Source organism: Malaya genurostris, chromosome 2 (assembly GCF_030247185.1).
Source record: "Malaya genurostris strain Urasoe2022 chromosome 2, Malgen_1.1, whole genome shotgun sequence".
NCBI lineage: Eukaryota > Metazoa > Arthropoda > Insecta > Diptera > Culicidae > Malaya > Malaya genurostris.
In genome coordinates this window covers 288,614,668-288,736,563 of record NC_080571.1, presented here as the reverse complement: position 1 = coordinate 288,736,563, position 121,896 = coordinate 288,614,668, and the positions used below count along the sequence as shown (strand labels likewise).

At 37.3% G+C, this 121,896-nt stretch overlaps 1 protein-coding gene across 1 annotated transcript; it reads right to left on the bottom strand.

Annotated features, from left to right (window-relative positions):
• Positions 1-3,136: 3,136 nt before the first annotated feature.
• LOC131430480 (uncharacterized) lies at positions 3,137-43,053 on the bottom strand. Its single transcript, XM_058595498.1, has 4 exons — positions 41,432-43,053; positions 18,184-18,369; positions 4,505-4,990; positions 3,137-4,444 (listed from the first exon to the last, which is right to left on the bottom strand). Exons 2-4 carry the CDS (start codon positions 18,320-18,322, stop codon positions 3,411-3,413), a joined length of 1,659 nt encoding a protein of 552 aa, XP_058451481.1. The 5' UTR covers positions 18,323-18,369; positions 41,432-43,053; the 3' UTR covers positions 3,137-3,410.
• Between the last annotated feature and the right edge of the window lie 78,843 nt (positions 43,054-121,896).

The following is a 121,896-nucleotide window of genomic DNA, read 5'->3' as shown; positions in this document are numbered from 1 at the left end:
AGGGTCACAGTCACTTCACTTGGTTTTCACCGTGTAGTGATACCGGTAATAAGGGCCTCCAATTCACTACTTCGTTCAATAAACAAGTCTTTTTACATTTGCTCTGCCTTTTAATAAATTCCGGGTTCTGGAACTGATTTCTTGACTAAATTTGGGAACTGTATATCCTTAATTTACATTCGGAATTCTGATTTCACTTCATAATTCTAGAATTCTGATTTCACTTCATAATTCTGGTACATCCATTTTCAGCATTCATATTCAGAATTCAAAACATGCATGCTAGAATTAAATTCAGAACTTGGATTCTGGAACCAAAACATTGCGTGACACTTTATTTTTACTTCATTTACAGATCAATGCAAACAGTAATCAATTAAAAAAATTATCTTCTCTCACATTAAGCACAAAACAAACCAATGACGGTGATTCTGACAACACTTTTATTCCACGCTGCGATAACATGAATTTCAAAGTCGTGTGTTTACTTATGCCAATTCCAAATAATCGAGATCTGGTCCAAAACTGACTCTAAAAGTGAATACAAAGTTGTCTGGTCCTGTCATAGAGCTTAACCTTAGGCTGCAGACAGAGTGAGCGCGAGAAGCTGAGTCGAGCTTGATGTTGATCAAAGCGAAAAATATATTTACAGAAAATCCAAACATGCCTCTCACTTTTGGTCTCTGCTAACGTCAGTCACCTGCTCGGCTCAGCTTCTCGCGCTCACTCTATCTGCAGCCTAAGGCTAAACGTTATCTACAAACTGATATAGATCTCGATTAATTGATTGCTATTAATCGATTAGCTCGATTAGTGGCACGGCCGTTAATCGATTACAAATACTCGATTACTTTGTCTTTTAATCGATTATTTTGATTAATCGAGTAAAAAAATACATCACTAAACACAACATTCATCCAATAAATCACTTACCACGATAACCGTGGGTGGTTGGGCGCACATCTGGCTGTGCGATTGATCAAGGTAGGTGTGCTCCATTATTCTTGTCGACAATTTGGCCAGTGCCGGTTGCCGTGCTTTGGTCATTGGTTTGCAGTTCGGCGATTTTCTCTAACATTAAATATTAGTTTAATTATTTGGTTTTTTTTCCCCTCCTGGGGTTTTTTTTTACCATATTTGGTGTGCATTTCATTCAGTTTTTTTTTATTGTTGTAATCAAATATATCGTCATCTGTGTTTATTGTGTGCTTGCGTCTAGATTGCTGATCATTGTAATGGATCAGGATGGTATGGCTGATGAAATGTCCTGTGGAATTTGTCATCAGCCTGAGACCGACAAGAATGATCTTTCGACATGTTTGTACTGTTTTACGTCTGTTCATCTTAAATGTCGGGGTATAGTGGGTGTAGCGGCTCGACGAGCCAAACAAAACCCCTATTTTTGTTCAGTCAAGTGTACTGACATCTACAAACGTATCACTGATATGCATAAAAATGAAAAATCGTTTATCTCATCAATGAGCAATAAACTTAATGCTACTGTCTCTGCCGCGGTAGCTGAGCAGATGCAACAAGTTCGGGATGAAGTTAGGGTTATTACTAGTGCTGTGGAGTCTTCGCAGAATTTCTTGTCTGAGAAGTTCGATTAAATAGTTTCGGATTTCAAGGACTTGAAGTCTGAGAATGAGCGTCTACAACTAGAAATCGATACACAAGGAAAATTATACCAACGCATCATCATCCCCAGCTTGGACACAATATTATTGAAAAAGTTGACTATTTCAAGTATCTGGGCATATATTTCGACCCCACATTAACCTGGGCTCACCACATAAAGTTTGTTGCCAAGCACGTGGCGTCGTACTGCGGTGTTTTATGGAGAGTCAAGTCCTTTGTTCCCCAGCGTGTGCTGTTAAATTTTTATTTTGCTTACATCCATTCACAGCTCAACTACTTGGTATCGGTGTGGGGGCGAGCCGCTAGTTCTTATCTGAAGAAACTCCAAACTCTACAAAACAGATGCCTAAAAATCATTTTCAATAAACCCTTACTATTCTCGAGTCTATTGTTATACTCTGACAGAAACCATAATGTTTTACCAATAACATACTTATGTGATGTCCAAACGTTGCTATTCATCCATGATAATTTGTATAAATCCACAGTACACCATAACCTACAGTTCCCAACTATATCCCATTCTAGAACAACACGCCGTAGTAACAATTTGTTTCGTGTTCGAGCAGCTACAAGCCTTGGTCAAAGACGGATCCTTTTTGTTGGTCCAACTAAATATAATGCACTTCCGCCTGACATGCGAGGAATAAGCGATCGTGCCACATTTGCGGCTAAACTAAAGTACCATTTTAAGCACAGACTGAACGAGATATTTAGCTAATTTAGTTTTTTGTTTTATAATGTAATGTATTTATCGTCAACAGTATTTCATATTAATAACTAATCACCTAAAATATTTGTACTTTCTTTCCACACGGATAAAAATCTATTTCCGGTACCATGATTTTTTAATCACGAAATCATTAACCATGCCTTCTCATGAAATTTCATAAGCAAAATGATTGATATCCTGAAAATATTCATGACATATGTTATATTGTTCATGATATCAATCATTTTGCTCATGAAATCATGACTTAGTATTCATGATAGATTTGATTCATGATTTCATGATTTTTAATCATGGTACCAGCAATGGATTTTTACCCGTGCAACATAGCGTAGTAATTAAATTGTGGATCCCTTAAAAGGAAATCTTTTCCACTGGGATTCCACTTTAATAAATTGCACATCAAACCATGAATAAATAGAATCTCAGCGGAGTTTGTATCAACATTAAATTTGTATTTCTAGTATTATTATTGCCAGTGTCTATTTGTTTCTTGTTTTTCCGCTGAGACTAGTTGCGTCCACTACCAGGGGGCTTCAAATTGAAGCTTTTTGGTGTGGGGGAGTGTGGTGGGCAAAAAAAAAAAAAAACGTATTGGATCATAAGTTTAAAATATACTTAAGTTGGTATTTTTGGAGTGATAATGATATTAAAACTTTATCCTGAGTGGTCAAAATTAAATCAAGAATAGAGTACCAATCTGTTTTCTAATTTAAAATGATGATTGGGAACATTCGGATAATTCTAGAGACCTTAAGCCTTCCGTACACAATTTATTGTTTTGCCTTCACTTGCTGCATTTTCACATAAAAAATGACATAGAGAGCTTCTGGATAACACTGTGTATGAACAAAAAAAATGTCCTAATCTAGCGAATCCTACAAATCTAGCGTCTAATTCTAGTTGGTTCTATTTACAGATGGTCACATGGAATTCGAACAGCTTCCCACGAAATAACCGTGGAAATAACGTCAACTGCGTAAAACTAAATATCAGAAATAACCAAACTTAACAAAAAAAGTAGAATGTCTAAACTCCGAACTCAGTATTCAAATGCATTTTCGACGATTGTGGGTCTCTCATCCAGCACAATTCCTTTGCGGTAGCCATCGAATGTTCTCGTTTTTTCACCGACCATAAATGAACCTCCAACGATCACCTCTTGCTTCTGTTGTTGTGCCCTGCTCCGAATGCTTCGGGCGTTTCGACGTGCCTTGGAATCCTTGTCCGCTTCGGCACTGTCGATGGAATTTCCTCCGGAATCGCCTTCCAGCAGATACCCCCCGAAGGAGGAATCCAACAAACCAAGTAGGGAATCGATCGCGGATTTTTCCGCACTGGTTTCCTCGTCGGATGAAAGAGGTCGCGCGGTTGTCGTGCTCGTGGTTGGTTTTATAGTGACGTGAGGTACTTCCATTTCGTCTCCGGCTTCGTCGTGATTGACCACGTGTCGGACAACGGGATTGGCGGAACCCACAACGGGAACCATTTTGGGTGGTATCAGCAAAGTGTTGTTGTTGTTTAGGCCGTACGTTTTAACCTTGGAATGACCTTCGATTATCAGGTACAGTGGGCCCTTCGGTGGACGGGGTGGTGAGTTATAGTGGGAAAATAGGGAATCGGTCGTAACTGAGGGAGGCGGAGTGACGGTAGAACTTGAAGAAGTAGGCACTCGGGCTGTCGTTGTCGTCATCGGTAACATGAAGGCGGTCGGAGTGGCAACCGGGGTTCGAATGTTCACGCTGACATTTGGAATTGCGTTGGAGGTTTCCGATTGAATATATTCTGTTGTTTGCGGCGAATGGATGACGGTGGTGGCCATTGCATTGATGCTTTGCGGGTTGAAGAAACTGGTGGTGTACTCAGTAATTGCGTTGGTCATGGAAGATTTTGTGAAGGGATAGGATTTTTCATTCTGCAGTATTGTGTGTAGAACTGGTTTCATTTGACTTTGCTCATTGGGAGTTACTAGGCGAATGGTGGTCGTGTAAGGATGGTTGTGATGCGGCTGTTGTTGTTGCTGTGATTGTTGATATGAGTTGATCGGATGCATTGGTGCTTCGGCGTATTTCGAGCCTGAAAAAAAAAACAAATTTCAGTGAATTGTTTGGCATTGAGCTGCGAGGAAATCGTTACCTGAGTACTGATTCACGAAGCTGTGGGCTGAGTGAAGTGCTGGTCCTGGTCTGTAGCGAAAGCCTTCTGCTTGTGACTCGTACCGCTGTGGGTTGTGTGTGCTTGCTTGATTCCACAGATAGCCATCGTTACTTTCCTGCTGGAGGTGATTGTTGAGCGGCGGAGGCATCAGGACTGTTGGTAACTGATTGATTTGATGGTGATAGTAGTTCCTTCGCACCGGACCACTGCTTGCCCATGGTTGTTGATGTTGATGTTGTTGCTGATCAACTCTCGAGGTGGATTTTTTCGATGGCACTCCTAGCAGCAGGATGTCACTGCTCTTGTCTTTGTTGGCCATATTTTCCGGCCAGTAGCGCACCCGCTCCAACACCGGTGGACTGTAGTCGTACGTTGGATCATTCTTCAAAGGATCCCCACGACCGACGGGAAGCCACTCGTTGTACTCTAGTCGGGGGGAAAAGATTGACGATCGACTTTTGGTATCTGAAAAATGTCATGAGACGAAGTTAGTGTTTATAAAATGCAAAGAAAAAATATGATTTTATGAAAATATTAAACCCTACGCGCCCCCTACACGGAGAACCCGCAGATCACAAAATTACAATATTGCAATTTTTATTTCACGTCCTGGTTGTTTCAACTAAAATGTTATTGATTTAACTAACATATCTGTTGATTTTGACATAACCATTCAGGTAACCGAAATTGTTGTATTCAAATGCTGTCACTTGGCGGAGAACGAAGACAGCAAAAGGCAGAACAAAAAACCTCTTCATTTCACCAGAAGCGTTTCATATTGAAAATTTTCAATGGTAAATGAACGTCATTTATGTTAGTTACGTAGTGGTCGTTTTATGTAAGTGAAAGTATGCAGAAGAATATAACAGATTGTAAAACAAGTTTTCCATGTGTTAAATAGATATTCCTAGAGTATAAATGTTTTAATTTCATCTGAGAGTAATGTATTCTAGGACAGTTCATGTCAATGTTATTAAAACCGCTTAACGCTTAAAAATTTGCTGCTAAAGTGAAGTGGTACTATTTGTATTTTCTTGAAAGTTTATCTGTAGCATTAGGTTTACCAGCGAGCCATTCTGCAAGTGGAAAAATTTCCTAATTCCCTGTGACCATTTTTCTGGTGAGTTTTTCTTTTGAAAATTGTAATCTTTTGGTTCATTTCCATATCCTTTGTAAGTTTAGTGATAAAGATATAAGCAGTTAATTAGGTAAAATTTCGTTGTTCAAGCAGTGAACGATTAGCTGCCCTCGAAGAGGCCAACAGAAAAAAATATTTATTTCAATTGGCGTTTTAAGTTCAAATAACTGAATAATTGGTTGAAACAACTGAGACATTTTTTTGCTTTCATGCATACAAGTAACTTTGCTAGGATTGTGTCTTTGCTCAATTGCACGAGTGACATCTCATTGAAACGTTTCGCTCAGCTTGTTTGGCATTGCTCAACTGAAACGTTTCATTACTTGTTGGGTGTCGTTGCTAAGCTGCCAGCACGATAAATAAAAAATGACAGATTAGTTAAAACAACAGTCGATTAGTAGTACCAAATTTTAACCAATCAAAATCAGAAAAACAACTAATATTTTAGTTGTTTTGCGATCGCTGGCTTTTCCGTGTAGAAAAATAAATTGTTTCCTTTGATAGCCACCAAACATTGAAGGCGTTTTTCTCGAAAGCAGGTTTCGAAAGTGCGTGTACATTGTCATTCAAAATCTACTTCACCAATTTTTTTTTAAATTTTGCACACACTTTCTGCATGTAAATTACAAAACCTCAACGTTCTCCTTTCAGTTGTACACTGAAGTATTTTTTTATGCGAATTTACGTACCGCATAAAAAAACCGCATAACTCTGAAAATTCACATAAAAAAAACCGCATAACTCTAAAAATTCGCATAAAAAAGTCGCGTAAAAAAAAACCGCATAAAAAATACCTCAGTGTACCTTTCTATAGAGAAAGGCAATAAGAGGAATATGTTTTATTAAACTCAATCGTTGTGACTATATTAGTATTATATTAGGATAGGAATTCTATGTAAAAGTGATGCTACGGCGAAGTAAAACTTATGTAAATTGCTTAAGAAATAAAAGTGTTTATGGAAAAAAGGTGGATGGGTAATGCCAGAGACATAACTGGATGTCGTGAATACGAAAACAACTGACATGTTTCCTTAACACTTCCGAATATCAATTAGTTGATCAATTGTATGAATTATGCAAGTATTCCCCTTTTTCACATTTTTCGCAAAAACAAAGAAGGCTTTACTTGATCTCTATTACTGTGAATTTCACACAGGGAAAAATGCACAAATCTAATCAAACAGTTCTAGATTTGCACTAAACTAAGATTTTTTACCTTCGATTTGCGAAGTGAAATCCTAATAGTTCTTTAGAAAACTTTTAGTGCCATTAGAACGGCTCATTTTGTGTGATGCTCCCCACCGTTGTCCTCTTTTCGTTGTTTTTTCACCAATGCAAACGACTAGCAGTTGTGACGTTATCGCTCTTGTCGGAGGCAAAACTAGCTTTGCAAACGGCACACAATACATCTGCGCAGTGGCGATAGAATCCAAACTGATCCAATTTTTGTTAAGTTAATTTTTCACTAATGGGCGGTCCTAACGGCTATAAAAATAGCCGCATTCAGAATTTTAATGCCGATTATTTCATCTCGAATTTGCATAATTCATTGAAAGAAACTATCAAAATGCTTTCGTTTCTAGCATTCAGAAGGGTCAAATTGTGAAACTCACTACGATATTAAACACTGTTCGGAACATTTTTCTCGGACGATTTGTTGTACAGCAGCACATGTTTTGTTCTCTTCCTCAGAACGCGTTCTGATTGGCTGGTGTTGACATGGGTCAAATGAGAAAGGTTTTTCAATAGTGTACTATTGAAATACTTCAATGCTTTTTCTATACACGTTTAAGTTGAAAATTTCGATTCTATTGGTAGTTAGATTATTTAAATCTTTTCACAGATCACTGAGCTATGAGCTTTCAAAATACGAGAAACTCAAACGCGCCTTATGAATTATCCTCTTTGATACTTGTTTATACCAAACATTTCAGAGAAGTTGATTTTGAATTATTTGAGATTATGTCACACAACTGAAAATTTTATCATAAAATTGTGATCATATTTCCGATGACATGTAGCCAAAATTATGTTGATTCGTTAGATACAACAAGAGATATTCACGATCAAAAACTTATCACTCTCTCAGAGGGTAAATTTTGAAAAGGCGCCTCATAGTAAAGTAAGTCGTATTCACGACAAAATTTATATCAATAAGAAAATAACAAAGGTAACATAACCATTGTAGCATTGATCAAAGTTGCGAGCAGAAAACATTTTTACTTGATCATTAGATTAACCTAACATTGCCTATCCGTTTTTATGGGAACTAGTGGTATTCTTATTTGTATTTGTCAATACTGCATTCTTAAAAAAAGCAAATCGCACATAAAGCAAATCAAAGTATGTAAAAATTTTTTAATGTTGATTTGACACCAAAGCAGTTCACGAGGAAACTAAAGTCGTTTTCGCTTGAGAAAACTGAAACTGACCCAGGGTGGTTTCATCAAACAAACACTTTTCACTAAACTTTGTTGATTTCGCACTTAGCAACGGGGGTTTGAGCAAACCTGATATAAAAACCAGGTTCGAAACTGATTCGATTTTCAGTTCAATAACGTTGAAACTAGGTTCGAAACTGGCTTAAAATAAACGGTTTGGCAGCAGTTAGAGTGGAAACTGGGTTAGGTTTGGCATCAAACGAAAACGACATAATTTTTGTTATATATTCTGGTGTAAAATTCAGTTACAGAATATTTTTTACTTGATTAGGTTTGTGAGTTTAGATCGATTATGACGCTGCTTTTAAGCGCATATATCGAGACGTAATTTTTTTTTGTGTTGTATATTGTAATATTATCACATGTGATGCAATCAAGCTAAACGAAATTACTGCCATGAGTGAATATCACTTGATCGATTGAAATCGACAGTAAAAGTACTTGCGACGGCGTGACGTAAAATTCAATCGTTCACACGTAAATACATGATCGATCAATTGTAAAAATGTCGCTTCCAAACGTCCGCATATATCAAGCTACGGGGGATGTAAGGATTTAATATGCAATAAATTTCCAACATTTTCCCGAGACATCTTCACTCTTTGGGCAACTATCGCCATGATTCAGCAGGTTTTCGCTTCCTAATAAACTTGTCCTCCGATTGATATCGCGTAGGAAAATCTCGGCAACAAGTTTGTTGCATAACAAGTAATTCGTAGTACAACGAGTCGATTGCATCTTTCGCCAATTTTCGCCGTTTGATTCATGCAACTCAAGCTGCAATAAATTGAAAAACCTTCGCGGTTGGACCCGGGTTGGTAGACAAAAAAATGAAGAGAAAAAACAGCGGCAAATATTGCCGATCACATTCGCACGAGACGCGACGACTTGCGGCGTTCGCCCAGGAAAAGCCCATTTATATGCCACGGGTAGGCAAGCTTGTGTCTGAATATAATCAACTAAATACTTTATTGATTTCATTAGTGAAACTTTTCCTCTTCCAAAGAGGATGAACACGAAAACCGACAACGCATCAAACGATTCGCAATTTCCACATCCACTTGCCGGTCGATTGGTGATCACAGGCTGCAGCCATACACACACGCACACACAAATACACACACTCTCGATTATCGACAGTCCAAGCTTCATGCAGGAGGACCAACGGCGATGACGAAAACGCCGACGAGGGTCGGTGGAGGGTCGTTCGGTGGTCAGCTATTTAGCCTTTTACGTATTTCTGCATCGGTTTTAGCGGTTACTTTACTTCACAGACACCGAAGCTTCTGCCGGTTTCATTCACGAGAAAAGCCTTTCTTGCGACATGCAATCGGAGAAACAGATGAAAAATGATCACATAAAGCACATCGAAGAAACTTTGCTAACGGCAAATCAACAACGCAATGTCTCAGCTCAGCACTGCTATTTGTGATTGTAGGTCTACATGCATGAATAAAGACGCAGAACGTTGGTGGCAATTGCCAGTGATGACACCAAATCAGTTACCGTACCGGTTCAGGGATGAAGCCGTGCAAGCGCAATTCAGCACTCGTAATCTTGTTCATGTCAACTCCTCAACTATCTGTCGAAAGTTGTTTGCAGATCATCGTTCCAAACGGGAAGAAAAAGCTATCGAAACTCATTTTGTAGTACCTGATTCGCAAGAAAATGGACCATTACCTTTATTTTGGGAAGATTTAGCGTCATGCCACTATATTGACACATTTCGAGCCAAATCATGTTCGAAGCCAGCAGCGCCTTCGACCAAAAACCTTCTGAACGTGTCAATTTTATCACAAAAAACTGTCATTTAAAAAGGGCAAAACTTTTTCAATGATTTTATTTAAAGTAGTTAAAAGATTCAGTTAACAATGATACCACAACTGACAAATCCTGCAACAATTTGTCGTCTTCGTGCATTAGCATCCAACAAGGGAAGACCCAAAAGTAACGGGAATTGAACAGTGGAGATAAGTCGAGAGTGGAGGATCGAGTTCTCCAGAGGGTTTTCGAATCGGTGACTCTCCTAAATCAGTGTGATCGTCTGTGAGAATTTGTCCACTGCACAGTGGTCCGGATTCACAATTTAGGGGGACAAAAACATTTGTGGCTTAGCCTTATACTTTAGAGCTATAATGTCTTCAGAACAAATGATCAGTGAAAGATAAGCCATATTTTGAAACATATGGTATTAGGGTGGTTCTAATTATTAGGGTGATGCAAAAATTATTTTCCGTATGTGTTGAGATAGAGGACTGCATCCTTCGGCAAAATTGTAGGAAAGCTTATATCAAGCAGCTTTGCCGAAAACACTATTGTAGTATCTCTAACGATTTTAGTGTTACAGCTTTTTTAATAGAGCAACTTAGGGTGTTCCTAAAAAAATCAGATTTTTTGCTCTAGCTTTCTTAATTTTCACTTCTCGATTTTGGTGTCTTTAAATATCTTTTAGAATTTGTTGAAACCAATTTTTTCATGACTAGCCCATTCAGGTAGCGTTTTCTGAACCGAAGTTATAGCAAAACTAGTTCAAAAACAGATCATTTTTAAACTGCTATATCTAACATTGGAGCAAATGAAAAAAAAAATCGATTTCTTTCATTTGATAGAAAATCAATTTTGCATTGAAAAATGCTCTTTCATGTAAGACATTTATTAGCTATGTATATTAAAATAATGTATTGCTGTCTTCTAGCGTGTCAAAACTAATTCAGCTGCATAATCGGGAAGATGGAGTACACTCACGTTGGTTGTTACTCTATTCGATAATGCTATTACAGGATCAGACGTTAAAAGAAATCGTTTGAATACATCCTCTAGATTCACTAAACGATTGAAGTTCTGCGGATGGAACTGACTATACCTGCGAATTGATTTATTTCGACTCTCTTGCGCTTCCTTACTGTACATTATTTGCTATCTGTTAGGTTCCCTTGCGATTGATTGTTGAGCAAGAAGGCTGGATAATCTGGAACAACAATTATCCTTCATCTGTTTCCCTTTGCTGCCCAAAATAATAATCTTTCAAAAGGAAAACACGGAACTAACAGAAGGAAGTGGACAAAGTAAATGCAGAAATTGCAGAGCTTTCTCCCACAGTACTGGGGAAAGTATTTGTATCAACGAAGCTAGTGTTCTGCCTAAACGATACGAAAGTGTTAAACGACATAACAGGCATACACTCCCAAGCTTGGTACATATGCAAGCGCTCAGGAAAAGCTCTGATTTTTCAAGAACTGAAACAAATGAGAATAATCCAAACAAATATCAATTTGGAATTTCACCTCTACACGCAATGATTCGATCTATGAAACTTTTGCTAAAAGTGAGTTATTGTTTGCACATTGAGAAACCGACATGGCGCGTGTCCCGACAAAATCAGCATGTCAAGGAGCAAGAGACAAACATACTAACGGCATTAAAAGAGCAGCTAGCGTTACGTATTAGCAAAGACATCATATTAACAAAATATCCAGCTCTCACATTTCCAGAATAAATCATTGACAACATCCTTTTTTGCGAGCATGGTGCACTCAGATGAGTCCGCATCGAATCTCGTACATAGAAGTAGGGAAGATAAATGTCAAATTCTTGCGCGCAAAAATAGCAGCACTGCGCACCCACACAATTGACATGAAATGTTGGATGTGATGCCGTGCGATGGCGTTCCAATACTGAAGATTGATTTAGCTCCAAGCTGACAGGGTCTGGCATTGGTGAATTATTACCTGGAGACGGCAACTCGAATGATGGTATCTGGGCCCGTAGATTTTTCAAAGAATATAACACAGTAGCGCAAATCATCGAGTTAAATGAAAATACCTACTTGAACGGTTTTTTATAATCTTAACGTTGATAAACAGCAATGTGAAGATTTCGGTACCTGCTTTCCAGGAGTTTGCTGAACAAACAAGAATTCGTTTCGTGGAGCTGTATGGATTGTACGCTCTGTCGCCAACCGTGCATAAACTTCTGGTGCATGGGACTGCAATTATAAAACATGCTTTGCTTCCTATTGGTATGTACAGTAAGGAAGCGCAAGCGAGTCGAAATAAATCTATTCGCAAGTATAGGCAGTTCCATCCGCAGAAATTCAATCGTTTAGTGAATCTAGAGGATGTATTCAAACGATTTCTTTTAACGTCTGATCCTGTAATAGCATTATCGAATAGAGTAACAACCAACGTGAGTGTACACCATCTTCCCGATTATGCAGCTGAATTAGTTTTGACACGCTAGAAGACAGCAATACATTATTTTAATATATATAGCTAATAAATGTCTTACATGAAAGAGCATTTTTCAATGCAAAATTGATTTTCTATCAAATGAAAGAAATCGATTTTTTTTTTCATTTGCTCCAATGTTAGATATAGCAGTTTAAAAATGATCTGTTTTTTAACTAGTTTTGCTCATAACTTCGGTACAGAAAACGCTACCTGAATGCACTAGTCATGAAAAAATTGGTTTCAACAAATTCTAAAAGATATTCAAAGACACCAAAATCGAGAAGTGAAAATTATGAAAGCTAGAGCGAAAAATCTGATTTTTTCAGGTACACCCTAAATTGCTCTATTAAATTAGCTGTTACACTAAAACCGTTCAGTTCGGGTTTACATCTCATCCAAGTCAGTCGACAAACAAAACCGCTTACGTTGGGGACAGAAGAAACCAAGTACAGTATTGTGTAGTGAGCAATAGACCTCGAAAATGAGAGAACCAAACGAACAGAAGCTACCGTCGGTACGAAAGAATACAATTATTGTTGACTTCAGACAGTGCAAAATTCGACCTTCGATACGAGAACTTGAAGGTTTGCTTAAGGAGCAAATGAATCTTGACATTAAACGTGTGCATTTACTCCAATGCAATAAGACCAATAATGTTGTTTATATCCAGTTCTATAAAGAGTTGGATGCAATTCAATTCGCTAAAGACAATAATAAAGTGCACTATGTGGAGCATGAAAATATCAAGTACAACATTCCAGTATATATGGAAGATAGTGCTATAGAAGTGCGTGTGCATGATCTTCCCTCAAGCGTCAACGGTTCTTATATTCGCAAAACTATGTCCCAATACGGAGAGATTCTCTCTATCGAAGATGAAAAGTGGAGGAATTTTTTCCCCGGTATTCTAAATGGCGTACGTTTATTACGCATGCGCTTGAGGAGGCCTATACCTTCTTATGTGACATTCGGTCAGGATACAAGAATACCGTGCAAATCACTTGTTACCTATGACAATCAGATGGCCACATGTCAATATTGCCAAAAAGCTGTTCACTACGGTAAGCCATGTGATAACCCGGACAAGGAGACAACTATACCAAAGGACAACGGTGCTTCCTTCACACCAACCCCAAGCAACCCCAGTACACCTGTGACAGTCACCAACAACAGTGAAGCATCCTCTTCAACGAAACCATCCAACGTATCCCCTATAGAACAAAGTACACCAGCTGCAGTTAACAGCTTACCATCCAACCAACCAGCAACTGCAAACAATGTACAACAAAGCGCATCTACAGCAACCAGCAACGAAATCAACAACAATACCACCGATGCGGCAATGGATGACGAGACGAACCACGAACGAAGTGCCCCTCTATCCTCGCAGGAGGAAAATGGAAGCTCCTCTCCCCCTAGAAAAAGGGTGACAACGAGATCCAATACAAAAAAAATCTTTTATTTAAAAACTCAGCTAAATCGGCCACGTAAAGCTTGTACGCAAATAGGCCTGAATAAAATATCTTTTAAATAAAAAAAAAACACTAAAACCGTTAGAGATACTACAATAGTGTTTTCGGCAAAGTTGCTTGATATAAGTTTCCCTACAATTTTGCCGAAGGATGCAGTCCTCTATCTCAACACATACGGAAATAATTTTTGCATCACCCTAATAATTAGAACCACCCTAATACCATATGTTTCAAAATATGGCTTATCTTTCACTGATCATTTGTTCTCAAGACATCATAGCTCTAAAGTATAAGGCTAAGCCACAAATATTTTTGTCCCCCTAAATTGTGGACTGTAAAGATTGTGAAATTTTGTTTTTTTTTGTAAGAAAAACACCCGGGAAAACCTTCGTGATGCTGAAATCAGCTTATAAGAGTAAGGTCTTGGATAAAACGCTAGTTTTTCTCGTTTCAAGAATGGAACCTTGTTCTGAGCACCCCTCAAGAACGGATTAACCATTGATAAACTATATAATAATAATAATAATAGTAATAATAGTAATAATAATAATAATAATAATAATAATAATAATAATAATAATAATAATAATAATAATAATAATAATAATAATAATAATAATAATAATAATAATAATAATAATAATAATAATAATAATAAAAATAATATTATTAATAAAAATAAGATGTCTGGATTGTCATGGAGTTCAGTTTACAGGATTTTATCTGGATCTTAGGCGATTTTTACCCCACGACAATGCACACCCGTGAAGTGGTTCTTAACCAGATTTTTTTTTCATTAGGTTCTTACGGATGAAAAAACATCATTTTTGTGATTTTTTTTAGAACTATCGTTCATCAAAATAAATTCAAATGTTTTGCATAATATACAGCATCATTCGAACAGCATTTTGTAATTTTTTTCAGAACAGAAGTAACAGTAGATGTTTTTCTAGACCCCAACGTTTTTGTTTATTTTCTTGTTAATTTTAGATGTTGTTTAAAGTTGAAACTTCGATTTTTCACGAACAAATCCGCCTTTTTGTAGCTGTAAAACTTTCCCAAAGTAACATACACTGAGGTCTTTTTTATGCGGTTTTTTTATGCGACGGTTTTTTTATGCGAAGTTTCAGAGTTATGCGGGTTTTACCTTTTTTATAAATATAAAAAATAGGTATAGAATTCGCTCAAACTTTCGAAAAATTTTCCGAGGCCCGGAGGGCCGAATGTCATATACCAATCGATTCAGCTCGACGAACTGAGCAAATGTCTGTGTGTGTGTGTGTGTGTGTGTGTGTGTGTGTGTGTGTGTGTGTGTGTGTGTGTGTGTGTGTGTGTGTGTGTGTGTGTGTGTGTGTGTGTGTGTGTGTGTGTGTGTGTGTGTGTGTGTGTGTGTGTGTGTGTGTGTGTGTGTATGTGTGTGTGTCTGTATGTGTGTTGTCAACTAAGAGGTCGAGATCTCAGAGATGGCTGGACCGATTTTGATCAAACTAGTCGCAAATGAAAGGTCTCCCCGTCACCCAGAACGCTATTGAATGGTTTTGAGATCGGATGTTTACTTTTTGAGTTATACGAAGTTTTATGTCAAAATTTTCAGTTTTTTGGCAGTATCTGTCACATTTGACCTTGAAAACAGAATATGAAATCTAAGAATCATCTATGATTCAAATGAAATCTAAGAATCATCTATGATTCAAATGAGAGGTCCTAAAATCCTATAAAACCTCCTACTTTTTAGTCAGATCCGACTTCTGGTTTAGAAAATGCAGGGTGATTAGTATAAAAATGTCCATTTCACATAAATTAATCAGGTTTATCGGGTTTGCAGATTTGGATAGTCGATTACCAAATAAATTTATTTCAGTTTGAGCGGTATTCGTTTTTGGATTCGGAATGTACCCCCAAATTTTAATTCGCACTACAATTTCTCAAAGATGTCTACACACTGCTCAGGTGAATTTAACTGATTTCGGCTACACCGATTTTAGAATTCCGGTTCCAGTATCGAATCGATTCTCAAAGCTCAATCATTTTCTCAAAAAAGACCAAATCGAACTTCAAAAACAAATATTACAGGACTTAAGGTCCCATACAAAATTGGTGAATTTTATCCGATTCTGGAATTACAGATGATGAGTTTATAAATTTCATGTAAATTGTTTGGCGTAATAATTTATGGCCATTCGAATCATTTTGGGCTATGCTAATTCCTGAATACCGGCTCTGGAAGTACCATAAATAATGACGAAAAACTCTAAAGTGGAACTTACTTCGACATCTCATGGAATGTTCAATCGATTGTCACACGCTAAGATTGAAATTCGATATGTTTTGCAGTTTCGGCATTACAGGGTAATGAGTGATCAAAATCTCAATTTGCCGTTTAAAACGACGATAATTAAAATAATGTCATGAGAACTAAAACACCGAAGAATATCCATGCAAAAACACATGCGTATTGATAAAAAAAGGTATCATCTCACTGCTACGTGGATTAATCACGTTTTTTATGCGAATTTTCAGAGTTATGCGGTTTCCCTTCTGCGGGTTTTTTTTATGCGAATTTTCAGAGTTATGCGATTTTTTTTATGCGGTTTTATTTTATGCGGTACGTAAATTCGCATAAAAAAAGACTTCAGTGTATTAGCATTGCTGGAAAAAACCGACTTTCGAACGGAGCCTCGGAGACCCATAGTGTTATATACCATTCGACTCAGTTCGACGAGATCGGAAAATGTGTGTGTGTGTGCACTTTTCGAAGATATTTGAACGCGCTCAATTTTCTCAGAGATGGCTGAACCGATTTTAACAAACTTGGGCTCGTTTGAAAGCTACTGTCGGGCCATTGATCAAGTTCGAAGATCAAATGGCTGAGACTTTTGGTTCCGGAGATATGATTGTATAAGTGACGTAACCGACAAAAATCGATCGAAATAATCCGGTTTTTTAAATTTCCAACCTTAACCGCCGGGCAGCACCCCTTACCCATGTCCGATTTAGCTCCAATTTTGCATGAGGACTTTTTTCGAGGTGCTCAAACTTTCGAGCACTAGCGCTTTACGAAATTAGAGGTGAAAGACAGTTTATAATGAATTAAGCGTTTAGTTCAGATATTACAATTTCGACCATAATCTACATATTATGGTATTTTGATGTGAAGTTGCCATAAATTGTTGCAATACCTAAGCGAAAAAATAGCGTAGTTAAACGAATGAATGAAAACTCACAGAGAAAGTAATTCTGGAAATTTGTTGCTAATGAACTGATGAGTCGAACGTAAAAAAATGAAAGCGCAGACCCTACCTATCCTTGCATTAGTTCTTTCTTTTATACTGGTGGGGAAGCAGAGCATCACCTCGGTCACTAGTAGGAATAAAAGTTGAACTAACATTCTTGACCATCTTAATGTAACCTGCATGGTCATCCACGTTATTAGTCATTTTATGTTCCAAGTCAGTTTAGATTGCACGATGAGCACTACTGACGAATCTTCTTTTGCGTCACATGATTACGACAAACAGTAAGAAAACTAAGTATATAGGTTAATAAGCTTTCTTAAATAATCCTCTTTAGCCGGAGTTTTCAGAATTATCATACATAAGCATAAGTATCATCACATGTTTCAAGCACCTCGTTTCGGTACTGAAATTCGAATAAGCCGATCAACGGGTATTAGATTGAAGTTTACTCATTCGAAGCTATCAACAGAATAAAAAAAAACGACACTCTCCAATTGAAGCACGAAAGCGTTTACGTTATCGATAAACAAGTTTCATAATAATGCTCCGAATTATGGTTTCTTTCCGAGAGGACCTCTTCATTTTCTTCGCTCGATATCATTGACTGGGTAGGTTTCCTGAACGATGAAAAAAAATAAAACAAACCATACAACACTACTGCAAGAAGTGTGTGCTCATAAACATGCACTACCGTGACGGTGAAGTTTGATGGGGCACTCTAAGCCAAGATGCGTCGGACGCTCATAAAATGCGCGTATCGCGAGTCGTCCCGTAATAATTGATATAACAGCCGTAAAACTGTGTCAATGATTCGGATGAGTATTGGAGCTTTATTTAATGAAATAAAATTTTATGACTACTGTACAATTTTAGTATGTGTCTTAAATAACAATAAACCCCCGTCACCGGTTTGCTAAACGACGAATTGGCGGATATCTGAAAGCCATGATCGATCACCAACCGGTGGACCGGTGGCTAATCGATGGCACCCCAAGGTCATCAATTAACTCATCGTTAAACCCATCCGGTCGGGACTTACCATTTCGTACCATGCACGAAGCGCCGTAAAAGTAAATCAATTCTGACCTGGCGCGGAACCTGGTCGATCTGTTTTTTGTTGTTGTTGTTGTTGTATTCCTTACCTTGGGCCAAATTCGACGGGCCACCACCACCACGGATGCCAGGGCGCGAGTAAACCGGGGCGTGTGGATCGTTGGCGATCGTTCGGTGCTGGATGAAAAATATCAGTATGAATATCAATTTGTAGCGTTGCACACTCATGGTCAGCTTTTTGTTGTAACGATGGTTGTGGCGGCGGTCGTAGACAACTGCAAAGAGATACCACACGGAAAGAAAAAGGAGGAAAAAAATGACGGTTAACGTTGAGTAATTGGAGCGTTTTCGGTTGTCGGCTGGGCGGGAAATGGATGCGGCGTAAATGAGTGCACATTAGAGTCAATTAGTCTATTACGGTAATTGTTTTGATTGATGAATGTGGCGCTGTTCGACCGGGTGGCTTTATTGGACAAGATTATTTGATAGCACTGAACATGACAGAAGATGTAATTCCCTGCTTATCATTACGTCGTAGTGATATAAATTAAACTTTTTGTCCAAAATATAAGTCATCTTTTCATCCAAATCGTTCATATTTTTTTATCAAAAAGTAGTTGAATCACCGACGAAAACATTTCAAGGAGGTTTGGTTTAAAAAAAGCCCTGTCAATTAAAACACTATGAGAGTGACGAAACACAGCTTAGAAGGTAACCCGATCGAACAATACAATACGTATATGATCAAACAGCGCACGGCCAGTGTGCCATTTTAGATCTCATAGCACCATAGAACAGTAAATTTCACGCATTTCATTTTTTTGTTGAAGAATACCAAAAAATGCGATTGTTACCATACCTACGCAGAAATGCCGCTCCCTCCCAATTCTGGTCGGATTTGGCTTATTGCCAATTCATGTTGAGCCGAAACAGGTAAGGCTTCAACTATGAACAAATTTCGAAAATCTTCGACAAAAGTAGCAAATTTGGTTGCAGCGAAGTTTGCACAGACCCCAATGGATGAAGTTAACTCAATTGCTCGGCGTTCCGCTTCAGGCAGCTTAATAAACTAGTTGTAAATTGTAAATTTGTTGTAAATTAGCCATGCTCCTTTCGACAGATTTCGGCAAATTCTATATATTTACGATGTTTTTAACACTGAAAACTGTGTCAGACTTTTTCTACGAACAACGAGAGAAAAAATAAACCAAAATTTCATTGTTGATAATTTTTTATACCTTCTTTTATCATTAAAAACGATGAAACTTCCTCTTTCGACCTTTTTTTTCTGGAGGTATTTAGGCATTTTAAAGTGTCCAATAAAGATAGAGATAATTTACTGTGGATTAACCTACATGTTTTGAAAAGCAAGAATTGCACGTCTACAATAACTTGTTCGAGGTTAAATTTAGAAGGAATCAGTCGGTGTTGAACAGTCGTTCGCACCGCACTCGTATAGCTCTTGGCTCCTGGAAATTATTTCTGGCTGCCTAGAGTTTCATTGATTCAAGGCTTCAGTCTTTTTCAAGGCTACCAGAATCACTAACAGTCTTTTTAAAGACTAACAATTAGTCAGCCTTTCACAAGGCTGTACAAAGAGTGATATTCTAATATAATCAGTCTTTTTCAAGACTAAGAAATTATTCAGCCTTTTTTAAGGCTAGCTATTCCAAGAACTATTCTTCGAACTAATCAGTCTTTATTAAGACTACCACAAAATCAGTCTTTATCAAGACTTATCCAAACTAGGAGTCTAATCGAAGACTAATTTAGCCTAGTTAATTTAATATCAAATTTCATTCATTTCAAAAATGCCTGCGTCCAACCGGAAAGGCAACAAGCATAAGGCTAAAAATAATTCAATACGGAATAAATCACAATCCGTTATTCAACATTTTTCTAATAAAATTCACGATCTTATAGAATATGAATGTAAAAATTAAAAAAAAAACAGACGGACGGACTTCCCTTCCGTTGATTTTATGCCGCCGAACAATATTTACGAGATTCTTCCTGAATCCGATTGTAGCGACATAGAAGAAAATTCCCAAAATGGACGCTTGTCATTCTGGGGAAAAACAACAATCTATGCCACCAGTGATGGTGATGATATCCGACTTAAAAGCATTCCGTCCTAAGCTTTCTACTTTTCTGCCGGAAGTAAAAGTCTCATTTCAAATCGGACGAAGAGGAGAATGTCGAGTCTTGGTTGATGGATTGGAAGATTACGAACGTCTTATTCGATATTTGTCCGAGAAACTTCATAAATTTTTTTGATATGATATAAAATCAGACAGACCCTTCAAGGCTGTCTTGAAAGGCTTATCAAATGATCAAAGTACTGATGAAATTAAAAATTAACTAAAAGAATTGCTTGGTTTTGCCCATTGCCAAGTAATACTTATGAAAAAAAGAGCGAATGGTACTTCTAAACCACGCTCTGGAATTTCCCATGAACTTTACTTAATACACTTCAATCGAAGTGACGTAAACAATTTGAAAATTTTAGAAAAAGTACGTTTCATTTCCCACATTAAAATTCATTGGGAACATTATAAACGGCATAATCGTATTGCAAACTTAACGCAATGTCGTCGTTGCCAATGCTTCGGTCATGGAACCAAAAATTGTCATATGGATATACGGTGTTTGAATTGTGGTAAATCGCATTCGAAAGACGTTTGTCCAATAAACGAAACCACTGATAAATTTTCATGTTCAAATTGCGATGGAAATCATAAATCCAATTATTAGAATTTCCTGTCAGGGAAAAATTTTAAACGCTCGTTCGCTTAGACATCAAGTCAAATCAACGACCTTAAATTTACAGAACATACCTGAAAATCAAAAAACCGTTACAAATGCCACGCCTAATTCTCCTAAGGCACTTATTTCTTCGAATTTAAAACAAAAAACAGGTACGCCTTCCAATTCGTCTTCTAACGAAAACAATTTATTGACAGGTAGATCGACCTCGTCATCATCTTCTTCTAATGTCAGTTATGCTAGTATAACAGGTAGAAATCTACCACTTAATTCTTCTAATGTAAATAATCAAAACACAGGACCGCCTTGCAGTTCATCTTCCAACGAAAACAATTTATTAATAGGTAGATCGGACGAATCGCCTTCTTCTAATGACAGTTACTTTAATCTACCTACCAATATTCCTTCAATGCCATTCGCTTCTTTAAATGAAGTTGATTTAGGCGATATAACTGAAAATAAAATGATCTACCTACAAGATGAACTTTTTCAAATGATCATCCGAATGAATTCGACTTCATCACTTTTTGAAGCATTGCAAATCGGATGGCAATTTGCAAAAAATATTATAATGAATTTAAAATTTAACATTGATGTTAAATAATTATTTTAATATTTTAAATTGGAATGCTCGATCTTTAAAATCGAGTGAAGATGAATTTTATAATTTTTTCAAAGTTCATAAAATTCATATTGCCATTGTGACAGAAACTTTCCCTAAACCAAATGTCAAATTGAAAAGTAATGCACATTATGTGGTTCATCGTTTTGACAGGTTTACTGGAATGGGTGGAGGAGTTGCCATTTTTGTCCAACGGCAAATTAAACATCGAATTTTACCTTTTTTCAATACTAAAGTTATTGAAAGCTTGGGAATCGAAGTTGAAACCATTCATGGAATTTATTTCATCGCTGGAGCATATTTGCCATTCCAATGCACCGGCGAACAATTAAATTTCTTTAAAGGCGATTTGCAAAAACTTACAAGATATCGATCGAAATTTTTCGTAATAGGGGACTTAAATGCTAAGCATGTCCAGTGGAATTGTAGGCAAAATAACAGTAATGGTAAAATACTTCATAATCAACTCTCAGCTGGTTACTTCACAGTTCTTCATCCCAGTAATCCGACTTGTTTCTCTTCCGTGAAAAACCCGTCTACAATTGATCTGGTTCTAACAGATCAAAGTCACATTTGTAGTGAACCGATTACACATGCTGACTTTGACTCAGATCATCTTCCTGTAACATTCAGACTTTCCAACGAAGTTTTAATTAATCCAATCAGTACGATATTCAACTATCATAGAGCTAATTGGTTGGATTACAGATCTCACATAGAAAATCATGTAAATCATGAAACTATTTTAGAACATTCTGCGGACATCGACACAGCAATTGATAATTGGAATCATTACATTATCGAAGCTAGAAATCTTTCAATTCCCAAAGCCCAAACTAAATTAAATTCTCCTATCATCGATGACAATCTTCAACTGCTCATTCGGTTGAAGAATGTTCGTCGACGACAATATCAACGTTCTCGTGATCCTGCTATGAAAAACATAGTTAAGGATTCACAAAAAGAAATTAAATATAGATTTACTCTTTTGCGAAATGAAAATTTCGCTAAAGAAGTTGAACAAATTAAACCATATTCTAAACCTTTCTGGAAACTTTCTAAGGTTCTTAAGAAACCTCAGAAACCAATTCCTGCTCTCAAGGAAGGAAATCAAATACTTCTTACAAATGGCGAAAAAGCTCGAAAACTTGCTCAGCAGTTCGAGAGTGTTCACAATTTTAATTTGAATGTTGTGAGTCCTATTGAAAATGAAGTCTCACTGAAATAGGATTATTTTTCTACTGAAGTGTTATTACAAGGTGACATTATTGAGACGAATTTTGATGAAATAAAATCAATTATTAGGAAACTTAAAAGCATGAAGGCTCCTGGTAATGATGGAATTTTTATTATTCTTATTAAAAATCTTCCCGATGTTGCCTTGAGACTCCTGGTTCAAATTTTCAACAAGTGTTTTTCATTAGCTTACTTCCCAAAAAGATGGAAAAACGCTATAGTAATTCCTATCCTCAAACCTGATAAAAACCCAGCAGAAACATCAAGTTATCGACCAAGCTTACTTTCTTCTATCAGTAAACTTTTTGAAAAAAATATCTTGTTGAGAGTGATGTCTGAGACCATGTAATGTAATGTAGATGTAATGTCATATAATATTATAAGCAAATTCCGACAAAAATCGATGCAATCTTCAATTGAATCGATTCGCTCTCTGTATAAATTAGTAAGTTAGTATATAAGTTCCTTTTCCCCATTACACAATACAAGTAGGTTTAGAATTTTCCCTACACAAAAATCTCAGAATTGTGGAAGCAAACGATTCCCTCATGGTAACAACCAAATCATATATATATATATATAATAGGGCTGAAAAGTCACCACTTGTGGCTGAACACTCAATTTAAATCTTAACAATTTAATTTTAGCTCATATTTCAATAAATAGTTACTAAAAAAAAACATAGGATGTGTTTGTAACTTTATACCGTAGAATTACAATAACGATGTTGCTGTTACGTTAAAGTAAAATGTGTTTCAATCAAGGATGGCTTTTATCGTATCAAAGAACACTTACCAGCAACTCTCCACACGATTGAACCAATGCCATCAAAGAGAGACGGATATCATCGCAACAACAAATACCCGGCATGGCTTATTTAACATAGAATCGACACCAGTGCGAGAGCGAATTTCTCTCGATGACCTGTCTGAGAATCAAAGGTTAGCTTGCTCGGGATTCTCTCTGAAACAACAAACGGTTGCTTATTCTCGTTTCCCGATCCGATTCTATACAGGCAGTTGATAATTGCGATAGAATCATTTTACTATTGCCGCTTATTCTAACTATGTGCATATAACCTTTGTATAAGTTGGGTCTATGAAAATGTATGTAAATGATCTACACAAGGGTTTTGAAATATTGCAACCTAGTATGAGAATCATCAAGTTGAATCATCGATTCGATTTTCTGTGATAATTCTTAACTTGAGATTCTCTCTTGGCAAATTCCACGCAGCACCAATCATTATCAGAATGCATTTTTTAAGGGCCGTAAAATACTCAGAGTATGAAGTGGAGAGTAGAAATGTAGAAAAATTGTCTCGCGGTTCATGCAGTGAGAGACTTGAGTTCTTGTAGCATCTTCTACCGGATTGAAAATGTTGTATACAATATAGAGCTTCTGTCAAATTTTCGGCAATCACCAACACTGGTTTCAATCGATTGGTTGACGAATGACCCAAATTCATGATTCAAAACAGAATTAATCATTATTGATTGATAGTGCAGTAATAGTAACAAGTTGGTTGGCATGACTTGCATCTCAAAGTTTTCTTCAATCCGTAAGAGTGCTCTACCATAATATTCTTCAAATCGGCTTTCTATTAAGTATAAATCAATAATAATTCTACTTACCAGTAGAAAATTTAGAAGTCTTGGAAATTTCATTGGTTATCAAATATTATTGTTTCATCCGATCAAAAATAGTACTTTACTACATTTGACTTCATTTCCTTGGTTTTGAAACATACTCACGATATCGAAGCAGAAAATATCATTCCTCACAGAAAACTTGTCCGCCGCATGGGATAATATTTCTCCAAGCCGGAGGAAGCCCCACACACCGATTCCCGACTGACTTAAGTGCACGAAGATCGAGAGGGTTTTGTTTTCCTTATATTTTTTTTTGCCGCCAAATAAATCGAACTGAGCGCGGTTCCTAAAAGTCTTTAATCGTTAAAACGTGCGTGTACATTTTCGGCAAGCAGTGTAGGCCGCGCCAATTGCCGCCATGAATGAACGAGTGTACGGAAACAGTCCCTGCGGGCATTCGGCCGCGCCGACCGTTTTGGCTCTAGCAGGGACCACCGGTCGGACAATAGTTGCGATTGTGCGAGGAGGGTGCGCGCAGGAACCGACCGGTAGAAAATGAAAGTTTTTTTTCGCGATTAATTACATACTGATTGCTTTCGGAAGAAAACTGCAATGTTCCATCTTTTACCGAGATTGGAAGGTTTTCTTTTTATAAGAACATACACGAAACAGTTATGATGATTATATCAATTGCAGTTTGTTGTTTCAAAACGATTACGAATAAAAAAAAATATATTTACTAAACTATTAGATGGACCTGGGAAACCGAGTTTATTATTGGACTAAACAATTCCGCCCGAAATCTGTGTTATCATAAAAGCAAAGCCTTGGTATTACATTTCTTTGGTGGAATTTGACTTTCTGTTCGAACAGACTTCGCCGCCGATTCTAAGCGTAAAGAACCTCTGCATGGCTAGTGCTACGATCCAAATGACACAGAAATCAGATCAGCATTCAGGATTCAGCAAGAGCAAGAGCAAGAGCAAGAGCAAGAGCAAGAGCAAGAGCAAGAGCAAGAGCAAGAGCAAGAGCAAGAGCAAGAGCAAGAGCAAGAGCAAGAGCAAGAGCAAGAGCAAGAGCAAGAGCAAGAGCAAGAGCAAGAGCAAGAGCAAGAGCAAGAGCAAGAGCAAGAGCAAGAGCAAGAGCAAGAGCAAGAGCAAGAGCAAGAGCAAGAGCAAGAGCAAGAGCAAGAGCAAGAGCAAGAGCAAGAGCAAGAGCAAGAGCAAGAGCAAGAGCAAGAGCAAGAGCAAGAGCAAGAGTAAGAGCAAGAGCAAGAGCAAGAGCAAGAGCAAGAGCAAGAGCAAGAGCAAGAGCAAGAGTAAGAGCAAGAGCAAGAGCAAGAGCAAGAGCAAGAGCAAGAGCAAGAGCAAGAGCAAGAGCAAGAGCAAGAGCAAGAGCAAGAGCAAGAGCAAGAGCAAGAGCAAGAGCAAGAGCAAGAGCAAGAGCAAGAGCAAGAGCAAGAGCAAGAGCAAGAGCAAGAGCAAGACCAAGACCAAGACCAGAGACCAAGACCAGAGAGTAAGACCAGAGACCAAGACCAGAGACCCAAGTAACAATTTTTGTTACGCTAGCTTGTTTGTGACTAGTTTGCAACCAGATATTTGAGTGATTGTTACTAACATCTAACCACTTGCATGACTCAAAAAGCGCAGTTTCTACTAGTTGTTAGGTCGGCTAAAAATAAGTTGTCGTTACGTTGTAATGTCATACTGAAAGAACTTATCTTTTCATAACTTGAAAATAACTTGTTTTCAAGTAAACTAGTTGAAACTTAGTCACCATCGACATAATAAACATTGAATGAATACAGAACACTTTTCTATCATAAAAAAAAGCAGAAGAGTACTTTAAATAACAAACTTGATACAAGGTACAAATTTCACAACGATTTTGAAAATGTCGAGCGGAATTAAATTTTACTTAACTGTTTTTTCACGCGCCTTCAATCAAAATCTGTTTATAAAGATATAAAAAATAAACAACAAAATAACCCTAAGTTCGGAATGTTCAATATTATTCCAAGTAGCGCGATTTCTCATCATTTTAAATTCATATATTATGAGAATTATAATATTATCACAATCGATGTTCAATCCCTATATTATTTTCTTCGCGTTTAGAACAAAAATGACTATTCTGCCTTCCACTATTTTCGGCAAAAAGTAGTTTTGAAACAAGTAATATCCTGGTTTTATTTATGTTTCATACACTTCTTGAGACTCCATATTGTGTTCGCCATATTCAAGCCAACAAAGGTTTTGTTTGCATTTTCGTTATCATAACGTTGGGAAAATCTACCGATAACTGTCTGAATCAATGAAGAAATTATATGTCATAATTTTATAATATCTACGTTACTGCTATATCAATTCATAGTAATGATTTACATATACGCTTACGTATTTATAATGGTTTTGCAACGGAAAATAAACCTTTTTTCAACTAGTAGCTAAAAGCATAGCTGTGATCAAAGATATGTTAGAATCAAGTAACGATAACTTACAAATGATAGTTAGTTCAATGTTTACGTTATAAGGAAACACTGCTGTCACCTTGTTTTAACCAGTATAACATAAAAAAAAAACATGTTCTTGCTCTTGTTGCACCACAGTTGGGTTAAGTGGTATCAAAACTAGTTACGGGTTGCTACTATTGAAGTCAAATAAACTTATTTTCAACTAGTAGCTAGAAGCATTGTTGTGATTAAAGATATGTTTGGATTCAGTAACGATAGCTTATAAATTATATTTAATTCAATATGACACAAAGATGTTATTATTGGAAACCTAAATAACTATGATGAAACATTGCTATCACCATGTTTTAACCAGTATAACATAAAAAACATATTCGTGCTCTTGTTGCAACATAGTTTGGACTTTGTCGTATCAGAACTAGTTGCGGATTGCTACTTGGGGAGTAAGACCAGAGATCAAGACCAGAGACCAAGACCAGAGACCAAGACCAGAGACCAAGTCCAGAGACCAAGACCAGAGACCAAGACCAGAGACCAAGACCAGAGACCAAGACCAGAAACCAAGACCAGAGACCAAGACCAGAAACCAAGACCAGAGACCAAGACCAGAGACCAAGACCAGAGACCAAGACCAGAATACAAGACCAAAGACCAAGACAAGAGACCAAGACAAGAGACCAAGACCAGAGACCAAGACCAGAGACCAAGACCAGAGACCAGGACCAGAGACCAAGACCAGAGACCAAGACCAGAGACCAAGACCAGAGACCAAGACCAGAGACCAAGACCAGAGACCAAGACCAGAGACCTAGACCAGAGACCAAGACCAGAGATCAAGATTCAATTCAAGAGATTCAAACAAACTCACACAAGCTTACTTTTGTCCCCAGTTTCCGAATGCAAGAGAACCGGAAGTGAAATAAGAACGTGTTCAGTGCTATTAAATTGGGCTGTTTTCTGTAATGTTTCCACTCATATTTCAGAGTAGTTCCTTGGTAAAAAGGGTGTTGTCTCATGGTTGTAGTGGATGCTAGCCAAATTTTACGTGAAATTTGCATAAGCTTTGGTTGTATGTATATGTGATAGAATGCGTATTTCTCAGACATTTTCCCTTACGTTTGACGCCAGCAACAAATTGCTTGCCAAATCATAAATTTACTGTAAAACTTATCAATATTTTTGAATGTCGTTTCCAATCAAAAGCTTTTTTAAGACATTTAAGGACACTACATACAGTAGACTGAATCTGAATGAATCTTGACAACACTACTATCAGTGAGAGATAAGTGCTACACAAACAACCTGCTGTCCGACAACCAGAAGCACTGTAAAACAATGAGCAGTGCGTCCAGATATTAAATGAATCGAGCCGCAATATGCTGTCCATCGTTCAGATTTAAACCTGACGCAATGCTTACGGAACCCGCTCGACAGCCCAGATCTGTTCCACCTGATGCTGTCTCAAAATATCGCATATCGTTTCTTCCGCATCTCGTGGGCCGCATGGTTGATGCAATCGCAATTTTACTACAACCAGCAAGACGGTAATCATCGCGCCAAAACCAGTCAGTCAGAGTGCCGCGAAGCATGCCGAAAGATTGCCAATCATTCGCTGTCACTCTCATTCTCTACTTCGTGCCAGACTAGCAAACAATCGGGGAAAAAATTGCCCAAAATCATTTCACAGCTGACAAATGCTCATAAGGCCCTCATCATGGTGAAGAGTTTGCACATTTCGGCTCGTTTTGGAAAATTGCTTTTACTTTTCAGCATTGGTTTTACCAGCACACTTACCGCGCAGTGCACGCAGTTGAATAATTGAATTGATGTAGCTTCCACCCGCATTTTATGATCCCAGCTTTACGCAACCGCATTGAAAAGCTATAGATTTAGAGGATCGCGAAAAGCTTAGACGCACTCATTGGAATTAATATTAAACTGCTTTAAGGCCACGCATGCGGCCCAAGATTCGAGATAAGTGATGGAGTCTTTCATATAATTCCTCAGGAAAGTCGATCGCAACAGTGAACTACTGATATGGTTTACTCAATGCTTTTCACAGACGGATATTGTTGCATATCGGTTGAATTAAAACTGGTGATTAACCTCGTGATTAACACGATTTTATGTAATGAAATAAACGAAAACGATATAAGTTTTTCGCTTGACAAATGTGGCATACTTAACAGCAGGCCATGATGTTTGAAATGTACTTAGGCAATGGCACATTAAAATAATTTCTACGAAGTGCCGGTTTGATTCTGAATGGTTCCTTCGAGATGTCAAGAAAGACATTGCACGTAAGCGCTTATTTTCTAAATATGTCAGACTTATGTTGAAGATGAAACATAAATCGGAAAAGGAACCAGTCACCAGATCCAAAGAAGGCATGATGATGATCACACTTGTAACGCATTCTTAATAGGATCTGTTCCCCATAGGAGATCAAATTGCGAACAATAAAATCGGAAATAATCGTAACGAAACTGCCCAAACCGAACCGTGAAATCCCCATTGTAAGCTCATTCCCAATAATCGGGATCTCGGCGAGCGTCTACAGTCCCCTTCCCAAACCCCTTTCGAATTAGTTTCGCTCTGGTTCAATCACGTTGGGTGGAGGTTGGCGGCAATTCAACCGTCAATTCAACCATAAACATTTATAGCATCGTAGCTCTCGATGGGTCACCGGAACGAGCGCGTCAACTCACGAGCCGTCGTCCCTAGTGTGAAAAGGTGACTCACGCCGCGATCGCTTTTGTTGAGAGTTAGGCGTTGATGTTTGCACGATCATAAATCATCGCTGCGTTGAAGGGGGGGGGGGGGGGGGGGGGACTCCGGTCGTCTCTCTGGCACCGGCCGACCCGCCGGCACCGATGTTGGAAGTAAAGATCAATTCTCCGGTCCGAGGTTTGGTAGATAGCGCGTCGGTTGCTCCTAGACTTTGTGGCGGAAATTCGGACACCGCGTCTCTGTCGATTCTTGTTATTTTTCATTTTTTTTTGCTTGTGTTTTGCCGTATCGTAAACAGCTGTTGTTGTTGTACGTTGATGGCATGGGCAATCATTTGCCTGTACACCTTTGGCATTGCTTTACTATCCAGTCAATTTGGTATGGTCAGTTATAAAATTCAACAACTTTCGCTTCGGAACCGATTCGTACGATCTGTGTGTGGGATGTGGGAATTCGCGAAGCGTGTGATTTTCTGTCTAGGTGGTCTGGTTTAGAGCTTGGTTGTCCCTTCTAGTACGAAAAATCGATATGTTTGCTCATACCAATGGTAATTAATATAGGATCTAATTCAAGTTGAAACACCTGCAGTGTATCGCAGTTGACTGAGCAGGAAGTACAGCAAGTGCATCATTCCGGTTGGTTCAGGTCCAGAGCTCAGTTCCAGTTCCAGTATTAGGAATTTAGTTCAATTTTGAATCAATTACGGGACGTTAGTTTTCTTAAAAAAGATCGATCGTGTCATTCTGCTAATGTTCGTTTGTATTGGAACACAATACAACGAATAGTGGACAACGATGGGGAACATTGTACGAAATCAGCCCTTCTAATGGTTCCAAATGCTATCTAACGAACTATAAAGATTGCTTCTTTGCAAATCGGAGATAAAAATAATCAGTTTAGTTTTATAATTTGATTAGGTTTTTGCACTTTTCGCGCAGTGTAAAATTCGCACCAAACGAGTGCGAATAAAGCCAGCATTTGACTCTTTTGCATTCGTGAAAAATGCTCCGAACAGTATGTAATATCGAAGAGAATTCCACAATTTTACTCTTCTGAAAGTCAGAAATGAATCCCGTACAGCATTTTGATAGTTTCAAAATTCTATATGTTGCTATTTTTGTGGCCGTAGGGAACGCCCAATTGTGAAAAAGCTACAAATGAAATCACGTTAAAAGAAAGCTCTTAACCAAAATTGGTTCAGTATGGAATCAATCGGCACTGTGAATATGCATAGCCGAAATGAAATAATCGACATCGAAATTATGTACTCTCATTTTCTCCGCGTTATTTTGTGTGGTAGAAAGTATTTGTCGCCAACAAGTCTATCTTCAATGGTGTATTTACCGTTACAATTCTGTAAGCAAAGTAAAAGTAAAAGTTGCGGAATTCACACAATCAACTCATACGAACAATAATCATTTTTACTCGTATTCACGTTATCCAGTTATATCTCTGACATTACCCACCCGTCTTTTTTGTCTTTCTCATATAGAAAGGTTATGCAATCACTGTGAAAACCGACTTTTGAATCGAGGCCAGGAGGGCCGAATGTCATATACCATTCGACTCAGCTCGACGAACGGAGAAAATGTCTGTGTGTGTATGTAGGTACGTATGTCACAACTAATGTCACTCGATTTTCTCAGAGATGGCACGACCGATTTTCACAAACTGATATTCAAATGAGAGCTCTTACGGTCCCATAGATCGCCATTGAATTTTATCCCGATCCGACTTCCGGTTCCGGAATTACAGGGAGATATGCACCAAAAAATGTAATGTAAAAAAATGCAGTGTAAATGAGAAGCCGTATGGTCTCATAGATCGCTATTTAATTTTATCTGTATCCGACTTCCGGTTCTGGAACTACAAGGCAATATGTGCAAATCTATGAGAAAATGCAAACTCAATTTTCTCGGAAGTTTCTCAACCGATTTTTTCAAACTTAGATGCAAATAAAAGGTCTTGAAATTCTTTAAAAAGTTCTCAAAAAGTTGATCCAGATCCGACTTCCGGTTCCGGTATTACAGAGCGATTAGTAAAAATTTTCAATTTCATGAGTATTTTTCCACAAGTAATAGCGAAACGAGGTGCACATTTTTATAAAACTTGCCGCTAAATTCATCTAGTAGGCAGATTTGTTAGTTAGCGGATATATATATCTACTTTGGGACTAATAATTTCGGAATAATTCCGGAAGCACCGATAATAGCGAAGAAAATCTCCAAAACCGAAACTCACTTCGATTTCTCAGCAACGGTTAAACCGATTTTCAAAACTCTAAAATTCAAATTTAAGCTCTCATTTTCTTAAAAGATACTTCGCAATTTCATCCAGATCCGACTTCCGGTTCAGAAATTATAGGGCAATAAGTATCAAAACTTTAAAACTATCATACGTGCATGATGCAATATCGGTACGTGCTGGTATGGAAGAAAAAAACGCCACCGCCTAGCACACGGCTTGCTTTGTTCCATTTTGTGTAACGTGCAGAGTTGCCACATTTAAATTTATATTAACTTGACATAACTGTTCCCAAATTGAAAAGGTGATGGTAATCTATACCAGAGAAAGTTTTTGATTTTATTGAAGTTTGAAAAAAAAAATTTACAGACTCTTCTAGTGATGTTTTCGAAAATATAGGGAAAGGGACACCACTAGGTGGATTAAAAGAGGTTTTAATTCTTCATAATACGAATGTTTTAAAGTTTCGATAAAATCCGATAAATTGTAATGACATTGCACTGTACTGATCGAGTCATTTTCATTTTATTTACTCAAGCTTTCTTGTTACAAAAGCCTTCTTAGCGATGTAAATCTCCAGATGTAAATTAGTTTTGAATGAACGAACTCTAGATAAAGTTTTAAATTGTAGTACTTTTCAGTGGAACTTGAATTTATTCATTCCAACTAACGCTTTTGTCTGCTAAAATCATATATTTTTGTTTGTTTTTAAGAATAAAATGACTTCATTCAAACTTTAGTGCAAGGTAATTTTGGATACTACTTTTATTTCGATTTACATTCAATTCATTTTCAAATTCCTTATAATCTTATTATTCACATAACACAATCAAGCCCTGGAATTTTGATTAGTGTCCAATGATTCAGTGCTTCATCAGTCCGGTCAAGATCTCTGCATCAATTTTTTTTGTGGAGAAAATGTGGTATGTAACGCTATTTTCACAAATATTTATTATCAATTCATAAGCTTGAATTGTGGAAAACTCCCAAGGAAATGAAAGGAGCATATAAAATTTTACTTTTAAAACGCGTACAAACTTTATTCGTGGGAGAAAGGAATTCTCTGTTTTTTCGCGCGGGAAAAAGTTCTCTGGTATATAAGAAATAAAACTAATACTGTTCATTTAAACAGTAAGCTTAGTTAAATCATTACACAAATGAAACCATAGGTAAATTGAACCATTTTTTTCTAATACCAAAATTGAATCAACATAGACTTTGCTGACAACATTAACTCGACTTTGGTTGATATGTAATAAACAGTTCGTCTATTTCAGCAATAATATCAGCCGGAACTAATATTATTTTCATTTGACTAGACCAAAATTTTGATTCAAATCGAATAAACGCATCCTAAGTTACTACCTTTAAGCAATGGCTTTTATCGTATCAAAAAACGCTCTCTAGCAACTATTCACGCAATTCAATCAGTGTCATCTAAGAGAGGCGGATATCATCTTAGCAACAAAAGACCGGCCTGGTTCATTTAACATAGAATGGACACCAGTGCTAGAGCGAATTTCTATTGATGCCCCGTCTGAGCATCACGGGTTAGTACGCTGCTGTGGGGATTCGCTCTGAAGCAGAAGTTGGTCACTCATTCTCGTTTTGCGTCCGACTCTATACGGGCAGTGGATAATTAGGATAAAATCTCTTTACTATTGCCGTTTATTCTAACTATGTGCATATAACCTTTGTATAACTTGTGCCAATGAAAATGTCTGTGAATGTGACAGAGAGAGTTGGTATCACTGGGAGCACGGTGTCTAAGTGCTACTCTAAAAAAAGTCTAAGTTCAATGTGTTGTTTGATACGTATAGTTAAAAATTTGGTCGAAACAGTTATTTTGATTGAAAGTGCAGGTGTGGCAAGTGTGTGTTTAGTAGTGCGAGTGCTATTTGTTGAATAATGTTGAATCTCAAAACTAAAAATGCTCAAGCGGCGGAAACTGAGAATTTACTGCCCAAAAATTCAACGATATTAACCGATCGAAGCGCCGTCTGCATATCATTGTCGGTGTTATCAGATTCTTGTGGAATGTGCGAAAATCTACAAAATTTATTTTATTTTTTTCAGTAGTTGTGTTTCATCTCATGGTGTTAACAGAAATACGAATAGGAGAAAAAGGATATTTGTGAGATCGTTCCTTAGAGATATTTTATATTATTCTTACTTATTATATTTCTCCTGAGTATCGAAAATCAGCTTTTGTTAAGATCATATTGTTTACCAAAACATATCCGGATCTCTTTCCCCTCTTCCCCCCCGCGGTCTCTAGAAACAACGAGTATCGATCTAACATTCCTTCCTTTTCCTCAGTAACTCACTCTTTGGTCGTAGCCGGCGTCTTTATTGATTACTAGCTGACCCGTCGAACTTAGTCTCGCCTGAAATTATTTTTTTAAATTTATGTTTTCGGACAGCAGAGTTGTCAAACGTTAATGTTTCTTTCCATTATTCTACTGATTACTTGGCTTACAATAAACGAATTACGACAAATTCATATCCAACACATTAACTTCGTCCCGAAGAAGAAATATCATCAGGAATTATTGTGGATATGTTCAATGCTTTTGTTACGCCATCTCATCCTTCGAGTCAGTGTATTGAACAGAGATTGTAGATCTATCTCAAACTAAAGGTTTGACATATGGGATGATGGATTGTATTGAATCATATCTGACTGGTCGTAGTACGACCGTGAAAATTGGCGACTGCGTTACTCCATCATTCATCGTGAGCTCTGGCGTTCCTCAAGGAAGCCATCTAGGACCATTCATATTTCTACTATATCTAAATGATCTGAATTTCGCATTGCAATGTATGAAGCTATCATTCGTGGACGATTTCAAGCTGTTTCATCTCATCAATGATCTGAAAGACTCAAATTTCTTGCAGTCACAGTTGGATGTATTTTCTAACTGGTGCAACGTCAACAAAATGGTTATGAATGCCTCTAAATGCTCTGTTATCTCCTTCTCTCGTAAACGAACCACGACCAAGTATGATTACACTATTTCGCAAGCTGTACTAAAACGGGAGACATCAATTAAGGATCTAGGAGTGTTATTGGATTCAAAACTTAGTTTCAAAGATCACATAGAATATACCCTCTCTAAGGCATTAAAGATGCTAGGTTTAATCTTTCGCATCTCAAAAAATTTCAATAACATATACTGCCTGAAATCGTTATATTGCGCTCTAGTTCGTTCTACACTGGAGTATGCTGTTGTTGTTTGGGCACCATATTACCAAACTGATAAGCTGCGCTTTGAAACTATCCAGCGCAAGTTCATTCGTTTTGCTTTGCGTCGCCTGCCCTGGAGAGATCCATTGAATCTTTCAAGCTACGAGAATCGATGTAGGCTTGTACACCTCGATTTGCTAACTGTCCGCCGTGATACACTGAAAGCTGGACCTCATCCAATCTCGAATTGATTGTTCAGATCTCACACAACAGCTAAGTTTTGACATTCATCAGCGTAATTTGCGGTTTAATCCCTTTCTCAGAATTCCTCGTGCTAGAACTAACTATGGCTTTAATGAACCGTTTTCGAGTATGTTTCGCGTATTCAATACTTGCTCTGATGAATTTGATTTCAATTCATCTCGAAACTCCATTAAAATCCGTTTTCTTCGAATCTTTTCCCGCTAGTTTTATTAAGATAATCAGACGATATCAATAGTTGTTAGTTAGCTTTGTAGTTTAAATAAGGGTAATCTAAGATTTCGTTATGTATCATTTGGACAAATGTTATCTGTTGATACAAAAGATGAGATGGTTTTATGCCTGCTAGAGAAGGAGAAAAAAAATCTCAGCTCCAGCGGGCTTTTCCCTTGCTACTAAATAAACAAATAAACAAATAAACAGATGGATGGAAAAGAGATGACCAAGATAAATACTTTAAATTGATCCCACAAATTTCCAAAAGCAGCCCTCGGGGATTGTTGTTTGTCATTGCATGTTAAGACTTACTTGTACCGAAGACGTTTAAAAATTTAATAGCAAATCCTTAGGGATTATCGAAAGTAATAAATTGGTTTTGAACGGTTGTCCATAACCTGCTTCACCGCTAGTGATATTACTTAGTCGTGTTTGATGAATGTTCGAAGCAGGATAATGACAGGATCAATTTTCGATTAACGAATTAGCGATAAAATGAAAAATTCTTGGACATTCGAAAGTTCAAATTACCCTTTTATTAAATATTGTGTCCATTAACTTTGACATGAACGCTGGATTCGTTCAAGAATTGTATCAAAAGGCCTTTCATTCGTCGAGCCACCACATCGTTTTGCTTAGTATTCAGTCCTGAGAATCAATATTTTGTTCTAGCGGAGTGAACATGAGGAGTGATTATACCAATATTCTTCTTATCGTTAAAGCCAGTGTACAAAACAGCAGATCTCACAACTAATGGTTCTTATCTGCCACGATTTCTCCTTCAGATATGATATTCATGATTCGCATAAGGTAATTCGTCAAGTAATTAAAAGTTCGGAAAATGAAATGATTTGGCTTAAGCAGCTTACAAATCTGTATGAAATGTTCAAAACGACGAATGCAACAATGAGAGATTCTCTTTGTTTACTTTCTCTTTGGATTATTACGGTACTCTTAGCAATCCTTCACACTACCGATAATAATAACTAAAGCTATCATCTTTGAATCTGCACTGAATAAATTACCGACAAAAAGCAGGAATGTTTCGCAATAATCAAAAGAGAAAATAAACAAAGAGAATCTCTCATTGTTACATTCGTCGTTTTGAACATTTCATACAGAAATGTCATGAATATGTGCATCCTAAGCAGACCGTTTTGAAGTAAACCACTCTTGAAAACTTACCCGAATCGGCTGAACAAACTTCAGCATGCTAAATGCCAGGAAAATATTTTCATCTGAACTCATTATTTCAACAGCAGAATCCTATCATTGATACGAAAAAAAATCGTTACATTATTTGATTTGTTCAACTCACGCCCACGATGGCCAACATTATTCATCTAACTACATCTACTTGTAAAAGACATTAGAACTTTTGCTTCTGTTTACGGTATAGCTAAAACAGTCATGTGCATTCTACCATAAGGTCATTTGGCAAGTAATGATTTTGATACCCTATTAGGCACGTGTTTCCAAATGACGAATCAATCATGCATGTGAAATCTCCACACAAAACTATTCATTGCGCGCCAAAAAATTTATTCGACGATCTAGTATTCTTTCCTTCGACGGTCAAGCGCTTATGCAACTCGTTGCGCGCCATCAATCGTAAATCTAGCAATCATTGGCGATTTTTCCAGTGGAAAATTCCATTGTCCATACAAAATAACTTTATTGGTTTTTCCCACTTTTCCGGTAAGTTTTCCTAATTTTTTTGATGTACGAACCCGGTGGGGGTAAAAACTGATCAAACAAAAAAAGAATCATCTCAATCCGTCCATCCGTTCTTACGTGATGCGATTACAAAGAATGATCTCTGCATTTTTATATATATAGAATAGATATTTAATGAAAAGTTAGGAGTAAGTGGGTATGTACAGTGAAAATGATTTGCTTCTCCCAAGCTTCATTTTTTTGATTCATTGGACATTTCCACTCATTCGGTCAATCACGAAGCTCAACTACGTTAGATCTATTTCAGTTTAGCTCAGCTCAGCTCAATGAAAATGTATGTGAATGCTCTACACAAGGGTTTTGAAATATTGCCACCTAGTATGAGATTCACCAAGTGCAATCATCGATTCGATTTTCTGCGATAATTTGTCAACTTGAGATTCTCTCTTGGTGTATTCCACACAGCGCCGATCATTGCAAAACTGTAACTATTTGGCAAGGGCCGTGAAATACGAAGACTATAAGGTGGAACGAAGAAATGTAGAAATATTATCTCACGGTTCATGCATTGCTAGGCTAGGCAGCGAGATCTTGTAGCACCATTTTCCAGATTGAAAATGTTGTATACAATGTAGGGAAATGTCGAGCCGCTTTCTGCCAAATTATCGGCAATCACCAACACTGCCTATAAGTAAGTTCCGAAAAGTAGAACTATGAAAATGTTTCTAAAAACTAACCGTTCTGTAATCGGCAGAACTAGTACATCGAAATGTGTGTTCGTCTTCAATTTAAGCCGTGTGGCATCCGGCGGAATTATTTTTTACCAAGAATTGATCCACTGGTTACCTGTTCCACGTCGCAAAAGGCCCAAAAAATAGGAACTCCTAAGTCAAGGTGTATTTCCGTGCCGATGACTGAATGGCTGCAGGAGGTTAAACAATGCAGTCGTGAACGGAATATCTTGGGGTTTTCCCTTATTGTGTTTAGCGAAGCTCTGGCACAATGGACGATTTCATTTTTCGCAACTCGTGGGATTTAAATGATTCAAACATTTAAAAAAATCCTTACATGGTTCGCTATAGGCGATTATAAGCCAATATATTTGGTTTCTTCTAGTTGTTGTACGATAAGTGCTGGAGATGGAGTGTTCATTACTCTAATTGATAATGGTTAAAGTGGCACAAATCAATCTCCAGCATAAACGTACAGCAACTATAAATCTATTCAGACTTCTGCAAGAAGGTAAAGCTTCTATAGCTTTGGCTCAAGAACCATATTTCCAAAAGGGAAACTTCTACGTTGGAAAATTGTTAAACCCAGTCTTTGTTGCCTTCAACAAGAACGGCATGACTAATCCACGTGAAATGCCTCGAGCATGCATACGTGCAAATAGTGCTCTCGATGTTTCTCTCATATCGGAGCTCACAACTCGGGATATTTGTGCTGTCACAGTTGGTATGACTATTGATGCCATAGACAGAAAATATGTCTATTGTTCGACATATTTGCCGCATAACCAACCTTCGCTAAGCGATGACTTCAAAAAGGTTGTATCATACTGCAGCAAAAGTGATTTACCGCTTGTAATCGGCAGTGACATAAATGCTCATCATTTGGGGCAGCACAGATATAAATTTGAGAGGTTCTGATATGATGGAATTTGTGAGCAGTACAAACCTGCACATAGTCAATGCAGGAAACCGTCCAACTTTTGCGAGATCTGGAAAAAGGAGGTTTTGGACGCTCTGCTCTGATGGAATTGCGATTGAGTTGGTAAATTGGCTCGTCTCCGATGAGCTCGAACCTTCGTTGTCTGATCATAAGTACATCTTCTTTGATCATTCAAACGTTAAATTTGATATTATCACATATCGTAATCCCAAATCTACAATCTGGGACCTCTATGAAGAGGGCTTGGCCACTAGATTTTACGGATACCAACCAACAATTGAAACCCCAATTGATTTGGAAAATGTTGTCGACGAGACAAACTCACTCATAGTTGCAGCATATGAAGAGGCTTGTCCATTTCGGATTGTGCGAGCTACTAGAGGAACTCCTTGGTGGAATGCTGAACTAAGGAAACTATGCAGAAGAGCTTGGAACCACCGACGCAGAGATGGGTCGGAGGCATTCGTGTCGGCTCGAAGGGCTTACAAAAATGCTCTTCGATCGTCTGAGCGAAGTGGTTGGAAAAGCCTCTGCACAAATGTCTCTAGTCTCAACGAGGCTAGCAGATTAAATAAGTTACTTTCGAAGTCTAAGGACTTCAATGTCAGTTTTATAAGAACTTCAGATGGTGAACACTTGTCTGATGAAGGTGATGTACTTCACTATCTTTTTAACACTCACTTTCCAGGATGTATGGATCCATCACCGACAGCTCTTCCCGAGACTTTTTCAGGTAGTTACGATTCTTGGGCCCTTGCTCGAAGCTTTGTGACGATTAAATCGGTCAATTGGGCAGTTGAGAAATTGAATACCTCAGCATTTCAAATGCTGATGAATGGGCTGATGAGTTGGCTAGAGCTGGTGCAACGAATGATTTCGTTGGTCCTGAACCAGCTTTACCACTTTAAACTAGTTGGATAAAGCACAAGATTCGTTCTTGGGCTGCATCCAAACATGCCAGCTACTGGCGCAGCTTGCAAACTTGCGCTCAGACAAAAGCATTTCTACCAGATTTAAATCTGAAAATGTCAAAGTGTCTACTGCATTTCTCCAAGCATCATTGCAGTATTCTGGTCAGAGCTCTGACTGGACATTGCAAACTCAATTATCACATGGCTACTATTCAACGTGCTGAGTATTATTCGTGTGATTTGTGTGAATGGGATTATGGTACTTTATATCATCTGATATGTAACTGTCCCGCATTGACGCAACTACGTATCCGGGTTTTTGGTTCTCTATACAAGGTTGAGCCTGTGTATGCGGAGCTAAACTTAAAGGATATTCTCTCGTTTCTCACCCAATGTGGTAAGGAGCTATAGTCAGAAGGGTTCATCGTTCTTCCTGGAGTGAATGAATCCTTTCTGTATTCACCTCAATAGGGTTTAGCAGATTGTTTCGCATCCTTTAGGGGGTATCGAATTTACTTCTGCTCGTACATACTGCGAATCGTTCTGCTTTTGTAAGATCTCTAAATCCTCTCGGGGGTCAGCAGACTGTTCGGTACTTCGTAGAGGTTCAGAATATACTTCTGCTTCCACTAAATGTGATCCCCAGCAGATTGTTCAGTATCCCTTAGGGGTGCAGAGTTTACTTCTGCTTTTATGTGTTTTTGCGTCGTCAATTTTTCCCATCCTCCTAGGCCAACCCTTGCCATTTCCTTTCAATCCTTCCCTCTTATATATCGGGAAAATTATGCTAAAAACAAATTGATGGCAAGGCACAAATCTCCAAATATCAAGGGGAACGTGCCATTTGAGCCAATTTGTTCTGATTCCTGAACCGTTCTGTAATCGGCAGAACTAGCACTGCGTCTCAACTCGCATTGTTTACAGTAATATGAATAGGAAAAGCAGAATACTGGTGAGATCGTTCCTTAGCGACATTTCACATTTTCCTTATTATAGTTTTCATTACTAAAAATTAGGCTAGACTAAACTCCGTTAATTATTCGGGGAACGTTTGATCAATGGATCAATGGATCTGTTTTTATTCGGGTTAAACGCTAAGCTAATTGATAGTGAAACTCTCGACAGTCGGTGTCCGGAATTTTACGAGTTTCGGAAGAAATTTCGTATTGTAGTTGGAAGCACATATTAATACAAAACGCGATAAAATTACAACGTATTCTCGGTAGCCGGCTACAGAGCGCAATAAACACATGATAATTTCAGTATTACCCAACGGGTGAACTGATGATTGATAAAATAAAAACAGCAAAAAATAAACAATTTCTTACATACTGTTCTCTTTTTACAACCTTATCAAATGCGGGTAAATCGTTCTGCCAATTGAATTTCTCTGGTTGTGATGAAACACATCTCAGACACATCTGTCTGTCTCACTATCAAACCATTCCCTCAAAAATCAAAGCACTCTTTCAATGATATGTACGATTTCGTTGTGTTGCTTTTGCCGTTTATTTTTTCAACCTTATGTTTGCTCGATAGGATCTTTATTAAACATTTTATTCATACTTTGTAGAGTCAAGAAGAAATCGGTTTTTTCGTCCTTTTCTTCCTATTTCACATTTGAAACTCGATATAATTTTAAAGGAATTGACGCAAAAAAAAATTTATTCTTTTAATTTGATGAATTTTATCTTTATTCTGAAAAATCAAATAAAAACTGCCTACGAATCTTTTCAATTCCAACTTACCGTTCAAAACTCAGACCACAATAGAGCGAGTTCTGTTCTTCTCCTTTTCGATTCCTCCCGCCGACGATGTAACTGCTTCCCGAATCCGAGCTCTGTAAGCTCCGTAGTCGAAATACTACCCTCACTAGCACCGGAACCGTTCTGAGATACGATACGCGTAGGGGCCCCCGGCAGTCCCAGACTTACTCAACACTCTGGCTATCTAGGAGTACCACTTCAAAGACTAATCCTCTTTGGCGCACATTAATCAAACGGACGCGTTCCTTTCGGCTGCCTCTTTTCCCAGCACTGAATCCGTTTTCCACGCCATACACGCCTAAAAGCTCTCAGCAAACTTCACTTCCTTCCCAAAACAGCAACCGCGATCGGTTCGTCGTGCGTTCCCCCTCCCACCAACAGGCATGCGGCAACGAAGGGTCCGGCATGAGTCGATTTGGTAGATAATTTAATAAACTTGTTCCAAGCTGGCAGGGCTCGTGTATTTGTGTAAACGTTGCAAAAAATTACTTTGAACTTGACCGAAATCAATATTTTTCTTTTTTGGTCGAGGGTTCGAAATAAAACAAAACTCGTTTTTTTTCCCTTCCCGAACACTTGGCCCGAACTGTGGTTCGTTGGTTCGCTGGACTACGACGACGACGACGACGACGACGACGACGACGCTATTAACGCTGTGATACTCTTTTTGTACTCCACAGAGCAAAAGCTGTACCCGACCCCCGTTCGGTGTCTCTGGATGATGTTGGTGATGACGATGTTTTTCGAATGATGTCGAAACGATCCCGGCAAAGTGTATCTGTTTTCGACCGACACTCTCCGCTCCCGTTGGCAGTTCTGGCAGCAGGAGCAACTAAACTCCTGAATACCCGCACTTCGTCCCTGGTCGATGACACGAGGGGAAGGTGGCGGCAAGTAACAACACTACACTCGCGGGAGGACCCCTCAGAGATCGCACGACGTCGTTCGGTTTTTTTTTTCGGACACTACGCAGAAGTTGTACCCCCTTCGGTAGTTTCTGCAGTTCCGAAACAACCTCACACCGCTCGAAACACGGGACCAGGCGCGAAATGTACTCTTCCGACACCACGGGCTTTTGCTTTCTTTCACGTTTTTATGTTTTCATTCAACACACAACATATCAATCAAAAAGAAATTAATATATTAATAAGCCTATTTTTCTTCTGTCTCTTCTTTTTCTTCTTCTTTTCCTTTTTCGATCCGATTGGATCCCACAAGCCTAGAGCCGAACGGGAACGTGATGGTCAGGCTTTTTTCGAGGCTTGAACACACATTTGATCAGTCGATTCTTGTTTTTCGCCACTCTTTGCGTTGTGTTTCATGCGTTTTAATGTTGGCTTTCTGTTTGTTCACTTCCACTTTGCCACCGTCCCTCGCCCGAGACTTGATAATGGGACACACTCTCAGCCTGTGGCGGTAAATTTATCGTTAATCACTAAGTTCACGCTAATAGTGCACCACACCGTAGGTAATGTCTCCAATCATCCGGTTATCCTTGTGACCCGACGAACAGGACGTTCGTTGACCAAGCGACGAACCCCGTTATCCTAAATATTCCTAGTTGAAACCCGACGAGTATCGAAAACTGCTTGCGATTTGTTGTACTGTCGCGATTCGACTGATCGGTTGATTTGAAAGGGTATTAAAATTTAAGTTTTACTACCTCCAATCACTGTGCGGGCTGAGCAGAGAGACGCTCGCCACTCACCGCTCTCCAGGTTCGGTTGAGTTGAGTCGGGTGTCATTCTCATGGGCACCGTGAGGAGATCAAGTCACTCATTGGGGGGCTGGTTTATGCTGGCTTGGGTGGCTGGTTGTTTTGGGTGGATTTCTGGTCGGGCGAGATCGAAAATTTAGTTACAATTTGGCGTTGCTGTTTGCAGGGCCGGTGAAACGGGTGGGTACGGTGGGTAATACTACCCACCCGACAATTCCAAAGGTGGGTAATTACCCACCTAAAATTCCTAACGAAAAATACTATTATTTTTATTAGGATCATTTATAACAATAAAAATATTTTTATTGTAACTGAGAATAGTAAATAAAATCAGAATTATAAAATACTAGTACTCAAGGTAGAGCGAGGATGTGAAGATATACAACAAAAAGGTGAGGCGTGACAATGGTCATTTGAGCAAGCAGAAATCTTTTAATGACTTAACTTTTACCTTCAACCAAAGGGGTCGAGTTTAAGCATCTCATTCATGCAAATCACTCGAGTCTCTGGTATGCCGGAAAATACCGAAAAAGGTCATTTACCATTTACTATACGAACCGGTAAAAGAAAAGTTACCAGAAGTTGTCAGATTCTACTTGCGACAGCATTCTTATACACATTGAGTATTTCACTGTATGGATATTTTTCTCAATCTCTATACAGCTAGTTGAACATCAGAATGAATGCCCCCAGAGTCACAGCGTGCTGGCTGTTTAGCCTAGGTTGTAAGCGGTATTCAGTAGCGCTGCACTCATCAAACCCATCATGCTATTTTTATTTTTTCACTATTAGAGATAGTGAAGAATTAATTGTGTGCGAGAATGCAGCCGCAAGTAGAAAGTAACAACTTCTGATAACTATTCTTTTGTCGGTTCGGATAGTAAGTGGTAAAAGACCTTTATCGGTACTTTCCGGCATACCAGAGACTCGAGTGATTTGCATTGATGAGATGTTTAATATCAACTCCTCTTGCGAAAGTTAAGTAGTAAAAGATTCCTGCTCGCTAAAATCAACCTTGTCACGTCTCACCTTTCCATTCTTTATCTTCACATAAATGAAATCGCTCAAAATCTTTTGACGTAGGATTGCGTCTTTATTTTCTATGCCTGGGTACAAATTCAAAATATAGAAGTAAAGTAAGTGGTTAGGTTTTGAACATCTAAAACTCAACCACGAACAATGTCTAATTCTCCCTGTTTTTCAAACCATTGTCATTCCTCTAATTGATATGACGGTTTCGTATACATAAGTTCACGGTTTCCATATGATTTCTGCTTTTCAATGAATACGTTCGCATTTGAGAAAAATACTCACAGAAAACAAAATTCAGTGTCGAATCGACTTGCGCTCTGTGCGGTTCGATACTGCCGTAGAGAAGGTTGCTTCCACATCGTCCAAAAAGTCCAGGAACTAACAAGGAAAACATTTCTTGAGAAAAATTTCTTTATTATCCAAATCTTTTATATCATACTTATATAATGATTTGTCCATGGCCTTAAAATAGGCTTCAGTTGCGGCCACGACTCTCTCAGATCATCAAATGACAAGTAGTCGCTGGGAGCTAGGTTATTAAGAATATGGTGGGTGAAGAAACAGATCGGTGCCCAATACGTTCAATTTGGCCATTATTTTCATTGACTTGTGGCACGATGCATTGTCTTGGTTAAAGATGATTTTTTCTGCTTCATATGAGTTAAAGATTCCATACTTCAAACGCACTAATAACTAAAAACTTGTGTTGGTACTTCCCTTTCAAGATAGTCGACAATAATTATACCTCGAGCATCTAAAAACTGACGCCATACTTGCTGCAGCCACCTGTTGCGTTTTCCCGTCTAAATGTTGAAACAACTCCGGAGAAAAAAGATAGATCCATGTTTCATCCACTGTTTCATACCAACGCAAGAAATCCTTTTTATTGGGACTAAACAGTGCCGACCAGCTCTCTGGATTGTTGATGCGTTGTTGCTTTTGATAGATTGAGAGCGAACGAGGCACCCATTTGGAAAAGAATTTTTTCATGAACAGATTTTCGCATACGATCGTAAAAGCACTTCCAGTTCAGTCGAACTTTGATTTTGTTCTCATCCATCACGATTATCAAAACTCGCTCACATTTTTTTTCTGGATGACTGCTCAATTTCGTCACGTTAAAATCAGAATAACACAAATCTTTGTTTTTAATCTGAGTGCGGGCAACACTTCTTAAACCATTGCTGGACTTGCCCGGTTTTTCCTTATAGGAAGCAATGTTTTATCAATAAACGGAATTCGTTATTTTTAAGTTTCAAAAAGTAACGTCAATTATATGTCGGTAAGTTTAGTGTTTACCCCAAGTAGCAAATCTAACTTATTGAGCTTTCAAGATGTTTTACAATTGATTTAGAAATGTTATTTATGTTAGATATGTTTACAAATATATATTAAAATTGGTTGTGCAACTAATCACTGTCAAGTTTCACAATACTACCGAAAAAATCACTGTAGAACAACTTTAAGTACATCTTTTTTTATATCGTTTATTCATACCCGGCTTTAACCCGATATATTTATACCCGGAACGGTCTAAACAAGCTGAATCTTGTTTGAGTATGGATAAAGTTTAGAGTAAATCTCCCCTCGGTTCAATATGTTGTCTCATTTCATAACTAGATAGATTATGATCTATGTTTTTATAATAGTTCTCGTAACATTTCATTTTACTATAGCAAGATATCAAGGTAAAAAATTACCTTAATTTTCTCTTAATCCCGAATACACTGTACATTTTCGAAGATAAATCTAGTTTACCTAGATTCAAAATAAATTACCCGCATTAAATTCAATGGACTTAAAATTAATTAAATAACAGCTTTACTCATTGAACTCAATATTATAAGGAGTGTATCGAAAATAAACTATCCACATGTATTCGTGATGGTTTTTTTATGCTCAGATCACAGCATGCTGTGCGTTTGGCTGTCAGCATTCGTTAGTTTACTTGTTTGTGCGGTTGAAGTTCTGTGTTTTCAAAATGTCGCGTATTGAAAAGGAAGTGAAAATTAAGGTTCTAGACACATGGCTAAGTGATTATTACTATGCGAAAATTGGCGAAGCGGTTTGGAATTCATCATGCCAGTGTTAAAAATATAATTAATAAGTTTGGGGAACATTATTCTTAGGAAGAGCTACCAGCAAGAGGCAGAAAACCCGGTTCTTCCAACCCGAAACTGGACCAGAAAGTTGTATCTCTAATCATGAAGAACAAATCAATGTTAACACGTGATTTTGCCAAAACAGCAGGAACGAGTGTCGGAATGATCCATCGTATCAAGAGGCGAAATCGCCTGAAGACCTACAAGAAGCAGAAAATCTCGGAACAAAGTGTAAAACAGAAGAAGCAAGCAGCAACAAGGGCCCGGAAATTGTATTCGCGTCTTTTGCAGGGTCCGGATGCATGCGTTTTGATGGACGATGAGACTTATGTAAAAGAGGACTCAAAAACCCTTCCAGGTCCACAACACTTTACTGTCGTCGTTGGGGAGGATGTGAGCGATGCGGACAGGTAGATTCAAGTGGAGAAACTCGGTCGAAAGGTACTGGTATGGCAAGCAATATATTCCTGTGGTTTGAAGTTAACCATTTTTTACACTACCGGAACTATAAATGCAGAAATCTATCGATCTGAGTGTTTCCAGAAGAGATTGCAGCCTTTATATAAGAAGCATAGTACATCTCCACTGTTTTGGTGGATCTGGCGTCGGCTCACAATGCCAAAACCACTCTCAATTGGCTTGCGGAAAAGGGTATACATTTCGTTGAGAAAAATATCAATCCACCAAATTGGCCTCGGCTTCGACCCATCGAACGTTACTGGGCAATCATGAAGAGGGTCTTCAAGAAGACTGCTTAGGCAGCTGGGAACATACAGTAGTTTAAAAAAATTTGGGCTCAAGCGTCTAAAAAATGCGATGCAAAACTTGTCCGGAACTTGATGAAGAGCGTTCGATCAAAAGTTCGAAAACTCTTGAAGGAATAGCTTAAATTTCATCCGGTTTTCTTTATGCTCAAGTGTAACCTCGTACAATAAAGGATCAATTTTTAGTTTGAATAAAATAACGTTTTTTATCATAATTTGAAAGAAAAATTTGTGGATAGCTTATTTTCGATACACTCCTTATACAATCTGAAGGTTTTCGGTTGCTGATGCCATGATATTTTCGCGACAAGAAGTTTATTGTGGGGGGTTAAGTGTGTTATTTATTGAAATTGTTTGGATGATGCGAGATAATGCTTCAAACAACTTTTTCAACTATCCGATTAGTAGAATATCAATAGAAATGTTAACTAAATCAATAACATTTTAGTTGAAACAAACCATGTACGGAATTGTAATCAATTGGGTTGCTTTCTGTGTTGTTTTTCATCACATTCAGAGTAGTTCTATTGACAGAGTGAGTTCCCTGGATTGGAGAATCGTGCTATTTTTTTTTAATTCAGCAGCAGAAAAGCTATACTAATTATTTATGTTCTATTATATAACGACTCAAAGATAAGAAATTATTTAAGTTATCAAAACGATTACACATTTGAATCTTCTTAATTACCGCTATCAATTGGAACCTCGGATGGTGTAAGATGTGTGCGAATTTTTCTGATGTTTACAGTTGATATAAGTGGAATATGCTACGCAACGTTTACCATGAACACTCAAGCCCGCAAACGGTACACATTTGATTTGGTTCGCGGTGCAATTTCCCATGATTATGCGGATCAGCCAAATTGTACGGCACAGCCAATTGATTGAAACACGGACGGCTCTTGTTCCGAACAAACGGTCCGATCGATTTTCACATGGCATTAACCACATTAACGACCTCTGCGAACAGCGCACACACGCATCTCGCTTCTGAGCTCCGACTGCTGTGACTGAGATCTTGGCCTTCATCTCAGTGCCACGAATTCTCCCACCACCCACCGATGATCGTCGTGCATCGCCGCAACGAAAGTTCACTCTCTCTTTCATTGAAATTTTAACCTCGTCACAACCCTCGTCCGCATCCTCGTCGATTTCCTGCGGGGGTGCACAAGCACTGCGGAATATGATGATGCACAGCTTCCCATCAGTTTTAGCATAAGCATAATCATGATTGCTTCATACACGACCGGCTACTTGGCTGTTTATTGTATTATATGCTGCAATTTCTGCATACTATATAATCATTGCCGGTAAAGCGAAGAGATAATAAAAACAACCATAAAAGATACGACCGCCATTCCCTGCCATACGGGTTCAAAATTAAACAAGCCCAAGATAATCGTGATCATCGACTCCTCGGTTCGGCATTATGCCCAAGAGAGTGTCCCTTTTTTTTTACTGTTATTGTTGTTATTATGCTTTCCGATCCGTTAACGCATAATTTTGCACCACATGTTCCGTAGGCGCCGGCATGCATAATGAACCACAATAATCACGTTCTCACCCAACAAAAATCAGTGCGCAGAGTGCTGGGTTGAATCAGTTCGGATTGATCGGTAAACAACTCTATGTCGGAACTCACAAATGAAAAACAAATGCCCTGTAAGAGAGCGGGAGAGAGTGAGTGTACTTCGGAGGTGAGAGCTCTACACTCTTCAAAGCGGGCTCATTTAGAAAATCATGTGAGAAAATTCATCGATTTGTCGATCGATTGAACAAGACTTAGGCATGGAAATTTTTAGCAGAGACAAACTGATTGCAATAGATGCAGTGTTGCCTCAATGGCAATAGCATTGGCAGCATTGACATATATAGAAACTTCGTTTAGGATAAGACCAAATTGAGGTAACGGCGCTGTTCTGTTCAAATGAATTACTGCAGGTTGTAAGAAAAAACTGTTTGAAAACTAACAACACAGAGGATTTATTTTTCGCAAAAACACATCCGGATTGATGAAAAAAGGTCTCATCTCACTGCTATGTGTATAGAGCACGTTTTGACCACTATTTTCGTTGCATCCGGAACTGGAGCCACCAGAATGATACGGACAAAAATCAATAACGTTCTGTGGGATCAAAAAACTAAATATCGGTTTATTAGATGAATTCAGAATTTACTTTGCTGAAAAAAAACTCTTGTTTTTGGAGCATGTATTTAGATGGCGAATATCCTGAACACAAACTAGCAAAATTTCAATCCAGCACGAAATTCTCATTGGAAACTAATTTTGTGATTAAAATCAGAAAATTTGACTCTATCAATCTGTCACCATCACTGCTGAAAGACAGCACAAAGAAAACAAAAATGAAATTTGTTTTATTAACAAGTTTATCAGGCAAAAACTCGTGACAAGGGCCAAAGCAAAACAATCAATTAAAAGCTAAAAAGGATAGTCTTGTTGAAACTGATTGCAAATTGTTCTGAAGTTTTGATGCATGTGATGCATGTGATACGATATTTCCATATTTAAATTTCTAAACCGAGATGTAATAATGCCGTAAACTTTTAGTAAAAAATGTATTTATTCAGAATTTGTGCGCATTTGATGCCATTATGCGTAATAATGGTTTTACGAGGAATAGTGAAGTGAGTTTCGAATGTTGCACTCTAATTGTATATGTCAAATGATGTTTTTTGTATCTTCTAACCTTCAGGGCGACGCCGTCCGGCGTACTACTTGTATTCGGTTTTGGTAGAGTGCCTATAACCAGAGTGACGACTTCTCATCCGTAAAGTTGGCAACAATTCAGAACATTCCATTAGCTTTACATTGAATTGACAGGTCGTTTGCTCGTTTGGAACTGGTAGCTGTCATTCCAAACGAACAGCTGTCGTCACTCTGATTATAGTCACTCTAGGTTTTGGCATTAAAAATGCCTTTCTCTTCACTATATGGAGCCGGGTGTCAATTAAAAGTTTCAAAAATAGTCGCGTAACCTTTCTGTGTCATAATTTTGAACGTTAATAACTCGGTCATTTGTTGATGGATTGTTATAATTCAACAACCAATCGATTTGGAAACTTTTAACTTAAACATGTATGACGACATCGTTCCAGTATTTCAATAGTATACTATTGAAAAAATGGTTGGAATCGACCTATGTTTTCATCCACCAATCCCTGTTGTACAAAATGACGTCAACTTCTTGTTCGGCATAGGAGGCTTTGCGTCATGCATAAAAAACACCGTATCGTTATGCGTAGTATGAAGAGAAATCTATAAATATAGGCTGCACAATATTTCTTTGCCTAGTTGATGTTTGACTGTGAATGAAACAAGTAGCTTGTCCAGTGAGCTGATGACTGGATTGTATATGCGTTCACTTGCTGGATTGTCGCTTTTGCATTATGTGTTGGTGAAATTTCCTGTTGTCTGTGCAACACCGTGTTCGCTTGAGTATCTTATATATCATCTAGCTATTGAAGAACCGAATCAGCGCGGTTACCGATTCTTTTGAAATATCCCTTCTATTTAGCAAATTTTTGGTCGATTTTGCCATTAAAAATGCCTTACACTTCGCTTCCCGAGGCTGGGTGTCAATTTAAAACATGCAAAACTAGTCGCGTAACATTTTTCTGTCATAATTTTGAACGCTTATAACTCAGTCATTTGTTGATGGATTTATTTAATTCAACAACTAATCGATTCGGAAACATTTAACTTAAACTTATGAGATAACGTCATTTGAATATTTCAATTGCATACCATTGAAAAATTGGTTTGAATTGAATATTTTATTTTGGTTCTCTGGTAACTATCAGGCCAATTTAGAATTATCGGCGATATATTTTTCGGATCTAATTTGCATCGCTTGTTCCTCGATGATTTATTAATGGATTTTCCTAATTTAAATGATTCCAAAGCTTCAATATTGTAAACTAAAAAATGTTTTAGTTTGTCAACGGATCAGTTTGCATACTTAAATCTCCATTCCCATACGAACAAAACGTGACAATGTGACTAAACAAGTTGTTGTCCCACCAGGAATTAAACGCTTCAAATGATTCAAAATTAAATTCTGAAACTTATCTAAAAGCGGCCTCCTCGGTTTAGTAGTATAAATGAGTTCCACAGGCTCACATATACAGTACAATTAGATGCAATATCATATAGTATCAAAGATAAACTCAAGGTAAGTTTACTTGCGATTTTACATGTATCGTTTGAATAAGAACCCTCGTAGAATTTGGTTAACCGCCAGTTTTGTTTAATTAATATTTTATGCGGACTGTTTCACATGTTTTCTTTCTCGTATTGTTGCCATATTATTTACCGATACTTTCCGAAGATTATCGACGATTTTGAAGGATTAATAAAATTACACCATTACTGAGATTACTGGTACAACATTCTCTTGGATCGATTAACTGTTTATAAAATTAATAAGTCCACCCAGTGAACGACCATTATTAGGTTAAAACTGGGGATAAATAAACAATATAAATCAAACCAAATTAATAAGTTTGTACGTTTCTCGAAAATTATCATCATAAAATAAAATAGTTTCATTTGTTCACCTTTAAATCTTTAGGTTGTTTGTATCTAAAATTGAGCTTTCAAGTAACTTTGAAGTGTAGTGAAGTTTATTGTATCATCATCATTATCATCTTTATTTTTGTATTTATTATGAAGGCCCTAGAAACGTTTCATTTTTAATGTTATTGTGCTCGGTCGTGTCTTGAATACAACCCTCTAATTTTTTTGTTTTCCAAGTGCTCAAAGTTTTCAGTGAGAAAGTCGATTTCGCGAAGTCGAATAAAGAAAACATTGATTCAGAAGAAATTTTTTTAAAAAGAAGTTTATGTTTCGTTTATGTCTTTTTCTCAAATACGACATCGTATTAATACCTGCCAATATAGAAATTTTCTATGGGACCATAAGACCTTTCATATGAATCTAATAATTTCGAGATGACACTGAATCTCGACGTTTCATGCAATTCTAAAACTTTGGGCATACATTTATTTTTATTTCCGGGAATTTCATATAAGTCTCCCACCTTAGAGTGATTTTTCAAGATCGATTTTTTTTAAGAAGTGTATCGAATATAAGCTATCCACATACACTTGTGTTGTACGCATGTATTTGTGATGGTTTTTTCATGCACAGATCACAGCATGCTGTGCGTTTGGTTATCAGCTTTCGTTTATTTACTTGTTTGTGCGGTTGAAATTCTGCGTTTTCAAAATGTGGCGTATTGAAAAGGAAGTGAAAATTTAGGTTCTGGACACATGGCTAAGTGAGAATGGTATTACTATGCAAAAATTGACGAAGCGGTTAAGCAAAAATTGACGAAGCGGTCAAGCGGTTGGATGAGCTACCAGGAAGAGTCAGAAAACCCGGTTCTTCCAACCTGAAACTGGACCAGAAAGTGGTATATCTAATCATGAAGAACAAATCAATGTCAATACGTGATTTGGCCGAAAAAGCAGGAACGAGAGTCGAATTGATCCAGCGCATCAAAAGGCGAAATCATCTGAAGATCCACAAGAAGCATAAAATCTCTTTGTTTCGAGATTTTCTGTAGAACAGAAGAAGCGAGCAGCAACAAGGGCCCGGAAATTGTATTCGCGTATTTTGCAGTGTCCGGATGCATGCGTTTTGATGGACGATGAGACTTATGTAAAGGAGTACTCAAAAACCCTTCCAGGTTCACAATACTTTACTGTCGTCATTGGGGAGGATGTGAGCGATGCGGACAGGTCGATTCAAGTGGAGAAATTCGGTCGAAAGGTACTGGTATGGCAAGCAATATGTTCCTGTGGTTTGAAGTCAACCATTTTTTACACTACCGGAACTATAAATGCAGAAATCTATCGATCTGAGTGTCTCCAGAAGAGATTGCTGCCTTTATATAAGAAGCATGGTACACCTCCACTGTTTTGGCCGGATTTAGTGTCGGCTCACTATGCCAAAACCACTCTCAATTGGCTTGCGGAAAAAGGTATAAATTCCGTTGAGGAAAATACCCATCGAACGTTACAGGGCAATCGTGAAGAGGGTCTTCAAGAAGACTGGTAAGGCAGCTGGGAACATGCAGGAATTAAAAAAAATTTGGGCTCAAGCGTCCAAAAAATGCGATGCAACACTTGTCCGGAACTTGATGAAGAGCGTTCGATCAAAAGTTCGAAAATTCGTGAAGGAATAACTTAAATTTCATCCGGTTTTCATTATGCTCAAGTTTAACCTCGTACAATAAAGGATCAATTTTTAGTTTTAATAAAATATCGTTTTTTTATCATAATTTGAAAGAAAAATTTGTGGATAGCTTATTTTCGATACACTCCTTAGCTCAAATTTTGCATATGGACTATTTTTGATGTGGTTAAACTTTTGAGCATAACCGCTTAACTAAATTAGAGATGACCCTAAAACATTGGCACCTTACTATTCATGGCAACAGAGCAATTCCATATCTATATCTTCTACAAAAAATATGTCAATTAAGAAAATGTTGTAGGTAATTAACCTTTAAAAAAATATACGTAAGATTTTTTTTTAATTTTAAAATTTTAAATTTTTATATACGTAAGATTTATTTTTAATTTTATATCACCAAAAACGTCAAGCTACAACGAAACTAATGAATGTTTTGGAAAGCTGAAGAGATGATAAAGATGATAAGTTTCCCGAGGAAAAATATTCAACAATTTTCGAAAAACGATGTTTTTTTAGGAATAAATGTATCGGAGTAATTAAATATTATTCTTCAAGCTACGTTCAATGAGAAAGCTACTTCCTAAACGCAGTCATTTTTCGTGATATATGACGAACTAAATCGAGGAAATGGAAATGTTCAATACTAGAACGGCAGCGTATACCAGTTTTAACCCGCAATTGCATTGTGTCCCAAATATGGGACACACATTTCAAAAAATTGTACAAAGTGTTGTAATGTATATTTTTCACCGATTGCATGATGTTTCATTTCATTCAGTCACAAAAAAAATCCATAGAATTCCCTTCATATCGAGAGAAGTTAGCGGCATCTACCTGACACAACACGACAGTTTCGTACACAGCTGATTTCAGCTATTTTCAAAAAAATCTAGGAGCGCTGGAAATTTTTCCGACTGTTTTTGAAAAATAATGCAATTAAATTATTGGTAGGTCTGTTTGAATGAATAAACCCAAAATCAGCTGGCTGAGGATACGTTTGTTTTAGTTTCAGTTCTATTATAGATTTCCCATATAAATCTTCCAGCTGCTGCCCGCATACGCATGGCTGCCAGACGGCTGACTAAACGCTGCCAGCTAGAAAAATATGGCTGGCAGACATTCTGGTGACCGACTGCCTCACCGCTGCCAGAAATACAACTCAAACGATACAACCGTATCCACCAGGATTTTTCCAAATTGAAAACATTGACATTTTCAGCGAAGGTGAGAAGATGAAAACGCTCGGCTAACTTGGATACAGGCGACTTTGTTTTGTCAAATTGGATTTGACAACCGTCACTGAATCAATTTTGGTAGCCTTCTGGTGGCCATGGCTGCCCAGGTAGCCAAAACGCTATGCGGGTGTATTTGCTCCTATAATTGGGTATTTTGTTTAGCATTTTTTCTCTGGTGGTGCGCCTACTTGGATTCTTCAGTACTCCAGCACATGATTAGTGTCAGTGAGAACTGACACTGACATGAAGCAGCAGATACATACATAATTATTTATCTCATAATCCCCTCATCAAGTAGCCGAGCTCCCTTTCATTTATCCATTCACATTCCCCAAGCGATGCTTAACATAGCACACTTCCTCAATAGATGGCGACAATTAATCAAATCACGTTTCATTGGTTCTGCCGTGGCAAACAACAAAATGGGCCATATTTGAGCAGCAGTGACGCATTGCGCAACCGACCGTCACTCGTCCGTTGCCTTTCTACTGGTCGAAGACGACTTCGTTGGTTCGATCGGTTCCTCTTCCTGGCTTGGCTTGGCACTTCGGAGTCCGGAGAGTACCGAGCATCAAACGCAGGTGTTTAACCCTTGAAAAATTATGCGAACCATCCGCGTTGTCACTTTTGTTTTTTGTTTTTGTCTTTTGTGAAATCCATTTGAAGTGGCACCGGTGGTCGCATAGATCGCACTAATCGCATTGCATTGTCAGTGCGGTCGGTGTGCGACGATTACTTGCGGGACGCGGTCAATTTTATGGAGACACTTTTACTATCGCTTCGCGGAGGCCACGAGTGTGCAGTGCTTGCATACACAAAATGCGAAAGTTTAGCACGGGAAAACGAGGGAGAGTGTCGCACATCGGGCGATCAAACGTTATTTTTCTGTTAGGGGTCTACGTGTTTCGTTATACCCTCCTCCCCGTCGTCCTTCCCCACAGGATGTGCGTCGCGACGCGTCGCTATGCAAGTGTTCGGTGTGGTGCGGTACGCTTTTTGAATAGATATTAATGTAATAATTTTATCAATTCAATTTTCTGCGAATGGTGGCATGCTTACGAAATGTACACAGGCGTAGTTTGGCTGCGCTCACGGATGTGAAATACGATATCATCAGCAGTAAGCAAATACACCCCTTGTACATATCTAAAATTGAACACTAAAGTGAAAACCGTCTTCTTAATCCTCCTAGTAGTATTATAATGCCTTTCTGTTGCCTCAGCCTCATCGAAACACTTCTAATTTATCAATTGCCAAATTATCAAATAACCTAGCAGTATTTATTGGAATATGAATTAAAATTAAATTATTAGGATTTAAATTGGGTGTTCAGCCACAAGTGGTGACTTTTCAGCCCTATTGAATAAATGATTTGGTTATTACCATGAGGACATCATTTGCTTCCGCAATCCTGAGATTTTTGTGTAGGGAAAATTCTAAACTTACTTGTATTGTGTAATGGGGAAAAGGAACTTATATACTAACTTACTAACTAATACAGAGAGCGAATCGATTCAATTGAAGATTGCATCGATTTTTGTCGGAATTTGCTTATTATATCATGTGACATTACATCTAATGGTTCTATATTTCTGAGTCTGTGTAACTCATATGTACTAAACCAGGGAGAACGCTTCAAAATCATTTTCAGAATTTTATTCTGAATCCTTTGAAGCGTTTTCTTCCTGGTGGAACAACAGCTTGACCAAATTGGTACTGCATAAAGCATGGCTGGTCTGAAAATTTGTTTATAAATTAACAATTTGTTTTTTAGATAGAGCTTAGAATTTCTGTTTATAAGAGGATATAAACATTTAATATATTTATTACACTTTGCCTGGATTCCTTCAATGTGATCCTTGAAAGTGAGTTTTTTGTCATACGTTAAACCTAAGTATTTAGCTTGATCAGACCATGTCAATTCCAAACCATTCAATTTGAGAATGTGATTATTGTTTGGTTTAAGAAATGAAGCTCTTGGCTTATGAGGAAAGATAATTAATTGCGTTTTTGCTGCATTTGGTTTAATTTTCCATTTTGACAGATAATCACTGAAAATATTTAAACTTCTTTGTAGGCGACTGCAGATCACTCTTAGATTTCTACCTGTGGCTAACAGACTTGTGTCGTCACAGAATAGCGATTTCTGACAACCAACGGGTAGATTTGGAAGATCAGAAGTGAAAATATTATACAAGATTGGAGCTACGTTCGAACCCTGCGGAACACCGGCTCGTACGGGTAGAAATTCAGATTTACAATTCTGATAGCTAACCTGAAGGATACGCTCAGTTAAATACTTTTGAATCATATTGTTCAAGTTAATAGGAAACCGAAAATCAGACATTTTTGCTATTAAACCCTTGTGCCGAACACTGTCGAATGCTTTTTCTATGTCTAGAAGAGCAACTCCAGTGGATAACCCAGAAGATTTTTTTGCTTTTATCATGTTCGTTACTCTGACAAGTTGATGAGTAGTTGAATGTTCATGACGAAATCCAAACTGCTCTGGTAAAAAAATTGAATTCTCATTTATATGAGACATCATTATCAACAAGATAATTTTTTCAAAAAGTTTACTGATAGAAGAAAGTAAGCTAATTGGTCGATAACTTGATGTTTCTGCTGGGTTTTTATCAGGTTTGAGGATAGGAATTACTTTAGCGTTTTTCCATCTTTTTGGGAAGTAAGCTAATGAAAAACACTTGTTGAAAATTTTAACCAGGAGTCTCAAGGCAACATCGGGAAGATTTTTAATAAGAATATTAAAAATTCCATCATTACCAGGGGCCTTCATGTTTTTGAGTTTCCTAATAATTGATTTAATTTTATCAAAATTCGTCTCAATAATGTCATCTTGTGATAACACTTGGGTTGAAATATGATCATATTTCAGTGAAACTTCACTTTCAATAGGACTCACAACGTTCAAATTAAAATTGTGTACACTCTCGAACTGCTGAGCAAGTTTTTGAGCTTTTTCGTCATTTGTAAGGAGTATTTGATTTCCTTCCTTGCGAGCAGGAATTGGTTTCTGAGGTTTCTTAAGAACCTTAGAAAGTTTCCAGAATGGTTTAGAATATGGTTTAATTTGTTCTACTTCTTTAGCGAAATTTTCATTTCGCAAAAGAGTAAATCTATGTTTAATTTCTTCTTGTAAATCCTTAACTATGTTTTTCATAGCAGGATAGCATAGGAAGAGAACGTTGATATTGTCGTCGACAAACATTCTTCAACCGAATGAGCAGTTGAAGATTGTCATCGATGATAGGAGAATTTAATTTAGTTTGAGCTTTGGGAACTGAAAGATTTCTAGCTTCGATAATGTAATGATTCAAATGATCAATTGCTGTGTCGATGTCCGCAGAATTTTCTAAAATAGTTTCATGATCCACATGATTTTCATCTGTTTCATCTGTTTTTCATCATGAATATAGAACTAGATGTATTAATCAAAGCTTCGTTGGAAAGTCTGAACGTTACAGGAAGATGATCTGAGTCAAAGTCAGCATGTGTAATCGGTTCACTACAAATGTGACTTTGATCTGTTAGAACCAGATCAATTGTAGACGGGTTTTTCACGGAAGAGAAACAAGTAGGATTACTGGGATGAAGAACTGTGAAGTAAGCAGCTGAGAGTTGATTATGAAGTATTTTACCATTACTGTTATTTTGCCTACAATTCCACTGGACATGCTTAGCATTTAAGTCCCCTATTATGAAAAATTTCGGTCGATATCTTTTGAGTTTTTGCAAATCGCCTTTAAAGAAATTTAATTGTTCGCCGGTGCATTGGAATGGCAAATATGCTCCAGCGATGAAATAAATTCCATGAATGGTTTCAACTTCGATTCCAAAGCTTTCAATAACTTTAGTATTGAAAGAAGGTAAAATTCGATGTTTAATTTGCCGTTGGACAAAAATGGCAACTCCACCACCCATTCCAGTAAACCTGTCAAATCGATGAACCACATAATGTGGATTACTTTTCAATTTGACATTTGGTTTAATAAAAGTTTCTGTCACAATGGCAATATGAATTTTGTGAACTTTGAGAAAATTATAAAATTCATCTTCACTCGATTTCAAAGATCGAGCATTCCAATTTAAAATATTCAAATAATTATTTAACATCACTGTTAAATTTTAAATTCATTATAATATTATTTGCAAATTGCCATCCGGTTTGAAATGCTTCAAAAAGTGATGAAGTCGAATTCATTCGGATGATCATTTGAAAAAGTTGATCTTGTATGTAGATCATTTTATTTTCAGTTATATCGCCTAAATCAACTTTATTTAAAGAAGCGAATGGCATTGAAGGAATATTTGTAGGTAGGCTGCCATTAGAAGAAGATGATATGGCCGATCTACCTATTAATAAATTGCTTTCGTTAGAAGATGAACTTCAAGGCGGTCCTGTGTTTTGATTATTTACATTAGAAGAATTAAGTGATAGATTTCTACCTGTTATACTAGCATAACTGACATTAGAAGATGATGATGAGGTCGATCTACCTGTTTATAAATTGTTTTCGTTAGAAGACGAGTTGGAAGGCTACCTGTTTTTTGTTTTAAATTCGGAGAAATAAGTGCCTTAGAATAATTAGGCGTGGCATTTGTAACGGTTTTTTGATTTTCGGGTATGTTCTGTAAATTTAAGGTCGTTGATTTGACTTGTTGTCTAAGCGAACGAGCGTTTAAATTTTTTTCCCTGACGGGACATTTCAAATATTTGGATTTATGATTTCCATCGCAATTTGAACATGAAAATTTATCACTGGTTTCATTCATTGGACAAACGTCTTTCGAATGCGATTTACCACAATTCAAGCACCGTATATCCATACGACAATTTTTGGTTCCATGACCGAAGCCTTGGCAACGACGACATTGCGTTAAGTTTGCAATACGATTATGCCGTTTATAACGTTCCCAATGAATTTTAATGTGGGAAATGAAACGTACTTTTTCTAAAATTTTCAAATTGTTTACGTCACTTCGATTGAAGTGTATTAGGTAAAGTTCATGGGAAATTCCAGAGCGTGGTTTAGAAGTACCATTCGCTCTTTTTTTCATAAGTATTACTTGGGAAGGGGCAAAACCAAGCAATTCTTTTAGTTCATTTTTAATTTCATCAGTACTTTGATCATTTGATAAGCCTTTCAAGACAGCCTTGAAGGGTCTGTCTGATTTTATATCATATGAATAAAATTTATGAAGTTTCTCGGACAAATATCGAATAAGAAGTTCGTAATCTTCCAATCCATCAACCAAGACTCGACATTCTCCTCTTCGTCCGATTTGAAATGAGACTTTTACTCCGGGAGAAAAGTAGAAAGCTCAATCCGGAATGATTTGAAATCGAAAATCATCATCACTGGTGGCATAGGTTGAAATTTATTCCCAGAACGACAAGCGTCCATTTTGGGAATTTTTGATGAATTTTCTTCTATGTCGCTACAATCGGATTCAGGAAGATTCTCGTAAATATTGTTAGACGGCATAGAATCAACGGAAGGGAAATCCGTCCGTTGTCTTCTAATTTTACATTCAGATTCTATAAGATCGTGAATTTTATTAGAAAAATGTTGAATAACGGATTGTGATTTATTCCGTATTGAATTATTTTTAGCCTTAGGCTTGTTGCGTTTCCGGTTTGACGCAGGCAGTTTTGAAATGAATGAAATTTTAAATTAATTTAACTAGGCTAAATTAGTCTTCGATTAGACTCCTAGTCTGGAAAAGTCTTGATAAAGGCTGATTAGTTCGAAGAAAAGTTCTTTGAATAGCTAGGCTTAAAAAGGCTGATTAATTTCTTAGTCACTCTAATATCACTCTGTGTATAGCCTTGAGAAAAGCTGACTAATTGTTAGTCTTTAAAAAGACTGTTAGTGATTCAGGTAGCCTTGAAAAAGACTGAAGCCTTGAATCAATGAAACTCTAGGTAGCCAGAAAAAATTTCCAGGAGTCAAGAGCTATATATTTATATATAGCAAATATATTTGAGCAATGAAATATTATTCTCTAAGCTACTGCTTTGACGAATTTTCGTGGACACGTTTTGGGCTCTGCGGTACACTATCACTGTGCACTGTCAGAGTGACAGTGTACTTAAATGAAATTTATGTATAATTGGCAACATCGAGGGCTGAAAATCAGCTCACCATGGATACTGTTTACACTGGGGTCTCTTTTTACAGGTTTTTGCCTTTCTCATATAGAAAGGTTATACAATCACTGTGAAAACCGACTTTTGAACCGAGGCCCGGAGGGCCGAGTGTCATATACCATTCGACTCAGTTCGTCGAGTACGCAAAATGTCTGTGTGTGTGTGTGTGTATGTGTGTATGTAACGTTTTTTTGCACTAACTTTTCTCGGAGATGGCTGAATCGATTTTCACAAACTAAGATTCAAATGAAAGGTCTTGAGGTCCCATACAAAATTCCTGAATATTATTTGGATCCGACTTCCGGTTCGAGAGTTATGGGGTAAAATGTGCAAAAAAAAAAGAAAATATGTGTTTTAACTTTTCTCATAGATGGCGCGACCGATTTTCACAAACTTAGGTTCTAATAAAAGGTCCTGTGGTCCCATACGTTATTCCTGAATTTCATGCGGATCCGACTTCCGGATCCGGAAATATAGGGTAAAGTGTGTTAAAAATTTTATACCATCACTGAAAAGAGCGAAAAACCGTAAATAGTATTCTAAATCGACCTCTAATCTTTTCCAATTGATAGTTTTTATCAGTAGACGGTCAAACAAATCTATTTCGATTATTCTTTTAAGAATCGAAGAAAAATAATTTTGAAGAATACCACAGTATTATATATGATAGTTTGATTGATATGAGAAAGGCATCATTACACCACTAGGTGGATTAAAACAGGTTTTTTAAATTTTACGCGGCTTTTTTTTACGCGGACTTCCGAAGTTACTCGGTCTCAAATTTCTTAGTCCTAAAGACGATTTTCACGAAAAAACATTTTTTTTAGATTACATCTGGACGTTTCATGTATTTCTAAGATATTTGGCATCAAACAATTTTTTTTCTTTAGTTTTGAGGTTTTTTTCGAGTAGTTTTTTTACGCGGATTTCCGAGGTAACGCAATTTTTTGCGTGGTGATTTTACGCGGTACGTATCCCCCGCGTAAAAAGAGTTCTCAGTGTATTATAGAGAAAAAGTTTTCAAATTGTTTACATCACTTCGATTGAAGTGTATTAGGTAAAGTTCATAAGAAATAACAGAGCGTGGTTTAGAAGTACCATTCGCTCTTTTTTCATAAGTATTACTTGGGAAGGGGCAAAACCAAGCAATTTTTACCTATTTTTATATATATAAAAATAGGTATAGAATTCGCTCAAACTTTCGAAAAATTTTCCGAGGCCCGGAGGGCCGAATGACATATACCAATCGATTCAGCTCGACGAACTGAGCAAATGTCTGTGTGTGTGTGTATGTGTGTGTGTCCGTATGTGTGTTGTCAACTAAGAGGTCGAGATCTCAGAGATGGCTGGACCGATTTTCATCAAACTAGTCGCAAATGAAAGGTCTCCCCGTCACCCAAAACGCTATTGAATGGTTTTGAGATCGGATGTTTACTTTTTGAGTTATACAAAGTTTTATGTCAAAATTTTCAGTTTTTTGACAGTATCTGTCACAATTGACCTTGAAAACAGAATATGTTTTCAGACTTAGATTCCGCACGGTAATACCTATCCAACAAGCCATAGATTGTTAAAATCCGTCCATTTTTAACGGAGATATCGAAATTTTTCTGTAAGCGACTTTTCCCCCTATTCCAGCAGTAGGAGTTTTGAGCGCTGTATGACAAAGAAATGCTTGGGAGCAACGGAAAACACGATTTTTTATACTGTTACATACAATTGTTTCTAAGAACCAAAAGGATTGTGTACAGCATTCTTTTTCATGACATTTAGCCTCGGACCGATTTTGGCACGGCTCGTTTTTGGCAACATAATCGTTCGAATATGACATATATAAACCAGATGATGGCAGAATTTTTTTTAATTATTTTGTTTTAAACTACTTACAGCAATAAATGCTGGAACAACATAACATCCATATACCATTCGAATCAGTTCGTCGAGATCAGCAAATGCGTGTGTGACAAATAACTTCAATTAATTTTCTCGGAAAATTTCTTTTCTACAAATTCAGATTCATACGAAAAGTCGTATGCTCCCAAACAAAGTTCCTGCATTATGTTTGGTTCCGACCTCTGGTTTCGGAACTACAGGATGATATGTGAAACGAAATCAAAATTGTGTAACTCATTTTTCTTGAAGATGGCTGAACCGATCTAAGATGCAAATGAAATCTAAGAATCAATAATATAATATAATATTAAGGCACACTGCTTAAGCTCTAAGATGCCAAGGGTATTTACTAATCTTAATTATCGTCTAACTTAAAACTAGAGTAGTATCATTATGTAATATAGTATCTGGCGATCGGTAGTGGCCGGTGAATTGAATTTAGGATGAGATGATTCCAGATGGCGATGGTAATTTTCTATGTTGGCCGCATTCTTCGGTCCGTGAGGGTCCGCGGGAAACACCCCCAGGCTACGAAGGCCCGGCGGGTGGCCCGCATGCTGGTCATTGACTGGAGCGGTCTTCCGGTGATGGTGATGTTACGGAAGAGAATGAAAAAAAGAAGTAAATATTGTGGGAAACGGGGTAAAAAAGGGGTGTGGGAACAAAATGTTTGATAACGACAGAGATCTAATTAGTTGCCATCGAGATGGTGAAAAAACAGGGAAAGGGGAACGAAAAAGTTAGTGACAAAAAAAAAGATCTTGTTAATTCCAATGAAGATGGTGAACAGGGACGGGGATCGAGAGAATCGGGCGGATGTTAGTGTCGAACCTGTAGGTGGAGATTATATTTTCTGAGCGAGGAATAACACATTACACTTGTATATCAATGTGTTTAAGGTACTGGTATATGAGAAGCATATATGAACTATCCCGACTCGCCAACACATCCCGAACCGGCACCTCAGGCGGTCTACCTCGGGCCCTGAGGGATTCCAGTAGCTTCGACCTGGCGTCACGATACTCTACGCACGACCACACGACATGCTCGATGTCCTGATAACCGTCGCCACAGGTGCAGAGCCCGTTCTCCACGATCCCGATACGCCGGAGATGTGCGTTGAATGTATAGTGATTTGACATGAGCCGTGACATAACGCGAATGAAATCACGACTGATGTTCATCCCCTTGAACCAAGGTTTCGTCGATACCTTAGGGATAATGGAGTGTAGCCATCGTCCCAGTTCGTCATTCGTCCATGAAGTTTGCCAACTTTCGAGAGTTTTCTGACGAGAAATACTGAAAAATTCATTGAAGCAGATTGGTCTTTCATAAATATCACCTTCCAATGCGCCCACTTTAGCCAATAAGTCTGCCTTTTCATTACCCGGAATGGAACAATGCGAAGGGACCCAGACTAACGATATTAAATAAGACCGTTCAGATAAAGTTCTCAAATGTTCCCGTATTTTCCCCAGGAAATATGGGGGATACTTTCCTGGCTTCATTGCCCGGAGAGCTTCTATTGAACTTAGACTGTCCGTGACAATGAAGTAATGGTCTTTGGGCATGGTTTCAATGATCTCGAGGGTGTACTGAATAGCAGCTAATTCTGCGACGTAAACTGAAGCCGGATCACTGAGTTTGTAAGAAGCGGTGATGTTTTGATTGAAGATGCCGAAGCCTGTGAACTCGTTGATGTTTGATCCGTCAGTGTAAAACACCTTTTCACAGTTGACTGTTCTAAATTTATTATAAAAAATATTTGGGGCCACTTGAGGGCGCACGTGATCCGGAATTCCACGAATTTCTTCTCTCATGGATGTGTCGAAAAACACAGTAGAATCAGAAGTATCCAAGAAATGAGCACGGTTGGAAACAAACGAAGAAGGATTAATATTCTGAGCCATGTAATCAAAATACAAGGACATAAAACGGGTTTGAGAGTTAAGCTCAACTAACCTTTCGAAGTTTTCAATCACCAGAGGATTCAAAATGTCGCATCGAATGAGCAAACGATATGAGAGATCCCAGAACCGGTTTTTCAGTGGAAGAACGCCCGCCAGCACTTCGAGGCTCATCGTATGAGTCGATTGCATGCAACCCAAGGCAATACGCAAACAACGATACTGAATTCTTTCCAGCTTGATGAAATGAGTGTTCGCCACTGATCGGAAGCAGAAGCATCCGTATTCCATCACGGACAATATCGTTGTTTGATACAACCTGATCAGGTCTCCTGGGTGGGCACCCCACCATGATCCGGTTATTGTACGAAGAAAGTTGATTCTCTGCTGGCATTTTTGTTTCAGATACCTAATGTGACATCCCCAGGTGCCTTTGGAGTCGAACCAGACCCCGAGATATTTAAATGTGAAGACCTGAGCTATGGTTTCACCCCCTAGTTGAAGCTGTAATTGTGCTGGTTCTCGCTTCCTCGAAAATACAACCAGCTCAGTTTTCTCCGTAGAGAACTCGATACCCATTTGAAGAGCCCATGATGATAAGTTGTCGAGAGTATCTTGTAATGGTCCTTGGAGATCGGCAGCTTTGGGTCCTATAATAGACACAACGCTGTCGTCGGCAAGTTGTCTTAGCGTGCAAGATGTGTTGATACATTCATCGATCTTACTTACGTAAAAATTGTATAAAAGGGGGCTTAAGCATGAGCCCTGAGGAAGACCCATGTAGCTGAATCGTATTGTCGACAAATCACCATGCGCAAAGTACATGTGTTTCTCAGACAATAGATTATGTAAAAAGTTGTTCAAAACTGGCGAAAGACCATGCTGATGCAACTTCTCAGATAGGATATTTATAGAAACTGAGTCAAAAGCCCCCTTAATGTCTAGGAAAACTGACGCCATTTGTTCTTTACGAGCAAATGCCATTTGAATTTCTGTTGAGAGCAACGCAAGACAATCGTTCGTTCCTTTGCCCCTGCGGAAACCAAATTGTGTATCTGAAAGTAAACCATTAGTTTCGACCCAATTGTCTAGACGAAACAGAATCATTTTTTCGAACAATTTCCGGATACAGGAAAGCATAGCAATCGGCCGATACGAATTGTGATCGGAGGCTGGTTTCCCTGGTTTTTGAATGGCGATAACTCTGACTTGTCTCCAGTCGTGTGGGACAATATTACCCGTGAGGAACTTGTTGAATAAATTCAGCAAGCGCCTTTTGGCGGGGTCAGGCAGATTTTTCAACAAGTTGAATTTTATTCTGTCTAATCCCGGGGCTTTATTGTTACATGACAAAAGTGCAAGTGAAAGCTCTACCATCGAAAACGGTGACTCGTTTGTATTTGGTGTCGCGGCGCGGGTGATCTTCAGTTCCGGAACAGAGTCTGGGCATACTTTTTTAGCGAAATCGAATATCCAGCCGTTGGAGTATTCCTCGCTTTCATTCGTGGTGTTATGATTGCGCATTCGTCGGGCTGTGTTCCAAAGAGTGCTCATAGATGTTTCTTTCGTTAAGCCGTCTATAAACCGACGCCAGTAACCGCGTTTCTTGGCTCTAATCAAGTTCTTAGTTTTAACGTCTAACGCCGCGTAATTCCGGTAATTATCAGGTGTTCCATTTTTTCTGAATTTTTTATACGCGGAGGCTCGCGTTTAAATTTGTGCACTCTTTGTCCCACCACGGGTTGGGAGGACGGATGTTAGTTTTTGCGCCGGGTACATGTTTCGTCTGAGCTTGAATCGCAGTATCGAGAATCAAGCCAGCCAAAAACGTGTACTCTTCCTCCGGAGGAAGTTGTTGAGTTCTTTCAAGTTTCTCAGATATCGAGGTCGCATAGCTATTCCAATCAATATTTCGTGTGAGGTCATACGAAACATTGATTGTCTTCGATGGTTTTAAGCCGCTGGTGATTGATATTACGATCGGTAGATGATCACTACCGTGGGGATCAGGAATTACCTCCCACGTGCAATCCAACCGTAGCGATGTCGAGCAAAGGGATAAATCCAGCGCACTTGGTCTTGCTGGTGGTGCAGGAATCCGTGTCATTTCTCCCGTATTCAAGATTGTCATATTGAAGTTGTCGCAAATATCATGGATCATAGCTGATCTGTTATCGTCGTGAAGACAGCCCCATCCCGTACCGTGTGAGTTAAAGTCTCCTAAAACCAACGTCGGTGCGGGAAGGAGCTCTATGATATTACTGAGCCGCCGATGCCCAACCAAGGCTCTAGGGGGAATGTAGATGGAAGCAATACAAAGGTCCTTACCTTTGATTGTAACATGACATGCGACAACTTCAATACCTGGTATCGAGGGGAGGTTAATTCGATAAAAAGAATAGCATTTTTTGATCCCTAAAAGTACTCCTCCATAGGGATCATCTCGATCCAGGCGAATAATGTTAAAATCGTGGAAGTTTAAGGATATTTCAGAAGTTAGCCAAGTTTCGCACAATGCAAATGCGTCACATTTCAGATTATTTACTAGAAATTTAAAAGAATCTATTTTTGGGATGATACTTCTGCAATTCCACTGTAAAACAGTGATTAGATCCGTGACCTCGGTGGATGATTTAGCCATCGAAGGATACAATCGCTGAGAGAAGGGGCCAATTTGCAGTCAACTGCTTCAAATATGTTTTTACTGTTGGCATGAAAGCAATTAAAATGCTTCTAAGAGGGTCTGAAATATTGAAAGTTGTAAAAATCCAGTCCACAACATCAGAGAACTTGATAAGTCCAGCACCTAGTTGGTTCTCTGGTAGATTTTCTGGGACGCTTGGGGATTTTGTAGTCCCGGGAAGTCGTGGGAATTCCATCTCGGAATTGAGTTTTCCGAGACCAGGAGCTTTTTGCTTCGGTGTTGTGTCCCGATTCCCGTTAGCTGTAACTTTTCGAAGCCCTTCGGAAGACACCTTCGAACCCTTACTAGGTAGCTTATGAGAGGATTTATTTATTCTTTTCCTACAGCTATGAGGAACCGCCGAAGATGGACCTTCCAAAGGGTCGTCAGAATCGCTCTCGTCAGTTGACAAGCAGGCATATGGGTTCGTTGTCTGTTTAGGAGGGGTGGCACTTTTAAGCATCTCTGCGAAAGAACGCTTGGAGTGCTCCTTTAGGGAACGCTTCATTCGATCACCTCGCAGTTTATAAGCGGGACAATCAGAGAGGTCATGCGGACCCTCCTTACAGTAGAGACACTTTTCAGCATCCTTACCGCAAGAGCCGTCCGCATGAGCTTCCCCACAGTTAGCACAACGTGGCTTATTGCTGCAATGGGTAGCTGTATGCCCCAGTTGTTTGCAATTAGTACAGTTCATTACTCGGGGTACGAATAGGCGAACAGGCAAACGAACCCGGTCCAAGAGGATGTAGTTGGGCAAAGCAGAACCGGCGAAGGTCACACGATAAGAGTCTGATTGGGGATAGGACTTTGTTCCATCCCCGGCGATCGATACTGAATGCAATCGCTTGCAATCCAGTATCTTGACATTCTTAAGTGAGGGGTCTTTAAAACAACCCGCCCCGTACTTAAGAACGTCCTCGCAAGTCAAACTCGAATCGGTGACCACACCGTCGATTTCTACTTCGCGAGCTGGCACGTAGACGCGGTACTCCCGCGTAAAAGGATCATTTTGAACGAGCTCATTAGCCTGTTTTGAACTGGTAAACAGGACCCTGAGCTTGTCTGGACGTATCTTATCAAAACTTTTTATAGTATTGTATCGCGAGGACAGGTCCCGCGATATTTTTAAAATATTTAATTTTTTTTCTTTCGATTTGGTCCGGAAATAGACCGCATAAGGACCGGCCGGTAGTGCGAGCCCATCCGGATAGCTCTTTATGCGAGACTTTTTATAGTCAAGGGAAGTCTCCATTTGATCATCGGGAACGGGGGGGTCAGAATTTAGACTAGACATGTTGCGGAGCTACCTCCGCACAGAAATAAGTGAATCGGGGAGAAATAGAACAGTCGAATGCAGGAAGGAAAAAAAAACTAAATAATGATACTTAACTTAAATCCAACGGGGGCCACCAAGGCCTAGCCCTCGTCGATCGGCGTATCGCCGCTGCGATGGTGTGCAAAAAACCTCCGAGAGGAAAAAGCACACTCTTTTTTAATCCGCACAGTGATATCACGTACACCGCTGGGCCTGTTTTGATCGATCGAACAATCACCGGCTAACGGTACTGTTTCGATCGTCCGCTCACAACAATACACTGCTTCAGTATATAATGTGCATAAAACCTCTCACAGGAAAAAGCACTATTGTCTATTACACAATAGCGATCTAGTTTTGATCGTCCGGTCACTTTATCACACACGGCACTGGTTTTCAACGCTTTCGCAGTAAACACAAAGCACGTCCGTTCACTCGGAAGGTTGAAACGGCAATGAAATCTAAGAATCATCTAAGATTCAAATGAAAAGTTTCAAAGTTCTATAAAACATCTTGCTTTTCAGTCAGATCCAACTTCCGGTTTCGGGGATTGTATAAAAATGTCTATTCCACATAATTTAATCAGGTTTATCGGGTTAGCAGATTTGGATAGTCGATAAAAAAATTAACTTTTTTCAGTTTTAGTGGTATTCAGTTGTCGATCAGAAGGTACCTAAAAATTTAATTCGTGCTATGATCTCTCAAAGATGTCTTAACTGATTTTCAAATGTTTTGAAACAAATGTAAAGTGTACAGCTACTCAGGTGAATTTATCTGTCTTCGGCCATACCGCTTTTAGAATTCCGGTTCCAGTATAAAATCGTTTCTCAAAGCTCAATCGTTTTCTCAAAAAAAGCCTAATCAAATTTCAGAAACAAAAATTTTAATTAAAACAAACTTATATACAAAAATTAATTATTTTATCCAATTATGACTTCCGGTTCTCGAATTACATGATGATGAATTTTTAAAATTCAAACCGATATAGAAGATGACAATCCCGAAAAGCTTCAAAGTTGAACTCAAAACTGTTGTAATTTATTCGTCATATGGCCATACGAATCGGTTTGGGTTATGCTGGTTCCTGAATACCGGCTCTGGAAGTACCTTAAATTACCGTAAACTCTAGAGTGGAACTTACATATCATGGCATGTTTAATCGATTATCACACTTCTAGATTCAAATTCGATCCGATTTGCAGTTTCGACATTACAGAGTAATGAGTGATTAAAATCTCAAATTGTCGCTTAAAACGAAGGTCATTAAAATAATGTCATGAAAACTTAAACACCGAAGAATATTCATGCAAAAAACACATGCGGATTGATAAAAATAGGTATCATCTCACTGCTAGGTGGATTAAACACGTTTTTTAGTTCATTTTTAATTTCTTCAGTACGTTTTTGGAGATTTTCTTCACTATTACCGGTGCTTTCGGAAGCGGAAACTGGAGACTAGTAGTCCCAATGTATTTTTATATTTTTACTAACTAATAAGATCTGTCAACTAGATCAATTTAGCAGTATGTTTTATAAAAATGTGCACCTCGTTTCGCCATCGCTTGTGAAAAAATACACATGAAATTGAAAATTTTCAGTAATACCGGAGTAACCGGAGTATGTAATACCGGAACCGGAAGTCGGATCTGAATCAACTTTCGAAGATTTTTTAAAGAATTTTAAGACCTTTCATTTCCATCTAGTTTGTAGCGGTTAAGAAATTTCCTAGTAAATTGAGTGCTTTTTTATCATAGATTTGCACATATCACCATGTAATTCAGGAACCGGAAGTCGGGTCTAGATCAACTTTTCGGGGACATTTTAAAGAATTAAGACCTTTTATTTGCTTCTTAGTTTGTAAAAATCGGTTGAGAAATTTCCGAGAAAATTGATTGCATATTTTTTCATAAATTTTCACATATTTCCTTGTAATTCCAGAACCGGATAGCGGATTCAAATAAAACTCAGGAAAATTGTATAAGGTCGTAAGACCTTTCATTGCAATCTTAGTTTGTGAAAATTGGTTTAGCCATTTCTGAGAAACGTGTGTGACTATTTTTTGTTTGTTTATTTGTTTATTTGTTGCTGTCTATTCCATCTGACAATAGGTGTCTAAACTAAACTAAAAATCATTCAACTTTTTCTAAATTATCATGAAACACAACACGAAAAAGGTCAAGTAGCTTACGATAAAACAAATTGGACGACAAATTAAAATAAAAAAAAACTCAGCAAACTCGTTGAATTGTCGACATATGGATCTAAATGACTCATGCTGTCCATATACAGTATACTGTGTTTCAAGGAGCAAGAAATTACGCCGTCGAAGAGATCTTTCTGGAGCATACATATTCAGACGTTCGGGTAATGCGGGACAATCAACAGCACCAAGAAGCAATTTCGCTGCGAACGTAGCTTGAGCATATGTCCTTCTTAATTCCAGGGGTTCAATGCTTAAGAGACGGCAACGATCCTCATATGACGGTAGCTGTATGGGGTCGTTCCAGGGTAAAAGTTTCAATGCGTATCTCATAAATTTGCGTTGCACTGCTTCAATCATCAATATCCAATTTGAATGATATGGACACCAAACAATCGCGTTCGATTCAAGCACTGACCGTACCAATTGTCGATTTGCTTTGCAAATAATATTTTCGTAGTGAAGTTTGAAGATTATTTCGCGATAAAGAATCACACCGAGATTTTCACATGTTCTGTTCGCGTTAGCGTGTGTCCTGCGATTTTGTAATCGAATACTATTGGTGCACTTTTTCGATGAAAAGATATAACACTGCACTTTTCGATACTCAATTTCAAAAAATTCTTGGTACACCATATTTGAAATGTATCAAGCATTTTTTGCAACTCCAGGCAATTTAACAGACTTTCAATAATTTTGAAAAGTTTCAGCATAGAACAAACGGCATTCCGGCGGTAACAGCGTTGATACATCTTTAATGAAAATAGAGAACAGTAACGGACCAAGGATACTACCTTGAGGCACTCCCGAAAGATTCGTGAAGGTCTTCGATGTCGAAGATCCAATTTTAATCCGAACAAAGCGATTCGTCAAGTAAGACTTAAACCATGCAACTCCTCGTGTAAAGATTCCAAGTTCCTCTAATTTTTTTAGGAGTATTCTATGATCAACCCGGTCAAATGCCGCTTTAAGGTTAATATAAACCGCATCAATCTGCAGGCCACGGTCCATGTTCCGTAATATAATTTCTGCAGCACACGAACAAGGTGTCGATGACAATGATATCAAACAGTTTTGAACATGTGCACAAGCAAGTAATTCCTCGGTAATTAGCAACATGGCACTTGTCGCCTTTTTTATGAACCGGAAACATAAAGGACGACTTCCAAGACGTAGGAAACTCACTTTGTTGAACCGAAAGATTAAATAGCATTGCTAACGGGTAACTCAAGACGAATGAACAGCGCTTAAGCACAGACGAAGGAATTCCATCGGGACCAGCAGCAAATGATAGCTTTAGTTTGTTCAAGGCTGCAATAACCATATCCTGCGTTATGTAAGGCAACTCGAAACTAAATACGTCTCGCGGTATTCCAGCTGTTGCTTCATCAATCTGCATCGTTGTGGCGCAACGTTCATAAAATGCACTTTTCGATTTCATTGTTGGCTGTCTCATTTTCCAAGAACATTGAACGAGAAAGACCAGTTTCTTTTCTTTTGGAATTAACAAACGACCAAAACAGTTTGGGTTTACAACGAAGGCTTTGCTCGATCCGTTTAACGTACTGAGAATAAAAGAATAGATTGTAGTGACGATATCTATTGCTTCTAATGTTGAACTGGTGTTTGAAATACGGAGACCGACAGTTGCAGTATTTCCGGAGATCAGCTGAACGAGCACGTTTTAATGCTCGTAAACGAAGATTTGACCAGAGAGGTTTTTGCGGAGGTCGTCTGGCAGGAACAGTACGGGAAACAGCGTGATCTATTACTGTACAGAAATATTCAACAGCTTCATTAACGTTGGAAGCATTCCTGTTTGTCCAAGAAAGTAGCTCGTTCAGTGCATTGTAATCAGCTCGACGAAAATCGGGATCATGTGAAATGGTGGGCTCTTCATAAACCACTGGAATTGGCATTCGAAATATGAATTTGATTGCTGGGTGGTCAGCATCGAGATTCGTTAGAGGTTCAATTGACAAGGAGATAGTAGATAACGGTGTGGCAGCTTCGTTTGCAAAAACGAGATCCAGTAAGCGGTCATTTCTGTTGAGTACATTGTTAATCTGACTGAAACCGTGAAAATGCACGGAACCACCCGCGATCCCATTTCAACCAGAATATTAGTTGATTTTCTGAATTCGATTGGTTAAAATTTGGTACAACTAATCGATTGTTGTTTTAACTAAACTGTCATTTTTGTTTTTCGATTAGCAGAAACGATGGTTGGAACAACTAATTTAACTGTTTGAAAAAAAAATGCTGTCAATTAGTGAGAACACATACCTTTCAATTTCAACAAATATTTTAGTTGAAATAACTGGTGTTGTTATTGAAACAAAATTCTGTTATTTGAAAAATAAATCGGTTTTATTTGTTTGTCTGTTTTGAGATCAGTAAAAATCTAAATTCTAAAAAAAATACTTCTGATTCGATCGGAAATGATTGATGTAGAAAAACGTTTTAAATCAGCAAAAGTGCCCGGAGGGGCGAGTAAATTAGCGAAATTATTAAATTTACCTAAAATGATGCCTTCAAATGGTTGAACTAAAGTTATGCACTGATAATTTTAGTCAATTTATATGAGCTTGGGTGCATCAACCGCTGGGAATTGCAATTTTGCGACGGCAATTCAAACGCGCCATTCAATCGCAGCGCGTTCTGTGCGTTTGAAACCCTTCGCTCCTGTTACTTTTATAAATTAAATTCATGTCAAAAAGCGTTTTATTGCTAATGCATGAACATCATCATCGGTAACAAACAGCTGGAAGTAAAACAGTCTGCTGGAAGTAAATAATGATCGAATTTGAAGCATAAAATTTTTGCGCATACCTGAAAGATTATGAGATGATCATTCATTAACATTTTCTAATTTGTCACCAAATCTTTTTCATCTCGAGGTTAACTTTATCACAACACCGCTGTTAGATAAACACTTGCTATCATAAAGTTCTCAAATCGAATGAACACAATTTCACCAAACGCTTTAACCATCGATGTTGTTTTCATTGACATTTTGAAGCGACGCGAACAGATTTCAACTAAAAAAGTTGTTGATTTTGCATTGCGATTATTGTTTTGCTTTCAACTGTCTCCGGCATTTGACAGCATTCAAAACAACATATTTTTCAACTACTTGAATATATGCAAATCAAAAACCATTTTGGTTGAATCAAAAAGAAATTAGTTAAATCAACTATCGCAAAAATCAAAAACTGCGATATCGCAATTTTATGATCGAAGGGTTCTCCGTGTGCAAACCATCAAAAAGAGTGCTGCATGCAGCAGACATGTGTGAATGCAATGGATCAATGCGCGGAGCGCCTCTCTCGGGAAAAAGCCACCGAAGACCAGATTGATTATAGTCGCCGAAAAGAAGCGAAGGTGTATGAGGGCTCAATCGGGAGGCAACCGATCCTAGGGAGTTCACGTGATCACTAATACTCGTATTATCATTTTTTCGATCGGGTGGTAGATAAATAACACTTATACTAACATTTACCTCAGCAAACTTAACGACAACCCAAAGCTGTTCTAGGGAGTCGGAGATCGATGCAGTTCGATGTAGCAATTGAGATTTTTGGAAACAGCGATTAAAACTCCTCCACCTCGTAATTTACGACTGTGACTGTTATGACTGTTCGACGTAATTTACGACTGTGACTGTTCCGTCAAAACGATGATATCGTATTCTGCCTCCGAAACAGACAAGAAATATTTCTCTACTTTGGTCCGTGAACCACGCACATTATAAAAATGGTAAGGTTGTTGAAAAAAGTAGCACTGCAATGTGAAGAATTTTCAGGAACAGCGGGCTCACAAAAACTATTGTACTCGCCTGAGATAGTAAACTGGAAGGTCCTGCGGTCGGTGGTGGTAGCGATGACGATGGCAGATGTCAGCAGCGAGCACGACTGAGTCGGGGGGATCAGGGACTTCCATAATGCTTGATGTTGGGTGCCCCGGATCCACTAAAGTTGAATTGAATATCAGGTATCGAATGCTCTGAATGGATAAAATACTCGCATGGAGTAGCATATCGGAAGCCTCCACTACCATCACCAACCACAGGACCGGGACGATGACGATGGCGGATGTCAGCGGGGAGCGCGACTGGGTCGAGTGGTAGGGAGAATTCATTAATGCATAACGCTCGTATATTTTTTTGACAAAAAATCAGTACCTTTGGCGTAAAAAATCAGTACATTTGGCGTAAATCGATTTTGAAAAAACAGTACATTTTACAGTACGCATTTTTCTAAAAATAGTGAATAAAAACCAAAAGCAAACAAACTTGATCAGCATCTTACGAGAAAAACAGATTGAAAAAATGACATGCGAATGCTATGTAATATGTAATGAAAACCACGATAAAGCCACCACAGAGACGGGACTCGAACACGTAGTTCGGTCCTATCCGGGTAAATCGTTTTGCCAATTAAACTATCCTGCATGTGAAACACACGAAGAAACAGTCTAACTGAACAAAAGAACCGAGCATGTTCAGCTGTACTCGGACGCCACGGTGTTCTTTTGTTGTCATTTCTCTATAACAACCTAGCCAGTTGTTTCAGCCCTCGATTAGTCTGTTTTTTTCGTGTGTTTCACATGCAGGGTAGCTTAATTTACCATTTCCACAGATAGGAGCTAGCTACGGGTTCGAGTCTCGTCTCTGCGGTAGCGTTTTTCGCGATTTTCATAACACAATTGTATTTGCATATCATTTTTACCTTTTTTTATATATATAAAAAATAGGTATAGAATTCGCTCAAACTTTCGAAAAATTTTCCGAGGCCCGGAGGGCCGAATGACATATACCAATCGATTCAGCTCGACGAACTGAGCAAATGTCTGTGTGTGTGTGTCTGTATGTGTGTTGTCAACTAAGAGGTTGAGATCTCAGAAATGGCTGGACCGATTTTGATCAAACTAGTCGCAAATGAAAGGTCTCCCCGTCACCCAAAACACTATTGAATGGTTTTGAGATCGGATGTATACTTTTTGAGTTATTCGAAGTTTTATGTCAAAATTTTCAGTTTTTTGACAGTATCTGTCACAATTGACCTTGAAAACAGAATATGTTTTCAGACTTAGATTCCGCACGATAATACCTATTCAACAAGCCATAGATTGTTAAAATCCGTCCATTTTTAACGGAGATATCGACATTTTTGTATAAGCGACTTTTCCCCCTATTCCAGCAGTAGGAGTTTTGAGCGCTGTATGACAAAGCAATGCTTGGGAGCAACGTAAAACACGATTTTTTATTCTGTTACATTCAATTGTTTCTAAGTACCAAAAAGACTGTGTACAGCATCCTTTTTCATGACAATTTGCCTCGGACCGATTTTAGCACGGCTCGTTTTTGGCAACATAATCGTTCGAATATGACATATATAAACCAGATGATGGCAGATTGTTTTTCAATTATATTGTTTTAAACTACTTACAGCAATAAATGCTGGAAGAACATAACATCCATATACCATTCGAATCAGTTCGTCGAGATCAGCAAATGCGTGTGTGACAAATAACTTCAATTAATTTTCTCGGAAAATTTCTTTTCTACAAATTCAGATTCATACGAAAAGTCGTATGCTCCCAAACAAAGTTCCTGAATTATGTTTGGTTCCGACCTCTGGTTCCGGAACTACAGGATGATATGTGAAACGAAATCAAAATTGTGTAACTCATTCTTCTCGTAGATGGCTGAACCGATCTAAGATTCAAATGAAAAGTTTTTAGATTCTATAAAACATCTTGCTCTTCAGTCAGATCCAACTTCCGGTTTCGGGGATACAGGGTGATTGGTATAAAAATGTCTATTCCACATAAATTAATCAGATTTATCGGGTTAGCAGATTTGGATAGTCGATAAAAAATATTAACTTTTTTCAGTTTTAGTGGTATTCAGTTGTCGATTCAGAAGGCACCTAAAAATTTAATTCGTGTTATGATTTCTCAAAGATGTCTTCACTGATTTTCAAATATTTTGAAACAAATGTAAAGTGTACAGCTATTCAGGTGAATTTACCTGACTTCGGCCATACCGATTTTAGAATTCCGGTTCCAGTATAAAATCGTTTCTCAAAGCTCAATCCATTTCACAAAAAAAAACCTAATCAAATTTCAGAAACAAAAATTAAAATTAAAATAAACTTATATACAAAATAATTAGTTTTATACATACATACAAAAATTAATTAATTTTATCCAATTATGCTTCGAAGATGGACTCAAAACTGTTGTAATTTATTCGTCATATGGCCATACGAATCGGTTTGGGTTATGCTGGTTCCTGAATACCGGCTTTGGAAGTACCTTCAATTACCGTAAACTCTAAAGTGGAACTTACATATCATGGCATGTTTAATCGATTATCACACTTCTAGATTTAAATTCGATCCTATTTGCAGTTTCGACATTACAGAGTAATGAGTGATTAAAATCTCAAATTGTCGCTTAAAACGACGGTCATTAAAATAATGTCATGAAAACTTAAACACCGAAGAATATTCATGCAAAAAACACATGCGGATTGATAAAAAAAGGTATCATTTCACTGCTAGGTGGATTAATCACGTTTTTAAATCTGTTTTTCCCGTTAGATACTGATCAAATGTAAAACTAGCTCATTATGGCTCTACGCCTTAACAAGACAAATCGTTAAAAGCAAGTAATTGTCAAATGATGTATTTTCATAATCTCAACTTTTTTCCATTTTAAGGCATTTTTAAGTTCGGTAAAATTTAAAACATTTTTGGAGAAGCGTATAATTCTTGTTGGTTGACACATTTTACTTTTTTATAATCATCAAAATTTCGCAAGATTGTTGTGACGCGCTTTGAACAAGAATGAATAATAGAAATTGTTAAAATTTAAATTCGACGCGTTAAAGAATTAAAATTAAGTACTAATTTAAATACAGTACATTTCAAACTACAAAATACAATACTAATAAAAATACAGTACATTTGAGAGTAGAAAACAGTACACAGTATTTGGGTCGAAAATACAGTACAATACTGTAAAATACAGTACGGATACGAGCGTTATTACGCATAATGCGGGGTGTCCCGTGTCAGCAACTGAAGTCGAGATTAGTTCTTCTCTACAGCGTAGTCTAAAGGGATAGTCGGTGCTCCCCTTGCAACACTACGTATTTTAGGTTGGTCGACGAATTCACGAAATAGAAGTCCACTGGGCCATACATACACACACAGACATTTTGTGATTTCGACGAACTGAGTCGAATGGTATATGACACTCGACCCACCGGGCCTCGATTCAAAAGTCGGCTTTCACAGTGATCGCATAATCTTTCTATATGAGAAAGGCAAAAATGTCTAGATATTGAGTAAGTCGAGGTTTTCCCATGAAAAGCAAACAATTTTAGGTATGGAATCAGATATTAATGTTAACAGCAAAAATACCGATCATTTCTAACAAGTTAAAAGAGAGATGCATTGCTGATGGAATGATTGATTTCGTCAGTTCATCATCGTTGCAGTAGAAAATAACATTGTCTAAGATTAGCTCTGATAAGTTTAACCAACCGTAACAGCCAAAAAAAAGTTATACGAACCAGCTACTACATTATTTTGGACCATTTGAAAGTTCCTTGTATCATCGTTTGCTCAACTCATTCTCAGTGAATCAAACCAAACGGCATATCCTGGATCTTATCACACACACAACGCATGCTTCGGCTTGCGATAGGCTCAGCAAATGCCAACCTGTCAAATGTGTCCACATGGTGCTGCCAGATTAAAAAGAAAGTATTTTAATGGAATTCCAACAGGAAATTTGCATTGCCTCGGTCAGTGCTGCAGTGTAGCATCGTTCACATTTCGATCACGTAATATTCGCGCTTCACAGGTTTGTTTCTCTTTTTTTTTGTCCCCGGCCTGTCAACTCCGGTGCGAAATGAAGAAGCACATTGCTTAAACCTTAGACGTTTCAACGGTTTTGCAGTCAACGACGATCACGTATCTGACGAATTGCAGTTTCAAAATATTGATCTATAAAAAATATGATTGCATAAACAAGGTGAAATTTGCAACCTATGAATATTTCAGTATGTGAACTGATTTTGAATTAAGTTGTATTTACCGACCCGAACGAATCGAGGCAGGCCGTGGTGAAACATGACAAATAGGCTGAAGAGAATGTTTCGGTGTGTTTCGGTGTTCATAGTAGGGTAACAGAGGTATTTTGGCCCGCTTTAGGATCGATTTTATTTTGGCCCACTTTGTAAAACTATCCACCAAATATTTTAATATCTTTGAAAAATCCTTCCGCAATAGGTAATTTAATGTGATTAGCTTCAAACTGATGCAACATGGGTTACCTAAGATCGATTGAATCCATATAGTTTGTTAGGTGGGCCAAAATATATGAAGTGGCCAAAATACCTCTGTTACCCTATGACATTTGACAAAATCAATTCATATTCGTTTGCATATAAACTACACACTTAAATTTAATTGCCTAATCACATGTTGAAATATTTGTAATTTTCAACCAAATTCTGAGCAAAATACGATGTTATGTTATGTTGCTGTTCATTCAGGTATTGCTATCAACAAATGTTTCGGAATTTCGGCTTTGTAAGTTGTAATAGATACTGAGCGAAATTAGGTGTGTAGAGCCATGGTCCCTATTTAAAATGCCGCAAAATATATCAAAAAATTCGATTTATTAGCATCACCTGTGTTTTCTAGATCTTTGAGCAAGCAGTAATCGGTTATTTCATATAGTTTATTAATTAATTCAAACTTTCATACCGTCTCGGATCGTTGAATGCATAGAAAAACGCCAGATCAGTGGATTGGTCCCCCAGCACTGGCTCTGGTTGGCATTTATATTGTCTTGCAACTAAACCAGTGCAGTGACCCAAAATGTGTGTATTTTAATTATCCACTCAGACAGATGATTAAGAAAACAAAACACAAAAAAACGTCGATTTTTTTCTTCATCTACGTTTAATTTACGTCATATAGAGCATGCTGCTTATGCTGTTATGGGTGCAATGGAGTAGAGAAATAAACATCAGATGATAGCTACATCAAGCTTGAGGATGACTTTCAACTGACGGTGCTAAGCATCTTCAGATTGCTATTTATAACAAATTTAACAAAGTGGACGGAAAAGCGGGTCAAAATTTAAAACTAAACAAATAGTGAAAATACCTGAGAAATTATATTTAAACATGCATAGCAGTAGGTTGGCGGTTCAATGCATAGGGCACAGATCTTATAAGCCAGTTGTCGTATGATCGACCTGGAAGGGTTCTTAGTGTCAGTAGGATCGTAGCACCAGCCAAGTAATCATTCTGTACGCTATGAATTGGCTGCGAAGTCTGTTGAAACAGAAGGTCAAATTCCGCAATTGGTTCAATTGCACTGAATTTATGTTATAATAAATTAAATATTCTACACAGCCTTGAATGTTCATTTCTTTTCAATGTCACTACCCGGGTAACCAATAAGCATTCATGTTAGCAGTAAAATTGTTGCTTACGAACATCGAAAATGTCATAGATTTTACATTTTTACGGAGAATTTGGACTATTTTTGTTTGCATAATTTGTTCTATTGTGGTTTTCTAAAAATAATTTTCTTGTTCGTAATTGACCCTCCAGGTACATAAAAATTTAATTGCGAGGTAGTAGTGAAAATGATTGTACGCGTTGAGAAAAAATGTCATTAATAAAATAAAGCATTGAAAGATTACGACGTTCTTTAAGTGTTTGTATATTAATGAGTATACAGCGTGCTTCATATGATGAAGAGGAAATGCTGTCCAGTTTTATTTACGAAGTACATATGAAAGAAATTGTTTCGGGATCGATTCAATGCGTTCTCGTTCCATATGAGTAATTCCGTACTAGGCTGCAATATTCCAAAATAGATCTAACATATGTAACACATGGATCAATAAGTCCCGAGACTAACAATGGAAACAACATTTTTTTTGCAAATTTTTTTTTTATTCATCAACTTAATCACCTTTTAGGGTGATACAATGGTTCCAACGTTTTACCAATTTTTCAATACCATGTTTATAAAAAAAATTATCTTTCGCTTCAAAATAAGCTTCAGTTTCAGCGATGACCTCCTCATTTGAGCCAAATCTTTTTCCCTGGAGCATTTTTTTAAGATCAGCGAAGACCAGTAGTCACTGGGAGCTAAATCAGGCGAGTATGTGGGGTGGGGAAGCAGATCAAAACCCAATTCGTTCAATTTCGCCATTGTTTTCATCGACTTTTGGCAGGGTATTAAAAAGAGCTTTGTAAGAAATGTTCAAAAATTGGTATCGGTCGTTAGTGTCGCTTTGGTGCAATGGTGTAATGATTGAATATAAATTGATATCTTACACCATTACCAGTACGCCCAAAGACATAGTTTAAATTTAACTCTTCTTAGATTAGTTTTTATGTGTTGAAATGTGTAAGTGTAGCCTGCTTGAAAGGCTGAATCCTTTTTTGTAAAATCATGTTAACCGATATCAACACGGCTAGTTTGAAAGCTAGTATCCGTCGAGATTTAAGGTCATCTCAAAAAATTTTTTTTTAGAAACGATTTTCTGGGGGAAATTTTGAGATTTAGTTTGAGTCCCAGAAAGTCGATTTTTTCGAGATGACTATCTATTGTCGTGAATACGACTTACTTTACTATGGGGTGCCTTTTCAAAATTTACCCTCTGAGAAAGTGATAAGTTTTTGATCGTGAATATCTCTTGTTGTATCTAACGAATCAACATAATTTTTGCTACACGCCATCGGAAATATGATCACAATTTTATGATAAAATATTCAGTTGTGTGACATAATCTCAAATAATTCAAAATTAAACTTTTCTGAAATGGTTGGTGTAAACGAGTATCAAAGATGATAATCCATAAGGCGCGTTTGCATTTCTCGTATTTTTAAAGCTCATAGCTAAGTGATTTGTGAAAGGATTTATATAATCTAACTACCAATAGAATCGAAATTTTTCAACTTAAGCGTGTATAGCAAAAGCATTGAAGTATTTCAATAGTATACTATTGAAAAACCTTTCTCATTTGACCCATGTCAACACCAGCCAATCAGAACGCGTTCTGAGGAAGAGAATGAAATATCTGCTGCTGTACAACAAATCGTTCGAGAAAAATGTTCCGAAAAGTGGTGAATATCGCAGTGAGTTCCTCAATTTGGTCCTTTTGAATGCTAGAAACGAATCCCAACAGCATATTGATAGTTACTTTCAATTAATTATGCAAATCCAAAATGATATAATCGACATAAAAATTCTGTATGCAGCTATTTTTATAGCCGTTAGGACAGCCCATTAATGAAAAAGCTACAAACGAAATCAGGTAAAAACAAGCCTCTCAACAAAAATTGGTTCAGTTTGGATTCTATCGCCACTGCGAGCAGATGTATATAGTGTCGTTTGCAAAGCTAGTTTCGCTTCCGACAAGAGCGATTACGTCACAGCTGCCAGTCAATTGCATTGATAAACAAAACAACGGTGGAGAGCATTACACAAAATCAGCCGTTCTAATGGCACTAAAAATTTTCTAAAGAACTATTAGGATTTCACTTCGCAAATCGAAGGTAAAAAATCTTAGTTTAGTGCAAATCTAGAACTGTTTGATTAGATTTGTGCATTTTTCCCTGTGTGAAATTCACAGTAATAGAGATCAAGTAAAGCCTTCTTTGTTTTTGCGAAAAATGTGGAAAAGAGGAATGGTTGCATAATTCATACCATTGATCAACTAATTGATATTCGGAAGTGTTGAGGAACATGTCAGTTTTTCTCGTATTCACGACATCAAGTTATGTCTCTGACATTACCCACCCGCCTTTTTTTGTTGCTGTTTATATTACATTTATACATGTTCCAGGTATGTTCTCAGTAGTGCAAGAACTTCAATGAAAACAGGATTTTCACGAGCAATCAGCAGCTCATGTATGATTTTTCGCTTGTTTGTAACACAATGGGTATTTTCGGAACGGAATTGATGAGTAGATGTCAGAAAACGATGTTTGAGGTAGTTTTGAAATTTAAGAAGGCGATTTCCGGTTTGTTGATATTCCTTGAAAATCCTTACAATATGAATATTTTCGGAACGGTATAGTGTTTTAAAGGAATACCAAGTTAAAGGAAAATGGCAAAAACTTTCAAAAGATACTAATAAACCGGAAGTCTTTGTTTTGCATTTCAAAACCACCTCAAATATAATTTTCCGACGTCTACTTTTAAATCCCGTTCCGAAAATACCCGTATTGTAAGGGTTTTCAAGAAATATCATCAAACCGGAAGTCGCCATCTTGAATTTCAAAACTACCTCAAACATTGTTTTCTGACGTCTACTCATCAATCCCGTTCCGAAAATATCCATATTGCAATGGGTTTCAAGGAATATAAAAAAAACCGGAAGTCGCCATCTTGGATTTAAGAATCACCTCAAACATTGTTTTCTGACATCTACTCATCAATCCCGTTCCTAAAATACCCATATTGTAAGGGTTTTTTCAAGGAATATCAACAAACCGGAAGTAGCCATCTTGAATTTCAAAAGTATCTCAAACATCGTTTTTTGACATCTACTCATCAATCCCGTTCTGAAAATACCCATTATGTAAGGGTTTTCAAGGAATATCAACAAACCGGAAGTCGCCATCTTGGATTTCAGTACCACTTCGAACATCGTTTTCCGACATCTACTCATCAATTCCGTTCCGAAGATACCCATATTGTTAGGGGTTTTAGGCAATGTCAATAAACCGGAAGCCGCCATCTTGGATTTTAAAACGAGCCCAAACATCATTTTCTTGCACTTACTCTTCACATCCGTTCCGAAAATAAACATATGATGCGCGGTTTCCACAATAATCACACAAAACTTTTTTTACGAAGTAAATTCCAAATAACGTAAACTTTTTTACGAACCAAATCCCAAATAACGTAAACTTTTTTACGAACCAAATCCCAAATAACTTAAACTTTTTTTACGAACTACCTCTTTTTACGAGCCCCCGTTTAGTTCGTAAATGGAGGTTTCGGTGTATTGATTTTCCTGTCGAATGTGGTTCGATCGAATCCAAGCTACCTTCGATTTTGCTAGCGTTATTGCGAATACAAATGAAATTCGATCGAAAAATCAATAGGTCGTTATTCAGAATAAGGTTGATTATCGCGATACCACTGGATGACTTCCCGGCTGAAGTGACAACTCAAAAAATCCGACCAAAACTTCACGGGACCTTAATGGGTTTTAATGATAGGTAGTACGCGGTTTATGAGACATTCTTCCTTGTACAGCTCCATCGAGTCCATTGTCTTATTCATCACGAACGCTTTGGTCTTAGATCCGCAGCTGCATATCCCTTGCTAAATCATCAGTTTTTTTTTGAAAAATTTGTCCATAAAAGCAAACTCAAACTTCGCAGAAGCCAGGAAGCTGTCCGGAATCCATTTTGACATAGGTTTTAACGTCGATGAGCAGGCATCCTTAGTAATTCATCAAAACCTGCTGCTACAGTTTCCAAACTAGAGTTTTTGTGACATATTTTTGTTCGATTTCATTATCTGATAGTCCAGCGTTTGCTTTGACGGTTCTTGTGGTTCAGCTTGCGGTCATATGTGCCACTACGACGCTTACCTTGAGGCGCTCGATTCACGCCCTTACGCTCCCTGAAACGTTTGAGCGCATCATACAATTGGTTGCTTTGGCGATCTCGGCTTCAATCTGGAACAACTTTTGACTCACTGCACGAAACACCGTGGAATTTATACCGCAGAAAGTGCGCGTAAACACACCGCTGTAAAAGAATTATTTCAGCGGTCACTTTCCGTGCCGTTTTTTATAAATACATTTATTTCATCATTCAAACCGCGCCAGTCGACGTCAAGTACTGCATTCTTAGGATCGCGATCACGTGATCGGAAGCGATACGTAATGTCACAGTTTAGTTAGATCGAGTTTTCTTTCAAATTATGATAATAAACGATAATAATAAACTTGAGCATTATGAAAACTGGATGAAATTTAAGTTATTCCGTCACGAATTTTCGAACTTTTGATCGAACGCCCTTCATCAAGTTCCGGACAAGTGTTGCATCGCATTTTTTGGACGCTTGAGCCCAAATTTTTTTGAACTCCTGCATGTTCCTACCCACCTTACCAGTCTTCTTGAATACTCTCTTCACGATTGCCCAGTAACGTTCGATGGGTCGAAGCTGAGGCCAATTTGGTGGATTGATATTTTTCCCAACGAAATTTATACCCTTTTCCGCAAGCCAATTGAAAGTGATTGTGGCATAGTGAGCCGACACTAAATCTGACCAAAACAGTGGAGATGTACTATGCTTCTTATATAAAGGCTGCAATCTCTTCTGGAGACACTCAGATTGATAGATTTCTGCATTTATAGTTCCGGTAGTGTGAAAATGGGTTGACTTCAAACCACAGGAACATATTGCTTGCCATACCAGTACCTTTCGACCGAATTTCTCCACTTGAATCGACCTGTCCGCATCGCTCACATCCTCCCCAACGACGACAGTAAAGTATTGTGAACCTGGAAGGGTTTTTGAGTACTCCTTTACATAAGTCTCACCGTCCATTAAAACGCATGCATCCGGACACTGCAAAAGACGCGAATACAATTTCCGGGCCTTTGTTGCTGCTCGCTTCTTCTGTTCCACACTTTGTTTCGAGATTTTCTGCTTAATGTAGGTCTTCAGGTGATTTCGCCTCTTGATTCGCTGGATCATTTCGACACTTGTTCCTGCTTTGTTGTCCAAATCACGTATTGACATTGATTTGTTCTTCATGATTAGAGATACCACTTTCTTGTCCAGTTTCGGGTTGGAAGAGCCGGGTTTTCTGCCTCTTCCTGTTAGCTCATCCAAAGAATAGTGTTCCCCAAACTTATTAATGATGGTTTTAACACTTGCATGATGAATTCCAAACCGCTTCGCCTGTTTTCGCATAGTAATACCCTTCTCACTTAGCCAGGTGTCCAGAACCTTAATTTTCACTTCCTTTTCAAAACGCAACATTTTGAAAACGCAGAATTTCAAACGCAAAAACAAGTAAACAAACGAAAGCTGACGGCCAAATGCACAGCATGCTGTGATCTAAGTATAAAAACCTATTACAAATACATGCGTACAACACAAATGTATGTGGATAGCTTATTTTCGATACACTCCTTAATCTTAAATAGGACTGTTATACGTAAAATTTAAGCAACTCTAGGTATTCAGAAAAAAATTATGGAATTATTAATCGACTTATCAAAGCCGACAATTTTTTTTTATTGTATGTCACTGACTTGGTAAAACAATATGTAACCGGTTATTTAGTGGTTTTGATATCGCTAGTAACCTAGTTGTGTGCATGATCAGAATCACCGTGTTATGATCAATTTTAAAGCCACTTGTGTAACCCCGAATGAAGCGCTGTGTGTCCGACAGATAAAACTGTGACCAAAGTTTTATAACTCCAATAAAACACAACCTCGGAAAATGTGGAACTTGTTTCCAAATAACAAAGTTTTTCAGCAAATAAATGTACTTTTTTGACAACCGAGTGATTATTATTCCACCATCGCAACCGGCTACCAATGAAACCAAAACTGCATTTCACCTTCCTCCCCTCGACGGTCAATCGTCATAATCACCGGCAGAATCGAGCACGATTTGCTGTTTTGCATGTAAAACTGACCGTCGAACGAAACCGAAAAACGCGCACTGCGCATCGCCATTAATTTATTTAGCACAAAAGGTGATGAAACTGAAAAGTTTTGCCTTACTTGCGAGGTGCAGGTGCAAGTCGAACATTCCAGCAATATGAAATCACACATCAATCGGAATCCCATCCCATCAGGGCTTTTTTATTTCATCCGTCCAAAAAGGTGCTACGACTCTCGAAGGGTTCGATCCCTGGCGTTCGTTGGCAATGACGGGAACCTGTTTTGAGATCAGATACCTTCTAAAGTCATCCGCCGTGCGTGAGCCGTTCCGATTTTGTGTTAGTAATGCCACGAGCCCAGTCAGAGACTCGGAGAGACCTCTGAGAGAGAGAGAGAAAAAAAAGGAAAACCACTCCCCGAATGCGGCATGGACGCTGAACTGTCGGTGGAAAATGGAAAAGTTGGTGCCCGATCGGAATGGTGAGACTGGTAGGCCTTACGTAAAGATCATGGTTCTCTACCATGGATCCCTCGATGCGGTGGTCCAGATGGTCTCCGGTGTGAATGGCCTCATCACTTTATTGTGACTGTTTGCTGGCCATAATGTTTGTTTTGACGCGTTCATCTCGTGTCGCCCGAAGGCGATATGGCAAAAGCGAGCACTCTTCTGCGGTCAGAAAATTTCCATCGGTGCTACTTGATATTGACTTTCATCGATCGAGTCAAGGTTGTGGGAAAATGAATGAGACTGTCCGACAAAACGAAGCCTGACGTGTTTTGTTTTTCTTCCACAGTAATAGTAAGTCGAGTAAATAATTTCAATTAATTCATTGTGAACAAATAGAATTAATAGGGAAGAAATATTTTAGGGCGAAGTCAGAGTGAAGGCAATTTCAGTAATAAATGTAATGGATAACAAATTTTGAGGATATTCATACGATGACAAGAAAATGAGAAAATGGAAAAATATAACTTACTTTATCATCGCTATCTTGTCAATTTAGAAAAAGATGAGGAGCTTACGTCAGATGGTCACAAACATTAAGGGACGCTGATGATCTAGCTGATGACGGAGAATATCAAAACAGAACACCATCTCACAGTGGTTTGAATCGACAAAAACGTGAACTTAATTCAATAGCTGTTAAACCGTTGATCCGATATACATAGTTCCTTTGGAGAACTCATTCACAAAAATATACCGCGTGATTTCATCACAATAAAAATATTCAAAGCTTACTACGATAAAAGTTCATTTCAACAACTTTTTTCCCTTAAAAGATAGAAAAACGATGTCTTCTACAAAGTTTTAGAACTTCTAACGAGAAAAAACTTTGCCGAAGAAGCTATAGGTCTAACGCAAAAAGTTTCGGATATATGAAGCATTTTCGTTTGAAACCACTTAAAATCAATTTTTTGTACATAACTTTTTTCGCAATTATTTTCAGTGTCCACTATGTTCGAGACAATTACTAAAAACGTAAAATTACACAATTTTGTCGAAGACTATGCACGGATTGGCCTTTTCCCTGAATAGTTATTTAACATTTAAACTTTTATATACACTAACTTTAACTACTAATAGGAAGCAGAGTCGCAGACCAAAAGGCACATACATATACTTTTTGGAAAGCTTAAATCACGTAATATAAAGTTACGAAGTGTGTAGGGTGGCCTTTTTAAATTGTGTGAATGAAGCAACAAAATATTGAGAGCGTTTTCGACCATTTTCTTAGGAAAAACGTACATTAATAAAATTGTTTATCTTCATATCACGAATTTTTTGTGATATCAACCGATAAGTTACAGTCGGGGTATAAAAAATAGAGCATTAGTTTTAACACCAGATGAAAGAGAAGACTTTTCACTATAGCTTACTATTATGATTGGTTAGTTTATGACTAGTCTTTCGGAAATCCTCTTCAAAGTGAATGTTGACAGGTGTCTTATAAAATTCCGATATTACCGACTTCAGTAGAAAATGTAATAGAATTGCAGTAAGACAACAGATTAGTTACAAATTCCCTAAAACCAAACAAATTTGTTTTTGTTGGTTTTTATTCTTTATTCTTAGTCCGTGCACGTTTTTATACTCAAGTTCAGGCATTTCTTTTTTAAAAAAATGTCTAGACTCATAATTTACATAATTTGATTTGTTACTTTACCGTGTACGCCTGTATGTAACGTTGAATCACTCACGCATTTTATTGTAATATTATCAACGACCGTCAATATTGAGGTCATATTGAGGATGGTTTTGACTCGAGTTTTTTATTCAACTGAAGTCCATTCTATAGTGCTATTTATTTAGAAATCGTGTGAATTAAATTATTTTTTTCAGTGTATGGCTCAATTCATAAGTACGTATTTCGTAGAATGACATGATTTTACAAAAAGGATTTAGCCTTTCAAGCAGGCTACACTTACATATTTCAACAGATAAAAATTAATCTCAGAACTTAAATTGAAACGATGTTTTTAAGCGTACTGGTTGGTAATGGTATAAGATATCATCCTTGAAATGAATTAGATTGGAATTAAAAGAACGGATAAGGAATATTCTATTGAAAGAATAATTTAATGCGAACGTTAACATGCTTCTTTAGTTTGATAAATTGCATACAAGAATGCATCATGAAATTATATTCAATCATAACACCATTGCACCAAAGCTACACTAACGACCGATTCCAATTTTTGAACATTTCCTACAAAGATCCTTTTAATAAACCAAAAATAGTCGTTTTAGTAAATGTTTTTGCTAAGAAAATGATCGAAAAAGCTCTCAATATTTTGTTGCTTCATTCACACAATTTAAAAAGGCCACCCTACACACTTCGTAACTTTATATTACTTGATTTAAGCTTTCCAAAAAGTATATGTATGTGCCTTTTGGTCTGCGACTCTGCTTTCTATTAGTAGTTAAAGTTAGTGTATATAAAAGTTTAAATGTTAAATAACTATTCAGGGAAAAGGCCAATCCGTGCACAGTCTTCGAAAAAATTGTGTAATTTTACGTTTTTAGTAATTGTCTCGAACATAGTGGACACTGAAAATAATTGCGAAAAAAGTTATGTACAAAAAATTGATTTTAAGTGGTTTCAAACGAAAATGCTTCATATATCCGAAACTTTTTGCGTTAGACCTATAGCTTCGTCGCAAAGTTTTTTCTCGTTAGAAGTTCTAAAACTTTATAGAAGACATCGTTTTTCTATCTCTTAAGGGAAAAAAGTTGTTGAAATGAACTTTTATCGTAGTAGGCTTTGCATATTTTTTATTGTGATGAAATCACGCGGTATATTTTTGTGAATGAGTTCTCCAAAGGAACTATGTATATCGGATCAATGGTTTAACAGCTAGAGAATTAAGTTCACGTTTTTGTCGATTCAAACCACTGTGCATCTGTAGAATCACAACTGGACGATGTAATCTGCTCCGGGGAAGATGGTGCAAGAGGAGACCCCTACACAGTGGATGGAGAATCTAATCTTTCGCAGAAATACCATCTTGCTAATTTTGTGTCGCAGCACCATCTGAGTGTTCAAGCCACAAAAGATTTATTGGAAATACTAAGCGATGGAGGCCTAGACGTACCATTGAGTTCGATGACGTTACTAAAAACTCCTGTAGGTTTGTGCATACCGAAAAAAAATAATCCCTGGAGAGTATATCCAATAAGGAATACAAAATACTTTATCGCGTTTATCAAGTGATACGATTGTTCCTGCCATCAATATTGATGGGCTTCCTGTAGCAAAAAATGAGCGATGTCTGTGGCCTATTTTCGGTGCATTTCCAAATGTTGGCGAAATCTTCCCGTTTTGTAGTCGAAGCAAACGATTTAATTGTTAGTGGTGTGGAACTGACGCGTGGGTCTGATACATTTCTCTTGACCTAAACAGGCGGTGTGACCGATCAGCCAACGGTAAAATTATCGGTGTAGTATCACATGTTAGTAAGCACGGATGTCCGAAATGTTAGCAAATCAGTTACCGAGAAAATTATGTAACTGTGTACTCTTATGTGGCGTTTACACTTCTGCTGGCTGCCAGCATGCTGGTGCCAGTATACTGGCACCAGCACTATACCAGCATAATGCAAACACTTGCCAGCTGCTGGTTGTTGCCAGCATGAAAAATTTTGATCTTTCTAAATTCAATGCTGGCAAATTATACTGGCAAGAAAAAACAATATGGCCGAAAGTGAAAATGGTGCTGCAGATCGCGAAAAAGGTAAACAAGGTGTCAAGTGAAATTCAAAACGGAACAGAAGATTTTGTTCGGAAGAAACCTCGAAAAAGTATTGACGACTTCGGACTTTAATAGAATTATATCGATCGCATGAATGTTTACGGGATTTCCGAAATCCGTTGTATAAAAACAAAATTGAACGCCAAAGAGCATACAAAGATATTATGCTAGAAATGAACTTTGATTCCTCTGAAGAAGTCACCAAGAAAATTAAATCAATGCGTGACACGTCCGAGAAAATACGAATAAACAAATCGAAAAAATCTGGTGCCGGAATTGACGATGTTCGCGAACCCAGACTCTACTGGTTTGCTGTTGCCGATGCTTTTGGCATTAAAAATGCCTTACTCTTCACTATATGGGGCCGGGTGTCAATTAAAAGTTTCAAAAATATTCGCGTAACCTTTTTGTGTCATAATTTTGAACGTTAATAACTCGGTCATTTGTTGATGGATTGTTATAATTTAACAACCAATCGATTCGGAAACTTTTAACTTAAACATGTATGACGACGTCTTTTCAGTCTTTCAATAGCATACTATTGAAAAAATGGTTGGAATCGACCTATGTTTTCATCCACCAATCCCTGCTTTACAAAATGACGTCAACTTCTTGTTCGGCATAGGAGGCTTTGCGTCATGCATAAAAAACACCGCATCGTTCTGCGTAGTATGAAGAGAAATCTATAAATATATGCTGCACAATATTTCTTTGCCTAGTTGATGTTTGACTGTGAATGAAACAAGTAGCTCGTCCAGTGAGCTGATGACTGGATTGTATATGCGTTCACTTGCTGGATTGTCGCTTTTGCATTATGTGTTGGTGAAATTTCCTGTTGTCTGTGCAACACCGTGTTCGCTTGAGTATCTTATTTATCATCTAGCAGTTGCAGAATCGAATCAGCGTGGTTACCGATTCTTATGAAATATCCCATGTGTTAAGCAATCGTTTGGTCGATTTTGTCATTAAAAATGCCTATTATGAGACAACGTCATTTAAATATTTAAATATTTCAAATTCAACATTGTAAGCTTAAAATGTTTTAATTTGTCAACGGATCGGTTTGCATACTTAAATCTCCATTCCCATACGAACAAAACGTGACAATATGACTGAGCAAGTTGTTGTCCCACCAGGAATTAAACGCTTCAAAAGATTTAAAATTAAATTCTGAAACTTATCTAAAAGCGGTCTCCTCGGTTTAGTATTATAAATGAGTTTCACAGGCTCACATATACAGTACAATTAGTTGCAATATCATATAGTATCAAAGATAAACTCAAGGTAAGTTTACCTGCGATTTTACATGTATCGTTTGAATAGGAACGTAGAATTTGGTTAACCGCTAGTTTCAGTTCAATTATTATTTGCTTCAAAACAATAAGCGTCTGATGGCTACACGCATTGTAATTATGACAATGTTCATTCATGTGTTAATAACATCAAGTTACAATATGAACAAAATTTGAGAATTTTGTGGCGTATCCATTCCGTATATTCCTAATATGCCAAAGCGAAAATCAATGTAAGTAACTAAATATTTTATGCGGACTGTTTCACATGTTTTCTTCCTCGTATTGTTGCCACATTATTTACTGACACATTTCGAAGATTATCGACGATTTTGAAGGATTAATGAAATTACACCATTACTGAGACTACTGGGGTGGAATCATGTAAGGTGATTATCACCAAGTGATTATCACTTTTGAAAATTTGGAATCATGTAAGGTGATAATCACCAAGTTCTGTCACCACTGCTGAAAGGCTAACATCACTATCAAATGTTGGCATTACGTAAGGTGATAGTCACCACGATTTAATCACCTTCATGTCAAAATGGGGGTGATAGCAATTTAGTTATCACTTTTAGTAGTGATTTGATTTTTCGAGAAGTGGCTTTATAAATTATTGTCCGTTAGGTGAATTTTAAGCCACTGATATAAACATAACCTACCAAAATTGGTCGGAGAGGATAATATTTTAATAAAATTCGTACTGTTATTGTGTCAAAATTAAATACCAAAATAAAAAGTAACTTAGTTTGTATAGTTTAAAGAATTCATAGAATGAACGGTAGTATTTATCAATTCATTTATGTTGGTATTATTATTTGAAGGAATATCATTGGGGTATTCGTAGAGTCAAAGATAAATTGCTTTCTGGAAAAGAGATAAGTTTATGAATGTAGACATCTCCTGTTTCACATAACGTAACAACATAAAAAATATATGCTAACATTTTCAGTAGAATTAGATTGTCGTGACTTAGTGAGCGACATATCAGTCTCGTTCAACTGAACGAGTAAAAAAGATTAAACTGCGTTCTTAATTTTCTTCTTGTGAGTTGAACTAAAAAAGGCAATATTTTTGGACAATTAGTTGCTGCAAATCATAGTGGATGTCCTGTGGGTAAAATTTCCAAAATGGAACTAGCAATTGAAAGCTCTGTTAAATGCCATAATCGTAGAGTGAATGAAAACTATACACAAAATTATTTAACGGATCTTTCTCATTCGAGAGGAATGCCATCCGTTGTGAAATATCAAGAAGATCCAACAATTCGTGTCATTTCAAAGCTAGCAAATTTATCCCAAAGAACTGACTGTGACATTGATAAATAAAAATCGGCACTGAATTAAACCAACAAGTGAATTTTTATTTGTTTGTGCGCAGTTTGCCATACTCGCCGGGCAACTTTTTTTTCAACGTTACTCTTCGATCCATACAAATCATCATTGATAAACATGACTCGAATAAATGAAAAGGATTGAAAACTATAGGAATGAAAATTTAGATTTTAAAATATTATATGGGTATACGCCACTTTCATATGTTACTCCTCCTAATATCAACGGTATACGCCACATTCATATTTTACTCCTGAAAAATTGACGTTTCTTGACAGGTGATAAATGGAGTGAAGTTGGCTCAATCACCGGTGATGGTGATAGTAAAAGTGATCACCTTCGGTGATTCCAAACATTCTGGTGATCACCTCTTTATCACCAGGAGGTGATAGTCACTCATCACCTTACATGATTCCACCCCTGGTACAACATTCTCTTGGATCGATTAACTGTTTAAAAAATTAATAAGTCCACCCAGTGAACGACCATTATTAGGTTAAAACTGGGGGTAAATAAACGATATAAATCAAATCCAATCAATAAGTTTGTACGTTTCTCGAAAATTATCATCATAAAATAAAATAGTTTCATTTGTTCAGGTTTAAATCTTTAGGTTGTTTGTATCTAAAATTGAGCTTTCAAGTAACTGTGAAGTGTAGTGAAGTTTAGTGTATCATCATCATTATCATCTTTATTTTTGTATTTATTATGAAGACCCTAGAAACGTTTCATTTTTAATGTTATTGTGCTCGGTCGTGTCTTGAATACAACCCTCAAATTTTTTTGTCGAAATGTAACCCTCGGAAATCCTGTAACAATTTGGTAAGCAATCTAGTGTAAAGTGAATGAACGTAGTTCATTGTGTTTTTTTTTTGAATTTATGCTTTCCGAACCATTGTAGGATGTGTCTGCAGGTCTGGAGGAGTCGAGTGCTGTTGATGACGTAAGTGCATGCAATTGAGCAATTTTCATTATACATATTTTGCAGTTCCTTGAAAATGAAATATCTAACGAGTGTTCATATGAAAGAGCTCCATCATCCGAGGATGCACAGGATAAATTGACATTCGAGCCGGCACGAAAAAAAAAATGAGAACACATCAAGAAAATGTCCCGAGTCATATTCAGTCGGCCATAACAAAGCTGGAAGAAATAAGAAAAGCGTCAACTGTGTCAGACGAATTTCATCATTTTGGCCAAACTATTGCATTTCAGTTAAGAAACATGCCTAAGCTATACGCACACGTTTTGCAAGATCGAATACGAACGTGAAAGAGCTTCTTCGTTCATAGAGAACGCTTCCGAGGAAATACATGACGACGATTTATCATTTTCTTTCACAAATGAAATGGATCTCAGCTTTACAACAGACTTAGTGTCTCGCGAAATGGATGAATCAAACACTACAGACAATTCGTTGCAAGTAAATATTCAGTCACTGAAGAATCACGGTATTCGTTCAGAAGAACGAATTGACCACGAAAAATCGGGTACTTGTGTTTATGAAGCAAAACTATCGAACACAGAAGGATTTAATGATACACTTCAGGGGCTGCCCATAAAAGACGTCACGCTTTTTTGACGATTTTTAACTCCCCATCCCCCCTTTGTCACAAATTGTCACAGAAGCAAAGACCCCCCACCCCCCCCTATGTCACATGTCACGAATTCAAAAAAAAATAAAATTCATCTCAATACATTGTCAATATGTATGACAAACCATACAAATATGAGGGAAAAATCGATTCATTACATGCTGTCATTAGATTAAAAAATATCCCTAAAACTACAAAATCATCGGAATTATTTTATTAATGTCAATTATATAAATTAACAAAAATATTTGGTTGGAATTGATGAAACATTTAAATCATCTGTTTTATTACTCCTAGGGGTACACAGATATACAGAGATGGCATTTCACCAGAGTTATACACGCTAGAGTCAGATTTTTGCCACACCAAGGATGAAAAAAACGAAGCACCGCACAAAGAGGAAGGCGCACTTCTTCTCAGTGTCGAATAGACAGCATTTGAGTGTGTGCTTGTGGTTAAAGCAGCTGGCGCGAGTGAAACACATTCTCTTCGCATGAATCGCTCACACGCGCTCTCGTCCAAATACACCCAAGTGACCACTGGCGCGTGATTGTGAGCGAACACTTCTGTGAACTTCAATTAATAGAGAGTAGATCTGACATTGCTATGAAAAATTTGCAAGGAAAACCGAAAATTTTACGATAAATTGTTTTATTTTGCTGATTTTGCGTGTCCACGCTTCATCTACGAAAACCATACAGCAGAGTGCTCACCGGCGTGTACACCTCTGTGAAAGTATCTGCATCCACCTCAGAGAATTTATTAGCTAATGCTCTAGCACTTTGGTGCGATTCAGTGGAAGAGGTAAAAGGAAATAAACAAACGCACTCATGATGCGTGCACACTTACACAACAGTGGTGTATAAATGTGAAAGAGAAGAGCTCTCGTTGAAGTTGTCAGTGCGAGGGGAGAAATTTTGCTTGCTCTTCGTCACACAGAGGAGATAGACATCTCTGCAGATATATTATTGTTTTAGGTAAAGAATAATATTTCCTTAGTGTAGCATACAGGGCTGAGAAAAAAAAAATAAAGACCTCATCAAAACGAGATTACTGCCGAAGAATCTTTTAAATCACATCGATCAATATCGGTACTGATCTTCCGTCACACAATGGGTAGTGATTTTGAGCTAAAATGATTCTTGATTTATGTAAGTTCAATCATTGGATGATTCGATAAGCTTCGATGTTGGTGGAGAAAAATCTCATATGATGAAGATAAGACATGACATGATCTACGTCAGAAATCGTTGATCTCCCGCCTTTTTTCAAATGGAGTACAATTGAATAAACTGCATCAGAATCAGATAAGAGAAATTCTTATGATATACTATTATCAATGCTAGAAAATCAAATTACTGAAAAAATTGTCAGTGCATAACTTAAGTTAAACCGTTTGAAGGCATCTTTTTCTTTTTTACTCATATTAGGCAAAATTTATTAATTTCGCTAATTTACTCGCTCCTCCGTGCACTTTTGCTGATCACAACAGAAATGATTTCCTGCATCATTCATTTCCGAATTTACAAGAAGAAGCTTTTACATCAACAAATACACGTTTTTCTATAGAATGTAAACGTTTATTGTGGAGATTTTTTTCAGGAAACAGGGCAAAGCAGTAATATAATTAGGTATTTCAAAAATGCGCTCATTGAAAATATTAGACGTCACATTTCAAAAACCTCCCCCCCTTCCCCGTGTCACAAAATGTCACGTTTTATGAAACACCCCCCTCCCCCTTGCGGCGTGACGTCTTTTATGAACAGCCCCTTAACAGGTAATGAGTACAGTTGAAAATAGAATTTCTTACTTAATAAAATATTCACTTTTAGGTTATGTATCTCACTTTCCATGGAGACTGAAGTGGAATAACATATTTTGTTTACAATGCAGACTGCAGGCTCTTGGTCAAATATAAACGGTTGTTCTAAATTAATGTTTCCGAAAAAAGATGTAGGGCAACGGCTCCCTATTTCATCTGAGCTCCTATTTCCATCTCATCCCTTCACCTCATAACTTTGAACATGAATAATATTTTACAACCTACCGGAAGCAAACTGTGAAATGTTTTAAAATGATTTGAAAAGCTATTGTCACACTTTCCTATTGAAAGAAATGGTTTTAAATTCTTCGGTGATCGTTTTTTTCATATAAAATAAACTCACTTTTCAATTTAGTACACACTTTCGTCTCAAGATTTACAGTTCGTCATGTTTCTGAATATCTACTAATCGATTCGTCTCAAAACATGATCACTATTTCGCACAATTACACTACCATTGAATGCTGGATGACTTCATAATTAGTTATGTTCACTTGCCACTTGTTTAGTTAACGATTAAAAATTTCAAAATTTACCCGACAAGCAATAAAAATCTTCAAAACTATGAGATGAAAGTTTTTCACTTCGTTCACTTGATTGCGCTTTGTTTTCATCTCATTTGGTTTCGCAAAGTTGCCAAGTTATCTCATAATGTTACAAAACAAAAATTGTTTATCTTCTTCAAATTATCATCAAAAAGTATGTTTTTGGTATCCGTGACATTAGTTTAATTGTATTATTGATATTAATATTTCAATAAAACTGTTTCTGCTTCGAATATTACCAGAAAGAACGTGTTAAATATTAATGAAATAACCATTGTGGCAAATCTAGTAGCACTGGTTTCATTCCGCTATATGCCAACATAACGCTTTGAAGTGTGTGTGTGTTTCATCGGCTGTGCACAGAGATGCCAGGTATTTTCATAGAAAATATGTATTACTTTGCATAGAAAGTCTATATCTGTTCTATCTGTTTTCACTAATAAAATTATGTTAAAAGATAGTTCTTTAGATTTTCGTAAGTCATTGCCCCATTAATTAGATAATTCAACGAGTAAATTTTTTACCAATAATAATAATGTGGAAAAATCCTGGTGGGTACGGTTGTATCGTTTGAGTTGTATATGTGGCAGCGGTAAGGCAGTCGGTCACCAGAATGTCTGCAAGCCATATTTTTCCAGCTGACAGCAATTAGTCAGCCATCTGGCAGCCATGCGAATGCGGGTGAGAGTGTAATAGTGGAATATTTTGTTTTGATTGCTGTCGCCATTGCTAATTTATAGGATGAATAAAAGATCAACATTAGGATGGATAAAAATCCATTGAGATGAAATTAGGAGCAGAGTAGTGGAAACATCATTAGTGTTTTTAGCTGTTTTATAAATTTTAGTTGAATTTTCAAGGAATGTGAATCAATTTTCAACGTAGAGCAAGGCGAATGAAGCAGTAATATGGAATAGTTACAGTGATTTTAGTGGCTAAATCGGGGTTTGAAGGCGACGTCCTTACAAATGAGATGTAATAGGGAGCCCTTACCCTATATTAGAGTAAAAATCCATTTAAATATACAAGTAAATTCAACCCCTTGACACGTCGGTTTATTTCCATAAAATCAACTTTCATTCTGTACAAATTTTTTTTCTGTAACGTGTAACAAATGTTATACTTCATTTGTTGTTTTTCTTCGATGCTATATGCTTCCACTGCCAATCCACTGCACCAGACTTCATAAAATGAGTTTCGTATTTCCCCTGCCTGCATGCTATAGTTTTTACCATTAGCGGAGTGCATAGATTTTAGTTGCAAAATTTCGTTTCGCCATGTACCTGCAGATATAATGTACTGTCATTTGGTGTATTTTTATACAGATTGCTACCATACCTTGAATAACTTCTCCTGTTTCCAAATTTTCTTGATCAACACAGCCATTAGAAAAGTATGTCGAAGCGCTCGTTTTTCGTAACTAGTTGTGCAAGGTACAAGCTGCTTTAACGATTTCATCAATTTTCTCAGGAATCAAATTGATTCGGCGTGTGAAAATCCTGAATCTTGACGCTATGATTCCAATGGCATTTCCCGACACTCGTCGTGCACGTGATAATCGGTTGTTGAATATAATCTCATCATTTGATAAACTTCCATGATGAGAATATGGTTTCATTAAGTAGCTAGTAAGGGGAAAAGCGTCATCCCTACTATAACTCCCCAATCGGGAAAATTTATTGTACCTGTTTTCAAGTTGGAATCTCGGAATATAGACGCATCGTTTAGTCGACCGTTTTTCCCGATGTCGACATATATAAAGCGGTAACTACTATCGACTAAAGCAAATAGTATCGTGCTAAAATAGCCTTTGTAGTTATAAAAATCACTATTGCTACACGGAGGACACTGGATCCGAATGTGTTTTCCATCCATTGCTCCAACGCATCCAGGAAAGTTCCATTTGACAGCGAATCCATTCGCAATGTCTTCCCATTGCTTCTTCGATGTTGGCATCTTTAATTTAATTATAACTCAGTAAAAAAATTGATTTAGCATAAGTGTATAAACAATAGTGAGTCAATTTTCATTGAAGACGAAAATGTCAATATTCACACGTACGAATTTTGTATAACTATAGGTAATTCTCGCTATGCCAAAACCACTCTCAATTGGTTTGCGGGAAAGGGTATAAATTTCGTTTAGAAAAATATCAATCCACCAAATTGCCCTCAACTTCGACCCATCGAACGTTACTGTGCAATTGTGAAAAGGGTCTTCAAGAAGACTGGTAAGACAGCTGGGAACATGCAGAAGTTCAAAAAAATTTGGGCTCAAGCGTCCAAAACATGTGATGCAACACTTGTCTGGAACTTGATGAAGAGCGTTCGATCAAAAGTTCGAAAGCTCGTGAAGGAATAACTCAAATTTCATCCGGTTTTCTTTATGCTCAAGTTTAACCTCGCACAATAAAGGATCAATTTTTAGTTTGAATAAAATCTCGTCTATTATCATAAGCAACTCTTCACACGATTCAATCAGTGCCATCAAAGAGAGACGGATCAGTTCGGTTTCACATTTCATCCAAGTTAGTCGATAAACCAAAACCGCTTACGTTCGGGACAGAAAAAACCAAGTACAGTATTGTGTAGTGAACAATAGAACGATCTCGAAATGAGTGAACCAAACGAACAAAAGCTACCGCCGACACGAAAGAATACAATTATTGTTGACTTCAGGCAGTGCAAAATTCGACCTTCGATACGAGAACTTGAAGGTTTGCTTAAGGAGCAAATGCATCTTGAATTAAACGTGTGCATTTACTTCAATGCAATAAGACCAATAATGTTGTTTATATCCAGTTCTATAAAGAGTTGGATGCAATTCAATTCGCTAAAGACAATAATAATGTGCTCTTTATGGAGCATGAAAATATCAAGTACAACATTCCAGTATATATGGATATAGTGCTATAGAAGTGCGTGTGCATGATCTTCCCTCAAGCGTCATCGATCCTTATATTCGCAAAACCATGTCCCAATACGGAGAGATTCTCTCTATCGAAAAAGAAAAGTGGAAGAATTTTTTCCCCGGTATTCTAAATGGCGTACGTTTGTTACGCATGTGCTTGAGGAGGACTATACCTTCTTATATAACATTCGGTCATGATACAAGAATCCCGTGCAAATCACTTGTTACCTATGACAATCAGATGGCCACATGTCAATATTGCCAAAAAGCTGTTCGCTACGGTAAGCCATGTGATAAACTGGACAAGGAGACAACTACACCAAAGGACAACGGTGCTTCCTTCACACCAACCCCAAGCAACCCCAGTACACCTGTGACAGTCACCAACAACAGGGAAGTGTCCCCTTCAACGAAACCATCCAACGTAACCCCTATAGAACAAAGTACACCAGCTGCAGTTAACAGCTTACCATCCAACCAACCAGCAATTGCAACCAATATACAACAAGGTGCATCTACAGCAACTAGCAACGAAAAAAAGACGAAAATCGACAACAATACCATCGATGCGGCAATGGATGACGAGGCGAACCACGAACGAAGTGCCCCTCAATCCTCGCAGGAGGAAAATGGAAGCTCCTCTTCCCCTAGAAAAAGGGTGACAACGAGATCCAATACAAAAAAAAAATTATCTAAAAACTCAGCTAAATCGGCCACGTAAAGCTTGTAAGCAAATAGGCCTGAATAAAATATTTTTAAATAAAAAATGAACTTAGGCTAAAATTTTTATCAGTAGACGAACGACAGACTATAATTTTGATTGATGAATTAAATAAAAAAAGAGAGACGGATATCATCGCAGCAACAAAAAACCGGCATGGTTCATTTAACATAGAATAGACACCAGTGCGAGAGCGAATTTCTCTCGATGACATTTCTGAGAATCAAAGGTTAGCACGCTGCTGTGGGGATCCTCTCTGAAGCAACAAACGGTTGCTTATTCTCGTTTCGCGATCCGATTCTATACAGGCAGTTGATAATTGCGATAGAATCATTTTACTATTGCCGTTTATTCTAACTATGTGCATATAAACTTTGCATAAGTTGTGTCTATGAAAATGTATGTGGATGCTGCACACAAGGGTTTTGAAATATTGCAACCTAGTATGAGAATCATCAAGTTGAATCATCGATTCGATTTTCTGCGATAATTGTCAACTTGCGATTCTCTCTTGGGATATTCCACACAGCATCGATCTGTGGACTGTAATTTTAAGGGCCGTGAAATACTCAGAGTATCAAGTGGAGCGAAGAAATGTAGAAAAAATTCTCTCGCGGTTCATGCATTGAGAGACTCGAGTTCTTGTAGCATCTTCTACCGGATTGAAAATGTTGTTTACAATATAGATAAATATCGAGCAGCTTCTGTCGCATAAAGTTTTACCCAAATCGGTGAAAGTCTATCAAGAACAAAATCTTGATAGACTTTCACCGATTTGGGTAAAACTTTAAACCTTTTCCGTTGTTAATTTCTGGGATTGCTAGGATGTGAAATAGTTTTTTTGTTTTTCCACATCTCTAACTTGGCTCAATTGACAGAGCGTTCCCAACGAATGGAGTAGTTGGATAGGATTTTCACTATTTTATTAATTTACCTTTTTAAGACATAACTAATTAAATAAAAATATAAATTCATTGTAATTTTCTTAGAGACTTGTAATCTATTCGAATGAACTTTTGTTAGTAAGGTAATAGAAGTCGCTTTACTTCATTTTCTGTTTAAACTGTAAACTAGGCACAGGGTAAAAGAAAACGTTGAAACATATTTTAATAAAATTTGTTCGACATGTTTCATCACTTTTTCTACAATTTCTTTTGCTGGTGTCGAAGCAACTAGCTGCAAAAAAAGTTCCATAATTGATCTGCAGCCAATCTCCTTTTCAATTGATAAAATTTATTTACTAAGTGAATGAATGCTTCGTATTTGACGCGTGGCTATATCAGGAACAACAAAAATACCTCACAGGCGAGAGAGTTGTACTCCACCCTACCTTATCAATGGTCCGAGTTTCTTGGCATATCGAGATACAATCTTGAATTACACCATTGCATTGCCGTGATGTTATCTGCGATGCTGTCCATTTGCACTGTTTCCTTATTTTACACCTATCTTAATTAGGACATATGATTTACTGAGCAATCATCGAGCACCACCGCAGACGCAGCAGATGTAAACAAACAAACAAACAAACAAACTTGCAAACCAGTAGTGCTCGAGTTGGGCTTCGGTCTGCAAATAGATATGATTATGGGTTTCATGTCGTGATACCGTTTCGGATCAATCACCCGGTGCTCGATGACAGATTGATAAATCGTTCGACTAATAGGGGCTCGGGAAAAGAAGACAACCACAACAACTTAGAAATAGCAGTACGACGTACGTGCGTGAAAATTTCGCTTTCATTGAGTGAATGAAAATCGAAAGTTTGTTTACGCACATTGGCACCACCCTTTTGATCGAACCAGATCGCACTCCTGTCGCCAAATCGGTAGTGACCCGACGGTTGGAAAAAGCAGTAATTTGTCTAGACGGTGATTAGAGAGTATTGCTGAGAAAGATTCGGTGGTAAGTACCAGGCGCGGCAACTATGGGGAGGCAAAGCACTTTTTGCTCCCCCAAAAGATTTATTGGACGAATGGAATATTGCGTCATTGTAAATGTTAAGTTCTTAACGAATAGTATCGTTTGTAGAATTATATCATCTGTAAAATTCAGAATTTATTCTGTGTATGTCGTCAATTAATCCAACAATCGGTGATTGATTTATAATACTTTTAGCGTGTGGAATGTCCAGGGTAACAGCACCCATTTTTAAATTCGGTTTTGTGCACAATTTACGCATTTACAAATATAATTGCTGCTTTGAGTGCCAGAGAGAATCTGATTCATCGTTCGATTGGCTGAAAACGGACACTTACTTACTGGAAACAGCAACAAATCGACACTTACTTGTTGGAAACAGCAACAAATCGTCGTCCATCGTCAGAAAAACAAAAACTACGTCTTGATTTTATTGCCATCCCGTGTTGGATTCCCGTCACAGATATTTTGCGAAATAGTGATTTGCCCTCTCGTAAATCTCTGGGATTGTAAATAAAAAAGAAAAACATAACCTTCGTTCCTGTGAAACTGCAATACACTGGGAGAAAACAGTAAAGGCCAATCAGTCAAATTGCAAAACAATCAGTTCCGAATATAAACATATCTGACTTTTCCAACGTTGATTCTAGGAATCTGACTGTGATCTGTAAATCCAAACAAATCGACTTAGCAGCCACACGTATTTGTAAACATTCTTCCCATTCGTTTCCCTGGAGAACCGGAGCTACCCGGCTGCATCGTTACGCATCAGAATAAAAATAAAACATTACATGATGGAATGATTATCACAGACCTAATCCAGAGTTGGAAACAAGACTGTAGCGTTTGTAATGTTACCAGGTAAACATGTTATCGCTTTCGATGGTTGCCAATAGTTTCATCCTGACATAACTGACATTTCCTTTGACTTGTTCTATTTAACCACTTTGATTTTCAAGATAATTTCTTCCATTTTGATATTTTTCATTTCATTTCTCCTTATAAGCACAGAGTATAGATATTCAAGCTAGTACAAACTTTTTTTTAAAAAAAAAAGCTGAGTAAAACAACGAAACAGTATTTTTTTTGGTTTAATGAACAACTGTTTTAAACAACCAGGATTTATCTGTGTCAAAATAGCCGTTGCGTACGATTTCGCATGCATGAACTAGAAATGGTAAGCGTCCTTTTAAACCCGAACCCGACCCGTACCCGAGAAAATAATGTTAGTGACATAACTGGACGACATGAGTACGAATAAAGACTGTCCCAGAAAGTATGGACGCACTTTGATTTCGCTGTAAATAATTCACAAGTGTTAGATATTCAAATTTTATTCGATATACTGATAATATTAGACTACAACAACAGAATGTTATTCTCAACATTTTCTACTTAGCCATTGTCGACTAACTGGCGCACCTTCTTGCGAACGTTCCTCATAAAATTCCGTACAGACTTCTAGGCGACAAGCTTTGACACTTTTTTCCAATATTTTTCGAACTGTTGAATGATTTCGGCTACCGAGACATGTTTCCTAAGATGTGCCTTTGTTAATGCCCAAAATTCATCAATTGGTCGAAGTTTCAGGCAATTTGGTGGATTCATGTCTTTTGGGACGAAAGTGACATTTTCGGTAGTATAGTTGTTAGTTAGAGGTAGTATACCGTTGATTTCGAGTAGTTGCAAGAAGAAAGATCTGTCCAGAAGACAACAGGATCCTTGTGGCTTCGAATCATGGGTAGAAGTCGTTTTTGTAAACATTTCTTGATGTATATTTCGCTGTTCATTGAAGCAGTGGTGATGAAGGGTTTCGAAATCTTACCGCAGCTACAAATTGCTTGCCAGACAATAGCAATTTTTCGACTTCAATCGATGTCTCGAACTGGTTTAACACTTGCCCTTCTCGCAGCGTATAATATTGTGGTCCCGGCAAGGATTTGTAATCGAGTTTCACGTAGGTTTCGTCGTCCAATTGCAGTATGCAGTTCAAATTTCCAGCAAGAATCGTATTGTACAGCTTTCGAACCCTCGCACAGTGGTTCAAAACTGGAAATGGACGGTCAAAAGTCTGTACTGACTTTCTCTGATTTTTAAGAGCTAACGTGTCTTCGAAGAAGTTTTACAAAATTATATTACGCTTCTTTTTAAAGTGGAATCTTAATTTTTGTTAAGGGGGTAGCATCAATTTCGAATAAAAATAATTTTTTTTCACAAAAAATAATTTTTTTTCACAAAAAACAATTTTTTTTCTATCTTTTTTTGAAGAAAAAAACATTTGAAATATTTTTGCTGAAGATATAAATAATGTAAAAAAATATTTTTTGAGATATATTTACTTTATTTTAAAAACAGTTTTTTTGGATTTGTCTACGTAGAATCTCCCTCTATTACCTAAGTATCTACTACGAAGTGCCCGTAAACACACATAAACAAGCAAGCTCATGCTTGCACGCGCAACTAAAGCAAATTGTTGTGTTTTTTTGTTTTGTTTACTTTTTGACAATTAACAATAAAAAATCTAAGTGGAACTAGATGCAAATTTTTAGGCCTTTTCAAAGTTAGTTTTAAATATTGAAAATCCGAAAAATTATCAAAAATTCAACACATATTAAAAAAATGGAAAAATGTTTTCCAAACAAAATATGAAAAAGTATTGTAAAAGTACAAACCATTACGAAGAGATTTCATTTTTGAACGTGTAAATAAATTGAGTTATCGCGAAGCAACACGTTTTTACGACGATATGTTGATCGTGCGACGCTCACTTAGAGATGTGCGAAGCAGCTTCGAACCGATCAGCTCACTAAAGGAAATCGATTCAATGTATCAGCTCATCAGCTCATTTAGATTGAACTGAAGGTTTGTTTTGAGCGCCGTTTTTCTTACTCCATTTTTTTTTTCATATGCATGATCAAAATCATTGAAGCACAAAGAACAATGCTATGCGAACTAACTTGTCTGTGAATTATTATTATGTCATATTGGAGAATATCTGCAAAAGTGGCATCCCTGAATTTACCTTAGTCTACTGAGTGAGAGGTAAATTTTCTTATTGACAATGGCATCTGACAAATCTGTTAAAGAAGGATAGATGCACATTTTGAAGAACTGACAAGAGTTCATGCACACATTTCTTCTCATTTATAACTCTCTCTTCAAGAGCCGAAGATCCGTTTAGCTCGTAGCTTGTTTCTACCTTACCAGCAGGGATGCTAGGTAAATTTTTCAAAAATCTGTTATCAAGCCAAAAATCTGTGCACGTTTCTCCGTTTCCATAATAGCTGATCGGAATCATTTTGGTAAGCAAAAACGTGCTTCATCCACCTAGCAGTGAGATGATACCTTTTTTCATCAATCCGCATGTGTTTTTTGCATAAATATTCTTCGGTGTTTCAGTTTTCATGACATTATTTTAATGACCGTCGTATTAATCGACAATTTGAAATTTTAATCACTCATTACTCTGTAATGTCGAAACTGCAAATCGGATCGAATTTGAATCTAAAAGTGTAACAATCGATTAAACATTCCATGATATGTCGAAGTAAGTTCCACTTTAGAGAGTACAGTAATTTAAGGTACTTCCAGAGCCGGTATTCAGGAACCAGTATAACCCAAACCGAACCGCCATATGACGAATAAATTGCAATAGTTTTGAGTCCAACTTTCAAGCTTTTCGGGATTATCATCTTCTATATCGGTTTGAATTTTAAAAATTCATCCTCCTGTAATTCCAGAATCGGAAGTCAGCATTGGATAAAATTAATTAATTTTGTGTGGGACTAAAGTTTATTTTAATTTGAATTTTTGTTTCTGAAATTCGATTTGGCTTTCTTTGAGAAAACGTTTGAGCTTTGAGAAACGATTCGATACTGGAGCCGGAATTCTAAAATCGGTGTAGCCGAAGTCAGACAAATTTACCTGAGTAGTTTACATTTGTTTCAAAATGTTTAAAAATCAGTGTAGACATCTTTGAGAAATCGTAGTACGAGTTAAATTGTTGGGTGCCTTCCGAATCGAAAACTGAATACCACTAAAACTGAAATACGTTTATTTGGTTGTCGAGTATTCTAATCAGCAAATCTTAGATGATTCTTAGATTTCATTTGAATCTTAGATCGGTTCAGCCATCTACGAGGAAAATGAGTTACACAATTTTAATTTCGTTTCACATATCACCCTGCAGTTCAGGAACCAGAAGTCGGATCCAAATATAATTCAGGAACCTTGTTTAGGAGAATACGAATTTTCTTATGAATCTGAGTTTGTAGAAAACGGTTGAGTCATCTTCGAAAAAAAGGTATAAAATTGAGTGGAATTTTTTGTCACACATGCATTTGCTGATCTCGACGAACTGATTCGAATGGTGTATGAGTGTTATATTCTTCCAGCATTTATTGCTCTAAGCAGTTTAAATCAATATAATTATGAAATTGTTCAGAATTCGGAAGTACTGCCATCTTTCCAATATGTCATATTCGAACGATTATGTTGCCAAAAACGAACCGTGCTAAAACCGGTCCGAGGCAAAATGTCATGAAAAAGGATGCTGTTCACAGCCTTTTTGGTATTGTATGTAACAGTATAAAAATCGTGTTTTACGTTGCTCCCAAGCCTTTCTTTGCCATACAGTGCTCAGAACTTCTATAGCTGGAATATGAGAGAAAAGTCGCTTACAAAAAAATTTCGATATATCCGTTAAAAATGGACGGATTTTAACAATCTATGGCTTGTTGGATAGCTATTACCGTGCGGAATCTAAGTCTGAAAACATATTCTATTTTCAAGGTCAATTGTGACAGATACTGTCAAAAAACAGAAAATTTTGACATAAAACTTCGTATAACTCAAAAAGTAAACATCCGATCTCAAAACCATTCAATAGCGTTCTGGGTGACGGGGAGACCTTTCATTTGCGACTAGTTTGATCAAAATCGGTACAGCCATCTCTGAGATCTCGACCTCTTAGTTGACAACACACACACACACACACACACACACACACACACACACACACACACACACACAGACATTTGCTCAGTTCGTCGAGCTGAATCGATTGGTATATGACATTCGGCCCTCGGAAAATTTTTCGAAAGTTTGAGCGAATTCTATACCTATTTTTTTTATATATATAAAAAAAAGGTAAAAAAGGTCTCACTATTTCCTACCGCTCTGTAATTTTTGGTGCTAAACTGTGATTAATTTTAAAAATCTATGATCGATTTCGGAATTTGTGACTATTTTCAGAAATCTGTGAGGATCTGTGCCATTTTTGAAATCCGTGCAAAAAGTTGAAAATCTGTGAACTTGGCATCCCTGCTTACCAGTGCGGTGAACTGGTGAGCTGCGGTTGTTTTAAAATGAGCTGTGAGCTATCATATAATAGGAATATATTTTCCTATAAGTATTGTAAAAGTTTGCTGCATTAAGTTGCATATTTCGCTTCGCTACAAGGTTTCCTAGATAAGAATAGGTCAAATGATGTATAACTTTTCCAGAAAGGAATAAACCTATGCATTGCCTTCTACAAAATTATGGGATTTTATATTTTCTACAATTATTCCAAACAAAGTAAGGATTACAAAATAACTTGAAACAAGTTATGGTTAGAAAACAAGTTTTAAGGGGGTTGTCATAATTCAATAACTGAACCAACTTTGAAAAAGCCTTAAAAAAAGTTCCATCGAGTTTCACTTACGTTTTTTTTATAGTCTTGGGCATATCTTTTCCTATAAATTTTGTAAAAATTAGCTGCATAAAGTTGCATGTTTCGCTTCGGTGTAAGGTTTTATCATAAATCAGGTAAAAAAAGGTAAAATGTTGTATAACTTGGCCAGGAAACAACAAACCTATGCACTACCTTCAACAAAAATATGGAATTTTTTATTTTCTTCAATTATTCCAAAGAAAGTATGCATAAAAAAATAACTCCAAACAGGTTATGAATAAAAAACTGAATTTAAGGGGGTTGCCTTAAAAACACTTTGTATATCCGAAACGGTGCGACCTAGACTTTTGGTATATTTGACAAAGTAAATTATTTTTAATAGTTCTAAAAGTTTGTCGAAGAAAAAAAATTTCTATGGTTATGGTTATATATTTTGTCAAAGTAGGCCATGAACAATTAGGGATTGAATCAAATTACGCGGTATATATTCGTACATAATTTCTTAAAAGCAACTATATGCATTAAAAGAACGGTTTGGCAGCTACTGATTTATGTCCACGTTTTTTTTTATTCGAACCAATTTGACTTCGAAGTGCCCACTTTTTTGGCCACATCCCGAACTGAATCCTCCTTTTTTGCTCGAACGCCTTTAATATACGTTTATCCAATTGAGGGTTAGCAGGACCTTTTTCTCGACCCGTTTTTCGTTTATCCTCAAAGGTGTTATCATCACCGAACTTCCTGATTGCATTTCGCACGGCTTTTTCACTTACTCACTCCATTTTTGCTATCTTTCTCAGTGATAGTCCGCGTTCTGTGCACCATTTGAACACAATTTTTCGACGTTGTTCTGCTGAAAGTCCACGCATTTCGAAACAAACTAATGAAAACGAATAAACAACTGCACAAGTGGTTAGAGAAGAGTGTAAACAACAGAACGCAGCCATGAAAATTGACAGATTCTGAACCATTGTGAAATGGCAGCGGTTTTCGGTTGCGTCCATACTTTCTGGGACAGTCTTTAAATCTAACACGTATCTTTACATTTCTGAATATCAAACATCGTTTTCATTAGTCGGTATGTTGTGTGAATTGTACAAGGTTTCATTTGTTTACTTCCAGAATTGTAACGGTGCAGCCATACTACAATGTTCGCCTTCTGAAGTACACACGGCACTAATTACAATAATTTGATTGAGAAAACCCCTGTTTTAAACCACCTACACAGATAAAAATATTTTGTGATTTTACATTTATTTTCATGCACATATTTGGAGCAGGCAATTGAATGGAAATTTACATTACAAAACTAAGCGGTTTGTAAATATACAGTCTTGTTCAATGACAAATTAAATGAATTTTAATGTAATTTTACATCAATCATGGTTTTAAATCAGATTTTCGTTTTAACTGATGTCTATTTCATAGTACTATCGGTTTACATGCCATGTAAGTTTCATCTTTTCTTTCTGTGTAGTGGTGTGAAGATGCCTATCTCATTTTGATTTTCTCCTGTACGTTATAGCAGAAATTCCCCGAAATACTACAATTCAAAAAAGTTTAGAAAATAGTTCTAAAGATTTCTGTTGCATAATACTGCTACATTGATATACTACATTTGAATTTAAGTTAGTGAAAATCTATTTAACCATGTGTGAAAAAATGAATTAATTTATTACTCTTAATTACTATTGTTGGTACTTCCACAACCAAAAGCCGAAGGGTATTGGAATAGTGACATTCGGTTCATTGAATCATACACTAATGTGACCTACGAATTTTCTCTATTTCTCTATGAAGATTTGAATTTTGGAAATAAAATGTACCGGTAGTCGGACTTGAATAATATTCAGCAGATCTTTTATGGGATTATCAATTGTTTATTTATTAACAGACTCTCATGGTCTGCAAACTAGAGAAATTATTAAGCGAAAATAATGAGGTAGCTTAGGAAACAAAATATTATTGAAACTGACATTGTTACACTATGCACCCCACCTCCGGAAGCAGGGGCTTAAGCCGAATGAAGATTAGAATATTTTTAGGGTATCCTTAAGACCTTTCATTTGAATCTACAGTCTGCTAGATTTTGTGTGTATTCTTCTGAAAACGACCTCCCAATTAGTGAACAAGCTGTTTCAAATTGTGTGGTCGGTTCTTCCCAAGCTTCATTTGAGCCCAAACGTTCTCAATTAAATTGGCATCGGGCAACTGAGAGGGCCAATCCAAAGTCACGACACCATTTTGCTCCTTTGCCCATGCATTTTGTGATCTTTCGTGTGCGAGCACGACAAAACTGCTTCGAAGAGCGTAGCGTACGTGGTACTCATTTTGGAAAAAATGCTGAAATCGAATTGTAAACAATAGTCAGCTGATTTATTTTCGCATTGCGTCAAGGAGACTACTGCCCTCTGTTTTACGTAATCGTGACCACGCTCTTATGTAACAGACAGTAAGTTTGTGGAAATCGGCTCTGCCATTTCCGAGAAAGTAAGTAATATTGTTTTCACATTTTTGGTGCATAACACCTTGTAATTCCGGAACCGGAAATTGTATCCAAACGATATTGCGGATCATTCATTTGAATCTAAGTTTGTGAAAATCGGTTAAGCCATCTCCGAGAAAAGGGAGTGACAATATTTGTCACACACACAGACATTTTGTGATCTCGACGAACTGAGTCGAATGGTATATGACACTCAACCCACCGGGCCTCGGTTGTAAAGTCGGTTTTCACAGCGATTGCATAGCCTTTCTATATGAGAACGGCAGCAAATTATATTTCACAGAAAAAATATTTTTGTCTCGCTAATTTCCCGTTCCGGATCACTGTGCAATTGAGGTATTATTATTATTTTGTAATTATCGAAAAAAAAAATCAAAAATTTTTTTCATTGTATTTTTTTTCTAGAGTGCCCAATCGATTCCCTACAACTTCTTCCTGAACGCCATTTTTGTACAATTAACGGTGTCCGAGTTACAACGATTCGAAAAAGGCAATTTTTGTGAAATGCAAAAATACATACGCCCTTTTTAAAAATCAGTTGCGAGTCGGATTGACCTCTCAATCGATTCAAAACTTATGGTTTGCATACTGAAGCCATGTGCAAAGTTTCATTCAAATCCGTGAAGGTCGATTCTGATTTAATCACTTTTTCGTCTACTCATTCCTGGAATTGCTCAGAGGGGCTGGGGTCCACTAGGAGATTGATATTACCTATTAGCTCTCTCCGGACAGTACCAGCCTAGATGCCGTGTGGAATCCGGCGGAAAAAAATGAACCAAGAATAGATCCACTGGGTTCCTGCTTCCATGTCGTAAAAGGCGACAATTGCTGGAGTTTTTTTTTCCTTTCAGTTATCAGAAATTTTCAATGTTTCACTTCTGATTACTCTATTTTACTAAATTATCTCTTCATTCAATCTATCAATTTCCGTCTAGCTTCGTTCGCTTCAATCTATCAATTTCCGTCTAGTTTTATTTGGAATGTTTTCTTCTTCCATGTTATTGATTGTCTTTCAGGATTATAAATTGAATTGATAACTATTGCGTAAATCCGTTGATATTACAAAGTTAGTAATAGAGATAACATATATCGGTATATTGAATACATAGTAAAAAACACTTGATATTAATATTTCAAACAACAAACTAATATTTTTCTCGGTAGCCGGCTGCCCAGATCAACCAATATAACCAATTAATAGTTTTATTAAATAATTAAAATAATAAAGCTGAAATAATAAAGACGCGCGTGAAATCTTTTTACCTTTATTTGGTGATTTAAAATGACTTAATAACAACTGTTTTGAATATGTCAATGCAATGAATCAACTATTTTGTCTAAATCCTATTCACTCGTTTATTTTGTATCACGTAATTTCATTTAAAAAAATAGGGAAGTTTTTATTCTTTACGCGATAGTATTGCAAATTTTTCTTTAGTTTCCTCGAATAAGATCTGTGAATCAAGACTTCCCGGGACTTCAATATCGGATATTGTTGAAACGTTCACTCGGGAAGTCAGTGAGTTTAGTGGTGCATCCGAGCATCTTGAAACCGGAACATACTGAGTCGCGCGCGAAACCAATACTGAAATTTTTACTAACAAATATCCTTCTCCCGTGACACTTGTGGAGTGCGCAGTAGTATATACGGCCTCTAGTAACAACAAGTGTTGGACTAACATCCCTTCCCATTCCTTAGACGATCTACGTTCGGGCCTGGCCGGCGCCGGTACTGATCAATGATTTCTGGGATTACCAGAAGATGTACATTGAAGGATGATTCACCAGTCCCAGGTCGGATCATCTAGAAACTCCCTGTACAATTTCAGCTAATCCCGATCAGTAACGGAGTAGCAACCAGGGGTGGTCGCTCAAGCTCAAGCTCATTCCTGGAATTGCTCAGTTAGTTTTAAAGATAATATGAGCTTTAAACGAAATCAAGATTTGTGAAAATCGGTTAAAGCATCGCAGAGAAATCGAAAAAATATTAATTTTAGAGTTTTTCTTCACTACTTTCCGTGGTTCCGGAACCGGAAAAGGGCGGACCAGTAGTGCCGAATTAAGTTTTTATGCCCACTAACTAACAAACTCTGCAAACTAGAAGAATTCATCAGATAGTTTTATGGTATTTGTACCTGTTTTTGACCATCGTTCGGGAAAAAATACTAATGAAATCGGTAATTGTCCACTTCTCACGCTGTAGCTCCGGAACCGGAAGTTGGATACAGATAAAATGTTTTACGAATTTTTAGGAAACTATAAAACCTTTCATTTGAAACTTAGTTTGCGAAAAAAAGTTGCTTTAGAGATAATTGAGTGCAAACCTATGTCCCGGGTTGGTGGTTCAATGCATAGGACGCTGGACATACAAGCCAGTTGTCGTATGTTCGAGCCCCGATCTGGAAGTATTCTTAGTGTCAGTAGGATCCATAGTACTAGCCATGCAATGATTCTGTACACTAAGAATCGGCTGCGAAGTCTGTTCAAACAGAAAGGTCAAATTCCACAAAACGGAATGTAATGCCAAGACTTTGCTTTTTTTGAGTGCAAACTTTTTCTCCAAATTTCACATATTACTATATAACTCCGGAACCGGAAGTCGGATCCAAATGAAATTCAATAGCAGACTATGGGACAATAATACCTTTTATTTGAATCTTAGTTTGTGGAAATCGGTTCAGCCATCTCTGAGAAAAGTGAGTGCATATTTTTGTTACACACACACACACACACACACACACACACACACACACACACACACACACACACACAGAGACAGAGTGAAACTAATTGGAGCCAAAGGGCTCAGCATGGAGCATAGTGTAACTAATCGGTGTGGTGCAGTTTGCATGTGAACCACCCTCCGAAGTAATACCAAATACAAATAATAATACCCCTAAGTCCCATACAAACGAACCGCCAATGTTTGGTTCACAGCCTGAACAAGTAAGCCTAGCAAATTACTCCCTTTCATTGCGATAGTTTTAAAATGTGGAATGAGATCGTTTCTGGCAATGCTTTATGCTAGTTGCTACGGTGCAAAACAAACTTGTTTGTTTATGTTTATCGTTGCTGTATTAAACTGCAACAATCAGTCTAAATATCACCGGCACTAGCACAAAAGATGAAAAATGAACACAAACACCCACGAATCTACAAATATCAATACAACTAGTAGTATATTAATGGTGGCTTAACCATTCTAGATTATTGTTTAACTTACATTTCGCTTGTGATCTTGATTATCAGATAAAAACTGTTTGTTGATTTATTTTTCACTATAATAAACAGTAACTATGGTGAACTTGTTCTTACCCTTCAGTGTTGCTAGTTTTATAGAAAACTCGTTAAAGTACATTGTCACTCTGACAGTGTATCATGACAGTGTACCGCACGATGCAAAATGTGTCCTTGAAAATTTGTCGAAGTATTCCGTATTATAATTTGTATTTGGTAATACCAAAGATAAATAATAAAGACATGTATGTGCTTACAAATATTTAAAAAAAATCTGGTCCGTTCCCGGTACCTTCTTTAATGACCGCACTCACCGCTTGATGGAGCGCGAGATTAATTGCATTGTTATCATTTCGACCAAAGTGTGCCATGAAATCTCAATATATACACGCAGAGAAAAAAATTGTAAAAATAACCAAATTTGGGTTCCCCCCAACGAATATTTTTATTGAAATAGTGATAAAAGAAAATCTGGTTTGATATTGTAAATATTGCTAATTGAAACTACAAAACATGATCGTTTATATTTCTCGGTGGATTAGTTTGTTTCAATAAACAGTTTGATAAAAAAAAAAATATTTTACTTGCGCGTTCCTGTCAACCTTTTGACAAACAATTTCACAGTAAATTCAACTTTAAATATAGTTTTAAATGAAACGAACTCTAGTTAAAGTCAATAATTGTAACGCTTTAAATTCACAAAACCTTTTAGTTGAAATAATTTTCCTTGAATTTAGTTATTTCAACTAACGCTTTTGATTGTTGAAACCATACATTTTTGTTTGATTTCAGGAATAAAATAATTTCTTTCATACTAATTTAACGAAGTAATTTTTGATACTACCTTTATTTGTTTTCAATTTCCTAATATACAATTTTTTTAAATTTAGCATTTTTTCAAGACTGTGAGCCGTTTTGTCGCTAGACTATCGAATTATTTACATACCCCACTATCAAGCCCTGATTTTTCAATATTTATAGCATCCAACGATTCATCAGTCAAAATAGAGATCCTGCATGAAATATTTTTTGCAAAGAAAATGTGTTATGTAATGCTATGCAATTTTCAAAATCTTTCCAATTATCGATACATACGCTTGAATTATTGAAAATCCCTTAGTTAATTAAAGAAGCAGATAAACGTTTTTTTATAAAACTTGTAAAAAACTTTATCCGCGGGAGATAAAAAATGCCCTGGAATATTTTCGCGGGAAAAATGCTCTTGTCTATTGGAAATAAAACTATCACGGTTCATTTGAACAATAAACTTAGTTATATCAGTACACAAATAAGATCATAGATAAATTAAACCTATTTTTTCTTGAAATAAAGATACAGCAGGATTGAGTCAATGAGGATATTTCGATAACGTCAATTCAAATTTGGTTGACATGTAATAAATAGTTAATTTATTTCAACAACAAAATTCATTGGGAGCAAATAAATTTTTCGTTTGGTTAAACCAAAGTTTAGATTCAAATCAAGCAGTGAACATTTTTTATATTTAAGGGAGAAATTGGGTCAAAACAATCATATTCTAGCTTGACATGAACATAAATCATATTAAAAATTCTGCTAACTGTTTTGTTTTTTTAAACATGCTCCATTTCTCTGCGTGTACAAATGAGCTGACGTATCGAAAGGGTTCTCACGATTTGACATTTGCATTATGAGTGCGATGATGGGAACTCAGTAGTGCAACCAATTTATCACCATTGGTGCCAGTTTCACGGAGGACCGTAGATGTGTGCCAAAAAAAGATCGTGACTGTCATGTCTGGAAATTCGTTTGTGGTAATACCATAAGCAAAGATAAACTCAAGATTACAATGTCCCATACAATTCATTAAAAAATGTAGGGTCAGTAATCGTGAACCAGTTGGTTCAGTAATAATGTAATTTTATTGACCCTCCATTAATAAGCGTCGACTAGTTCCGACAAATTGCCATGGAAACAATACAAGTTAGAAAGGAAGAAAATATATGTTTACATTCACCACATAATGATTTCTTGCCACAACTGAAGCATTAAATGAGGCAATAACAAACTAACTAAATTCTAGGCAATGGTTCTAAGTAGTTTTTACTTTCTTATTGTAAGAATCACTGGATATAAAGCAAAATTACTTAATATCGTTCATACTGCAACTTGATATTTTTCCAAACATAAACAATCATTGTCATAGTTACGACGCATCTAGTGATCAGACGCTTGTTGTTTTACTTCAAAAAACTGAAACTGACAGTGAACCGAGCTCATCGAGGGGTCCTATTCAAATGATACATAAGAAATCGCAGACTACTCTATCTTGAGTGTATCTTTGCCATAAGGTAGTTCCGGGGGTGTTGGTTGTGCTAACAGAGGAAGCATATCGAGTGACCGTGAAGGCACTTGAGCGGGTTTAGTCCGTCGAACCGGACACTACCTGAGCCATCTCAGTTCGTTGAGCTGAGACGAATGGTATACGACATTCGGCCCTCGGTTAAAAAGTCGGTTTTTGCAGTGATTGCATAGCCTTTCTGCATGAGAAAGGTAAAAAACCCTAACCCCAGACCCTTTGGTCGTGGGACGATTGATCGTTTTTTGAAGAAAGTTTGTTTGGACGTCAATCCAATATTTATTTTGCATTTTTTTAGGCGTGACCGTCAACTTTGATTCCAACATCTCTTAATATCTGAGTGACATTTCCAGTCTTTTTAAGCAACCGTTAAGAAATTGCCCAATATTTCCATATCTGCAAAAAATGATGACAATTGGATGAGGTGTTTTTCGATGAAATCTATCCAGTTCTCACTGTACCACTAGATTATCAGACTCTAGTGGCAGCTAGTCGAATCTAACCTAAAAAGTTTTCGCGGTAAAAAATAGACTTTTTCTTTGTTAGGATCGGGACTTCTCATGCAATATTTGTAAGCTTCAGTCTTTTGACGGTTCTATATAACGGTTCTATATAAATGTTTATTCAAACTTTTCGGATTCTGTTCTGTGGTGACACAGCTCCGTGTACGGGCGCCAATATTCTTCCATCTGAAGAAGGAGAGTTTATCAAATTATCTACTGTTAAAACACTACGTGAGCTTACAACTAGGAGCGTTGTAAGAAGTATGAGTTGTTTATTTCAAATTAACGGTTACGCAACACTTATACTGCTTCAAGTCGCTCTATTACACAAATCCAGTTCAAGGTCTGTTTAAAAGTATATCCAGTCTGTTGTACCGAAGAACCGCTCCAGTTGCAGTCCAATTCTAATGTTCTATAAATATACCCTCCGAAGATGTTCGGCGAGAGTGAGAGAATATCGAAAGTCCGAAATTGGGAGAGAACAGCTTACGACGTCACCGCCAACTATGTCGGTCAACGAACCACTACTCGTCGTCAATTGCCCGGTTAATTCGAATCAGTTTCGCCAGCGCGTATATTCGTTCCGAACTCCGAACAACGAGTTGGACACTATTTTGTTTTTTTTTTGGAACTTTACTCTGAAACCGCATGACGAGGTCTGTCCTTCGGTTAAACGTCTTCAGTTTTCAGCGGGTCCCGGGTCGGTCACGTGTATTTCTCCTTTTTTCTTTCCCCAACCCGTTCAATTGACTGTGACAGCGAGAATTTGTTTCACTTAAACTTTGACACATGTTGGGGCTGGCTGGCAAATCAAATTTTGATGCACGGTGTAGATTTTTCTGTTACCAAGTGCGTTGGCATTTTGTGCTTAACGTCATCATCATCATCATCATTGTGATCATTCGTCGTAGGAACATGGAATCCGCTTTAGCGTTTTGAAATTGAATTCATTCCTTATACATCACTATACAAATATTTGTACTTAATGATGATATAGTTTTTTAAATAAAAACCTTAAACACTTTAAAATAATATGAACGGATATCGAAAATCGTTTATATCACATTTGCTCTTGATTTAAATTTTTCGTAATCCAAAATCCTAATACTATTTCGCACCACATGCCGCTCTAGTGATTCAAATTTCGTAGGGTAACAGTCCCTTGTTTCATACGAACTCCTCCATTTATTCCATAACTAGCTGGACACATTATGCTTCGCTGCAGAGCTTCTCTACAGACTGATGAGGTTTCAAGCTTCAGTTCAACTTCCATATTTTTTTCGGAAATATTGGTGTTTATTGTTTTATGTATTAATTCAATTTTACATTGCATTAAGCATTGATAAATAGTATTAAAAATGTTTACCATCTATGTAATCGAATTATTTCAGATTCTACAATGAATCAACAATTTTTAAAAATTCTGCTAGAAATGAAAAAAGAAGACTTAAGACAAAGATCCCAAAGGGCAGAAGTACAACCTTGCGATAGATTGAATGATTCTGTCATGGCCCCAGAGCTTGTATGTGTCCTTATTCAACGGAGAAGGGTGCTCACTAGTGATGCTAATGGTGATGTTTAACAAAACAAGACAAAAATACGCAGAAGGGACACAATAAAATGTTTATGTTCCTAACTCCGCTACCAATGATGGATCTCTATAGTAGCATGTCCGAAGTACGTGGAACTTTGGAGAACCTGGTACAGGTCCAAAGCCCTGGTAAAGGAGGATGGTTGTGATGGCTATGACCCAAGTAGCAAATGTAACTTATTGAAATTTCAAGAGGTTCTTCAATTGTTTTGGAATTGTTTTTTATGTTAAATATGTTCAAAAAGATGTTTAAATATATTAAAATCGGTTGTGCAACTTATACCTGTTAAGTTTCACGATAATACCGAAAAAATTACTATAGAACAATTTTAAGTATATCTAAAGAATTGTGCAGCAAATCACCAAATTGCCCACGTTGTACTAGTAGTTAAAGAAGCTCTGCCAAAATTTTCACATCGTCATGTAAAAACGAAGTAACTAAAACAATTGTTCAACTTACCAGAAATTTTCCAATTATATTTTCCTGTCATAATTATATCGGACTTAATATATGTCGAAATGGCTGTATATCTCTTGTGAAGAACAAAATAGTGGTATTATGCTATCCGCAAGGCAAAAACTGATAAGCCGAATTGAAAACCTCGCAGTAAAAACTAGTTTGCTGCAGAGTCCGCATTGTCTTGACTGCCTCATGAAATTTTAGGTCAGTGTGTGCAGTTTTCTTCATTTTTAGAAAAATTTTTGTGCGTATCACAAATGTCGGCTTCACTAAGATGAATGACTAAACTGTATTGTTGTTCAAGTCAACTAGTTTGATAAAAATAAAAACAAAAATTTCTCTTTCAAATATTTACATGTTTATATTTCCATTTATTTAGGTAAAATAAATCATTACGTTGGGTGAACCATTTTCTTTTCAACACACTGTTATCTTCGATGCCATGTTAAAATATATTGAAGAAAAATTCATTTCAAGATTTTTCAGATTAATTGAAACATCAATATGATTAAAATCGTCTGAAAAGGTGTATGAATGTTTGATAACTTTCTTATACATATTTAAAACACTCTCCCGATCATATTCATTGAAAAGAGTAGATAGTTATTTGCATAGAAATTTATGTGCAATCATCAAAACACGTACATTCAAAGGCGCTTGAAAATTTCAGGTGTACGAAGACATGTTTCACCATAAAAATGCAGTTCGTTGTCGATTTTCTATTTACAAAAACATAAAAGATCAATTCTACAATATGTAGTAATACCATTCATTTATGTGCAGAATATTTTTAAAGTTCCATGTTTGTGTTACGGGCAAATCAAATGTGAATCTCATTCATTTGAAATTATGTTTGCTATGTTTTTGTAAACATCAATTCAATTCTTGTTTACATTACGTATCAGTTCCCATTAGTTTCACAATTGTTTTTTCGCTGATTTAACTGCTGCATTTGTAGTGGGATCGATGCATGAGTTTTTGTATCAGTTGCACAATAATTGTGAATAAATGTTCGTGACAACGGAAGAACTTAAAGATATGTTGCACAACACAGAAAAATTGCGTTTTTCCATAACACAACAGTTACTACAATAGTAATATGAACTAATTTGATAAATTGCATAATCTTTAGAAAAATATAAGACAGTCGCCACTCTCAATTGGCGTGGTCATCACGTGGAACACACAAGCGAACAGCAAGTACTGCATATCTAACGCTTGTCAACTGGGTAGCTGCAGAGTACCAATGTGGTAGAAACAGGTGGGGCAAACACAACTCTTTTGTGTTAGTGAAATCCACTTTGCTTCAGCAAGCCAAGTAAAACAAAAAACCACGTGCTTGCTTTCGTCACACCGTTTGGACTAGTTGGCATTGAATCAAAGCATGTTTATTTTTCATGTATGTCGTCAAACCGAACTATTTACAAATTTTTGGTTACCAACGTAAGCAAGCCATGTGGTCTGCCCCACCTGTTTATATCACATTGGCAGAGTATTGCCAGAAGTTGGATGAGAGGATAGGAAAAACCAGCTGGACTGGGAATATCAATAGTTTATGGGAGTCTATCCATGAAACTGGGACTACAACTAGTGATGTCTGATTTTTAGTATTAATCGATTATTAGATCTTCGATTTATGAAAGAGTAATCGATTAGTGTAATCTAATACTATTAGGCACTAATCGATTAATGTAATTAATCGATCAAAATATTCTAGGCGGAAGCAGAGCTGCTAAATGAAAATCTGTGTTGAATAAAAAATCTTTACCATTAGTGTATCATAAAGCAAGCAAAAACCTGAGAAAATGTGGAACGTTCAGGTCGGTTTTTTTATTCGCTTATCGGATGTCGTGTCGAGCAGGTTGTTTTCTCAACTAGCATCAATAAATTATTAGTAATCGCATTCAGCTTCTGAATACTGAATCTGGATTCGGGAGCTGAATTTTGGATTGGATGAATTTCGAAACTCATTTCAGAACCTGGATTCTAGTCCACCTGATTTCTGAGCTTTATTTCAGGTTTAGAGTTTGGTTTCAAAATTCAGTTTCAGAATTTAGGTAAAGATTACAGGTTTAGAAATTTAAACTATGACTCTGGAGCTCAATTATAATTCCGCATTCTGGAACTGATTTTTTGACTAAATTTGGGAACTAAACATATTTCCTGATTTTATGTTCGGAATTTGTTCAAAATCTACAGCCTAAGGTTGAGCTCTAGGACAGGACCAGATTACTATGTATTCGCTTATGAAGCCAGCCCACGATTGGTTAAAATTGACATACGGAGTGTATCGAAAATAAGCTATCCACATACATTTGTGTTGTACGCATGTATTTGAGATGGTTGTTTATGATCAGATCACAGCATGCTGTGCGCTTGGCTGTCAGCTTTCGTTTGTTTACTTGTTTGTGCGGTTGAAATTCTGCGTTTTCAAAATGTCGCGTATTGAAAACGAAGTGAGAATTAAGGCTCTGGACACATGGCTAAGTGAGAAGGGTATTACTATGCGAAAAATGGCGAAGCGGTTTGGAATTCATCATGCCAGTGTTAAAACCATAATTAATAAGTTTGGGGAACACTATTCCAAGCCGCAACTGGACCAGAAAGTTGTATCTCTAATCATGAAGAACAAATCAATGTCAATACGTGATTTGGCCAAAAAGCTGGAACGAGTGTCGGATCGATTCAGCATATCAAGAGGCGAAATCACCTAAAGACCTAGAAGATGCAGAAAATCTCGAAACAAAGTGTAGAACAGAAGAAGCGAGCAGCAACAAGGGTCCGGAAATTGTATTGTCCAGTAACGTTCGAT

Bases quoted from the DNA above. Each gene is read 5' to 3' on its own strand.
- LOC131430480 (XM_058595498.1), bottom strand. From the start codon at position 18,322: ATGAGTGTGCAACGCTACAAATTGATATTCATACTGATATTTTTCATC. The intron at 4,991-18,183 runs GTAAGGAATACA...GACATTTTTCAG, and splicing joins CCCGTCGAATTTGGCCCAAG to ATACCAAAAGTCGATCGTCA. The intron at 4,445-4,504 runs GTAACGATTTCC...TTTTTTTTTCAG, and splicing joins CTTCGTGAATCAGTACTCAG to GCTCGAAATACGCCGAAGCA.